Source organism: Emys orbicularis, chromosome 1 (genome assembly GCF_028017835.1).
Source record: "Emys orbicularis isolate rEmyOrb1 chromosome 1, rEmyOrb1.hap1, whole genome shotgun sequence".
Lineage (NCBI taxonomy): Eukaryota > Metazoa > Chordata > Testudines > Emydidae > Emys > Emys orbicularis.
In genome coordinates, this window is record NC_088683.1 from 166615528 (window position 1) to 166748111 (window position 132584).

General features: G+C 41.3%; 1 protein-coding gene across 1 annotated transcript; it reads left to right on the forward strand.

The window, feature by feature from the left end:
- The first annotated feature begins 59111 nt into the window (after nt 1-59111).
- DCBLD2 (discoidin, CUB and LCCL domain containing 2) lies at nt 59112-120058 on the forward strand. Its single transcript, XM_065419040.1, has 14 exons — nt 59112-59208; nt 80182-80409; nt 88896-88947; nt 90226-90298; nt 91353-91486; nt 93531-93571; nt 95719-95934; nt 100573-100697; nt 113192-113339; nt 113779-113910; nt 115851-115944; nt 116584-116633; nt 117822-117959; nt 119631-120058. Exons 1-14 carry the CDS (start codon nt 59112-59114, stop codon nt 120056-120058), a joined length of 1956 nt encoding a protein of 651 aa, XP_065275112.1.
- Nucleotides 120059-132584: the final 12526 nt, after the last annotated feature.

Sequence of the window (132584 nt, forward strand, 5' to 3'; positions counted from 1 at the left end):
CTGAACCTACGTATCCCAGTATTCAGGGTGTTTGAATATCTGCATCTGAATTTTGCTGTATGATCCTGTGATGTATGTAGCCATGATACCTCTGTCAATGACTTGCACCTTGAAATCTCTAAGAACTCTGCCTGTGGTCAGAGTCAGCAGCTATTTTGTTAATGAAGGTTGCTATTGAAGAGATGCAAACACTCATGGAGACTGCTTTTGTTGTTGTTTTTCCACTTAATCTAACCTTAAAGACATTCAGATTTAAAGTATCTGGTTGCTCTTTGTGGTGGGGGGAAGAAAGCTGAGAGAGCCAGTCTCTATCAGATGAGGAATGGAAAACCAGAGGAAATAACCCCAAATGTCCTACTTTTGGCAGAAATTTCCACTTTGTTTTGCCAGGATAAAAAGCATTAAAGTGCCTTTTCAGCTCTTCAAACCCTTCCTTTCCTTTTGCTGGCATGTTCAAAGGTAAGGGAGGGCTCGATCCTCTGAAATTAAATCAAAATGTAAACCAAAAAACACCTCCATGGAAGAGGTGACCCAAAGTGGAATATCCTCTTTCAACAGCCACATTAGCCCTTCTCTTGCGTGGGTTAAGTGGGTCTCAACATTTTTCTGCCATCTAATCACCTGCTGTTATATCTGTGTGTACAGTACATCTCAGATGCTCATGGGACTTCATTCAATACAACTTTATTTCAATCAAGCTTTTGAGCCTGGAGCATGGCCAGGCCCCATAAAACCAGCAGCAGGCAAGTGACCTATATAGACCATAAATAAAGATTTCTGTCTGAAGGTGTTATTTCCTATATGGGGAGAGTTAATTTCAACAGAATGTAAATCTTAACTGAAATTCTTATTGGGGAAGTAGGAGCTGTAAATTATGTGCACGCAATCCTGGTTGGAATAAGCAGGTACGTTGGGAAGTATTTGCACAGACCCCCAGGAAGTGTTCAGACAAGTATTGATTGGGAAATTAAACTATAGATATGAGATGTTTCAGGTTTCTGTCTGTGCTCAGGCTACTCAGGTGGTTAGGAGCTGGAATTTACACAACCTTTAATTTGGGGGGGGGGGGAAGGTCCAAGGTTTGTTTTGAATGAACTGAGTGTGTGATTTTAATACTTGTTGAAGGTGCCAGAATGACGGCTCTGGAGGCTAAAATCCTGCATTCTTCTGCAGAACTGGGACAGTGAGGGTGGAAGAAGTGCAGACTTCCCCATGGTGCCCTGCTAATGTGCCTCAAACTTGTTCCGTAGTGACTGCTTCTATGGCTGTTTGGGTAGGTCAGTTTCCCTAACCATTCAGTCCTCGGCTTCATTTGGTCAGCGCAGCTTATGATGATGGCGGTTTTTGTGTAGTGGAGATTTTACCACCAGCTCGTTTTGCATAGGCTGTCAATCAGACAAGTTCTTCAGCTGTATTCAGACTGGAGATATAGCAATGAAAGGTTCTGTATTCCCTGAGCATCGAGTCCTCCCAAACTGGGATAAGCTTCCACGCTTGTCTGAACCTCATTGGCCTGGAAGTCCCAAAAGATTCTCAGTACTTCACAGCTGGACTGAAGTATGGTGAAAGTAACCCCTTATGGCGTTTTCTGCTTTGCAGTCATGGATGGAAAACAAAACACACACACTTTTAAAAACAAAATATTTTCTGAACCTCCACGTTTTAAATGTTGTTGTGTTCTACTTTTAACTGAAGGCTTGTGTCAGTTTTTCAAACCAGCCTGTGTTCTAGCAGACACCATTATCTTGCATTTTGCTAATGCAGGAAAAAAATTGATGGGCAGACTACAACAGACTCATCAATGACATGGAATGCAATATAAGGCCAAATACAAAATCTCCTGCAAATAAACAAATGCTTTTCCAGAGCCTGTGCAGTATTGAGCTAAATTGGACAGAGTTTTTATTTAATCTGTCCCTAGATCTGTATTTCCTGGAAGATGCTTTTAATTTATCCACCAAAGTTTAAAATAAATAAATAAAGCGACACATTTTTTTTATTTGATTTTGCCCATAATGCTCTGCTTAGATCACTAAGGATTTGATTCCAACGCTGACTGAAGTCAATGGAGAGATTCCCAATAACTTCAGTGGACATTGGATCATGTTCCAAATATGCACGCTATAAAAGTAACAGTATGGCAGAAGATTGCTTCAGAATTAACATGAACACTTCTACATAAATAATTCTTTGGGTTATTCCGTTGGAAAAATTAATTGGCGAAAACTCAATCGTTTTTGTAATCCTATTTCCTTTTTTGCAATGTAAGAAGTTAGTCCCCAAGGGCCAAGTTTTGTTCCCATTCTAGTCAATAATAAAATGTCTCTGCTTTCATGGGACCAAGATTACCCTAAAAATAAAACTGTCCCTCTGATAACCTCTTGAAACTTTTTTTTAACCATAAACACAAGATCTGTAGGCGTGCACAACAAAGATTAAATTGACACCAATTCCACTGATACCCTCAGGGTCCAATTCTCTGCTGTGCAGGCAGAGCCAAGCAGAAAGAGGGACAAAGGTGGCCAGGGTCTAAAATGTCCCCCAGCTGCTCTAGTTCATGGCTGTCTAAGGGCTGCAACTCAGCCTGGAATCCCCATAGCACCATGTGCTGCCTTTACACCAGGCCTATGCTGGAGAAACCCTTTCCTGGCCACTTGCAATTCCTTTATGGCCCCTTTATGCTGCCAGGGTTACCACATAGGATATGTCTACACTGCAGTGTATACCTGTGCTCAAGCCCGGGGTCATGCCTAATCCCCTTGTGTTTACACTGCAATTGCACTAACCGAGGGCTCGGACCCAGGGTCCCAGGACCCTGCAGGTCTGGAGGGTCTGAGCTCGAGGGAAGCCGGGACCCAGCAACCAAGCCCTATTGCTTTGCAGTGTAGATGCAGCCCCACTTGACTCAGGTCCCAGGAGTCAGCTGGAAGTATCCCACAATTTCATAGGACAAATTCCTTAGTCCTCTCTGTCCCAACAATCTGCAATCCACTCTACTGAAAATGAAAGCCCCCCCCACCCCCACCCCTTTGCAGATGGCAGCAGCTCAGGTTAGCGTTAACCCATTCTCTTCTGATCACTGATCTGCCAGTACACTATCAGAGAGCCTCCTGGGTTTGCAATGGAGAGCAAATTAATCAAGACTTTTGCAAAGCAAGTGACTTCCTAGTAACATGCAGGGGAGCAGTAAAATTTTCCCACTGTGCACCATGGTCCTAAACTACAGCAGCCACATTTGGGGGGGGGGGGGGATACTAGGGACTCTGGGATGTGGTTACTTTGACTTGGGTGTGCACACTGCAGTGTGGATGCCAGAGCCCTAGATTCTAGCATAGGCTAGAAAAGTCTTAACATGGGGTAAAATACAATGTAGATGCTCAAGCCCAGGGTTTAACATGGGTCAGCTGACTCAAGTCAGGTTTACATTGCAGTATAGACTATATATTCTACCCTTGATTGTTGTGCAAACCTCTCAGATGACATAAGTGGCAGATCCACCATACATTGAGGGTAGTGTGGAGTCCTACATTTATATTCCACCCACAAGCCAAAATTAAAAATGGAATTAGGCCCTCTCTCTAGACTGAGTTTGAGATCCCAGGCTAAAGAATGCTACCCTGCTTCAGACTTCTAACATTCAATCTTTGCACTCCATGCACTTTCCCTTGACAGTTTGCATGACCCTAATCTTCCAGGAAAGAGGAGAATTTCAAAACCTTTCAAATTTCATTGTATGCAAAAACAATGAGCAGCCTGTGTGTGATGAATGGTCCCTGTGTGCCATGGAGTTCTGTTTTGTCAGCAGTTTACTCTTGCAGTCAAACAAGGAGCAACGGGACATTTCCAAAAGCCTTTTGGAGACTCATTTGTCGCTCTGCATGAGTACATCTGAACTCCTATGACCAGAGCTACTAACCAGTGTTACCATGCTATGCTAGACAAAAGCTGTTTGAACTTGTGATCTACTATTTATTTAGTTCCTTAATCAGCGTGGGAGAAGGGACCACACAAATACAATACTTACCTATCCAAGAGCAACCATCGGCATTTTTCAGGAGATCTTCTCAAGTAAGCATCACCTCTCAAAACAAATGGTGCCCAGCTGGCTAGCTGTTGTAGCAGTAGCCACTTTGCATTGCCCCATATGGAAAGCACGTGTCCAGGAGCAGCGCAAAGAGAGAGAGAGAGAGAGACTCTCTCTCCCCACCCCAGTTCGTCCACCCTAGCCATGTTGATGGAGGAAAATAGGAACTGGATACCACAATGCCAGCAATTTGAGACAGCTGTTGAATCTCTGTGTGGTAAGTCTGTGAAAACCAATCTCCTTTTGTAGCCCTAATTATGTGAGCAACACAAATCTGAAGATACAAAACCTGGTTTATCTTTCAGAACAATGGAACACCCTTTATTTCTTTTAAGGTAATTGTGATGTTGTTAAAAGGTGCCAGCTTAATTCTGCTGGAAATTGAAGTCTTCTCTTCACTGAACAAGTGCAGCATGGGCTCTAGCAGTGCAAGCTATCTCATGTCACAGGAGCAATGTGGTTCAACCCTAGGCCTAGAGGAGTCAGAGGGGAGTTCTGCCCTCTAGTTATCCGTTCTATGCTTTAGTTCTTGGGTAAGACTATAAACAAGAGATGAATGTCATCAGGCAACTGATAGCACTGTTTCCCAAGTAATTTCTCCCCTACTGGCCCTATACACACACTGAACAGAATAAAGGTGACTGAATAGAAAACCACGTGGCAGAGCCCTTGGGGCTTATGTTCAATTGCCCAACACAATGCTGGGTCCTCTTAGGGTTAGATCAAGGTTAAGTTGGGGTGTGTTAACTAACCTCAATCAAGGTTCAAAAGCGTTGCACTGAGTTCATTCTAGGGAAAAGGTCATGTTTAGGTCAAGGTTAATTAACACACCCTAATCTAACCTCAATTCATTTATCTAGTGTAGACAAACCCTCAGAGACCTCCTTATACATATTTAATTCAGCCCATGCACAAGCAAAGCTGCCGTTGACTTCAACAGGAGTCTGCTGGAGTTAGGACTAAGGAAAAAGAAAGTGAGGACTTCAGGATTTGGCCCACTTATAAATAATAATGTATATAGTGACGTGTTCTAGGCACTTTACAAACAAATATGAAAATGAGGTCCTTGCCCCAAGGAGACTGCAGTCTAAGAGGCAGGAATGAGGAAGGGATTCAACAACACAACAAAGTGATAGAATGCCAAAGTTTAGCACTCATCCTGGTCCATGATTTTTTTGTATTTTATGCTTGTTTGGGGGTTTTAAACTTTACTACAGAGACATCTATACGGAACACATCATGGGACACTGTCAATACCAGGTTGAGTAATCGAGACCACCGACCAGGGAAATAACCCTCTTCCTTCCCTGACAAACCAAGGGATGCACCCCAACCATGTACTTATTCGCTACACTGATACTGACTTGGACTCTTAACACATTCCATGGATGGCGTACCCGAGCCCACTTATCCACTGAGTGCAGGGAAGCCAGTGCAGGGGCCTGACAATGCACTGGATATGGTCAGAGTGGGGAGGGAGGCAGATGTTTGCAGCAGCCTTTCGGATGCAGAAATATGGGGGAAATAAAGCAGGTGGGAAGTGGAGGGTAGAGATTGAGAGGTTGGAGTATTTAAGGCAAAAGGTGATCAGGGTGTCAGCAATGGATTTGGCATGAGCACTGACAGGAACAGGAGGATTGTGTTTATTTTTTTATTTTATTTCTTAGGATTGTTACAAATGACAATAAAAGAGCCGCCCCTGAGCACCCATGAAAATCTCTCAAAAATATATTTTCCCCAGCTCAAATTAAATAACCTATCAATACATAAATACAATGGAAATTAATCATCTTGGCACATAACCCGCAGAGGTCCACATCACCACTACCCAGCGCCACCCCACACCCCATCTCCTGATAGCCAAGGAGAAAAAGGGGGCCTGGCAGTGCACCTCGAAGATTGGCAAATTCAGGCTTTTGGAGAACAGGGGAAGTTATAGAGGAAAAAGCCAAAGGTTTAGTAATAGCCCTGATTTGAGGGGAGAGAAGTTAGAACAGATAGGGTGTAAGCCTGAGGACAGGAAAGATGGTAAAATTGCCATTGGTGAATGACTGAGAAGGGAAAGGTTTGGAAGGAAAAATGAGTTTTTTTCAGTCTGCAGGCACTGTCCTGGCAGAGGGCCAGATTCTGCCACCTTTACTCATATTGAGTAGTTCCTGCCTCTGTTAGTAATCTCAGTGTGCTACTCAATAGGGATTCCAGGAGTTTCTCAGCCCCAGAGAATTTAAAACACTTAAACTAATGGTTAGTATAATGGTAGCAAAATCTCACACCAAATTGGGGATTGCATGACTGGCTAGGGATCAGGTGTTATTGGTGCGTCTGTGTATCAGTGGTGAAGGAAATGACCTCTAAATAGGTAGATACCTGCCACACACACACACACACACACACACACACACACACACACACACCTCTCATGTATTTCCTTCCCTCTACCTCCATCATGGGCCCCATGGGGTTTGGATCCAAGCTGGATTCAAACCCACAGGGAGTGGTCTGTTCTGATCCACTATATCTGAACATCCCTTGAAGTTGAGTGTGGGGGATTTGGGTTCTGTGTTCTGATTCAGAACCGTGCCTAATCAGATTGTTCTCCTTTAAAAAAAATCTTGGCTAGAGATGGAAGAGACCGAGTCCTTTTCCCTTTGTGTGGTTTGAGAGTTGCTCAGTGCATCTCATGATAGTGCAAACTTTATTTTGCTACCATCCTACTCTTACCACTTTTTAAAGCACCCAAGCGTGTGATGCATTTTCAAATGTAAGCAATGAGCTCTCCCCGGATAGCTAGCAATGAGCTTGGGGTTTGCAGGGGGTGGGGGAAGTGTTTCAGGACCAGATTGTATTTAAATGAACACACCTACTCTGCCTAGGTATCCAGCAGACAGAGCTGTGCTGACAAAGTGATCAATTTTGGCTGGTGTTGGGTTACAAATCACTTTAGTAGTATTGAATGCAGGAGTAATGAAAAGTTGTTATCCTTATTGCATGAGTAAAGGACAGCAGAATTGTGCTTAGCCTGTCCTGATTGAGGGGGTCACCCTCAACTGAACTGAACTCGCTGAGCAGGGGGTTCGGATGCCAGATCTCAGTGGAGATGCCAGATCCCATAGAGATGTTTATACCTGGTGGTGTGGGCTCTGCCTAAGAGTCATAGGCACTATTTGACCTGCCCCTGTCTAAAGATAGAGTTCCATTGAGAGTCTTTTTTTTGTTTTTTTGTTAAGTGATCACTAGAGCTGAAATAACTGATATGGGACAGTGTCACTGGTGAAAGAGATGACCCAGCCTGCACTAGCAGTGAGGCTCCCCCACTAACAGCTGAAATCACTGAGAGCTGGGAACTCAAGACATCCCAGAGAGTGCGGCGGATGAGTGGCTGACAGAGCAGCAAGTGGGACAGCTGGAGTAGTGAGCAGGGTGCCTTCTTCCCTTTCCCTCCCCCTCCCCCTGCAGGTGGGAGGTGAACTCACACAAAGACACCTCTGAACTCTGGGTCATCATTGACCAAGAACTGTGAGTGAGGTGCGGGGGAGCGAGAAGGGAGGGGCACATTAAAGGAACTTTTGGTTGTTAGACTTAAGAACCTGAGGCAAAAGACACTGCCTAACGTACTTTGGGGTGGTGTTTTGATCATGGTGTTATGTTTATTAATCTTACTTGCCGCGTTTCAGGCCTGCAAGTTAATGCCGGGTTATTTCCCTTCATTTTATTAAAAGTTTCTTTTCTACACTGAGACTCAGTGCTTGTGAGTAGGGAAGTATCGCCGCTGAGAGGCACCCTGGGGTGGTGTTTAACCTGTCAGAAGGGTTAGACAGACATTTTACAAATGTCAGTATTTATGGGGCAGGAGATTAGGAATAGTGATTAACCACTTCGCTGTAGCTTCCATGATGCAAAATAGTGAGGCAGAGTTCTTCTGAAGTATCAGTGCTCCACTGGATCACTAGCATGTCCAAGCAGAAATATTTCGCACATTGAATAGCCTGTCTGGTTCACTTTTTGCCCAGCATCCTGGGTATGTGAGCCAGAAGTGAAGGGGTTAATTTATCCAAGATGAAATCCTGAGGTTCATATTGAAGCAAACTTCATTGAGTTTCCTCTTGATCTCAGTGGTGAGTCAGAGCTGTAGCTTTAAGCCCTTTAAACTGTAAACTCTTTAGGACAAGCGTTTAAGTGGTGATGCCCTTATCCCCTAATGAGACATAATGTGGTGGCCGAGTAGTTAAGGCACTCTGATACAATCCTTAACAGCTTGGGTTTGAGTCTCGTGCTGAAAGGCTACCTCCACTTCACCTAGCTGCCGAATGGGTACCCGCTTCGTCAGGTTGGGATGGTCAAAGGCAGGTGGGTGTCATGCTGGCCACATCATTCTATTGAGTGTGAAACGGACATGCCTTAACTGCATCAGCCCAATGAGCCATTGGGTGGGGGAATATTGACTTTTGACATTATGCTGTAACTAATGTAACGCAGAATGCTAATAACAAACTCACATGTAGGAGTTTTCCAGTCCCACAAATGAACCTTTTGGAACAAAGTTTCGAGTAGGCTTCAACTTGGCCTCTAAAAATTGCAGTTACGATTTAGAAAATGCAAATTACTTTGTGGGTAAAAATTAATATAATTTGGTTTCAAACTTTTTTAAAAAAAGAAACAGAATGATTGACAGTGTAAATTATTTGCTTGTATATATAGTAAAAGCAGAATGTATTCGTCTAACTACCTGATTTGCTTGAAGCAATTGTTCTATCCCATTCCATATAGGTTTTTATATAGCACTCATCACTGTGGTATCTGAATGCCTTCCACTAGTGCATTAAGCAACGAGACTACACATCATATCTTGTTTGTTCTCTCATCCGCTCCCCAAAAGGAGAACTGTGTGTCATGAAGTGTCTTTTTTTGGTATTTTTTAATGTAAATATAAATGTTACGTTTTTATGTAAGATAAAGCAGGGTCATAGAAATGTTCCCTTGCACTTGGAGCGGAAGGTAGAGGTTTGTGATGGTTCTTAGCTCCTGGGGAAGTTCATTCCACAGTTTCAGACCAGAGAGAGTTCTGTCTCCCCCACAGACAAGTTTTTCTCTTATTGGTGTGAGTTTTATTGTGCCTGAGGAACATAGTTGATTACCACAATCTTCAGTTGAAGTCTCAAGAGGGAATAAGGGCTTTCAGGGAAAAAATTAGAGAGAGAGAGAGAGATATAAGAACTTTAATCTTTTATTCTTATTTTGATTTTGGTGTGTGTATATATAACTAAATTTATATACACACCTAAATCAAAATAAGAATAGAAGATTAAAGTTCTTGTAACTATTAGAACTTTTGTTCATTTATCATGGCTCACAGAGGATTTCCAGGCATTAATATACTGTTGGAGCATTGTGGGTTTTCCACCAGTTGAGGGCAGCATTGCCTTAGGATATCCTCTCAACAAAAATGTTACATTTTTTTTTTTCTTACATTTGCTAACTGGTTATAACCAAGTGAAAATCCCTTTCTACCTTTTACATTTATCTGCTCTCCGTCTTTTCTCTACTAAATATTTTATGGTGCAGTTTAAATTCAAGTACTTGTTTTTCACTAGCAAAAGTCTTGAATTATTATTGTTACTTATAAAGCTATTAATGTCCACAGTCTTAGAAAACACATGAGGACTGGTTTCTTGCACCAGGAAAACAGCTAAACTCAAAAAAATATGATACATGATATAGCAGCTGCAGTAAAGAGACAGAAACAATACTGTTGAGCCCGTAAACACAGAAAGGCTCTAAGTTTTCTATGTGACATTTTATTGCCTAGTCTGAGTGACTGTTCACTAAGGGTATGTCTACACTACGAAATTAGGTCAATTTTATAGAAGTCGATTTTTAGAAATCGATTTTATACAGTCAATTGCATATGTCCACACTAAGCGCATTAAGTCGGCGGAGTGCGTCCTCACTACCATGGCTAGCATCGACTTAAGGAGCGGTGCACTGTGGGTAGCTATCCCACAGTTCATGCAGTCTCCGCCGCCCATTGGAATTCTCAGTTAAGCTCCCAATGCCTGATGGGACAAAAACATTGTCACGGGTGGTTTTGGGTACATGTCATCATTTGCCCCTCCCTCCGTGAAAGCAACGTCAGACAATCGTTTCACACCTTTTTTCCATGCAGACGCCATACCACAGCAAATGTGCAGCCCGCTCAGCTCAGCTCACCGACATCGCCGCTGTTGTGTCCTGGGTGCTGCTGTCAGCAGACAGTGCAGTAGGACTGCTAACCATCATCATACACCGCTTCCACTGCAACTCTGCTCTGCTGCTCTTGTCTCAATAGCGAATTTCTCCATGTTGTCTGTCATGTGCTCCCGGGTACGTGTATTCTTCCTCGGGAAATGTGCGCGGTGCTAACCGTCGTCCTCCACTGCTTCCGCTGCAACTCTGCTCTCCTGCTCTCCTGGTGCCATGAATCCACCTTGTAGGTCCTCTCATCGTTCTGTATAAATATCTATTCTTGTGGCATCCGTCGTCATCCACTGCTTCCGCTGCAAGTCTGCTCTCCTTCTCTCCTTCAGTCACCATACCATGGCAAGCATGGAACCTGCTCAGGTCACCGTCACCGCTGCTGTTGTGAGCATTGTAAACACCTCGTGCATTATCCTGCAGTATGTGCAGAACCTGCAAAAGCAGGCAAGGAGGCAACGACAGCGCGATCACGATAGTGATGTGGACATGGACACAGACTTCTCTCAAAGCACGGGCCCTAGCAATTTGGACATCATGGTGGTAATGGGGCAGGTTCATGCCGTGGAACGCCGATTCTGGGCCCTGGAAACAAGCACAGACTGGTGGGACCACATAGTGTTGCAGGTCTGGGATGATTCCCAGTGGCTGCAAAACTTTTTGCATGCGTAAGGGCACTTTCATGGAACTTTGTGACTTGCTTTCCCTGCCCCTGAAGCACAAGAATACCAAGATCAGAGCAGCCCTCACAGTTGAGAAGCAAGTGGCGATAGCCCTCTGGAAGTTTGTGACGCCAGACAGCTACCGGTCAGTCGGGAATCAATTTGGAGTGGGCAAATCTACTGTGGGGGCTGCTGTGATCCAAGTAGCCAAAGCAATCAAAGACCTGCTGATATCAAGGGTAGTGACTCTGGGAAATGTGCAGGTCATAGTGGATGGCTTTGCTGCAATGGGATTCCCTAACTGTGGTGGGGCAATAGACGGAACCCATATCCCTATCTTGGGACCAGACCACCTTGGCAGCCAGTACGTAAACCGCAAGGGGTACTTTTCAGTGGTGCTGCAAGCACTGGTGGATCACAAGGGACGTTTCACCGACATCAACGTGGGATGGCCGGGAAAGGAGTATGACGCTCGCATCTTCAGGAACTCTGGTCTTTTTGAACAGTTGCAGGAAGGAACTTACTTCCCAGACCAGAAAATAACCATTGAGGATGTTGAAATGCCTATAGTTATCCTTGGGGACCCAGCCTACCCCTTAATGCCATGGCTCATGAAGCCATACACAGGCAGCCTGGACAGTAGTAAGGAGTAGTTCAACTATAGGCTGAGCAAGTGCAGAATGGTGGTCGAATGTGCATTTGGATTTTTAAAAGCTTGCTGGCGCACGTTACTGACTAGGTTAGACCTCAGCAAAACCAATATTCCCATTGTTATTGCTGCTTGCTGTGTGCTCCACAATATTTGTGAGAGTAAGGGGGAGACGTTTATGGCGGGGTGGGAGGTTGAGGCAATTCGCCTGGCAGCCGATTACACGCAGCCAGACACCAGGGCGATTGGAAGAGCACAGCTGGGCGCCCTGCGCATCAAAGAAGCTTTGAAAACCAGTTTAATGACTGGCCAGGCTACGATGTGACAGTTCTCTTTGTTTCTTCTTGATGAAAACCCGCCCCCTTGGTTGACTCTACTTCCCTGTAAGCCAACCGACCTCCCCCCTTCGATCACTGCTTTCAGAGGCAATAAAGTCGTTATTGTTTCAAAATCATGCATTCTTTATTAATTCATCACACAAACGGGGGAAAACTCGCAAGGTAGCCCGGGAGGGGTGGGTGAGGAGGGAAGCACCAGGTTCTTGGGCATCTGGGAGAGGAGGATATGGAGGATGGGGAGGAGGGCAGGTGGTTATACAGGGGCTGCAGTGGCGGTCTGTGCTCCTGCTGCCTTTCCTGCAGCTCAACCAGACGCCTGAGCATGTCAGTTTGCTCCCTCATTAGCCTCAGCATTGCATCCTGCCTCCTCTCATCGTGCTCCTCCCTCCTCTCATCATGTTCATTTAATGCTTTCCTGGACTCTGCCGTTGTTTGCTTCCATGCATTCTGCTGAGCTCTTTCAGTGCAGGAGGACTGTATGAGCTCTGAGAATGTCATCACGAGTGCATTTTTTTCACCTTCTAATCTGCGCTAGCCATTGGGACGGAGATGACAGGGGGAGCGTAGAAACATTTGCAGCTGCGGGAGGGAAAAAAGGAAGAGTAGTATTTTAAAAGATATATTTGAGAGAACAAAGGGAAGACTATTTCACACTGAATCAAGCGATACACATTACACAGCACATGTGCTTTTGGTACAAGGCCGCATTTTGCCTCTTATATTGAGTGCCTGCCGGTTTGGTGTGAGACATCACACACACTCGGCTAGGCAACAGAATTCGGCTTGCAGGCAGCCATGGTAAGGCAAAGGGTTTCGGCTTCTTCAACCTTCATAACATGTGGGAACGGTTTCAAACAGCAGTGCCCTCCTTTCGCATACCAAGCAAAGCCCATTGGGTTGGCCATTTAAAAGGAGGGGCTGCGGTTTTAGGGTGAATGTGCAGCACAACCCAACCCCCGCACCACCACCCAATTCTCTGGGATGATTGCTTCATCCCCCTCCCCCTCCCACCGCGTGGCTAGTATCAGGGAAGATTCCTGTCAGCCAAACGGGAACAGCTCAGCATGAACGGGCCTCCCCCCACCGCATGGCTAACAGCGGGGATGATTTCTTTTCAGCCAAAGGCAAACAGCCCAGCAGGAACAGGCACCTCTGAATGTCCCCTTAAACAAATTTCCCGTATTTCAGCCAGGTGACCATGAATGATATCACTCTCCTGAGGCTAACACAGAGAGATAAAGAACGGATGTTGCTTGAATGCCACCAAAGCTCGGGCCCATTCGCTGCAATGCTTTGTTCTGCAATGATTCCAGACTACTTGCTACTGGCTTGGCATTGTAAAGTGTCCTACCATGGAGGATGGAATAAGGCAGCCCTCCCCAGAAACCTTCTGCAAAGGCTGTCAGAGTAGCTCCAGGAGTACTTCATGGAGATGTCCCTGGAGGATTTCCGCTCCATCCCCAGACATGTTAACAGACTTTTCCAGTAGCTATACTGGCCACGAATGCATCCAAGTCTTCAGGGCAAATTAATCCTTAAACATGCTTGCTTTTAAACCCTGTATTATATTTACAAAGGTACACTCACCAAAGGTGCCTTCTCTGGCTTCATGGTCCAGGAGCCCGCCTTGGGAGGGTATTGGCTCTAGGGTGATGAACAGTTCCTGGCTGCCGGGGAGAAGGGATTCTCCGCTTGCCTGCTGTGGCGCTATCCTCAACCTCCTCCTCATCATCATCTTCCTCCTCCACAAAATCCTCATCCCTGTTGCATGAGACTCCCCTCTTGCAGGTGTCCAGGACAGTGGTGGGGTAGTGGTAGGGCCCCCCCTTAGAATTACATGCAGCTCATCATAGAAGCGGCATGTATGGGGCTCTGACCTGGAGCAACCGTTTGCCTCCTTTGTTTTTTGATAGGCTTGCCTGTGCTCCTTAATTTTCACACGGCACGGCTGTGTGTCCCTGTTGTAGCCTCTGTCCATCATGCCCTTGGAGATTTTGGCAAATATATTGGCATTTCATCTTTTGTAACGGAGTTCGGATAGCACGGATTCGTCTCCCCATACAGCGATCAGATGCAGTACCTCCCGTTCGGTCCATGCTGGAGCTCTTTTGCAATTCTGGGACTGCATGATCACCTGTGCTGATGAGCTCTGCATGGTCACCTGTGCTGATCAGCTCACCATGCTGGCCAAACAGGAAATGAAATTCAAAAGTTCCCGGGGCATTTCCTGTCTACCTGGCCAGTGCATCTGATTTGAGAGTGCTGTCCAGAGCGGTCACAATGGAGCACTCTGGGATAGATCCCGGAGGCCAATACTGTTGAATTGCGTCCACACTATCCCAAATTCGACCCAGCAAGGTTGATTTCAGCGCTAATCCCCTCATCGGGGAGGAGTACAGAAATCGATTTTAAGAGCCCTGTAAATCGACAAAATAGGCCTGGTCGTGTGGACGGGTGCAGGGTTAAATTGACCTAACGCTGCTAAATTCGACCTAAACTCGTAGTGTAGACCAGGGCTAAGGCTGACTGTGGAAACCAACCATTCTCACCCATGTGCTTTTTCTCGGCCTACAATTTCACCAGAGTAACTTGATTAAAGCCTTATCTATGAGAAAATATTTTAAAGCCCTTTTTATTTCAGATTTACAAAAAACATAATAAAAGGAACCTAAATGCTGTTTGCCAAGTCAGGCTCTTTTTAGTAAAACTCTTATTAATAATTATTTATTTATTTATTATTGTTGTTATTTTATTATTACCCCCTAAGGGGAGTGGGTCACCCATGTCTATGCTATATCCTGGAGGGGTCTACTCCCACCCAAGAAATTCAGAATCGTCGCCAACATCCTTTTACCCAAGGAAGAGATCAGGGGGGATCAAGGACCCTCCTTGCACAGCATGCTAGTACCACTGCATTATCAGACAGACAAGGCATTGCTGAAAAAGACAAGGTATCCCTTACTGGCCAAGAGAGCAAGAGATTAGAATGAGGAATAGAACTGAGGTCTTCCTCAGAACTTCCACAGAACTGAACACTATAGACAGTATTGTCTTTACCTATCTTGCTGTGCAACTGTGGTCATTCCAGTAGAGTCTTTCTGGCACTGGGTTTTATATCAATGAGCCTGGGCACCTATCCTTCCCAGAGACAGATGGAATTACCCAGACCTCCTGTCCCCAGACCTTGTATGCTTCAAAAAATCCAGCTTAGCCCCTTCTCAGCCTGGAAAGTGAACGAGTGCAGATGGTCTCTGAAGGATTCACCTTGGAAATATCATGTGTTACCAGTTGTGTACGTTATTATAACTTTAAGACTGGCATGTTATTTCCAGTAGGCCGCCCTCCTCAACAAGAAAAAAAAAACATGTAAGGGAACCAGAAGAGTCTGATAGACCCAACTATTAAAAGTATAACAGCTCAGGGAATTAGTCCCGCTATTTAGTGATACATAAGTTTGATCCTAATTTAGGCAAACACTCAGATAATAACAACAATGAAAGAAGACAAAACTCAAACAAGCCATTTTCTATCAGAATTATGTATAGCAAGTTATTGGTACACAAAGCAGTCCAAGGCATATAGGTACTGTAAGACAAATCAGCATATAGCAAGGCAACTGAAGGCTAATTATCAGTATACAGAAGCAATCAGAGCCATACAGTAACTCTAAAGCAAATTATCATTACATAAAAGCAATTAAAAGTATTAATAGAAATACAGTTTACTTACTATAGTTTTAAACAAAGCAATGCCTTGTCTATGTATAAAAGGAAAGCCTCTATTTCTGCTGGAATATATTTCCTATGGGGAAGAATTGTGGCAGCAATCATTTTATATTGGATGCACACACTTTGGACCTTGTGCTGTTGCTGGTGTATGCTGCACCACTAACACAAAGTGAGACTGAGGCCAACATAGCCAGCCATGGCAGGATCACCCCAATATAAGAGGATCCTCTGATGGCCACTTCTTGACTACTTATGTAAGAAGTGTGGCCTCGCCTTCCCCAGGCACTGACGCTCCCTGGCTGCCATATTGGGTCCAGCAGTGAGCACAAGTTAGCACAGCCCTCCAGTCAGTCTGTCATACCCCATGAGACTGCCCCTGTATACGTGATCAGGGGAGTGCAAAGGTGCCTTAAAGGCCACTTTACACACACATCTATCCCCTTCTCCTGATGTTGAGTTGTACATGTCTCAGCCGCAGCTGAGGACTGAGGCCTTTTTATCTTAAAAAGTAGGCCCAATTTGCTCTTTCTGTCACACGTATGGTGCAATCCAGACATAAGTTAGTCTGATCCTGAAGCCCACTTCCTCCAGCTCTGTCTCCCCAGTGGAACACAACAGAACCATATTGCGGTTCTCAGCTGTCTTTATGGAAGTTATTCAAAATGTCAGTTGCTAATGCACATCTTAGGTCTACTGGATATTTTTGTGTGAAGTCAAGCTGCTACCTGAGCAATCATTTCCAATTGAACTAATTATTCTGAAACACTAGCAGTTCCTCTCCGGCTGTTAAAGTAGACAGATGTATTTTCGTTGAAGCTCACTTGACTATGTGTAACAAGAAAGTTATTTAGCATAAACACTTGCCACAGAGGATCTCTGGAGTTGACTGGGGTATCTTCAAAAGGCTTCTTGCTTGGATCTCGTCTCTGAAGTAATCCTGCACATTCAGAGAGACAGCATAATTTCCTTGAAGGTTGCTAAAGCAAAGGAGACTTCTTTTGTAGGAGAGGGCTGGAAGTCTTGTTTTCAGTGGCACTGATTCCATTCTGGTTGTGACAGCTTGTTTGTTTAGGCATCAATCACTGCCTCTTCCTTAGCAAACTTGAGGCCTGAGGTATCTGCCTTTTTATGCACCTCTCTGCTCAGTTGTGAAGTCCAGCTGAGTGAGATCAGATTGTGTAACATCCCCCACTGTACACTCTCTCAAGCAAACGCTGAGGCCTGGTCAGGTATATTAATGATTATCTGATATTCCTTGAGGTAGCTGAATTCATTATTTTGTGAATAACAGCTTTTTTTACCTCCTGGATCATGGTAGACAGTCATATAATGTAATGGTGCTTTTCTTCTTGGATGGGGAAGACTGTAACAAACTAAATTCTGGGCAAATCGTTGTCCCTTTTTTAAAATGTGATGTTCTGTATACTTTTAACCCCCAGCTCCTTTTATTCTCATTATAGAAACTTATTTTCTGTTCTTGCCTGCGGCCACCACAGCAGTCAGTGATATTCCTCAGAAACTGCATTTCTGCCTGGGAGGATAAAATTCTTGCTTTGCAGATGTCCTGCCTAAACATTAAGGGCTTGATCTACTGCCCATTAAAGTAAATGTAGTTTTTCCATTGACTTCTGTGGCCATTGGATCAGAACATTTGCAGCTCAGAGACACAGATGCTAATAGTAACTTCCCCACCCCCCACCCCCCTGAATTTAAAGGCACATACTCTCCTAAATAGTAAAAATCAACCTTCATCATCACATTGGTCAGACAAGTTCATCTCAAGTGGCAAATTACTATCTGTGATATTAAGGTGATTGCCATTTTAAAATCTAATATTAGAACAGTGTTTATTTCCTTAAACTCTTTAAACTCTGGCCAATCTTCCAGTCCTTCCGCTAAAGGAAATTAAAGGTTACAAGGAGACCAGGAGAAATATTTGCATTTTAATACTAGCTACATGTCTCCCAGTATCCCACCAGAGATGACATCATTGCTCCTAACTGGCAAGGGCTGGTCACATGGGAGGTGATGTTTTTATTATGATCAGCTGCAGAGAACTGGTGAGGATGATCTCATCTGCAGCTGAGTATGTTTGAACTTTGTACTTTTCAGTGTGCGGAGTCAAAACCCTCTTAGACTGGGGTATGTAAGACAGTCAAATTTCCTGTAAAATTTGAGATGTTAGTGAACGTCTACAAGAAAAGAACTCTTCAAGAGGGGAAAAAAGTAAATAACACTCAAGTGAACATTCACTGTATTGATTGTGGTAGTTTGGCCCCTAAGGATATATTCAAGTCTTAATTAGGTCCCATCTGGATTAATTACGAAAGGGCCATTCTTATGGTATAAATATCAGTCTTGCTGCTAATCCTAAATCTTCAGAATAACTAAAAGGATTTTTTAATGTATTTTCTTGTATTAAATGAAGTGAATTCTACCTAGGGCCAAGGTGCTGGGAATCTTCTGGGAGATGCTGAGAACCCTCAACTCCCAGCTGAAGTTTCAAGAACAGGTCTCTAGTTAAGCCCTTGATAAATGTGTGCCATTTCTGCTTCACTGGGATGGTTTCCAGGGAATGTGCACTTCCCTGACTTTCAAAGGGGAAGGAATGAATGGCAACCTAGTGACACATCTGGTGTTGTCTGCAAATCAATTTACAGTAGTGACACAGATTTGAATTGGTGCTCACTCTCATAAGTGTTCAGTTATGCAGCCCTTTGTTCCTTTCATCCCACTTCCCTAGCTGCTAAAGGATTATGTTTACCTTAATACAGATTTTGTTTCAAAAAATGTTTTGATACTTTGCACTGTGGCTAAATTCTGAGGCAGTTCCTGAAATAAAAGCAAATAACTCCCAGCACAGCATGAAACTCTGATAACAGAAACAATCACTTAATCAGCACATTTCTGTTTCCATTGGAGTCAGGGCTAATTAACAGGATCAGCTTGTATACAGAGGGGAGGAGAGCAGCGGATATAAAAATATTTCTCTGCACAACTGATCTAGTCAAGTTTATTTACATGTTTTAAAGAGACAATGCTTTCAAAACAGCTTCCTTTCCAAGGTAGCCTGAGAAGCAGAGCTAAGGGAGCCATGTGTTTTTGCCTAATATTGAGATTTCATAACCATTTAAAACGTATGCATATGACTCATATGGTCTGTCTTATCCAATATCATCTATTCAGGTGACACTGAGTTATCCTGAGAGACATCTTGAAGAAGTGAAGGAGTGAAGAGAGAAGCAGAACTAGGTCTGGAAAATGTCTCCATTAAACAGTCTCTCTCTCTCTCTCTTTTATGACTTAAGTGAAGGCAAAAAAACAACTTAAGGATATTCTGTTATCACAAAGCTGACTTTGAGTTAGAAACATACTTTCTGATCTTTCTGTATTTTCTTTGCTAACTTGGGTTATGAAGGCTGAGAGGCAGTAATTTGGTCTTGTGGATTTTTATGAGTTAAAAAGAATGGATTTGGGGATAAGACGCCAGGCTGGGACTCAGCAGATCTGATTCAATTCCTGGCTTTGCCACAAACTTCCTATGTGACATAGTATCGCTGTGCCTCACTTCCCTATCTGTAAAATGAGGACCATGATATTTCCCAATCTTACAGAGATGTTGTGTCATAAGAGCCTAAGAACAGCCATGAATGGGTCAGAGCAATAGTCCATCTAGCCCAGGAGTCTGTCTACTGACAGTGGCCAGTGCCAGATGCTTCAGAGAGAATTAACAGAACAGGGCAATTATCCATCCCCTATCATCCAGTCCCAATCTCTGGCAGTCAGAGATTTAGGGACACTCAGAGCATGGGGTTGCATCCCTGACTATCTTGGGTAATAGCCACTGATGGTCCTATCCTCCAGGAATTTGTCTCATTCTTTTTTGAACCCAGTTATACTTTTGGCCTTCACAACATCCCCTGGCAATGAGTTCCACAGGTTGACTGTGTGTTGTGTGAGGAAGTACTTCCTTATATTTGTTTTAAACCAGTTGCCTATTAATTTCATTGGTAACCCATAGTTCTTCTGTTACATGAAGGGGTAAATAACACTTCCTTATTCCCTTTCTCCACACCAGTCATGATTTTATAGACATCTATCATATCCTCCACTCTTAGTCATCTCTTTTCTAAAATGAACAGTCCCCATCTAATCTCTCCTCGTATGGAAGCTGTTCCATACCCCTAATCATTTTTGTTGCCCTTCTTTGTACCTTTTCCATTTCCAATATATATATTTTTAGATGGGGTGACCAAAACTGCACACAGTATTCAAAGTGTGGGCATACCATGGCTTTTATATAGTGGCATTATGATATTTTTTGTCTTATTATCTATCCCTTTCCTAATGGTTTCTAACAGTCTGTTAGCTTTTTTGACTGCTGCTGCATATTGAGTGGATGTTTTCAGAGAACGATCCACAATGACTCCAAGATCTTTCTTGAGTGGTAACAGCTAATTTAGACCCCAGCATTTTGCATGTGTAGTAGGGATTATGTTTTCCAATGTGCATTACTTTGCACTTATCAACACTGAATTTCATCTGCCATTTTGTGACCCAGTCACTCAGTTTTGTGAGATCCCTTTGTAACTCTTCATAGTCCATAAATATTTGGGTGACATTCTTATACTATGCTGATGGGGGGCTATGCAAGTACCTAGACAGGCAAAAAAGAATGTGACTGTATCTCAGTAAACTAATCTGTGAGAAAAAGGAAGAACACAGAGCTTTGAGTCAATCTACACATTTCCAGTGAAAATGGGAGAGAACTGTGGTCTGAAACACAAGTCTGAGCACCAGGTACTCCTGACTTCTAATCCCAACTTGGCCACTGATTTGGGCATGCCATTTAAACTGTGATTCAGTATCATCATCTGTCAAATGGGGATAATGTTACTGTCTTTCCTTCACTGGATATTGTGAGAAATAATTAATGTTTGTAAAGTGCTTAGAAAAAGAAACCTGCTCTATTAAAGAAAATTGTTTTGATTATGAAAATCCCATGCACTGAAAAAAGAGAGAACTGTGGTCTGAAACACAAGTCTGAGCACCAGGTACTCCTGACTTCTAATCCCAACTTGGCCACTGATTTGGGCATGCCATTTAAACTGTGATTCAGTATCATCATCTGTCAAATGGGGATAATGTTACTGTCTTTCCTTCACTGGATATTGTGAGAAATAATTAATGTTTGTAAAGTGCTTAGAAAAAGAAACCTGCTCTATTAAAGAAAATTGTTTTGATTATGAAAATCCCATGCACTGAAAAAATTTTCTACATAACTAGCACTTTTACTGTCAGAAAGCATGCAGTAAACAATAAGTTATTCCCCCATTATTTTTAGTGTGAAATATTTCATTCAGAACTACACACTTTGTTATCTTCCGTCTATTAGCTATATAGATCTATATAAATCCAGTTCGATCTTTGTGAGATCCAAAATTTAATAAATGATTGTTCTGGTCTCATCTTAGTCAGAAATTTAGTTTAGAGCCTATTATCAGTATCTAACAAGAGGTGTTGATCTGTAAGCTCTTTTCCAACTTGAGTCTAACTGGAACAGTGGAACCCTGCCAAGATCTTAGTGAGATGCTGGATTGTGTAATATGTGAAATAGTTGAGACAACCACTGAAACTTGGTTTGGTGGTCAGAGTGAACTCATTCTAATTACCATCCACTCCAGGTTACGTCTTTGTTTCCAAAGATTTTATCACATCTGTGACTTCCGGACCATCTCTCGGCAAGATTAGAATCTCGGCCTATGTATCTGCCAATCCAGAGAGACTAATCATATCTAAAAGCTATCTTACATAAACTGACAATTTCCTAAGAGGTCTGCTTTTCTGTTAACGAGCTGATGGCTTGGACCAAATGATGCAGTCATCTCATCTGCACTGATTATGGATTTTGTGAATAATGGAGAACATTGTTTGCAATTGTCATATAGGACTGTTGTTTTCCTAACTGTAAATCTGGAAATCTTCTAGCCCTTTTCCTATGGCCATGTGTAGTGTTGTAGTATCATTCACTAAAGATAAAGTTACTATATTTTCAAAAGTACAAACTGGGATACTCTGTGGTGACAATACTTATACAAAAGTACACTTGGCTTAAAACTGCATGCAGGTGTTGTTGCTGCCATCTTCTGACTCGGCAGTGGCCCATGCATACTTCTTGGAATGAAGGCTTTTTTTCAGTAGCTTCTGTTCTGAGTATGTAGTGTGGCATTGAACAAAACAGCTTTGATGGCGTCATTTGACTTTTCTCTTCACTCCAAACACTCAAGTGGCCACCCAGAGCACTCTCTCATTCAAGAGACACATATTACAAAGGGATTGATCAAAGGGAAATTACAAATTCAATGCACGAAGAGAAAAGAGGAGGGTATTACAACACTGCATAAAAAATGCAGACAAATCGGTAAATAAACTAACAAGACTGGAGATTAATCAAAAACAAGGGAACAGCTTAAATAATGACCAATAAAATCTCAAAAGATGTTAAAATGGGGAACCTAATGACCCACTTTTAAGTCAAATATTGTACAGAACTAGTACTGATATATTTGAAATTTGGTACAGTAAACCATATTCCCAAATCCTTGAAATAGGCCAAGTCACCAGATGCTTCCTGACAGCTTGTGAGACACTTGGTGCTTGCGTGCAGTTCCTAACGCAGATTAGTCATGTGAAACAAAATGATCTAAGCTAAACTCCCAAGGCACTTGACCCAGTGTGTGATTTCCTAGGATCAAAATTATGTACAAAATACTGAACTAAAATATTATCAAGGCTCCATATATACTATGATTCCATGGCAACAGAATTTGCTGTAGAACTGTGTTCCAGAAGCTATTATTATTAGTTAATGTACAAAGAGGATGCCCAGAGTCCCTGATCAGGATCAGGGCCCCATTGTGCTGGCTACTCTGCAAACATGCAGTCCCTGCCCTGAAGAACTTGGGCTAAATAAGGGCAAGGTGCACAAGAGGGTGTAAGACATAATGGTAGCAGACATAGTGCTGAACCTCTAACCTTTGTTTTATGAAAGATCTGTTTCTAGCCCTCTTGGTTGTAAAGACAGCATTGAAAATGCTAGCCAAGTATAATTAATACAATGAAGTATTCATGAGTTTTTAGACAGCTTGAAACAATACATCTGAGATATTAGCTGCCCTATTCTTCTGGATGGATTGTGAACTCTGGGTCTTAAATATGATCATGTAAATAGCAACACTGATAAGTGTTTAACTGCTGATGAACGGATGAGCTAACGGGCTCATTGCACAATTCCAAATTGCCTTTCACACCTCCGCAGCTGCCGCATGTCCCAACTGCCCCTGCCTGGCTACCAAAACCTTCCGCTTCCACCAACAACTTCTACAATATGGTTATGTGTTGTCAACGCAAAAAATCTGTGGCGCATTGAACATGAAAAATGTAGGGACAACATAAAATAAATTAAAATGGATATCAAAATAAGAAGCCCTGAGCTGCTTGTGCTGATTGATTTAATATGCAGTTAATTAAAACCCTACATTTTGAAATTTAAATGAAGCTGCCATAAGATTTCCAGCTTGGTGCATGACAGTGCCACAGAATCCAAGCATCTAGCTCCAGAATTTAGGTCCAGCTTTTCATTGAACACACAGAACCTTGAATATAATATGCAAGAAATAAATACAGCCCCTGAAAATGTCTGAGTTTGATTATTTTTTAGCTGAGAAATTATGTTCTGTAGCTATTTTAGTCCAGAGGAACAGAAGAAACCAAATATACTATTGAGAAGACCTTAAAGGAGCTGATTTACATAATTTGTATTCAAGACCATGTATAACAGGGGTGAGCAAACTTTTTGGCCCTAGGGCCACATCTGGGTATGGAAATTGTATGGTGGGCCATGAATGATCACAAAATTGGGGATTGGGGTGCGGGAGGGGGTGAGGGCTCCAGCTGGGTGCGGGCTCTGGGGTGGGGTTGGGGATGAGGGGTTGGGGGTGCAGGAGGGTGCTCCAGGCTGGGACCGAGGGGTTCAGAGGGCAGGAGGGGGATCAGGGCTAGGGCAGGGGGTTGGGGCTCAGGAGGAGGTCAGGGGTGCAGGCTCCGGGCGGCACTTGCCTCAAGCAGCTCCCAGAAGCAGTGGCATGTCCCCCCTCTGGCTCCTACGCAGAGGCATGGCCAGGCAGCTCTGCGCATTGCCCCATCCTCAGGCACCACCCTTGCAGCTCCCATTGGCCACGGTTCCTGGCCAATGGGAGCTGCGGGGACGGCGCTTTGGGGGCCAGTGTGCGGAGCCCCCTGGCTGCCCCTATGCGTAGGAGCCAGAGGAGGGGACATGCCGCTTCCAGGAGCCGTGCAGAGCGGGGCAAGCCCCCGACCCTGCTCCCCGGCAGAGCTCGAGGGCCAGATTAAAACTTTTGGAGGACCTGATGCGGCCCGCCCTGGGCCACAGTTTGCCCACCCCGATGTATAACGTATAATTTATGAAGACATAATTTCACAGCCCTAAAAATACCCTTCTGTTGTATAGCCTAGAGGATTTATTTGCATGATAATGGAAGCCAAGCACTAAACGATTCATACCCATCCATATAGGTAACTAATAGAGAGTCATATCCCTAAGATCCTTAACAATTCTGTCTTGACAAAATTCATTGTTGGGGTAAAAAATTGTTTAGGTTTAAATTATGGTTAACGGGCTTAAGGTTTATACCCCTTCTGGTGTATTGTTAACTGTGTCTGGTTAGCACTGAGTGGACTTTACGTACAACTTAAATGCATCTTCTTTAGACAACTCTAATATGGAGTCCGAAGTGGAACTGCTGGTGAGCTGGCCACACACTCTACTGGCAATACTCCATGGAGTTAATATTAGGGCAGAGGCCATTTCATATCAATCTTAATCCAATTTTGATATGTGCAGGTTGGTTAGCTTGTTTTTTGTCCAACTCTAGTTTGGAAATTTATCCCATCTTTATTTTATACGAGAAACTACAGGATTCATAGCAACAGCATCCCAGCAGCACAGGAGTTGCAACTATATAGGCAGCCCCCAGAGCCATACTAAGCAGACAAGCCAAGCAGAGACACTCATGCATGAGTCAACCCCAGGAGACTATCTGAAGCCAACCAAGGGGTCAGCCAAGTTCAGGGAGCATCCCGATCTTGTCAAGGTTGGGCTGAGGCGAAGCCAGGGGCATCTGACGCCCACCAAAGGTAAGATGAGCTAAGCCAAGGTGAGACAGGGGAATGAAGGCATCTGAAGGCAAGCCAAGCCCAGGGAGCGTTCTGAGTTTCACAGAGGATGAGCAAAGCTGACCAAAGTGCAGCAGGGCTGCATTAAAGTTCCTCTTTATTCAATGGAACTGAAACCCACTACACTTACTCACTAACAGTTTACACTAAATTCTGAAGCTATCTATCCCCATCATCCTTCCCCAAGGCAAAGAAAACAGCGCAACAGAAAGATGTTATTTTATTGTGATGCCAAGATGTCTCCTACTCGCCCTGTTAAGATAACACATCACATACAATCATTCAGTTCACATGATGGTGAAAGACTGATTCACTCAGTCGACAGCACTAATAGTTTTTTCTTCCCAATGAAAAAAGGTCTCTCTTTCTCTGATTCAAGCCATAGCATACTTGTCTCAGTGATGACTAAGGGCCAGATTCTGCCACCTTTATTCATTCTGGATATTGTCTTACTCCGTGAGAATTTCCATTGATTTCAATGGGGCTAATTCACAATGTAAGATGCTATTTTCTGAGTTAGGGTGATATAATCAGGCCATAAAAGGGGGCATGCTAACAGTCTACAACCATTTAAAGGGTGTAAACACCCAGGAGGGAGATTAATTATTTATTGTGGTACAAGGGGTGTGACTAGGCATTAGGGAAAGAAATCAAGATAAACCAAAAAATTAGATTGAATCTCAGGAAAAACTTCCTGACAGTGAAATGTATTATGCTATAGAAATGTCTCCCAACAGACGTGGTGGAAACCCCAAAGCTCTGGACTTGCTTTAAGCCTGATAAAGCACTAGAACATATACTGTAGTGAACAATCCTGAATGTTTAAACTGGCTGACACAGGTCTTTTCCATCTCTAACTTCCATGATTCTATGTCTTCTACCTCCTTCTTGCTCCCTGATAGGTGTTCTCCCCGTCATTGAAATACCTACCTAACAAACCCCCTTCCAGATTGTTCTTCAGTTTTCCCACAACATTTTAGCCCAAAATTTGGAATAACCTTATACAGCTTTCCATCTACTTCATTGGCCCTTAGTCTATCCTCCTCCCCCTTCTTCTTCTACTTCTTCTTCTTCTTTTCTTTTTAAGTTCTGTTTCCATCTGTGGCTCAGGAGAAAAAAAGAAGGGTAGGTGCTACTTAGTGCTATTGCTAATGAGCAAAACGTACTTTCAGGGCACTGCTTGCAACCTGCATTTGACTGTCTGAGCCAAAACACAAGTGTTCTCATTCTTTCTGCTTAGTATCATGTTCTGAGGTTTGCAGTACCAGTGGGTGGGGGTTGATTTTTATAGAACTGGTTCACATACCTCTAATTTCTCCACAGTCCTTCTGTGTACATTGTTAAATTTACATACATTCCACTGCTAACATTGTGTTGGAGTCATTCTTCATTTTCCAGTTAGCTAATCCATCACTATGTACCCATCTAGATCTGTAAGAAGTGTTTGCTTTTAAAGCCAAGCTTTCTTACATCAGCTTGACATTTTAGTCACTTGGACAAGCTGATTAATGGTGTTAGCATTGTGCGTTTGCTTTGCAATGAATACTAAGCAGCTGTTGTACTGGCTTGTTTCCTCACATGATAGCCACTAAGGGCCTGATCCGGCAAAATCTTATTCATGTGAGCAGGCCCATTGAAACTGATGGGTCAGGGTGATCAAGACCTAAAGTTTGTTTTCAGCTTGAAGTGGCAGAGAATTATACCTTAGGCTATGTCTACACAACGCACCTTTTAGCGACATGGCTGTGCGGCTACAGCCATGCCGCTAAAAGGCGCGCAGTGTAGCTGCTGTTTGTCAGCGGGAGACAGCTCTCCCGCCGACAAAAAACATCCACCCCCAATGAGTGGCAGTAGCTTTGTCGGCAGGAGTGCTCTCCTGCCAACAAAGCACTGTTCACACCAGCGCTTTTCATCGGCAAAACTTTTGTTGTTCAGGGGTGTGTGTTTTTTTCACACCCTGTCCTGAACGACAAAAGTTTTTCATTCAGTTTCCAGTGTAGACAAAGTCTTAGTCTCCTGCATGGATCCTGCTTTTATATATACACGATAATGATTAATGGTAGATAGTTTTGTTCACCAGGTCTTCTGAGAATGTCTTCATTTTAGAGATGTAGGGCTAAAACCTGCAGCCCCAGTGCAGGCAAAACTGCCATTGACTTCAGTGGGAATTTTCCTAGAACTGCAGGATTTGATCTAGGGGGCATAGCTACTGTTACATAGTATCTCTCTCTGTGTATGTGTGCACGTTTGTGTGTGTACACATTGATAGGGTCTGATTACAATGTTACACAGGGGATAAACATCAGGAGTAAATTCACTGAAGTGGAGTTACACCAGCATGAAAGCTGTGGAAGTGAGAGCAGAATCAGGCCCCTCAATATATTAGAGATGAGCCTGAACTACAAAGTTTGGATCCAAAGTTTATCAAACTTCAGGAAGTCTTCAGACCCAGGGTTTTGATATGGGCCCATGATATATAATTTATAAAGTGTGTGTTGTTGACTATAGCCTGTGAATGACTGGAAAAAGCTTTGAATATATGTGTATCCCAGACAGAGATATAACCGGACTGGTGGAGTCTGCTTTAACCTGGTTACTGAAAATATCATAGAGTTATCAATGCATGTTTATTTTCTAAAATGATTTTCCTTCATTCTACACAGAGTAGGAGAAACAAAATAGAATGACTACATATGATTAAGGCTATGATTTTGGCATGGAAATTTTTAGTAAATGTCACAGCAAAAGTGCAGGGAAAATATGACAAATCACAGAAAGGTCATCAAATAATGTAGTTTCTGCTACATTAATATACACAAGAGTATAGTAGGGGTGCTAAAAAGAGAGGGTTTGGTTAAGAGCAAGCCTACTCTGCATTCAGCCCTCAGCAGCAGTCCCTGTGCTGTGGGGCTGGGCCCAGCTCCCTGCTCCAGATGTTGCAACCCAGCACATGAGATCACAGCATCACTAAGGTTTGGCACATCTGCCCTCCATAGATGGAGATGGATGGGCAGATGGGTGTCACATTCTGGTTGGGCTTCAAATCCAGACCAGTGGGATTGTGTTACCACCTGTCCTGTAACTCTGGGTGCCTCACAATGCTTTAGAATTATAGAATATTAGGGTTGGAAGAGACCTCAGGAGGTCATCTAGTCCAACCCCCTGCTCAAGGCAGGACCAACACCAACTAAATCATCCCAGTCAGGGCTTTGTCAAGCTGGGCCTTAAAAACCTCTAAGGATGGAGATTCTTAGGTAACCCATTCCAGTGCTTCACCACCCTCCTACTGAAATAGTGTTTCCTAATATCCAACCTAGACCTCCCACACACAACCAGCCTACCAGCATGAGGTCACACCCTGAGTGTCTATGTGCTAGGCAGCCCTGGGTCAGGAGCTCTGACCCCAGCAGCATGTCTGCAGCCCCACTCTGGCTTCCATCAGCCTTGGTTACAACCAGCAGGGTGACCCCAACAGACTCCTAGTCCCGAATTTCTCTGGAACTCAGTGCCCTGAAGTGTCCAGCCCTCTCCTGGGCAGCTGAGAGAAATAATAAAGTTCATTTGTTCTTCTAAAGACATAAAACATAACACAGCTTATTAACTGAACTAGGGGGTAACTACACCCTTCCTTTTAAACACTGCACTGAATTGGTTTATGATAAAAATGAAATAAAATTCTTAACAAAATATACATAGGATTAAGTGAGTTCAAGTATAAGGAATTAAGATAAAAAGAGTTATCAGTAAAACAAAAAAATACATTTCTAAGAGTCTAAAACTTAATCTAGCAAAATAGAGGCTTTGTTCAAGATGGTTCCTCTCACCAGTCATTCTTCTTCCCAGCCAGGGCTAACTTTCCCTCAATCAGGACCTTCCACAAAAGTACAAGGTGCTGGCTTCCCTTGTCGTCTTGGGGGAATGATCTTTGCCTCAGCAGGTTTCTCACCTATATTCAGTTCTAGAGACTTCAACCCCCCCTTGGTTGAAGGCCCCGTCTTTCTCAGCTTGCAAGAGCTTGGGGCCGGGCCTCTTATGTCTGTCTAGTGATGGATGCCAAAGATGGCTCCTGTCCTTGCCCGTATCTCCCAAAGCTCAATGACTTTGTTTCATGAGGCAGGATGATGATGTCATACTGTTCTTCCCTTCCTGTGCGCTGACCATCTCCCTGTATGATTTCTATGTAAATGGGGCTTCCATTGTTTCTGATTCCACCAGGCTTTATTTACATAGGGGACAGGTACATAGGAGATAGCTGTGACATACCCTCCTGTCTGGACAGACTGTTCAGCCTCATATCAATGAGTAGTCATAATTCTTTCTATAGAGTTAATACATGCATTTTGCAATGATATTAATCACCAATGTGTCATTAGCTGGCAGAAAAGACCTCACTCGATACACTTTTATAATACAGTAATATTGTACACAATCAGGTGATTCAGGTGCTAATCACTTGAGATTCAGCCCCTGCCTTTGGAGAACAGTACATTTTTAAATGGATTCTTCTGAAAAGTAAAACCCAGCCCAAGCTTCTCTCTCCTGATGGATGTAGATGCCATGTTGTGTTCTCCCCCTCTTGTTAGTATGACGTTTGCCTTCACCCTTTCTTATCTTTATGGGTCTGTTTGCTGCTTGTGTGTGAAATGAGCTATTCCTTTGTTTAGGCTAGACCTATTTAACCACTCCCCTGACATACCTGGTTTGCACACATACCCCATGTGACTGGGATCCCAGTGGGGGCCAGCTGAGGTCACTCAATTAGTGTGAACTGCAAAGAGTGGGACAGACAATCCCCAAAGCTGGTGAATTTTTCAAGACTTAGATTTACCAAGCCAGCACAAAACAGCTTCTTTATTACCTCACTGGTTGCCCAGAAACCAACAACACTGTTCCCTTAAAGTAACCCAGCCTCAGGCCTCCATCCAGGTACCCAAGTCAAATATGATGAAGATTTCTGAAAATCTTATTTCATCATAGAAAAGGTTCTACCAATCCCAAAGGATCAGACATGTTACCTCCCAGGTTATTGAATATTCCAGATCTTACCCAAATAAATGCTTACAGCCAATTCTTATTAACTAAACTAAAATTTATTAAAAAAGAAAAGAGAGAGGGAGTATGGTTAAAAGATCAATATGCATACAGACATGAGTTTAATTCTTGAGTTTCAGATTTATAACAGAGATGGTGAGCTTTGTAGTTGCAAAGAATTCTTTTAGAATTTAGTCCATAGGTTATAGTCCAATGTCCAATATAATATCCAGTGTGTACCAGCTTAATGGGATCTCATCTTGTGACTCAAACTTCCCCTGGTGAAGCTTAAGCAGATCTGAGATACAAAGAATTGGGACCCAAACATCTTTTATACAATCTCAAGCCTTCTTTGACAGGTTGGAGTCCCTCTGGGAACAATAGGTCCTCATTTCCTAAGCATCGTCGTTAATTGTTCACACAGATTAACATAAGGCAATTGACATTCACAGGTGATTTGCTATACATTTCAAAGAGAGATGAATACAGCAATATCCCGTTTTTATAATTAATTTAAATGCTAGGATGTTCTTTTGATCTCTGAATTATCAGAATACAGCATAGACAGGGACTGTTGATTACATTTTTGACCACTACCCATATATATGTAAATACAGAAAAACACAAACATTATCTCCCAATATGTCTTTAAGGGTGGAATTTGAGTCATTTATTTTGCAGGATGTTTAACCCTTTCTGGCCATGCGTCACACACCAGTTATGATTCTAGCATATATTCATAACTCTTACTACCCACTGAATACATACACCATGCAAGCATATTAATGATCCATGAGTTATTAGTTTTCAAATGATACTTAACAAGGCATATTTTGTACAAAGATTATTACACTAGGGTGCAGGGTGCTTAGCATCACAACGGGCCAAACCTGAGTGGTGCTGTGACCCCGCGCGCCAGATTGCAAAGCCACTCGGTTTGGAGGGGCCCTAGTCAAATGTGTACATATGGCCATTTCCAAGATTTCACTGATTTCTTTCAAAATCACATTTTCCATGACTTCCATGACAAAATTGTAGCCCTCCACATGAAACTCGCTCACCTAAGACTAGGGTGACCAGATGATAACTTCAAAATATCGGGACCACCGCAGGGGGGGCGCCTTTTCAATTGTTACACTCACCGCGTCCGGGTCTTCGGGGGTACTCCGGCGGCAGGTCCTTCAGTCACTGACGGTCTTCGGCGCCATTTTGGCGGCGAGTAATAAATCTTGCCACCAATGAAAGAAGTACCCGCCGCCAAAATGCCGCCGAAGACACGGACAATTGAAAAGGTGCTCCCCCTGCCTCTCACCGCCGCCTAAGCAAAAAAAATAAAATAAAATAAAAATAAAAACGGACCACCGCGCCCAAAACAAAATATCGGGACAAATGGCGTACCAACCGTACTTTGGTTGGGACGTGGGACACACTGCTCAATATCGGGACGGTCCCGATTTTATCGGGATGTCTGGTAACCCTACCTAAGACCTCCCCGTTTCAATGGATGCCAGTGAAAAGAGTACACACAATACCTCCCCAAAAAAAAGTTCAAATGGGCCCTATCCTTAGGTGCTTAGGACCTGATTCTCAGAAGAGCTGAGAGCCGGGACTGTAACTGAACTCAGAGTGAGTGCTTAGCACCTCTGAAAACTAGGCCCATAATGCTGGCCTTCACTCCCAAATAAGTCTTTTTACAAACTCCCAGTTTTCACACTGACCTTGAATGGGCATTTATAAAATGCCTTCAGTAACTTATTACACTTTAATTATATTGGAATAAAGTCACTTTTATTCCAGACTAGAATACCCATATGTGGAATTACACCAGTAGCTATAGTGGTATAATGAGAATGCTATAGTTCTGCTGGTCAGTTTCCCTGGGTGGACAAGTCCTGATTTTTTTACAGACCTCAACTTGTGAGTCTGGCATTTTAGCCCTAGCTGTAGAGAATTATGCTTTCAGCTCTGGAGGGCCTTGGTATTGGACAAGATGATGGCTGTCACACTATGTTATTTAAAAGGGACTGATACACATTAAAAAAAATAACTAAGCACCTTCAGTGTTATAATAATACATGGATCTCAGTGACTAAACATTAGTTCCACCACTGTGAGAAAAGGGGAACATAGGGATCCCTTCACCCTCGACTGAAATGCAACATAACAAGGAGGCTTAAGATAAAGTAGGACACCCCCTAGGTTCTTTTTACACTTTCCTGCCATTTGCTTTTTTTGCTAAACATAGACCCCTATTCTTTTGCATTTCATTTAACTGAGGCTTTGCGAACCCAAAAACTTGCACTAATTTAACTAAAAGTGTGTTTTTAAACCTAGTTAGTTAAACCAGTGCAAGTTTGTGTGCAGTCAAGGCCTGAAGGCAATCAGGAGAATTTCCCAGTCCACCATCGCAATTTACCATGTAATTTAGGGCCTATTCCCCTGGGAGTCTGCCACATAAAGCAGCTTCTCACCAGCTCCATCCCCTTCAACCTGATTTTATCTTCCCAATTGCATATAATTTTGCAAGGGGGGCCATTACTAATGGCTACAGGGATAGGAGATGGGAGGGGGCAGTGTGCAAAGAGCACCACCCATTCCCTCTTCCTGTTTCAAATGCTCCCTTTCCTTGCAATTTCCATACATTCACTTCATTTCACACTGCATAACAGAGGAGACCATCTGGCCCTTTATTAGGACAGATATTATACTAATGAATATAAATCAGTTACCAAAACAAAAAATACCTTGAGGAACACTACGCTGGTTGGTTTTTCATACCAGTGTGGGTCCTGGTGTCTCAGAAGGACAGAGTAAAAATTCCTTTTCTTGCCTATTGACTTTCATTGTTACAATTTGAGAATTTTATGTGATCGGGTGCAGGGGTGCTACCTGGTGAGCAAAGAGCTATCTCTAGTTCAGCTTTCCCCTCCCATTGCTATAGAGTTACAGAAATGGCTGCCGTAAGAGAGAGGGGGAAATAATGACTTTGGGAAGGCTGGACTTTCAAAATTAGTCAATGAAAAGCTGGGGCAAATTTTCTGCAAATAAGTCCCTATCTTTGACTAGATCTAACTGGACTCCACACCTCGGCATCATAGGACTGGATTAGACTGCAAACTGGGGAGTTTTCTTGTTTACCTTCAGATTATGTTAGCATATTTTGCTGTCTTGTTATAAACACTGAGCCTTGTGGGAAAGCCCATGCTGATTGCACTGTTTCTTTCTCTGCTGAGCCATTCCACAAGCATACATCTTGCATATATTCACATTTTATCTCTTCTAGGTCTATGCCTTGCATTCCTAACTCCCACCAAACTTCTTTTGAAATGAATGCGTTTTGCTCAGATAAGGGCTTCAAGATTTGGCTCCTAAACTTTAGAAACAAACAAAAAAGCATCACTTATTATTTCCTATATTATATTATAATATAATAAATTGTGCTAGCGACTGTACAAACATATAGTGCTAGAGACTATGCAAACATTTAGTGATAGATAGTCTCAGCTCCAAAGAGTCTAAATAGTCAAAACAAAGAAAGGAAAGATCACATGGGGACTCACTTATTTTTACACATGGGGAACTCACTTCTTGAACCCCAATTTTCTTCAATACCTGACACATCTAAAGGAAATACACTGAGCATTTAACCAAGTGATTTTTTTTCAGTTTACTTTTCTTTATTATTATTTCTGGCTGTAAATTATGCGAACACAGGTGGCGATCTCTTTTTAAATGCAAATGTGTTAGGAAAGGAAAATTCTCCTCATTGAATGCTGGTTTTGTGATTAAAAGTCGATGCAGGGAAGTACACAGATAAGTTGTTGGCAGTGGTACAATAGAGTAATTCGCTTGGGGCCAAATCCTGACCATTTGGTATGTGGGAAGGAGGGGGCACATAAGTAAATCTGTGAGCTCTGCCCTGGTTTGACTAATCCTGAGGATAAGCAGGCTGGCATGGAAAGGGTGTGGAACCACATGGTCAGGCCCGGTGGGGATGAAAGGCTCAGGGAAGGCTCAGGGAAGGACAGCAGTCAACGGAAGCAGAGGGAAACATTCCCATAGTTGGGACCCTCCTTCCAGATGATGTTGGGGTATCCTCTCGCACTGAGGTTACCTCTCCGGGGGAGGGAACTCCAGTCATTAGGAAGAGATTCGATCATTAGAAACATAGATAGCTGGGTTTGTGATGACCGGGAGAACCGTATGGTGACTTGACTGCCTGGTGCAAAGGTTGCGGATCTCTCGAGGCATCTAGATAGACTTATGTGTAGTGCTGGGGTGGAGCTGGTGGTCATGGTACATGTAGGTACCAATGACATAGGGAAGGGTAGGAGAGACGTCCTGGAGGCCAAATTCAGGCTGCTAGGAAAGAGACTGAAATCCAGGACCTCTATGGTAACATTCTCAGAAATGCTTCCAGTTCCACGCGCAGGGCCAGGTAGGCAGGCAGAGCTTCAGAGTCTCAATGCATGGATGAGATGATGGTGTAGAGAGGAGGGGGTTTAGATTTATTAGGAACTGGGGAAATTTTGGGGATAGGGGAACCTATACAGGAAGGGTGGGCTCCACCTAAACCAAAGTGGAACCAGACTGCTGGCACTAAACATTAAAAAGGCTGCAGAGCAGTTTTTAAACTAAAAGATGGGGGAAAGCCAATTGCTGCAGAGGAGCATGTGGATCGGACAAGACTTCTCTTAGAGGAGAGTCTATTGATAGAGATTCTCTAGGGGTATGTCTACACTACGAGAGTAGTTCGCTTTTACTTAAATCGAATATGTGGAATCGATATTGCAAAGTCGAACGTGTGTGTCCACACTAAGGACAGTAATTCGACTTTGTGAGTCCACACTAACGGGGCAAGCGTCGACATTGGAAACGGTGCACTGTGGGCAGCTATCCCACAGTTCCCGCAGTCCCCGCTGCCCATTGGAATTCTGGGTTGAGCCGCCAATGCCTTCTGGGGAAAAAAATGTGTCGAGGGTGGTTTTGGGTAACTGTCATCATCCAACCGTCACTCCCGCCCTCCCTCCCTGAAAGCGCCGGCGGGAAATCAGTTCGCACACTTTTCTGGTCAGTGACAGCGCGGACGCCACAGCACTGCGAGCATGGAGCCCGCTGCAACCATCGCTGCAGTTATGGCCGTTGTCAACACCTCGCAGCTTATCATCCACCTTTCCCAGAGGCAGTTGCTGAGAAATCGGGCGAGGAGGCTACGGCAGCGCGGTGAGGACCTGAAGTCTGAGAGTGGCACAGACCTGTCACAAAGCACGGGACCCCGCGCCGAGGACATCATGGTGGCAATGGGTCATGTTGATGTTGTGGAACGGCGATTCTGGGCCCGGGAAACAAGCAAGGACTGGTGGGACCGCATAGTGCTGCAGGTCTGGGATGAATCACAGTGGCTGCGAAACTTTCGCATGCGGAAGGGGACTTTCCTGGAACTTTGTGAGTTGCCGTCCCCTGCCCTGAAGCGCAAGGACACCCGGATGCGAGCAGCCCTGACTGTCCAGAAGCGAGTGGCCATAGCCCTCTGGAAGCTTGCAACGCCAGACAGCTACCGGTCAGTCGCGAACCACTTTGGCGTGGGCAAATCTACCGTGGGGGTTGTTGTGATGCAAGTAGCCAACGCAATCGTTGAGCTACTGCTCTCAAAGGTAGTGACCCTGGGAAACATGGAGGTCATCATAGATGGCTTCGCCGCGATGGGATTCCCAAACTGCAGTGGGGCTATAGATGGAACTCACATCCCTATCCTGGGACCGGACCACCAGGCCAGCCAGTACATTAACCGAAAGGGCTACTTTTCAATGGTGCTGCAAGCACTGGTGGACCATAGGGGATGTTTTACAAACATCAACGTCGGATGGCCGGGCAAGGTTCATGACGCTCGTGTTTTCAGGAACTCTGGTCTGTTTAGACGGCTGCAGGAAGGTATTTACTTCCCGGACCACAAAATAACTCTTGGGGATGTGGAGATGCCTATAGTGATCCTCGGGGACCCAGCCTACCCGCTAATGCCCTGGCTCATGAAGCCCTATACAGGCGCCCTGGACAGTGAAAAAGAACTCTTCAACTACCGGCTGAGCAAGTGCAGAATGGTGGTGGAGTGTGCTTTTGGACGTCTCAAGGGGAGATGGAGAAGCTTACTGACTCGCTCTGATCTCAGCGAAACCAATATCCCCATTGTTATTGCAGCTTGCTGTGTGCTCCACAATCTGTGTGAGAGCAAGGGGGAGACATTTATGGCGGGGTGGGAGGTTGAGGCAAATAGCCTGGCTGCTGATTACGCCCAGCCAGACAGCCGTGCGATTAGAAGAGCCCAGCGGGACACGCTGTGCATCCGGGAGGCTTTGAAAGCTAGGTTCCTGAGTGAGCAGGGTAACCTGTGACTATTAAGTTTGTTTACAGAGAAGCTGAACCTGGCCCCGTTTCTTTACCCAGTGAATGTTCACTATCCTCTCCAGTTACATACCCCGTTCACCCCGTTCCCCCCTTCCAACACACGTTTAAAAATAAAATCACTTGAAATTTGTTAATGAACACCGTTTTCTTTATTACTGTTTTCGCGGTACAGTGTTGAACCTGGGACACAGACTGTGGTGGGGAGCGGGTGTAGTGTAGTGATGCAAAGGACGCTTCTAAACTCGAGGAATGACAGGCTCCGCACTGGTGGACTGGTGGTTTCAACGGAGCCTGCCACCCCTCCTGTTCGGGACTCTGTGTGTGGGGGCTATGTGACTTTGTGGCAGGGGGAGGATGGTTACAGATCCCCTGCTGCGTGGCTCTGTGATCCAGGATAAGGACCGCTGCATATGATCTCTAACCGCCCTCCCCCGCCACAAAGTCACATAGCCCCCCCACACACAGAACATGAAAACCACCTCCCAGACTGACCAGGGTAACTAGTGACTGCAATGTGTGTGTGCCCTGCTGCTGAACCTGCCCCCGCGTCTGTACCCTGGTAAAGGTGACTGTCCTGTCCAATTACCAACCCCCTTCCCCCCCTTCAAACAGACTCTCCTCTAAAAGAACATGATGGAAACAGTAATTAACAGAAACGTATTTTTTATTAGCAAGTACACATGAAACTGGGGGATGAAACTGGGACGGGGGCTTGGGTGAGGCAGGAAGGAAAGGACTTATCAAATTTTGGGGAATGAGAGCCTTCTGGTACTTGAGCAGTCTGCAGGGGTGGAGTGAGAGTTTTCACGGACTCTGCCGCCCCTCCTTCTTGGGACTTTGGGTGAGGGGGGTATGGGACTTTGTGGCGGGGGAGGGCGGTTAGAGAGAGACTGCAGCGGGGCTCTGTCCTCCTGCCTCCGATCCTGCAGAACATCCACAAGGCGCCGGAGCGTGTCCGTTTGCTCCCTCAGTAGTCCAAGCAGCGTTTGAGTCGCCTGCTGGTCTTCCTGCCGCCACCTCTCCTCCCGTTCCATGTGTGATCGGTGGATTTGGGACAAGTTCTCCCTCCACTGGGTCTGCTGGGCTGCCTGGGCTCGGGAGCAGCCCATAAGTTCCGAGAACATGTCCTCCCGTGTCCTCTTCTTCCTACGCCTAATCTGCGTTAGCCTCTGGGAGTGTGATGCCAGGGTAGGTCGGGAGACAGTCGCAGCTGTGGGATGGGAAAAAGGGAGTGAATTCCTCAGAAAGATAAATTTTTTGGTGAACAAAGAACATAGTCTTTCTCTGTGAACAAGACCATGCACAGCACCTATCACATGCGCACTCAGGACAAGGTCGAATTTTCGGCCTTCGCATTCAGTGCCTGGGGTCTTGCAGTGCAGATCAGACAAGCGGGGCAGGACAGCGGAATTTGGGTAACAGGCTGACATGGTAAGCCGTAGACTTGTGGCTGCTTAAAACTTTAATAATAGCACTGGCCTCCTTTCACGTTGAAAGCAATGCCAGTCCCTGCTGCCAGCAATCCGGCAAGCATGAACTCTGCCCCTGTCCCACCCCCTCGCGGCTGTCCCAGGGAAAGATCCCTGTATGCTGCTCCTCTCCCGCCTCCACCGCGTGGCTGTAAACCGCCGGTTACAGTTCTGTAAAGGAACAGGCAAGCAGTCCCAATACTAACATTCCCCTACCTAATTCAAAGCAGGTCACCATGAGCGACATCACTCTGATGAGGATTTCAGAGACCGAGAAAGAAAGGATGCTTCGGGAAAGCCTGCAAAGACCAGGGCCGTATGCCACCATGCTCTGCAAGGCAATGATCCCCGAGTACTTGATTGTCTCCTGGCGTGGAAACGTTTCCTACCACGGAGGACCCAATAAGGCCGCTCTCCCCAGGAACCTGATGCAAAGGCTTTCCAATTACCTCCAGGAGAGCTTCGTGGAGATGTCCTAGGAGGATTTCTGCTCTATCCCCGGACATATAGACCGGATTTTACTGTAGCTGCACTGGCAGGGACTAAACAGTAGAGCGCCTAGGGCAAACCAATCATGCTAAACCGGACATTGTTAGATTTTTTTTCTGTAGTTGCACTGCCAAGGACTGAAACATTAAGCGCCTAGGGCAAACTAATCATGAAAAACCCATTGTTAATATTGTTAATATTCCTGTTCTGTTAAAAATAAATGTTTACATGTTTAAAACACTTACTGACTGATCCTTCCCCTGATTCTGTGTCCGGGTTAACGCCTGGGGATGGTTGGTAGGGGATCTCTGTAAGGGTGATGAAGAGATCCTGGCTGTCGGGGAAATCAGCGTTGTAAGCGCTGTCGACTGCCTCGTCCTCCTCATCTCCTTCCTCATCTTCCCCGTCCGCTAACATCTCCGAGGAACCGGCCGTCGACAATATCCCATCCTCAGAGTCCATGGTCAGTGGTGGGGTAGTGGTGGCGGCCGCACCTAGGATGGAATGCAGTGCCTCGTAGAAACGGGATGTCTGGGGCTGGGATCCGGAGCGTCCGTTTGCCTCTTTGGTCTTCTGGTAGCCTTGTCTCAGCTCCTTGATTTTCACGCGGCACTGCGTTGCATCCCGGCTGTATCCTCTCTCTGCCATGGCTTTTGAGATCTTCTTGTAGATCTTTGCATTCCGTCTTTTCGATCGCAGCTCGGAAAGCACGGACTCATTGCCCCACACAGCGATCAGATCCAAGACTTCCCGATCAGTCCATGCTGGGGCCCTCTTTCTATTCTGAGATTGCATGGCCATCTCTGCTGGAGAGCTCTGCATCGTTGCCAGTGCTGCTGAGCTCGCCACGATGTCCAAACAGGAAATGAGATTCAAACTGCCCAGACAGGAAAAGGAATTCAAATTTTCACGGGGCTTTTCCTGTGTGGCTGGTCAGAGCATCTGAGCTCGGACTGCTGTCCAGAGCGTCAACAGAGTGGTGCACTGTGGGATAGCTCCCGGAGCTATTAGCGTCGATTTCCATCCACACCTAGCCTAATTCGACATGGCCATGTCGAATTTAGCGCTACTCCCCTCGTTGGGGAGGAGTACAGAAGTCGAATTTAAGAGACCTCTATGTCGAACTAAATAGCTTCGTGGTGTGGACGGGTGCAGAGTTAATTCGATGTAACGGTGCTAAATTCGACATAAACTCCTAGTGTAGACCAGGCCTAGGTTTTAGTCAGGAGGAGAGGATGGAAGAGGATAATGTATGGGCCAGATCAGATGAGAAACATTCCCATAAAAAAGAATCTGACACATCAAAAAAGGACAAATAAACAGTGACAAGTTTTTTAAGTGCTTGTACACAAATGCTAGAAGTCTAAATAATAAGATGGGTGAACTAGAGTGCCTCAGGTTAAAGGAGGATATTGATATAATAGGCATCACAGAAACCTGGTGGAGTGGGGACAATCAATGGGACACAATTATTCTGGGGTACAAAATATATCGGAAGGACAGAACAGGTCGTGCAGGAGTGTGTGTGGGGGGGTGGCACTATATGTGAAAGAAAATGTAGAATCAAATGAAGTAAAAATCTTAAATGAATCCACATGTTCCATAGAATCTCTATGGATAGTAATTTCATGCTCTAATAAGAATATAACAGTAGGGATCTATTAACAACCACCTGACCACGACAGTGATAGTGACAATGAAATTCTAAGGGAGATTAGAGAGGCTATCAAAATAAATAACTCAATAATAGTGGGGGATTTCAATTATCCCCATATTGACTGGGTACATGTCACCTCAGGACGAAATGCAGAGACAAAATTTCTCGATACTTTAAATGATTGCTTCTTGGAGCAGCTGGTACAGGAACCCACAAGGGGAGAGGCAATTCTTGATTTAGTCCTGAGTGGAGCGCAGGATCTGGTCCAAGAGGTAACTATTACAGGACCTCTTGGAAATAGTGACCATAATATAATAACATTTAACATTCCTGTGGTGGGAAGAACACCTCAACAGCCCAACACTGTGGCATTTAATTTCAGAAAGGGGAACTATGCAAAAATGAAGCGGTTAGTTAAACAGAAATTAAAAGGTACAGTGACTAGAGTGAAATCCCTGCAAGCTGCATGGACACTTTTCAAAGACACCGTAATAGAGGCCCAACTTAAATGTATACCCCAAATTAAAAAACACAGTAAAAGAACTAAAAAAGAGCCAATGTGGCTTAACAACCATGTAAAAGAAGCAGTGAGAGATAAAAAGTCATTGCGGAGAAACTAAATGAATTCTTTGCTTCAGTCTTCACGGCTGAGGATGTTAGGGAGATTCCCAAACCGGAGCTGTCCTTTGTAGGTGACAAATCTGAGGAATTGTCACAGATTGAAGTGTCACTAGAGGAGGTTTTGGAATTAATTGATAAACTTAACAGTAACAAGTCACCGGGACCAGATGGCATTCACCCATGAGTTCTGAAAGAACTCAAATGTGAAATTGCGGAACTATTAACTATGGTTTGTAACCTGTCCTTTAAATCAGCTTCTGTACCCAATGACTGGAAGATAGCTAATGTAACGCCAATATTTAAAAAGGGCTCTAGAGGTGATCCCGGCAATTACAGTCTAAGTCTAACATTAGTACCGGGCAAATTAGTTGAAACAACAGTAAAGAATAAAATTGTCAGACACATAGAAGAACATAAATTGTTGGGCAAAAGTCAACATAGTTTCTGTAAAGGGAAATCATGTCTTACTAATCTATTAGAGTTCTTTGAAGGGGTCAACAAACATGTGGACAAGTGGGATCCAGTGGACATAGTGTACTTAGATTTCCAGAAAGCCTTTGACAAGGTCTCTCACCAAAGGCTCTTACGTAAATTAAGTTGTCATGGGATAAGAGAGAAGATCTTTTCATGGATTGAGAACTGGTTAAAAGACAGGGAACAAAGGGTAGGAATAAATGGTAAATTTTAAGAATGGAGAGGGGTAACTAGTGGTGTTCCCCAAGGGTCAGTCCTAGGACCAATCCTATTCAACTTATTCATAAATGATCTGGAGAAAGGGGTAAACAGTGAGGTGGCAAAGTTTGCAGATGATACTAAACTGCTCAAGATAGTTAAGACCAAAGCAGACTGTGAAGAACTTCAAAAAGATCTCACAAAACTAAGTGATTGGGCAACAAAATGGCAAATGAAATTGAATGTGGATAAATGTAAAGTAATGCACATTGGGAAAAATAACCCCAACTATACATACAATATGATGGGGGCTAATTTAGCTACAACTAATCAGGAAAAAGATCTTGGAGTCATCATGGATAGTTCTCTGAAGATGTCCACGCAGTGTGCAGCGGCAGTCAAAAAAGCAAACAGGATGTTAGGAATCATTAAAAAGGGGATAGAGAATAAGATGGAGAATATCTTATTGCCCTTATATAAATCCATGATACGCCCACATCTTGAATACTGCATACAGATGTGGTCTCCTCATCTCAAAAAAGATATACTGGCATTAGAAAAGGTTCAGAGAAGGGCAACTAAAATGATTAGGGTTTGGAACGGGTCCCATATGAGGAGAGAGGCTAGGACTTTTCAGCTTGGAAAAGAGGAGACTAAGGGGGGATATGATAGAGGTATATAAAATCATGAGTGGTGTGAAGAAAGTGAATAAGGAAAAGTTATTTACTTGTTCCCATAATGTAAGAACTAGGGCCACCAAATGAAATTAATGGGCAGCAGGTTTAAAACAAATCAAAGGAAGTTCTTCACACAGCGTACAGTCAACCTGTGGAACTCCTTGCCTAAGGAGGTTGTGAAGGCTAGGACTATAACAGGGTTTAAAAGAGAACTAGATAAATTCATGGAGGTTAAGTCCATTAATGGCTATTAGCCAGGATGGATAAGGAATGGTGTCCCTAGCCTCTGTTTGTCAGAGGGTGGCGATAGATGGCAGGAGAGAGATCACTTGATCATTACCTGTTAGGTTCACTCTCTCTGGCACACCTGGCATTGGTCACTGATGGTAGACAGGATACTGGGCTGAATGGACCGTTGGTCTGACGCAGTACAGCCATTCTTATGTTCTTATGATGGAAGAGGGCACAAGAAGCCTCTTCACCTTTACTGCACACCCATGCAGGCCCCCAACATAACTCTTGCCTTAGCCTCCCAGAGCACTGGTGGGGGTTGACTTTGGGTATGCGTACAGTGTAATCAGAGGCGTGGCTGCAGCATGTGTAAATGTACAAGCCCAGGTGGGACCCAATGCTGCAGCTTGTGCTGCCATGGCTTCACTGCTATTTTTTAGGGCTGTCAATTAATCGCAGTTAACTCACACGATTAACTCAAACATATTAATCGCAATTTAAAAATTAATCGCAATTAATCGCAGTTTTAATCTCACTGTTAAACAATAAAATACCAATTGAAATTTATTAAATATTTTGTATGTTTTTCTACATTTTCATAGATATTGTATTGTATTGTAATTGAAGCAAAGTGTATATTGTTTTGATTACAAATATTTGCACTTTAAAAATGATAAACAAAAGAAATAGTATTTTTCAATTCACCTCATACAAGTCCTGTAGTGCAACCTCTTTGTCGTGAAAGTGCAACTTACAAATCACAACATAAGAACGGCCATACTGGGTCAGACCCAAGGTCCATCCAGCCCAGTATCCTGTCTTCCGACAGTGGCCAATGCCAGGTGCCCCAGAGGGAATGAATGGAACAGGTAATCATCAAGTGATTGTTTCCCTGTTGCCCATTCCCAGCTTCTGGCAAACAGAGGCTAGGGACACCATCCCTGTCCATCCTGGCTAATAGCCATTGATGGACCTATCCTCCATGCTAGATTGTAGATTTTTGTTTTGTTACATAACTGCACTCAAAAACAAAACAATGTAAAACTTCAGAGCCTACGAGTCCACTCAGTCCTACTTCTTGTTCAGCCAATTGCTAAGACAAACAAGTTTGTTTACATTTACAGGAGATAATGCTGCCCTCTTCTTATTTACAATATCACCAGAAAGTGAAAACAGGCATTTGCATGGCACTTTTGTAGCCGGCCTTGCACAGTATTTACATGCCAGACATGCTAAACATTCGTATGCCCATTCATGCTTTGGCCACCATTCCAGAGGACATGCTTTCATGCTGATGATACTCGTTAAAAAATAATGTGTTAATTAAATTTGTGACTGAACTCCTTGGGGGAGAATTGTATGTCCCCTGCTCTGTTTTATCTGCATTCTGCCATATATTTCATGTTATAGCATTCTCGGATGATGACCCAGCACATGTTGTTCATTTTAAAAACACCTTCAATGCAGATTTCACAGAATGCAAAGGTAACAATGTGAGATTTCTAAAGATAGCTACAGCACTTGACCCAGGGTTTAAGAATCTGAAGTGCCTTCCAAAATCTGAGAGGGATGAGGTGTGGAGCATGCTTTCAGAAGTCTTAAAAGAGCAACACTCCCATGCGGAAACTACAGAACCCAAACCACCAAAAAAGAAAATCAACCTTCTGCTGGTGACATCTGATTCAGATAATGAAAATGAACATACATCGATCTGCACTGCTTTGGCTTGTTATCGAGCAGAACCCGTCATCAGTGTGGATGCATCTCCCCTGGAATGGGTGGTTGAAGCATGAAGGGACATATGAATCTTTAGCGCATCTGAAACATAAACATCTTGTGACGCTGGCTACAATAGTGCCATGAGAATGCCTGTTCTCACTTTCAGGTGACACTGTAAATAAGAAGTGGGCAGCATTATCTCCTGGAAATGTAAACAAACTTGTTTGTCTGAGCGATTGGCTGAACAAGAAGTAGGACTGAGTGGAATTGCAGGCTCTAAAATGTTACAATGTTTTATTTTTTAATGCAGTTTTTTTGTACATAATTCTAAATTTGTAAGTTCAACTTTCATGATAAAGAGATTGCACTACAGTACTTGTATTAGGTGAATTGAAAGATACTATTTCTTTTGTTTTTTTACAGTGCAAATACTTGTAATCAAAAATAAATATAAAGCGAGCACTGTACACTTTGTATTTTGTATTATAATTGAAATCAATATATTTGAAAATGTAGAAAACATCCAAAATATTTAAATAAATGGTACTCTATTATTGTTTAACAGTGAGATTAATCGCGATTAATTTTTTTAATCGCTTGACATTCCCTACTATTTTTATTCAAGCTAGCTAGCTCAAAACTAGATCAGGTATGTCTACACGTGCTGCAGTCACACATCTGAATGCAGTGTAGACATACCCATACGTATTCAGCAGCACTCTTCAGCCTCAAAAAGCTGTGGACAGCCAGCTCAGGGGCATGGCCTGGGTCCTGTTCTCTCCTAGTGTGCCTGTATAATGGGATTCAGTGTGCCTAACAATGTTAGCCCTGACAGCAGGTGATGAGGGAGTGCCCCAGCAAGTGTCAGAAGAGCTGCTGTATGGTGAATTGCCCCACTGCTCCCTAATTGTTTTGTTGGTGCCTGCCCTGCAGAGGCTCTGGATTAGGGTTGCCAATTTGGTAATATTTAAAAACTGGACATTCCAGCAGGAGTGCCGTAACCTCCGCAGCCCCACCTCTTCCCCCTGAGGTTCCACCCCTGCTCCGCCTATTCCCCAAAAGCCCTGCCCCTTCTCTGCCCCTTCCCCACCTCTTCCCCAGGCCCCGCCCCATCCACTCGTCCCCCCGAGGCCCCGCCTCCCATCCACTCCTCTTCCCCTCTCCCCCCTGACAATCATTGCTTTTCCCCTCCCAGCCCCCCGCCTGGGTCAGGAGGGACTCGCCTGTGGAGCCTGGGCTGGGAGCTGCGGCAACCTGATGCAGGTAGAGGGTAGCCCCAGCTGAGTTGGGGCTGGAGCCGGTGATGACTCGGCGCCTCCCCTGCCCGCAGAAACCGGGCTTTGGGTGTCCGGGCAGTAGACTGACTGGACATTGTCAGGTCCCCTTTTCGACTGAACTTTCCAGTTGGAAACCAGGCACCTGACCACCCTGTTATGGATCCCTCAAATCTTCTCTGCTCAAATTATCCAGCTCTGTATAACCTATCCCCAAGACATAGAGCACTCCCAGTACTGCCAATAACAAGCTTAAAAATCATGAGTTGGGCTCTTAGTAATCATGAGACTGGCTTAAAAATTATGTGATTTTAAAAAAATAATGAATATTGGATCTTTTTGTTTACCTTTGGGGTTTTCAGACCTTCAGGTGCACTGAGGTCATACTTTCAAGCTTCTTTCCACAACTATGAGGGCTAGAAACTTAGGTTTGGTTTTTGGTTTTTGTTTGTTTTTAATGAAAGGTGAGATTCTCACTCAATCACTTGTCTCCAGCAGCTGGGGACATATATCATGAGATTCATAATAAAATCATGAGCATTGGCAACACTGCACTCCAGAGAGGGACCCTGGAGTATGCAGCTAGGAGTTTATGAAGAAGAGTCCAGTTAGTTCTCTAATTGTCAGTAAAATTTACCATATTCTTTCATTTTTATATACAGAATTATTTACATAGCACAAAATTTCTTCTAAAATATGTGATTTTTGTTAGTCTATTTTCCTTCTTTAATTCCAATTCCTTGTTGTTGCAATTAAAGACTACATTAAATTATAAGGAACCATCCAATTTTCACCTACAATTCCTGCTATTTCAATTCCAAATAGCCATCAAGCTGTGAGTGCCATTCAGCAACTGTGCATTATTTAGACCTGTGCAAAAGATGCATACAGTTTCTATCAGTGATCTGGTGTTGCTTGATTTTATTTTCACATATTGATTTTCTCTCTTCACTGAAATTTTTTTGCCTTCCATTTAAGTGATGTGCTTGCAGCTTAGCTCTGATCATTGCTATGATAGGATTGCATTCAACCATAAAAAACATTTAGGCTCCTGCCCAAGTTCTTTATCTGGAACAGACACTGTTGATACCAGTATTTTTCATGGTCTGATTCACAATTTAAGGGCAGACAAAACATAATCTTTTGTAGAGTGGAACTTCTTTGCTACTGAGATTCCTAACCTCATGTGCAAAAACTGATATCTTTAGAGAATATATTTATCAAATACAAAATTCTATTTGGAGTTGTGTCTGTTGGATCTTAGATTCTAGGTACTGTATTTTATGCAGCAAATTGCCAGTTTTTTGGATTCTCAAACCCTATCTCACCTCAAGTTTGCACCTTCATCTCTGGCTCCTTGTTAAATCTATAGACAAGCATTGCACTCAAATCACACAGCTTGGCATAACTGGTCATATGTCCTTGATGTATTTACAGGACTTTTTTTCAAATTTTGGAAACAACGGCTGATAATATTAAGCACTTAAGTTAAAAAAAAATCAAGCACATAGAACCAGCTCTGTTGATTATTTCTATAACATCGGCAAATGTGATCAGCACTTTACAAGCATGTTAAAAAAAATTAAAGTGGTCCCTGTCCTGGAGACATTATTAGCTAAAGTCTGAATACTACAAATATTCCTATGTGTAGTTCTATTGGAGTCAATGGGACTTCACAAGGGAATAAGTGTTTGTCAGATCAGAGGCAAATTCAGACTAATACAATGGGTGAGATAACAATTCAAGGGCAAGAACAGGGTGAAGATACAGGGTGATCCAGGGTGGGGAGAGGAAAGGAATCAACCTTGCAAAGGTATATGTAACAAATGGGTTTTGAAGGTGCAAGGGACTCTTGGTGCACAAGAAGTGGGAGACTGTTCCAAGCAGAGGAATAGCGTGAAAGAAGGTGAAAATCTAAGGGAGGGGGGAAAGGAAATGAGGGTACAGTCAAGAATGGAAAAGAATGTAGGGAATGAGAATGACAAAGAGAGAGAGTAGCAAGAAAGGAGATAAGAGATGTAAGTGAGGATAGAATCAAGGCAGTAGACTCAGAGGCCCCGATTCAACAAAGTACTTAAGCATGTGCTGAAATATAAGCATGTTCTTTGGTCCCATTGATTTCAATGGGACTAAAGAATGTGTTAAAAATTAAGCATGTGTTTAAGTGCCTTGTTGAATTGGGGCTACAGTAATGCCACGTTGTTCCTGCAACTCCCATTGAAATAGAGGATTCACTTCACCCATGGGAGTGTAGGGTGCTCACCTCCAAACATGTGTTTTGCTCTTTGCAGCATCAGGCCCACAGTAACAACATATACTTCCACTTGAACTTTGCTGTAACTTACTGACATAGAAGCATCTCTCTAGTGCTGGGCATTGATCCAACAAACATGAGCTGGTTCAAGGGTGGAAGGACAGTCTGAAATCCTTCTGAGTGTTTTCCTTCTCCAAGTTAGGTTACACTGCTTACATAAACACAAACCATATTTTTACATGTCATTTTCCAGCATTTTCTTTACATTTCACATTTGCAATGCACTAGAAAATATTTTCTGAATATAAAAAGAAATTGCTCTTGGGATTTATGCCACAAGTTTTTCTCTGATCATAATTCTAAGGTAAAGTAAACTTAACAGATGTTGCCAAACTAAACCAGAACTAAATTTAAAATCACTCATTCTGTATTCAGCAAATTCAAAATATTATGAACCAAGTATCTCCAGATACTAAAATAAATATGCATGTTATATAATTGTGAAACTCCTATCTAAAATTAATTAAAAATTCATCTTTGAAAAAGTTCTCCTAGAGATCTGGTAAATGAGTTTCTGATGATGAGATTAATTGTACCTATTGATGTGAGTAATGTACAATCAATACCCATTTTCCATTTCAAAAGGCTTGTAATCAGAGCCAGCTTTGCACTTGGGATTTCTTTTCTTTTAAAAAATATCAACACAATATGCAGAAAATACAGAACAAAGAAAAAAATTAGGAGGAAACCCGTACTGAAAATCATAACAAAAAGTGGAAAGAACAAATAAGACTCAGGTGACTGGTTACGGGATATGAGAGTCTTTCAGCTCTAAGCCATGGTCCGGCAAACACTTACTACCAGACATCAATCTTGAACCGTAAACACTTAGTACTTCAGCTGGAACAGCTATAACTACTAATCCTGGAAGTAAGTGTTTGCAAAATCAGGCACTAATTATTCAGGTCTAGCCCAGACTTGTAGAGTCTAGAGCTAGCTGATTTATTTTTTAAGATGTTTCCATTTCACAGGGTTCATAGTAGATCCATATTTCATTTTTTCAAAGTTCTTCATGAAATATGTAATTAAAATTTTATTGAAAGTGTTCTTGAAACCTGTAGCAAAATATTTTGTTTACTAAAACTAGGGATTTTGGTAAATACAAAATATTGATAACCATTTCTATAGAGGATTCTTTAATAATTGTAATAAAATGAACCATAGTTTTTAAAGGTCAATTTATTTTTACAAAAAATGTTTTAAAATCAAATGGCCATTTTTGATTAAAAATACTTTTCATTCCAAAAATTGTGGCCTGTTCTAATAGTAACATGGCTTTTCAATGGCTTGTATCAAATAAATTTGGTGGTCTGAATTCAGTCCTTAGTGGACACGTGTTAACTTGACAAAAACCACCAGTATATTTATCACTCAGTAATTCTCAGCAGAAAGACTATTAATTGAACAGGACATGGATATTAAACAACTCTTTCATCTTTAAATGGTCCTTCAAGAGTGGGATTAAGGCACATCATTAGAGTGGTAGGGGAGCATGCAATGCCACAATATGTGTGTCTTCTCTGTGGATAACAGTTCCCAGAGCTGTTTATCCACTCCATCAGTCTCTCCATCCCCTTGCAAGAATAACATGAGGCTTGTTCAGATTGTCTGCACTGAAATGAATTTCACTCTTAATGAGTAACTCCTTAAAATTCATTTTGATTAAACTAAATCCAACATTTAAAATTAGCTCTAAAAGTAGCTACTTTGAATTATAATATTAAATGCTTAGAGTATGCTATGGTTTGTTGCAGTTAAACACATGAGCAATTCCATTGAAGTCAATGGTTTACTCACATGCTTAAAATTAAGCACATACAGTACTTAAGTCTTTGCTGGCTCATATAGAGAGTTCTCAATACCTTGCAGGATCAAATTCTTATAGAAGATGTCTCTGAAAGGCCCTACTGTAAAGTTAATATGCAACAGTGAGACAAGGTCGGTGAGGTAATATCTTTTATTGGACCAGCTAGACTGCTGGTGAGACTGAAAAGCTTTTGAGCTTACACAGAGCTCTTCTAAAGGTCTGGGAAAGGTACTCAGAGTGTCACAGCCAAATACAAGGTGGAACAGATTGTTTAGCATAAGTAGTTAACACACATTTCAAGGGACCAGTCAAGATGAAGTGATCCATTAGCACCCTCCAGTTATAGGGAGGAAATGAATTGGGGTGAAGGCAGCTGAGGGAGGTTGTTAGTGGGTTATAGCTTGTCTCTCTCACCAACAGAAGTTGGTCCAATATAAGATATTACCTCACCCACCTTGTCTCTCTAATAACCTGGGACCGACACGGCTACAACAACACTGCATGTGCAACAGTGAGCCATTTGTTTTGGTGTCAAGAGCGCTAAATCCATCAGCCCAAATTGATTGCACTGAAGCAGCAGATGTAATCTAAACATTAGGACACCATGTGATATGCTTATTATGTAGATAACATAACTCTCTTGGCTGAAAGCCCAACTAAGCATGGGAGTGCATCTTGGAAAAAGAGGAACAAAGTGAATGGACTAATTATTAAATGCATATAAGAGATACTATGTGAACCTGAGTATAGAGCAAAACATTTTAGGGGTGTAACAGAGTGTTTGCATTTGGAAACAATTCTTGTAATAACCTACCAAGCATGCTGTTAATACCCAAAGGGAGAAATTGTGCCCTCAAGTGGGCATGCAGCGCTCCCATTAGCTTTGAAGGGGAGTCACGTCCACACTGCCACAGACCACATCTGGTCCAAAATGCGAAATGTCAGTCTTGGGAAAGAGAAGGTGAGGGTGTTTGTAAGGATATGAAGCTTAAATGTTGTTGAAAAAATCAATACTTTAATTATTATTATTTGTCCATTTGAAAATTATCAGAGGGGTAGCCGTGTTAATCTGGATCTGTAAAAAGCGACAAAGAGTCCTGTGGCACCTTATAGACTAACAGACGTATTGGAGCATAAGCTTTCGTGGGTGAATACCCACTTCGTCAGACGCAACCAACCATTTGAAAATTGTTACTTCTTTCCTTTCACAGAAGCTGAAGGAATTCCCATTAAATAAATTCTCATTCAGCTAGAAAAGCAGAAGCAAGTAAAAGAGCCAAGTAAATCATAGAAGTTAGAGATAGAAAAATCTTATTAACTCATCTAGAGCATCCTGCCAATAAAGGTCTGTTCCCTATAGTATATTATCTACTGATTTAGCCATTGAAAAGTGCATCTGAAATACAGTAAAAGAACCATGAAAACTAAAGGGTCAGTGATGGGGAAGAAGCATTATGCATCAGAATCCTCTCCAGGGAAAAGAGAGACACAGACAAAATGAACCATACACAGAGGTAATCATTCCATTTACCTCTGGAAATTACTAGTGATGGAAAAGAACCATCAGAGAAAAGCTCATTGATTCTTTTTCTTTAATGGGCTAGCATCCTTATACTACGTATGGTAAAAATTGGTTTTTCTCTGAACCTCTGAAAAGGTTACATTCTTTGTGTTTGTTTCTTAATATTTATTGGGAACTAGCCTCATAATACTGATAGTTTATATATGTTTTGCATAATATTTTAATCCAGTATCTGTCTGTTGGTCTTTGTTTTTTCTAAAGCATCTGTCACCATGGTATCTAACTGTGGGGCTAATTAGCTATAGGATGTGTAGATATAGACTAAGCTGGGGTTCATGTGAGCACCACTGTTCCTATTGAGAACACCACTCAAAGGTTACAATTTATGGTATTCTGCAGTTATTCTAATTAAATCTGGTTTGTGTTTAAATCTACTTAAAGAAGGAGGCTTCTAGAAGCCAGCAGGAGACTGTTTGGATTGATCTCTAATTCCTTGGAATGATGTTGCTCTGTTTAAATAAAAGGTAAGCATTTATTAAGGTAATCACCCGAGATAGTTATGCTCCTGTGGGACAGTGCAGAACGCAAAACCCAGAGCAAGCACATGAGAGCTGTGAACAAAACATTCTCCGTCAAGGGGATCTGGCTATGGAACAAACTTCCAGGGTAGATTAAGAGAAACCAGAATTTAACTGTCTTTGGGAAACCCTGCAAAACCCTTCCTTTTAGAAAGTGACACACCAGTCTACCAAAAGAACACACTAAAATTAAAATAAAGTAATTAAAAACCTGTAATGTAAAAAATAACCCTAACCTAATGACCCTGAAAAATACCCCAAGCAGAGATTTGAACTCTAAAAAGGGAGAAGTGTTAGAGACGACATAAAGTCCATTAGGGACTTTGCTATTGATTGTATATTGATTGTGGAAGATGCTCAGATACTATGGTGATGGGTGGCAGTATCAAATCATAGCTATATCCAGTTGGTGCTTTGTGATTTTTCAGTATTCAATAGTTACCACTAATGATGGGGAATACACACACTCTGTACTTCAGAAAGGATATTATTACAATTATGTAACGGCTTTATGTGCCCTAGGGTGAGCAGAATTTCTATGTCCGGTGAATGAAGCTCAAAGGAATGCGTACACAGATGACTTCTGATTCATGTTTCATCATATGTTGCAGAACTTCTTGGTAATCACTGCATCCCACAAATTTATACAAAACAGCCTTAGGGAGGACATCTTTCCTTTGTCCCTGCTTTTACGTGCATTATTTCATCTGCTGTTCTGTTTCCTTTGCAATAAGGAATATAATTAGGGCTGTGAAGCGATTTAAAAAATTAATCGCGATTAATCGCACTGTTAAACAATAATAGAATACCATTTATTTAAATATTTTTGATGTTTTCTACATTTTCAAATATATTAATTTCAATTACAACATAGAATACAAAGTGTACAGTGCTCACTTTATATTTATTTTTATTACAAATATTTGCACTGTAAAAAACAAAAGAAATAGTATATTTCAATTCACCTAATACAATTACTGTAGTGCAATCTCTTTATAATGAAAGTTGAACTTACAAATGTAGAATTATGTACAAAAAACAACTGCATTCAAAAATAAAACAATGTAGAACCTACAAGTCCACTCAGTCCTACTTCAGTCAATCACTCAGACAAACAAGTTTGGTTACAATTTACAGGAGATAATGCTGCCCACGTCTTGTTTACAATGTCACCTGAAAGTGAGAACAGGCATTCTCATGGCACTGTTATAGCCGGCATCACAAGATATTTATGTGCCAGATGTGCTAAAGATTCATATGTCCCTTCATGCTTCAACCACCATTTCAGAAGACATGCGTCCATACTGATGACGAGTTCTGCTCAATATTGATCCAAACCAGAGCGGACCGACACATTTTCATTTTCATCATCTGAGTTAGATGCCACCAGCAGAAGGTTGATTTTCTTTTTTGGTGGTTCGGGTACTGTAGTTTCTGCATCAGAGTGTTGCTCTTTTAAGACATCTGAAAGCATTCTCCACACCTCATCCCTCTCAGATTTTGGAAGGCACTTCAGATTCTTAAACCTTGGGTCGAGTACTGTATCTATCCTTAGAAATCTCACATTGGTATCTTCTTTGCATTTTGTCAAATCTGCTGTGAAAGTGTTCTTAAAATGAACGTGTGCTGGGTCATCATCTGAGACTGCTATAACATGAAATATATGGCAGAATGTGGTAAAACAGAACAGGAGACATACAATTCTCCCCTGGGGAGTTCAGTCACAAATTTAATTAACACGTTTTATTTTTTTAATGAGCATCATCAACATGGAAGCATGTCCTCTGGGATTGGGGCCGAAGCATGAAGGGACATATGAATGTTTAGCATATCTGGCACGTAAATACCTTGCAACGCCGGCTACAAAAGTGCCTTGCAAACGCCTGTTCTGACTTTCAGGTGACATTGTAAATAAGAAGCAGTCAGCAGTATCTCCTGTAAATGGAAACAAATTTGTTTGTCTTAGCAATTGGCTGAACAAGAAATAGGACTGAGTGGACTTGTAGGCTCTAAAGTTTTACATTGTTTTGTTTTGGAGTGCAGTTATGTAACAAAAAATAATCTACATTTGTAAATTACACTTTCACAATAAAGAGATTGCACTACAGTACTTGTATGAGGTGAACTGAAAAATACTATTTATTTTGTTTATCATTTTTACAGTGCAAATATTTGTAATAAAAATAATATAAAGTGAGCACTGTACACTTTGTATTCTGTTTTGTAACAGAAATCAATATATTTGAAAATGTAGAAAAATATCCAAAAATATTTAATAAATTTCAATTGGTATTCTATTGTTTAACAGTGCAATTAATCGTGATTAATTTTTTTAATTGCAGTTAATTTTTTTTTAATCGCGTGAGTTAACTGTGATTAATTGACAGCCCTAAATATAATCAAAATACTACGACAACAAATACTTAATCTCAAATTTAGTTTTCTGCACACAGAAAAAGACCCTTTACCACCATTCTCCGGTTATTTGTGAAGCCAAATAGCTCCAGAGTGTGCACCACCAGTTTTTTGTACTTAGCTTGAGTCCATGTTGAATTCTTGCAAGATTTGGTGCATATGTGGTGTCACAGACATGGCCATGGTGTCCTAGAGGGTGGGGAGAGAGCCAAACTAATCTCTGCAGGTTTGTTTATGAAAGAGCCTCACAAAACCTCCAGATAGACCTGGATACAGTTACATAGAATCATAGAAGTGTTGGATTGGAAGGGACCTCGAGAGGTCATCTAGTCCAGTTCCCTGCACTAAAGGCAGGACTACATAATAACTAGACCAAACGTATGCAGGTAACACAGCCTTACTAATTGGACTTATGTAGTATATAAAATCTCTCATACATTAATGGAAGAAGAGACCCTGTAGTTTCTTCTTCCACTGGTGTGTAATAGACTTTATGCAGCCATGTTTCCAGAGAGAATCTCATGTTGGCTTTGCATTGGGGCAGTTTATGGCTCAGATAAAACTTGTTTTTGTAAACCAAATCTGAAGCTGTTTTGGTCTCTTGCCATATACCTCCAAAAAACAAGCCAAGACTTCAGATTTATAATACTGTCCAAATAATAAAAGCGAGAGTTAAGGAAAACCACAGGTTGCATGGACAAATGTAATGCAATGATATGAACTCCTGCAACTCACCTGAAGGGAACTGTGTCCCAGTGAATGTGATGCAGTCTGCCTTAGCAAACACTTAACAAACATTAGCTAGCTAATTCTCAAAACAACTCTGTGAGGTAGGTAAGATAAAGCATTAGGGTGACCAGATGTCTCGATTTTATAGGGACAATCCCGATGTTTGGGTCTTTTTCTTATACAGGCTCCTATTGCCCCCCACCCCCGTCCCGATTTTTCACATTTGCTGTCTGCTCACCCTATAAAGCATCTATGGAATCGCTTCATCTACCACTGTAACATAGCCAGTAGCCACCCTTTGCCTGGAATGCAGTAACTATAACAGTTTGACAGGAAATGCATAAGAATACTTTTCAAATTAAAACTTAGGGAGTAAGAATGGAACCATATGAGTTGGAATTTGGCCAGGACACTAGGGCCAGTACCTGCAATGACCCTTTAACAGAAGAAGAGAGGAAACATTGGAATCAGAAGGTTCCATGGCAGTAGAACGGCCACTCTTTAGAATCTTGGGCTCCAGAAGCCCCATTCCCGGTTTAAGGAGGTTGCTGGATGGGAGGAGAGAGTGGCAGAAATCTTGGCTAACGGGGCTCTGAGGAGGGAAAGGTTCTGAGCTGAGGAATTTGAGGATGATTCTTGTTTCCTCTCTCTCCCCAGGCCCTGATAGGAAGGGAAGAGAATGAAACAGAAAGCACAAGTACAGAAGTCAGTCTAGGACAGTGCTCCTGAACAGCTTTCCTGCAGCATCCTCATGCCTGCCTCCAGAAGCTCTGGCACTCTACACCCAATCCTGGATGTTACCCCCCACAGATAGATCATAGCCAGCTCTGGAATAACTATTATGTGCCAAGTTGCTTCTATATAGCCTTTACAGCCAGGGTTAGCATAAGATTGATGACTCAGCAAGCTGCTCTGGGGGGAGACAAATGCAGTTTTCCAAGCCATGCACAACATGTGAACTTGGAACTGAAACTTGGAGGCAACATAGGACACATCTACACTAGATATTTCTAATTAATACAAGGCACTTAACATGTTTGTAAAGGCTAGTCTACTCTGGACACTCTCCACACCTTTGCTTCAGGGCCACAAAAGTTTGTAGTTTACCTTAGGCTGATACCCAGGTGATTGGCACCTGGATCTGCTGTGTCATGTGTTTTGTCTCCGTTTCATTTGTCAGAGTTTAAAGTATACCCACAGTACCAGATTGAGTCCAAAGCTTGCTTTCCTCCATCCTCTGTCTGCAAACTGTTTAGGGCAGGAATTGTCTCTTATTTATTTGTGTCACAGGTCCCTAATCTCAGTTGTGTCCACTAGGTGCTACAGTATTAAAAGTATTAAATCGTAAATTATATGAAGCAGTCGAATCTTTTTCTTCTTCTTTTTCCTCACTAATCAAGAAAAAGTGAAGTGGTATGAAGATGTGACCATTATTTCATTTGTTGGGGAGGAATCTGATTAGGTTTCCATCTGTTATATTATTCATCTGTGATGTTGTTGTTGGTTAGATGTTATTGTATTAATGATGATGAGACAGGTTTACTGATGTAGCTGCTAACACAGATGCCTCTGTAATAGTTTGGATTGAGGGTCTTTCCCATTTTATGTACTGCGAGATCCAAATTGGGGGACTGAGTGAAATTTTATAGAGGTGATGTGTGTGTTTTTTCTGATAACATTTGTTTAGTTATAGGACACGTTATTTATGGTTTGCGATATAAGACTGAGGCCTGACTATTTAAGACCTTTATTTCACTGATGTCCAAGTCTGTAAATGCATAATCAATCTTGCTCTTACCCATTGCTGGTCTGAAAGTAACCCAAACGATTTTCCAGAATCATAGAAATGTAGGACTGAAAGGGACCTCAATAGGTCATCTTGTCTAGTCCCCTGCACTGAGTCAGGATCAAGTATTATCTAGACCAACCCTAACAGGTAATTGTCTAACCTGTTTTTAAAAACCTCCAGTGATGGGGATTCCACAACCTCCCTGGGAAATTTGTTCCCGTGCTTAACTACCCTGGCAGGACATTTTTCATAATATCTAACTTAAATCTCCCTTGATGCAATTTAAGCCCATTACTTCTTGTCCTGTCCTCAGTGGTTAAGGAGAACAATTTATCACCCTCCTCTTTATACTGTAACGGGCATTTTACATGCTTGAAGACTGTTCTCATGTCTCCCCCACCCCATCTTCTCTTCTCCAGACTAAACAAACCCAATTTTTTCAATCTTTCCTCATAGGTTGTGTTTTCTAAACCTTTAATCATTTTTGTTGCTCTCTTCTGGACTTTCTCCAATTTGTACACATCTTTCCCAAAGTGTGCTGCCCAGAACTGGACACAGTACTCCAGCTGAGGCCTTAGTGCTGAATAGAGTGGAAGAATTACTTCTTGTGTTTTGCTTACAACACTCCTGCTAATACATCCCAGAATGATCATATTACATTGTTGACTCATATTTAGTTTGTGATCATCAATAACCCCCGGATCCTTTTCTGCAATACTTCTTCCTAGGCAGTCATTTCCCATTTTGTATTTGTGCAACGATTATTCCTTCCTAAGCATAGTACTTTGCATTTTTCCTTATTGAATTTCATCCTATTTATTTCAGATTATTTCTCTAGTTTGTCAAGATCATTTTGAATTCTAATCCTGTCCTCCAAAGTGCTTGCAACCCCTCCCAGCTTCCTATCATCTGCAAACTTTATCAGTGTACACTCTGTGCCATTATCCAAATCATTTATGACGATATTGAACAGAATCGACCCAGGACTGATCCTGCGGGACCCTACTTGATAGCTTATGATCCATTGATAACTACTTTTTGAGTATGCTTTTCCAACCAGTTGTGCACCCACCTTATGGTAGGTTTGTCTAGGCTATATTAATCAGACCTAGTAAGACTATGTGTAATGGAACATGTAAGCAGTTATATCTTGGAAAAAATGCTGCACTGATAGGTGTGATACACTCCTTTTTGAAAGCTGAGCATTACCAGTAGAGGTTGGTTCACTCCCTGACACTCTCTAACTGGATGAATTTCTTGGATGCAGAGGTGCTGCCTATAGGCAAAACAAAAACAGTGGTGTCAAAAACATCAAATTTATTTTTTCTTCCATTGAGGGAGATGCAAATCAAAGTGCACATGTTGAGCAGTTTCTTATCAATCATGATATTTTTTTAATCCCATGGAGTACTTTGCAGGATGCATTTTCTCCAAATATGTTTTTTCTCCATTTTTGGGAATGAAGTCCAGTGTGTTGTCAACTATTACATTTCTCATGATCTTTTGTGTTTTTCCTAAAGCCCCAGCCCCTGGAGTCACATGATTAGGTGAAACTCTCAGCTTCCATTTTTTTTAAAAGTAAGTTTGTAGCCCTTCTAGTTGCAGAACAAAGCTTATAAACATGAACCCTAAAGGCTCAAAAAACAGAAGGCAAATAAAAAGAATGGACAATTTAATACATCATGATTTCTAAGCCAATCACGATTTTTGAATCGTGACTTACAATTTTTGAACACTTGGGATTGGCAATGCTGAGTCCAGTTCTCTTCTCATGCAGATGTTTATGTGGCTGCACATTCATATTTTTCTGGGGAAAAAGTTGGAAATATTCTTTGTCAAAATATAGGAAGTTTAAAGGGAATGTGTAAGGGGAATATATATGAGTGTGGATGGAGGGGACTTTGGGATATTTTATTCCATAGGAGTGTTTGGCCTCAGAGGCCTTTGAATCAGGTTAGGCTACCCTGAGTCATGCACATTTTTTAATTTAGGGCATGTATTATGAGCTCTTGGAGCAGTACTGTGTGCACCTTTGCCTGTCTAGGTCTGGTGGAGATCTGATCAGATGGTGATTTGAGGTTTTGTGACCCAAAGTAGATGTTTGGGACTTCTCAAGGACAACCTAGGGAGAGCAGGAGCAGCAACTATAGGAGTGCAACTACTTTAATTGGGTTCACAGTGACAAATTGCCTGAAGCCAAGTCTCTTTTGCTGGCATATTGTCTGGTTTTCCTTTCCTACATTGCCTTCCAGCTGTGATGTATTCCTGCATTGGGGTGTGTTGGCGGGGGGACACACGTTAGTATCTTTCTGGTCTCTGTTAATGTTTGCGGGGTGGAAGATTGTGGGTCTATCTGGGGGGATTCCTGGTGAATGTGGTGTGTGTGTGTTTTGCGGTTTAGGTTAGATTTTTTTTTTTTAATGAACACCAAGTTTGGGGGGGGAGGGGTGTTTACTTTTCTGTGGCGCCTCCCCGCCCCCGCTGTGTGTGTGTGTGTGTGTAGAGGGGGGGATTTGGGAGGCCGCAGCCCCAGACTCAGAGACGAGGAGGAGGGGGCGGCCGGGGTCGGAGCCGCAGACCCGGAAGCGGTTGCGCCCCTGGCAGGGGGCGGTGCGCGGGCTCGGCGGCGGCGGCAGGAGGGGCTGAGCCCGGGGGCGGCACCGCTGGCTGGTCCCGTTGCCGGCCGCGGGGCAGGGGAGCGCAGCGGCCGGCGCGGCCCGCGGGATGCACGGGGGCAGCGGGCGGCCGCGCTGGAGACGCCGCGGGGCATGCTGAGCCCGGAGCGCCCGCTCCCCGCGGGGACCCGGCCGGCGGCCGCCGCGCTGCTCCTGCTGCTGCTGCTGCGGGGCGCCGGGGCGCAGAAAGGTGCGTGTGAGCGCGGGAGTGACAGACCCCCACGCCCGCTGGGGGATGGGTCTGCCGGGGGGGTGAGAGGCAGGGACCCCCCCGCTGCTCCTCCAGGAGTCCTCAGCGCCCGGAGGCGGGTATTTACCCTCCGCCCCTGGTTCACCCGTTACCTCGGGGGCGGGTGTCTTGTGGGCAGCCCACAAATCTCCGGGGCGTCTGGCTTGTACCCCCCGCCCCCCGTGTTTGACCTGCCCGCCCTGTCCCAAACCCCAGGGCTGCCCCCATCCCCGCTTCTGCAAATAAAGGGGGAAAGAGGTGTCCAGTGCCTGTAACCCCTGCTCTGGGGTCTTCATCGCTACTCGAGGGGGGTCTGGTGTCCTCAGCCTCAAGTCCTAGAGATTTGTCACCCCACACAGCCCTGTGTAGTGGGGATGGAGAAGAGGGGATGCCTGGTACTCCCTCTTCCTAATCTCAGGTTCCATGAGAGTAGTGATCATCGCTATCCGAGGAGATGTACCCCCCACTCCCCATTTCCCATCAGTCACTGAGTTGTTCCCCTAAGATTAGCGAGGGAGGTGGGGAAATACCTCCACACCTGTCCTAATGTGGGAGGAATTTGGCTTTGGTTGTATCATTTTAATGTTGCTTCAGCCCAAATTAAAAGTTGAGTGGGAGGCTTTCACACAAGCGGGATGCGTGTAGGAGGATAATAAACGAAGAGTATAGGGAGATTCCTTCCAGGGTTTGGGGAGCAGGAATCTGTTCGCTCCTGTGTTTGCATCATATTATTGTGTGTGATTTCCTGGTACGTTCTTTTTCTGAATTGCATGTTGTTGTATTTCTGAGGTGATTTCAAGAAACATTGGAAAATGCAAGTTCAGGAGCTGGTGGGTAAAAGGGCAATACTAATGTTGGGGTGGTGTGTATATTTGAAATATGGTTTCTGTGGGATCTTCAGTATGTTGACAACGACTTGCAGGTTTTTTTCTTTCCACAATGCGTGCAAACTGGGATCAGCTAGAAGGCAGGAGTTAAGAGTGGTTAATTTATAAAACCAGAGTTAGACACTAGAGATATGTAACATAATGTGTACAGGGGTAAAAGGGACATCTTTGGCAGATTAGCCATAAAATGCACAATTCTTTTAGGAAAGTTAATGAGATGTCTCCTTTTTTCGTGAAATAACTCACTGCACACTTATGTGTGCTGAAAACAAGGCAACATTTGGTCTTTTGACAATGGTGAAAGAACCGGAGTGTAAGATTAACTATCACTTTGATTTAATGCTAGAAAAAAATGGCTGAAGGGAATCCTCACCATCTTAAAAATCTCCATTCTGTACCTAAGATTGTAAATAAGAGATGTGAGGAAAAAATATTTTATATTTTTCAGTTTACTTTGCTTCTGACTGTACATTAGAAATAGTGATGCTGACTTTACACAGTTTTCTCTGTTTTTGCGTGTCTTTCAGATGGCAATACAGGAGAAGAAAACATTTTTTTAAATTGTAAACTACAGGGGGATTCAAAGACAGTAGTAGTGTTAATCTACATTTAACTCATTTTTTGACCTGTATCAGAGGTTGCACAAACAGTAGTCCACAGAGCATAGTAACCACACAGTTCGGCCTTTCCACCTTGTTTCCAGCTAACTGCATGAAAAGAAATTAAAAATACGCTACTTCCCATGTAAAAGTAACACTAGTAGAAAGCAATTGCCATAGTAGCCACAGGAATGCCACATTGTGAATGGGAAAGCTGTTGATCCACAAGACAAACTCTTTAAGATGCCCATCCGTGAAAACGTTTGGGAACCCCTACACTAGCTTTCAAGTTGACGGTGTCCTTTGAAATCACACATTTCTCCTGAATTCAGACATTTCTGTGAGGTGAGAACTAGATTAAATGGCAAATTTTGTTTAAAAGGGCAGTAAAAGGGGAGGTTGTTCTAAAGTTTTGTGGCCCCAGTGTTGCTGAATTCAGTGCTGGTCAATATGAGTGATTGTCAGGACGTTGTAGAAAAGTTAGATATGTGTTGTATTGTTTCTTTGCGAAAAATATTCTTCAGGTTTTTTGGCAAAGAATAACATCAATCTGCTTCCAGGGGTGGAGGGTGGAGAGCACTATTAAAAGCTATAATAGTCCTATTTGGTTAAAGAGTTCCAGAGTAAGTTAAAACACTTCCTCCCTATGTAATCCATGAAAAATTCTATGAAAAACACACGAGAAACTACTATATGCAAAACGCACAAAATGTTTAAAAGAACATTATTGAGATTGCAAAGACTAGCACAAAAAAAGTCAGGAAATGCCTATGTAATCTTAATTCAGCCCCCGTTTACATATGCATTATGATGCAGTCTTTAATTACATGCTCATACTATTTTTTTCAAAGGACTCGTTCCTCATTCAGTGTTCAGAATGGACAGTGCTCACTTTATGAGAAGCTGTTCACTATTTTTTTGCCTCGTTGTTCAGTATGTGGCCCTAGGTTTTCTAATCTGCACAAACCCTGCTCTGAAGATAACATGATTAATTTCCTCTAGGGCTTTTCTATGGTGGTCATAACTATAATATCAAAGTGCTCGAAAAATATTAATTATCTTCACAATATCCCTGTAAAGTGAGTGGGTGCTATGACGGCCCAGAAGAGTAAGATTAAAAGTTTCCCCAATTTGAGACACTAGGATCTGATTTTTCAGAGTACTTAGTGTTATATAGCATTTTATACATTCAGAGCACAGCTTCCATTGACTTCATTTGCAGATGTGTATGCTTCTGCTAATCAGGCCCCAAGGTCTCAAGTCAGGCATGCATAAAATGAAGAATACCCAAACAGTGACCCACTGCCTTAACCATGAGACCATCCTTTCTGTCCCTGCAATCCTCTGCCTCATTCACTACACCCCTTCCGATTCATGCAACAAAGAGGCAGGGGTCCTACAGACAACAGCCTTCATTACACAGTCCTGATTCATCCCCAGAGCAGGTACATCCTGTGCACTCAATGAGGCAGGGGTCCTGTAGAAAAAATAGTACGTGATCATGTCGTTAAAGACTATCATTATGCATATGCACAAGGGGACTGATTTAAGGTTGCACAGGTTACTCACTTAACTTTTGAGTGCTTGACTTTACAAGCTTAGTAATGTTCTTTTAACATTTTTTGTACCTGTAATTTTCTAGGTTAAAAATAAAACTAACCCTGAAAAAACAAATTCCATCATGTGCCATCATATTGACACTCACATGACTGGAATCTTTAGATCCACTCATGGCCCTCTGCCACTTGAGCAGATAGCAATAGTAACTTGTCATCTTCTATGTGTAGACCAGCACTAGACCAGAATGAGACACCATTGAGTTTCATGGATATTTGCTGACAGCAGAAGAATGGTGAGAATCAGGAATTTTTAGTTCCATTACAGCTGTGGAGAGAAGTTTGCTGTATTGGGTACAGACTCTTCTGCCATTCCCCCCAAACTTGACTTTTTCTGTGCCTCCCCCCCTTCCATTCCTGTTTCCTCTCCCCCCTCCCCCCGTTCCATTCTCCTCACCTAGTCAGTCTCACTCCTCAGGCTTTGCCTCCCCATTGCAGTCTCTTTGCCTAGCCAATCCTAGCCCCTTAGTCTGGACTCGCCATCACAGCCCCAGTCTCCCCTTCCCTCCCTGAGCCCAGTCTCCACTACCCCCTGGCATTTTGTGGCTCCTCTGCCTATCTGTGCCTCTCCTTCTCCTCTGGTGCCCCCAACCCCACTGGCTCCCAGTCTCCCTTATCTAATCTTAGTGTCTTGTTTCCCCCCCCCCCATGAGTTCCTTCTCCCAGTTCTTCCCATACACCTGGCCTCTCACTATGTCTATCTCCCCTTTCCCATACCTCGTTCCCTCTCCCACCCTAGCTCTCTTTGCCTAGCTGTTCCCAGTTTCCTTCTTTTCCCCGGGCCAGCCTCTAGTCCCTGTCTCCCCATTCCTCCCGTCCTCCCCCTCCAGCTCCTAGGCCCAGTTTACTCCCCAAGGTCTGGCTCTGGTCCTTTCTACAGTTGAATCAGGCAGCTTCCTCTTCCCTGCTGCCTGGGCCCAATGAGGGAGTCATTGAGAGCACAGGAGACACAGGCTCCCTGCTCTTGAGTTCTGATGCCTGGCTTTGACTTGGCCCCTGGCAGTTCAAAGCTGGAGTTGCAGGGAAAGTCCTGCTTAGGCCCAAGCTGGGGCATACCCAGGGCAGATGTAATCTTCAAGGAATTTAGCTACGAAGCTCTGGCAAGTCTTGACCGACCATGTGAAAATTGGGATTTTTCAAAGATAATAACTTATACACCTTTGGGTGGCTTTTCATGGGGATTGCAAAAGGTACATTCCGGACAGAGAGGTCACCCCTTGGCAAATTTCAAGTTGCTGCTCCAAAGTATGGAGCTGGTAGAACTTCTCAAAGGAAGTGTCTCAAGAATTGTTTAACATGAGCAAAACAACATATCATAGAATATCAGGGTTGGAAGGACCCCGGGAGGTCATCTAGTCCAGCCCCCAGTCTCATTCTCAGAAATGGCAAAAAAGTTTTGGCTGAAGTTTTCCAAAAAAATTCAGCCTGAGGCAAATACCCACAACAAAATATTTCAGCTTAAAGGGTTACCGTTTGGTAAAGTTATAAGCAACTGAAAACAGAGTTTTATAGTGGGAAGTGCTGGGCAACCTTAATAATGGGTTGTGCTGCCAGCCCCGCCTATAATAATTTGAACAAGGTTTGATAGTTTCCCAGTGTGTTTTGCAATATAATCGTATACGAAGAAACAAAAGGTAAAATATGCATGCCATCTTGTAATGTTTTTCATTCAACATGGAAGAATGTACATTATAGATTACCCACGTTTTAATCAGTATGACAGCAGTTGTAAAATACTCAAGAGCATAATAATCTCATTCCACACATAAGAAATGTTATCAATTGCTAGAAAGCTCTTGTGTGTTCTTGGCTGTGTTTGAGCTCTGCTCTCACTTAACAGTTTCTTCCACATTCTCAGTAACAATCAAAAAGTAACATACCAGTTTTTGTGTCTTGTGGACATTCTAATCTGCTATCCTATATTTGTAAAACAGTCTGCTGTTTGACATGTTATAATAGTGATAGATGATAATGAGGAATTAGTGAGAAATTCAACACACAGTTTCTCAAACTACTTTGTAGTGAGGACCATATTTTAATACAGATTCTCTTGGATCACCACCTATTCTATTCACAGTTGTGCAGACCAACTCCCGTTGCTCTCGTGATTATATAACATCCTTGGGGCAATGATAGCAGTTGCTTACATGGAAAAGTAATATTGTGAAAGTATCTAATGTATTTTTTAGTTGCTTTTAATGCCGTTTAGCAGCTGGAAATGAGAGAGAGAGCCAGCATCACGTAATCAGCCAGCTCTCCGTGGACCTCATCTTGGGAACTTCTGCACTTAACAGATGTTCAGCTATTGTCTTGTACTCAGTGTGGCCTATTCATCAGTTAAACCTAAGTTATTTTGGCTGTCCAGTAACAAAACAACCAAGTGAGAAAAGGACGATGCTTACTTTTTTTCAACATAGAAATTCAGAAGTGTTTCAGTAGCTTGGAATTTATTTAGATCGTTAGGGTAAGGGCCTTCTCTGCTTTTTATTAATAAAGCAACTCATACATTTGGCTGATATGTAATGGAGGTATCTGTAGTGACTCCATACTTAAGGTTGTGTTGTAATTTACACTTAAAGCAGGAGTAAACTCCCATTGGTTTTTTTTCTTTGAATTTAGGCTCCAAATTTGACACAAAAATCGTTGAGAATAATTTAATTTTCTTTCTAATTTTTTTCAATAAAATCTTTAACTCTTGGAGATGAAACATCTTAAAATGTACCTCTTTGAAATATAGCTCCTCCCCCTCCCCCCTGTTATGTTTTCTTCTAAATTACCATAACCACCAAAAATGCCAAACTTCAAAAATACATATTTGAATATAAGCTATTTTGAAATTTCAAAATCAAACACATGAAGAATTATTTCCCTTTACTTCTTATAACCAGGGTGTGAAAAATCCACGTCCTCAAATATCCATGATGAGTATGAATCTTCTCAGGATGCGTGTCATTGACTTCAGAATGGTCTAATCTTGAATTTAAAAGAAAAAATAAGTTTCTAGCCCCTATGGTTGAAAAGATGACCATCCAAATTTAAGTACTTAAGATAAAAGCAATGCAGCAGTGTCATCCCAAGGCTGCAGAGAGACAGCTCAACTGACACCACTGGTGTTGTGTTACAGAGGAGCTCCTGTGGCTGCTGCTGCTGTTAATCAGCCAGTGTGAGTGGGCTGGCTGCCACTGGGGGATACCCTCAAACTTCCTGGAGCAGGGGGCAGTAGAGGAGTACTTCCCCTTGGAGTAGAGTAATGTATGTGTCCAGTGTAGATTGATTTAAATAATGTAGCAGGAAACCTTGAATTAAATAGTCAGATTTTTAATCTTGTTTTGCATTTGTACTGCTTTGTTTTTATAAAGAAAGATTGATTCTTGTTGTTTGGTAAACATTAAAAAATGTTGATTTGCAACTAAATATAGCCTTTCTACTAAATTTGGTAATACTTTTTGCTGACAAGGAGGATACATTATACCTATACACACACATTTAAACACTTACTTAGCTTAGCATATGTTTATTCAAATTCTTAATTTTTCATTGTTGTTAAAAAGTAGGGAATGATGCATTTCTTATTTACTAGACCATAAATGTTTTAGTTGTAATTTGTGTGAAGTGGAATTTGGATTAAAAAATTAATTTAATTAAAAATGTGCAAAAACAGCATTTTAAAATTTATTATTAGCGAAAGAAAACTACCTTACATGTGCTAGATAAATAAGGAAAAAAAGTTGATCAAAACATGTTTTGTATTTAAAACTAACTGATTTATTAAACAAAGTAAGTATTATCTGTAGTCAGTGAATTGAAACTGGTTGTTTCTGCTCACCACGTCCTTCAGGATTTCAGAATTAATAGATCTAATCCTCTCACACCCAGTTTTTATTCATATCATGAAAGAGGGAAACAAACTTTCCTGCTTTTTCAATTTCCAATTTGTTTCTCAACTTTGAATGAACTAGGCATTGGACTGAACTAGTTGAATAAACTCAAATAAAGAAAATATCCTGTCTGCATCTGCAGAAGAGGCTACTGTTGTCAAAAGCTGGTTTAGCATTTTAGTAAACTCTGGCTCCAGGTGCCTAACCAGCGACTTCCACTCATTCAGTGGTTTGACTTCTTTAAAACTGGTCAGCAAATGTACTGCTTAATATTAATTATTTAATGTAAATGATTTTAATAGATGATAGTAAGTTTAAGCCTTAACATAAATTGTGGGCATTTCAAATTTAATTATATCATTTTTTAAAATAAACCTGTATTCAATTTAAATAGGGTCTGTTTTTTTTTTTTTTTAACAAAATTTAAATAATTGATTTGTATCCACTCTGTAGGGTTCCCAACAAGCCAGGTAGCAGACTGTGTGTGGCTACTTCCTGCGGCTACCCAGTAGAGATCTTCTAGGGTTACAGAAAGGACTTCTGTAGAGCCTTTTGCTTGGGTGAGTGGCAGTGGCAAGGGGCCACACCCATGCAAGAGCCCTCTGCTAAGGTGGAAAGCAGGGCCCTTTCTGTTACTAGTCATCAGGTTGGTTGGGGCTTCCCTGCTCCTAACACCATTGCGTTCTCCCTGGTTGGACTAGGATCTGATCCAGGAGGAAAACCTTCATCTTCTGCTATACAACAAAGGACTCTGTGTTTGAACAGAATAAAATTTATTGAGGGGAGCAGGGGCTTGTCCAGTATTAATCTGTTTGTCTGTATGTGTGGTGTTGGGGAGCATACGTTCTTTTTGTGGGTGGGAGGACAACACTAATTTATTTGATATTTGTATGGAGCCTCTGGCAATAATTAGCAGGGCCGGCTCCAGGGTTTGGGCCGCCCCAAGCAGCCCAAAAAAAAAAAAAAGCCGCGATCGCGATCTGCGGCGGCAATTCAGCGGGAGGTCCTTCGCTCCGAGCGGGAGTGAGGGACCGTCCACCGAATTGCCACCGAATAGCTGGATGTGCCGCCCCTCTCCGGAGTGGCCGCCCCAAGCACCTGCTTGCCAGGCTGGTGCCTGGAGCCGGCCCTGATAATTAGGAGTACAAACTTCAGCTGTCAGGAGAGACTGCTCTTTGGGCCCAAGATTTTGGGGATACCTAATTAGGATGGAGTACAGCTCGGAGTACAGGTGTATTCGGCTTGGCAAGTAGCCTTATCCTTGTTCTTGGAGGTATTGAGTGAATTTTTCAAATCCTGGTCGTAACCTAATGCAGTTCTGCCAAGTTTAACTGACAGAGCTGCTGATATCCGTCAGCTAATTCTGTTTTGACTCTGCCTGTCTTACTCACCACCTGTGTCTTGGACATACTCTGGTGAGACATGCTGGATAGCAGGGATATGGGATGAGGGGGAGGGTTGGAGCTTTGAGGAAATGGAGTAATAGTGTAGTTAGCAAGGATGTGCAAGAGTCCTGGGGAGGAACAAGTTTGTATTTGGAGGCTATGGTAGAAGGGACTATGGAAGGGGAGCCCAGTTCTCCTTTTGTGGGTTAATGTCACTTGAAGGGCTCCCTTGGTAATTCTGGTCTGTCTCTGGCATGCTGAAGCAGCAGCTCTATGGGAGCGCTTTACCCACTGATGCTGGAAATTTCAGAAGAGGTGCCTTTTAAGAGCAGGAATTATAATTGGCTAGCTTTCCTTTTCCTTTTCCAATTAGTGGTAGTCCTATTGGAGGTTTCTGAGGTGGTGGATAGAAAATGTGTGTGTTCTATAGGCCCCTTTGGTCTAGGAGATCCCTCCTCCAAGTAGTGATCCAGCCCAGCCCTACTCATCTTTTGAGGCCAGATGAGATCAGGCCTCACTAGCTTAGCACAGTCCTCTTTAAAATATTCATCAACTACTACTTCATTTACAACTTCTTGAGATTCTCCTTATTAATCCCAGGATGCATTTTACACTCAATATAAAGGATATAGCGAATGTATACTTTACATCCACAACTCAAAATGTTAAATCAAACTGTTGAGTTGTGCTCAAATGAAGTAAGTGAAAACATTCTTAAATTTTTTTGGTCACTGTTGCCGTATATCACCTAAGTCATTTGACCTTCTTTGAAAACATAATTTCCCTCCAGTCTGTTAGTGGCATTGCCTGGGCTGACTTTTGCAGCCTTCTCTATACTAATAACATGAATCAGCATTTCCCAGATTTTGAAAGCTGAGTCCTGCCCTTCGGGAAAATGGAAATAATCACCCATCCTTTGCAACCCCACCATGTGCCCTACACTTGGGATAATGCTTGTGTCGATCTTCGTAATATGATTACTACTCATTTGTTGCGCGTTTTAAGCATGAAATAACTAACAGTGATGACATCTGTGATAGCATCCACCAATATCAATGTGGGCTGGTCAGGGAAGGTGCATAATGCTTGCGTCTTTAAGAACACAGGACTGCTCAGAAAACTACCAACAGGGACTTTATTTCTCATTGGTGATGTAGAAATGCCAATCGGGATCCTGGGGGACCCAGCCTACCCCTGGCTCCCCTGGCTCATGAAGCTGTAGACTGGCCAACTTGACAGCACCAAGGAGCGAGTCAACTACTGATTCGGCTGGTGCAGAATGACAGTTGAATGCACTTTTGTTGGATTGAAGGGACACTGGAATTGTTTACAGACAAGATTGGATCTCAGTGAGAAAAATGTCCCAATAGTTATAGCTGCCTGCTGTGTTCTGCATAATATCTGTGAAGCAAAGGGGGAGAAGTTTCTGCCAGGGCGGAGGTGGAACGTCTGTCTGCTGAGTTTGAACAGCTAGATACCAGGGCTATTAAATGAATTCAATGCGGAGGTATGGGTACTTTGAAAGAGCACTTTAACATTGAGCCACAGTAACATGTTGTGGTGTACTGTGCTGTACCTGGCCTCGCTGTTTTGCTGCCTGTTAGGAATTGGTGGTGCTTGGTGAACATCTATGAATATAACACTGTCAGTGCACCTATTAATTTTGTCTGTCACTGATCCTACGAGTTGTCATATTGTACAGTAACAAGCAATTGGTTGCTTTCAGAAATGGTTGGCATTCTGTAGCATATGTCGTGAACTAATACAGATGAATTATGCTGTAAGTATTATAATTTTATTCTGTAACAAAATCAGTGAAAAGAAAATTTTAAAGCAAATACATCAAAAACTTCATAAATCCCATTCTTTTAATTTATTAAGGGGAAAGAATGTTCATGTCCATTTTAGCTACACATACACCAGCCATGGCTTTCACAGGTCAGTGCATGTGAAGCTGCGGTTGTCCTTAATGCCCCCTGGGGTGAAGTGGTAGGGGTAGTGCAGTGGTCCCTGATACCACATGGAATCTTGTGTGAAGAGGTGTAGGGAGTGCTGCAATGGAGTTCTCCATGGACTGCAAAGAGAGGCGAGCCTGGGATTGTTGAACCTGTAGGTCCACAAGAGTCTGCAGCATTTGTTTGCTGCTGGAGAGGCCCCATTATGTCCTGGTGCATCTCCCTCTCCTTTTCCTACTGGGACTTCTTGGCTTTTCTCCTTTCCACTCTTTTCTTCTCCAGGTTGTCTGCAGTGTTCACCCTCCAGACCCTGTGCTCATGGTTTGATGCAGCACTGGCTTGCAGGATTTCATTGAACATGTCATCCCAAGTCCTCTTCTTTCTCTTCCTTTTCTGACTCAGACATTCAGTGGATGTGGCACAGGAACCCCTTAAGGCAGCAACGGCAGATAAAACACACACAGGTACCATTGTCAGTATATACACAATGGAAAGCGAAAGTTAAGATTCATCACTCCCTTCCCTTGCTCCCCTAAAATTTTAAATGACCTGCTCATTGACACGTCTGCTTAGGAGTCCTTGTGCATAGCGCCACTAAGCACCAGCCAGGGTGAGTGCGGCCCACCAGGTATGAGGGTAATGCGGAGGGAATTGCGTGGTTGCATGAAACTATGAGTATAGGGCAATGGTGCTGAATATTGGCACTATTTCCCACAGGAGGTGGTGATTTTAGCTCATATCTCACTCCTGAGGGTAACAAAGGCAGAGAGAGCATAGTGGCTGCTGGCATCCCGAAGCCACCTTGGCCCACATGCTGCTAGCCTGTTTACTGCAATGGTACCTGCCAAAGTTATCGCTGAGTGGCATGGGACTTCAGGGGAAGATATAAGTCTGACATCCCTAGAAACCTTCAGGAGAGGATTGTGGTGTACCTCCATGAAAGTTTCATCAAGATCTCTCGGGAGGATTCAGGTGCCATCCCTGTGTACATAAACTGCTCCGTATGACCCCTTTGCCTAACTCTTCAGGGCAATGAAAAGCAGATAACAACTCTACCTCTCTTTGTTCTACTGCTACCTCTTCAAGTATGAGTAAACTAATGAAAAGTCAATAGCTGTGTCCTGTTAAGTCGGAGGTGCCAGCACAGTAATAGGAAATAAATTTACACACTGATCTGAGGTTCCTTCCCTTGCATCAGGCTTGCCCATACTTTGCTGCTGGGACTGACTGGACTGTGGTAGAGTCTCAAATATGTTCTGGCTGACTTCATAGCTGGACCCCCAGTCACGTGTCCCTTCTCCTTCTCCTCCTCCTCCTCCATCTTCATTTTGTCCTCACTTTTCAAGCCAGAGGTCTGTGGTTTGGTCTCCTCTGAGGTATTGATGGTGGTGTGTGGGATGGTGGTGCCACCAAGTATGGCATGCAGCTCTTCGTAAAAGCGGCAGGTCTGTGGTTTGGCACCAGATCAACTGTTGGCCTCCCTGGCCTTCTGGTATGGCTGTCATAGTTCGTTGGCTTTCACACGGCACTGCTGCTAGTCCCTGTCGTTCCCTTTCTCCTGCATCCTCCGTGCAATCTCCTCATAGATGTTCATGTTTCTGCAGCTGATCCATAACTGTGCTTGCACAGCCTCTTCTCTCCACAGGCCCAAGAGATCCAATATCTTCAGTCTACTCCAAGCTGGAGCATGCCTGGATCATGTAGTCAGCGTGGTCAGCTGGCCAGCTGCACACAACAATGGAGAGTTGTTAGGTGTGCTTGCCAAGCTAGACAGTCAGGAAAAGCCATTTCAAAAATGCACAGGGCTTTAAAGGGAAGGGGGTCTTCTGGTCTCTGTGACCCCTAGGCAAGGGAGTTCACATTTGTGACTAGAGCGGTTAGGGTCAGGCGTGGGATAGCTGCTGGAATACTGGTAGGGTTGACATAGGCAACACAATGTCTACACTTGTGCTGCGTTGACCTCAGTACATAGACCATGGCTCAAAGCTGTTCGGGGAGGTGATGTTGCTGCATTGCCGTAACGGGGCTCTTGCATTGGTGGGAGACAAATTTAAGTGTAGATTGTAGACACGTGCACAGTGGGGTCGACACAAGGCGGCTTAGGTCGACCTAACTTTGTAGTGTAGACCAGGCCACAGTTTACTTCATAGACCTCATTGCAGCAGGCAGCTTTTTGCTGCATCTTGCCAAAATCTGAAAGCCACAACCTAAAGTCCTGGGATGTGTGTCTGTACTCAAGATAGCTACGCATTGGCTATGACGTCCACTCACTAATGATAAAACTATGTCATTTCAGGCTTTGATAATCAGTGTTCTTTTGTGATCCATTCATACAAAGTTTACTACATGTTTAAGTAAGTATCCATTACCAATGTGTCCTTTCATATAGATCCTTTCCCCTTCAGTAAGTGTTTGATTCTCTCTTCAAGTATTGTAAACATTTTGTACAATTACAAAAAATATTGTACAATTACCATCAGTGGCTTTGGAGGAGACCCCACATCCAGTTGTTGACATTTAAGTTCTACTGCAGGGCGTAAGGTCTTGTCACCTACGTTAGAATGGTTTTGGCAGCTAGCACAATCCCTCTGATCCAATCTGTCACTGTTCCAACCAATTTTAAAAAAGGATGATAAGTTATACCAGATACTGCATGAGGGATTCTCTTATTTTCATGTTCACCCTCAGCCTAACACTCTCATTATAGCAGTAACATTTCAAAGATCTAGGCCAGGTTTTCAACTTTCTTACTCCTTATGATAAAGAAGGGAAGAAGTTGGACTTTCTAGAGGAAAAAAATGTTTTCTTCATCTTCCCTAAACTTGTGTGGCAGATCATGAAGCCATTGTGGCTAAGTATTAGTTTCAACTCCTGGAGAAGATATCAATCTTAACTTTTATTGATTCTGGGAGTTTTCAGTGAACATCAGCTCTCATCAAAGAGGGCCAGAACATGGCCAAACATGTCTTCAGGGGATCATTTGATGTCTCTGATACTGCCTCAAGATGTGTGGTATCAGCAATAGCTCTCCATAGGCATATATGGGTATGACCATCTTCTCTTCCTATGGAAACAAGATCTAAAACAGAGGATCCCCATTGAATGGGGATGGACTGTTTAGTGCAAAAACTGATGAGGTATTGTAAAAGATGAAAGAGACTCCCTCCACAGCAAGATCTCTGGGGCTACTGCCTCCCTACCACAGGAAACTACCTACTCCTGTGTTCAGGTATCACAGGTAACACTTTCCACCTTCTTCTTTGACTTACTATTCTCAAAAAAGACAGTCATACTGTCGACAGCAACAAACATCCTCTCAGTCCCAGGAGAGGAAGAAATCCTACAAGCCCAGGGTGAGGACAAAGAATACCTCACCCACATCCTCCCTGACTAATGTCGGGCTGCAGGTTTGACGTGAGGATCGAGAGCTGTGAACCAGAGATGACCCATGCCTGCCGATGGGGAGGGGTGCAGAGTGAGGGTAGCCAGCTTCAGCAGTGTTACTGAGCATGTTCAGTCTGTGTGAGCATGCTCAGTACAAGACAAGCAGCAAATCTGGGGAGGCAAGTGACCCCGCATTCTCCCCACGCGTTGCCTCTGCTGTGAACCGCCTCTGGAAAAACTACCCCACATATTTGGAGACTCTGTGCCAACTCTACAATCCACGGACAACTATCACCTTGGACAGATGGGTTTTAGACACAGTAAAGGAAGGTTATACTATCCAATTCGAATCCCTTCCTCCCCAGCTCCCTTTTCAGGGCCCCTTTCCACAAAAGACTATTAAGGAGGGGGGAGGGGGAAGTACAAGCTCTATTACTCACCGGGGTGATAGAAGAAGTACTGTTAATTTCCAGAAGCAAAGGGTTCTACCTTCTACTCCTGTTCCGTTCTTTTTCAGGATTAGAAAGTAAGTCTCAGGCCAGTTCTAGATCTCAGAGCTCTAAACAGATACATCAGGAAATTTCAGTTCAGAAGGTTGTCTATGGCGCTGATCATTCACTCCCTGTCTACTCAGGATTGGGTTGCTGCTCTCGATATCAAAGATACATATTTTTGTTTCCCCCATAAGACCGTCACACTGAAAGTATCTATGTTTTGCCCTTGTTGCAGAGCATTTCCAATACAGAGTCTCACCCTTTGGCCTCTCCACCGCACCCAGAGATTTTACCAAATGCCTGGCTCTGATAACAGTGTATCTAAGGAGACAAGGGATTTTTATCTTCACTTACTTAGACAATTGGCTGCTGAAGCCCCTGTCCAAAGAAGAATTAGAAAGCTGTGTTCTCCATTCGGAACCTTAGGTCCCCTCATACACAAGACCTTGTCTCTGTTGGCCTCTTTTGTCAGCTGTTGGGTACTTCATACTTGTACCCTTGAAGCTACTGTCTATCCTCAGTCCCCTCATTAGGACACAGGTTTGTGTAGCTGTTTTTTCTCTCCTACTCCCTTACCCATTCTTCTGAGACAGACAGTTTAGTTTGTGTATGGTAGCAGAGAAGACAAATGCTTGAACTGTTATAATATTATAATTTGAGAGAGTTCTGTTTTAAAATGTTGTTACTGTATCCTGTATGTTGAATTTAAATTGAGTCTAAATGCCAAAGTGTTTGCTGCAAATAAATTTGGTGTTGGAAAGCTAAGGTGGTGCTTCAGTTTCTCCATCTATAATAAAATGGAGGTGATGTTTACTCCCCTTTATAAGGTCTTTGGCATGTATGGATAAAATTCATTAATTGCTAAGTTATATTAGTCCAGAATATGGGTAGTACTAAGTAAGTGAAAAGGATCAAATTGTTATGATGAAATATTTAAAATTAATTCTTTTAATGTAAGAACAAAAGGTTGCAAAACCCCTCAAACAGGCTGTTAAAATCATGAAAGGCAAACTGCATGTTTAACACTTTTGGCCTTTCTTCTCTTCCCCCTCCCCTTGATCCATAATCTGTTGTTCACTCAGATCCTTTCTCCAGTTGCCTTCCTGCCTTCAGACCTATGTTTCTCTCCACAGAATAACAGCAATATATTTTAATTCATATTTTGTTTCAAAATAGAATTGAGTGCCAGAAATTGTAAACAAATTGCATAAACACAAATGATAATGACTGTGGAGAAAGGGGAAACCTGCTGAGCCTGAAGGGAAGGAGAACTCTCGAGAGGGAGAGGCTGATCTTCCACACAATGAAGAGTCGCTCCCACTGAAGTCAGTAGGAGTTCTATGAGCAGGATTGGGGCTGAAGGAGGGAAATGTCTCAAAGTATTTTAAAATAGTTTTTTTAAAAAAAACATTTGTAGTTTGGGAACCCCATTTTCGTTACTTTTTGGTATTTCTTTTTCATGATACATTTTTTGAGTTTTCCTGCCTCAGTTGAAAGGAATGAGAAGCGGACACAGCATCTTTGCTTCATGTAAACAGCAGAAAAATTCTGTGCAGAGCATCTTATCAGAGCAAAAGGGATTATAGTAGCCCATCAAAGTAGAGGGTTGCATATTCAGAGTTAAAATGAGCAGCTTGAAATTCCTTTCTTTGCTTAGATTCATCTAAGAACTCTGGTGCTGCCATCATTCCATTCAGTTGAGAGAGTTAATTTTTCTTGATATTCTCCCTTGAATTCCCATTATTTGCTTTCAGAATATAGCACTTTATGCAGACAAAATCTCGTCAAGAAGCCTAACAGTTAAATTCTCTCTCCAAACATACACTGCATGTATTAAAATTCACATTCATATTTTGATATGCATTTTATACATTTGCATCCTGTGCACTTTGCAGATAGTAATCAAAGTGTCTATAGACCTGGTTTCATGCTGTTCCCTTCTCCATGTTAGGAATGGGAAGAGGATTTTCTTGTATTAAGTTTCAGATTTTTAAAAGGATTTTGATAGCAGTTCACTTTGTTCTCCAAAAAAGGTCTCAGAAGAAAATTAGAGTAGGTTAACTGTGTAATGGAGATCTCTAAATTACAAATTGCTTCCATGGGTGGTCTTTAGTTAAACACCCTGTTCCACATGAGTACACTCCTCTAATTTGCTACAAGGGACTTAGCAGGCTTTTCATATTTTGTGTTGGGCCCCATGCACCATGTGGTGGTTATGGTTTTACAATTACTTTGTATTGATTTCACAAATTTCTTTGAGAAGTTGAAAAGTTAATTGTATTGCAGATTACTCGTTCAATCACTTGGCCTGTGCAAATTTTCTGGATGATCTTTTCAAATGTCAGAGATGCCACTTATTAAAGACAATAGAACTTGGCAGCTCATTCAAGAAAAATGTGTTATGTAGGACTGGACGTTAAGATTCTCTGTCTGAACTCTAGTAATCCAATTTAATGTCTGTGTGTCCAGCTCACTAGAAGCTCGATCCTATGATAATTGCGTTTGATAATGACCTTCAGATCAATAAATCAGATGTTGTGGTAGATATGTGCCTGGAATGCAAAGAACATTTGCAATGAGTGTTTCCTCTTTCTTGAAGAAGTGGCTGATGGCTGTAGAACTTTTCCCCTTGATCAAAGATGTCTGTCTGTCTGCAGATAATCAACAATGTTATATAACTTAGAAACAATGACACTTTTTATGCAGGTGAGGTTCAAGTACTCTCAGAACCAATAAAGCAAAACGATTCCCTTGTTTAGCAAATCTCAGTGGACGCAAATACAAATAATCCAAATAGTTCCTGAATGATGATTGCTGTCCTTGGCAAACTGTACATTGGGTACTAGACATGCAGCAGTAATCTGTAAATTCTTCAGGCATAAAAATCTGACATTCCCATGATTGCTATCCCAAACGAGACACCTAACAAAAAGACAGACATAAAATATGTGACCAGTGTGAGCCACCAGTGAAATTTGACTTTGACACAATGATCCTAGTTTGGGCTGCACATGCCAGGTGGCATAATTTAGACCTTCCAAGAGTACCTTGAAGATCTCCCTACTATTTCCACTCCTGTCTAGAGTCTGTAAAGCAACTAAGGTCTGGTCTACACTGGTTAGATTGGTACAGCTTAAAAAAATAAAAAATTCCCACCCCCTAACCAACATAATTATACTGGTACAAGCCCTTAGGTGGATTCAGTTATACTGGTATGAAGGTGCCTTATACTGATATAGTTATTCCCTTCCCATGTGGGAATATTTGTACTGGTATAAAGCACCTTCATATCAGTGTAACTGCATCCACACTAGCGGCATTGTACTGCTTTATACCAGCATAGATAAAGCGGTACAACTTAGTAGAGTATGCAAGGCCTGAGAATGGTTTTGGTTCACTTAATTTTCAGAGAATCTGAAGCAAAATGTAGACTTAAGATCATAATCCTATATTCCCAACAGGTCCTCTACCAGTAAATAGGAAGAGGTTACTTCAGGCCAGTGTGAAACAAGACTGAACATTCCATGCTTTGACAGGGTAAAACTGCTGAAACATTTTAACATGCATTTCTTAAAAAGGTTGTGTTTAAAAAATACATGTTAACATGTTTTAACTGATAGATTTTAAAGCTCAACCTAATAATTTTGGCCTCCCTGTTCAAAGTCGGTGCTGGGTGTTTGGGTAATTATGGTGACATCGTATCTATGTACTATTTTGAATATATAAATAACTAAGCAATCACCAGTCCACATCACAGAACAGGAAAAATGCAGGTAGGAGGTATAGAGGATCAGCTGAATTGTTCATTACCTTAATTAGGATACAACCTGAAATCAGCTGCCATTTATGTTGAAAATTAATTTTTTTTTATGCCCAGGGTTTTGAAATGTTGGCTATAGGTATTTATTATTATAGTTATTTTAACCCACTGAGTTTCATGCTTTTGAAGGATATAAATTTTATCCTCACTTCTCAGCAGAAAACCAGGAAATCTTATGACTTTGCTCATTACTAGCAAAGGAATTGGAATATTTTTTTCCTGAGTTTCAAAAATATTCTGAACATCAAGGATTTTGACAATTAAGGGCTGTCTTTAGTCTATTTGCTATAAAGTTTCTTAATAGTAAATCTTGCATTCACAGTCTTACTTTTATTGAGATCCTGAAAAATCCTTTTAAAAACAAACAAAGTATATATACTGACCACTTAAACCATCTCCGTGGTAAAATGAGGCAACTGTTTACTAGTATACAGCAATGCCTATTAGGGTAGTAAATGAAAAAGACTTTGTCAAGGGGGAATTTAGTTAGAGACAATATAGTTACTGACCCATTACCAAAATGGAAACAACAGTGTTTATCGTATATAATGTCAACTAATGATGCAACAATTTTCAAACAAAATGCTAAAAATAAGATAAAGCAAAGCATTGTCAAATGAGTGCTTTTATAACAGAACCTGTGACTACACTGAAATCAATTTTGAACATGTTAACTTTTTTCCAAAAGAAAATATATGCTACTGCAGGGGTCGGCAACCTTTCAGAAGTGGTGTGCCGAGTCTTCATTTATTCACTCTAATTTAAGGTTTCGCGTGCCGGTGATACATTTTAACGTTTTTAGAAGTTCTCTTTCTATAAGTCTATACTATATGACTAAACTATTGTTGTATGTAAAGTAAATAAGGTTTTTAAAATGTTTAAGAAGCTTCATTTAAAATTAAAAAATGCAGAGCCCCCCGGACTGGTGGCCAGGACCTGGGCAGTGTGAGTGCCACTGAAAATCAGCTCGCGTGCCACCTTCGGCACACGTGCCATAGGTTGCCTACCCCTGTGCTATTGTTTTAAGACTACTAGCTGAGGCAATTTATGACTCCTTTCTGTTTGGAATGCTAATCTGTATACTAGCACCACCAGCAGCTGGGATTTTAAAACATACACTTATCTTGCCTTTTTGAGGTCCTTGGGAGTGCAAAGAAAACAGTTTTTTAAAATGAAGGGTCTCTGCAGGTTTAAGTCACCAAATATAAATATTAGTTTTTTGCGGTCTTTTCAGTGCAGTCGACTTGCTGCTACAATCATTCTAGCAAAAGGCACTGTCCGGTTTAGGAGGAATCTTTTTTTTCATTTGTGTAGTCATTACCTAGTCCTTAGACTTTTTAGCATGGATTGTTTTTTAACCTTAGGACACAGAGTAGAAGGTTAGTATATAAAACCGTGGCATACTGTGAAAGCTGATAGCTGTTGTATCAAAAAGCTGTCTCCAAGAGTAATATTGATTGTTATGGAGTGCTAGAATGTGGTATCTGAACATACTTTCTAATAATGATGATGTCTTCTGTTAAGAAAAAAGTGAGGGGTTAAATGAATCTCTGGATGGGGAATATAGTGGGGGAAAGAGTACTTTTAAACAGAATGTTGAATTGGATTTGTGCCTGCACCCCTACTGTTCTCATTTGAATGTGTAAAATAAGGGCTGATACCTGTACTTCGAGTGTGATCTTGTGAGCTGCTGAACACTTCCAAAGGGCCCCTCTGGAAGTGCTCTACATCTCACAGGGTCATGCTCTACAAGAGTAGTGCAAACCCTAATACAGTAATTTAATACAACTAACTTCAGTGGGTTGGCTCCTTTGCTTCAAGTTCTAACACAAATGTTCCTGTTTGCAGGTGGTTGTTTTATTCCAAATGTTACAATTTAGCTGGATTGTAGTCTTACAGTCAAAACTACTACCTTCCATCTTGGGAACAATGTTCATTGAGTCCTTATTGCTACTTATGTAGCACTCTCATGTTCAAAGCAGTTTACAAATGCTAATTGCATCTTATTGGTTGCAGTTCATATTCTGCTATTGAGTAAATACTCTTAGGCTTATTAGTTAGTTTGCCCTTGTTATGGATGTTTTGCTAATACATTTGATTTACGCTTGTAAATTTACAATCACATTTGATTTTTCTACTCACAAATTCATAGATCTTCCTTATCATTGTATTTATTTATTTATTTATGTAGTAAGTGATAGTATTTTTTTACATTTATACAGTGGTGGTGCTTCAGAGGCCCCTAGGCACTACACAAACATAGAAATTGCAGTCTCTGCCCTAAAGAGCCAGTGAGATTAATACAAATATATTTTACTGGCAACCAAATACAGTCACCACCTTAAAATTAAACAGTTTATGATCACACTTCTCTTCAGCTATTTCCAGGGATTTGTTTTGCTCTCCACTCCCCAAAAGATCATGTTGCGCTTCTGCTCCTGTTGCCAAAATACTAAGAATTCAGAATCAGCAGTTAAACTGATGTCTTCCTATCTAAGATCACAATTACAATAGGACTGGATTTCCTCTCCCCTTTTTGTTAAAATCATTTTTGTGTGTGTGTGTCCATAAACCTGAAGAAACACCTATCCCACTGTTTGTGCTATATACTTTTAAAAATAAATAAATAAAGCCATCACAGAGTAATCGTACGTATTGGAGAAAGTTGTTGCAGCTCCCCGGTCAGATGTGTTCAGGAACTTAGACATTAGGTAAAGTTGGTTAAATCCTATTTTGTCACAAGTATAGTTTCACCATTGCCTATTTTGCTTTTGAGCCTTATCACAATGTAGTTAGTAAAACTTTTCTTTCAAAAATCTTCTGCCATTCCTAAAGACCAGGTTGACTACTGATAACCCTTTAAAGGAACGCGCTATATGAATAATTTTTTTGTGATAAAACTTTTCTTTTTTTAAGGTGATGGTTGTGGACACACTGTTCTTGGCCCGGAAAGTGGAACTCTTACTTCAATAAACTACCCACAGACGTATCCCAACAGCACGGTGTGCGAGTGGGAGATTCGTGTAAAATCCGGACAGAGAGTGCAGCTCAAATTTGGTGATTTTGATATTGAAGATTCAGATGCTTGCCATTTTAATTACTTGCGAGTTTACAATGGAATTGGACCCACCAGGACAGAGATAGGTAGGAGCTTTTATGTCCCTTTGTTTTTTAATGTTTGAATGCTGTTGAGTGGGGTAGAACTTGAAAAATATGCATTCCTTACTATTTGTTTGCTTTCAGAAATACTTCTTAGTAAACTGTATTGACCATGAACTAATGTGTATTTAATAGTATACACACAGTAAACTCTTCCCAAAATGCCAGAGGATTGTTATAATTACATTGAGTTCTAAGCAGGCTGGGACCTTTGTCTATCTGTGTGTATGTGTGCAGTGCCTAGTACAGTGAAGGCCATCATGTAATAAATGATAAAAAGGAATGAGATATGTAGTGTATACAAGGGTCTCAAATAGGGGGAAGGAGTGATTTAGTGTAATAGAGCTATGGTATATTTTCTCCTATTCCCAGAGCAAGAAAATCATGCAAAATTTTTCTTACTGTGATGGCATCTGCTCTTCACAATATCAGAAGAAAATTGACTAGAATGCAGTCAATTTGCTAATGATAGCACTGTCCTAAAAGCACTGTTATGGAAGAGTTAACTTGTCGCTGTGCTAGATGGTTTTCTGTTAGAAGGAAAGGGAGGGTAGAAGTAAAAATATAACCGTATAAAATTTAAGAGTAATAACGCAAAGAAAAGGAGTCTCCAGATTTTCTATGCAGATGCATTTTGGCTGTTTTACACTTTCTTCTACAGATATTTCTTTCGGCAATGGTGTGTTTTTGTATAATCCGCATATTGAAGTGGCTGAACCAAAACTTGCTGTAAAGGCACTTGTGGAATGCTGGCTTTTTTCAAGCTGACTTGTCTTACTGTTGTTACCTAGATGACTGTGTGAAAATAAGTATGTGCTCTGAGCCCTTGAGCCAGACTCACTCTAAAATAACAAAGCACTGAGGTCCTTAAATGGCAAGAAACGTCCAGTCCTGATCAGTCTGTTACTCACTTTTACAAGTGAGTTAACTGACTTACGTAAATGTTCTGCTTCATTTGTTTCTTTTCTTTCGTCTTTCAGCTGTATCCAGCTGGTGTGAGTATAATACGTTGAGCAGTATGTGCTAGCAGATTAATTCATGGAACTAATAAGGATACTAAAAATTGCAGCCATGGCTAACACAATTTCTTGAATTTACATATTTGAAACAACAGATAGTGGAGATATTAGACAACTGACTCCCATTTTGACCCTGTCTCTTGATGTTGTCTCTAGGCAATTATCTCAGGCAAAAAAAAATAATCTAGAGTTAAGGTGGAAGGAATCTCAGTTCTGCCAAAAAACTCATAGGAGAATGTTCAAGATTTTTCCTCTTCCCCATTAGCCCCTAAAAAACAGCCAGGAAATTCCAAGTTAAATTTCAGCTTTACAAGCTTTGGATTTTGGGTTTTATTTATTTATTGCACAATTAAGATCAGTGTCATCTGAGAACAACCCTAAACTCTGAGGCAATCTTGTGCATCCATGTGTGTATGTTGAATACCCTTACCTCTTAATAACTTTTTTGGGGACATGAAAGAGATGAAGATGGATAAAGTTGTCGTAAGAACTATGGAATCAGAGTTATGGTTGTTTGTGACCCTGAATGTATTTTGTATACTTTCAGATTTTTTTTGTTTTGGTTTGGGATTTTGGAGGGGTTTGGTAAATTGAATCATTCATTTAGAATTTCCAGGCTTTCAATGTTTGTGGGTTTTTGGAAAACTACAAAATTCTCAAGTGTTTGTCTGAAGTGTTAGTTTTTCAAACTTAACTTTCAGTTAACAAATATTTGCCAGGGAATTTTCTTATATTAAAAAAAAAAATAGCATTATTGAGTGAAAGGAGTCCCCCCTGCACAATTTGGAAGCTCAAGAGGGACTTGGTGAACCTTACAAGCCTTTCATTCTTCCTAGACAACCTCTCATCTTCATGTGGCTTGATATCTCCTAGTGCCATTTAGCCTCCTATGCCTTTCCTTTTTTCACCCCTTCAAGTCTGGGTTGCTCCCAGCAATCTACATCTGGGCCATTCACACTTTGCATGTATTATGCATATTTAAAAAGAGGCACACATTTTTGAAATATGGACATGTATATAATATATGGTTTTAAGTGTGTTTTATGTCTAATGCAATCGTTTTTGCATTCTCATAACACTCTTAATATCTATGTAAGTGTATGTATACAAATGCCAGAAGTCTAAATACTAAGATGGGTGAACTCGAGTGCCTGGTGTTAAATCGGGATATTGATAAAATAGGCATAACAGAAACTTGGTGGAACGATGATAATCAATTGGACACGATAATACCAGGGTACAAAATATATAAGAATGACAGAGTAAGTTGCGCTGGTAGCATTGTGCACAGTATATGAAAGAAAGCATAAAGTCAAATATAGTAAAAATTTTAAATGAATCAAACTGTACCATAGAATCTCTATGGACAGAAACTCCATGTGTGGATAATAAGACTGTAGCAGTAAGAATATACTCCTGACCAGAATGGTGCCTGTGATCGTAAAATGCTCAGGGATATTAGAGGGGCTACAAAAACAGAAAACCCAGTAATAATGGGGGATTTCAACTATCCCCATATTGACTGGATACATATCACCTCAGGATGGGATGTAGAAATAAAATTTCTAGACACTATTAATGACTGCTTCTTGGAGCAGCTAATCCTGGAGCCCACAAGGGGAGAGGCAATTCTTAAGTTTCTATATGGTCAGAAACTTGACAAGCCAAAATGTAACAGGAAAGCCTTAGAAAAGTGAATCAGAGGGAAACTTTAGAAACTGTGTATCTCAGAAAACTCTTCCTTTATCTTGCTCCAAAATATTCTACCCTATAATGAGATATGGAATGTGAAATGTCAGGTGTGTTGATTTATTTTTGGTGGATGTAGGGGTGGGTGGGAAAGTTTGAAAATCATGCTTATCATGGGAAGTTAGCTTTGTTAGCACTACTTCATAATAGTGTTCAATCCAGTATATGAGTGCTGTATACCACTAAATGAAAATAAATGTTCTACAAATACATCTACCTGCAAATTAGGCCCATGTAAGTTCCATGTGCATTCTTATTTTGTAATTATTAAAAGGTACACAATACTGTTTATTGTGATCAACTGTTAGTTAATGGAACGATCCACAGTATAAGTTTACTGTCATTGTGCAGAGATTAACAAGGTAAAATTACAGCTGGTCAGCGAATACTGGGGGCTTGCATTACCTGAAAGAAAGGTATTTTTACAAAAGTCTTTTAAAAAGTCTACAAACTCAAACCACAGTGGAAATTCCAGTCAGAAATTCCATTTCTCTACTAGAATTTGTGGGTCTATGATTATTTTGCAGAACATCTCCTCCTTGCATCCAAAGAGCTCCACAAAAGTTGTGGCATACCTTAAATATCCGATGGAGAGAATCCTCCCTGAGAGGGTAATCCCCCAGATAAAAAATATGACTTATTACAGAAATAATGACGGTAGACTTGGATTTTAGAAATACATTTTGCTGCTAAAAGAAATGTTCTTTTTTGTTATTATTTTAAAGCAGATTTTAACTGCTGTTGCTTATAACAAAACAAAAAAAAAAACCCTCAAATATATCTTTTGACTAATATTGGCTAACTGCATCCCAGATTTCTACTTCTGGGGAAATTCTGTGCCACTGCGCATGCACAGAATTCATGTCTACCAGCAGAATTTTTTGCTTCCCTGCAGAAAATGACCGGGAAGCAAAGGGAAGCCGCAAGAGGGGTCACATGCCGGTGTAGTTTCTGGCACCTGGGGCAGCCATTGGAGAGGTAAAACTCGGGGGGGGGGGGCAGGACTGGGGATGCCCATGGGTGTAGTTGGGGGGGCATAGCCCATCCAAATGTGGTGCATGGGTAGGGCACGCAGGGTCATGTGCCACTGCCTCTCCCCCATTTATGTGAGCATAGAGGTGTCTGGGAAAAGGAGGGTTTCGCGACAGCTATCTGACTCTGCAGCTGGACACCACTTCCTTGGTCCTAGTGCCGGTTGTACTCCCCTTCTGTGTGCTGGAAGCCATCCTGTTTTCTGTATAATGGTGAGTGCCTGTAGTTGGGCAGGGCAGGGAGAGCGGGTGGGTAGAGGAAATAGGGGAATGGGAGTGGGGTGGTAGAGTGGGGGGAAGGAAGAGGGATGGTATAGTGTAGGGGGATGTGGGAGTGAGGGGAGAGATGAGGCAGAGGGGGATGGGATGGGGAAGAGAGGGGGATAGAGGTGGGAGCCTAGCATGCGGCATCCTCTTGGCAGCAGCTGGGGCTCCCCCATTAAGCAAGCCCATCGAACTCCCACCCAATGAACCCCACCACCCCGATGAGTCTCTCACCCCACTGAGCCCCAGCTAGCTGCATCCGGACCTCACCCCACCAAGCCCCACTCCCCAGCATCCAGACCCCCCTGCTAAGCCCCCCACACCCAGACCACCCCTGACGAGCCCCAGCCACTTTCACCTGGACCCCCCCGAAGAGTCCCATTGTCCCTGCACCCGAAACCCTCAACGAGTCCCTGTGCATCCAGATCCCTCACTGAGCTGCCTGTACCCAGATTGTCCCACACAGAAATCTTTCACCCCACACCTGGATCCCTGCCCCCCACTAAGCCCCTCCACACTTGGCTCCTGTTGGGCTGAGCCTGTATAACCATATCTTGTGCACCTGGTGCAGAGGGGCAGGGCCCTGGGGTGTTTCTGGGACAGGCCCAGCCCTTGAGCTGTGTCAGGATCAGGTGCAGCCTCACCACCGAGTCCCTCTCCGGGAGTGTGAGGAAGGCTGCAGGGTAATCTCCCACTTCCGTGCAGCCAGTGGCCTGTGCTCCCCACAGCCATGCTGGAGCTTCCGCATTTATTTATTGATAAATAACATTTGAAGAGTTTTGCAGCATTTTAAAATATTATGTGCAGATTTTTTTCCCCTCAGAACTTTTAGGCACACAATTCCCTTAGGAGTAGATTTTGGAGATGTAATGTAAAGTGTATATTAAGCCAAAATACAGAGGGGTATTTATCTAGGGATTAATGGTCCATTAGGAAGTGCTGATAGCCTGAGATGCTCACTGTGGGACATCAGCTCATTCCAACTATTAAATGGTACCCAGATATGGATTAGGTGACTGTTGCTATTAAATATAAAAACTTGCTTAAAAGAAACTTTCTTCTGGACGACTTCTAACTTCAGGGCTCTATGCATTTAACACAACTGGCATGATGGAATGTGAGTGGCATGTTGTATCCTTGGTGTCTGCTTTATGTCCTTTAAATAAAAAATGTTGGAAGATAATATCTGAATGCTTTGGATACCGTTCGAGATGATTTTAGTGAACGTTAAATGGATTAAAAACTGGATAACTTGTCATCTCAAAATATAATATTTCATGGATTCATCCTCAAGGAGTGGGGGAAGAGTTTCTAGTGGAGCCCTAAAGAGATTAGTTCTCAGTCCAGTTCTGTTTAATATTAGTATAAATCACTTGGAAAAACATATATAAAATCATTTCTGATAAAGTTTGCAGATGGAATCATGCAAAGCACATGTATTTTTCACCCTATCTAGTAGGCTTAGCCCTTGAGCTAGTAGGTACTGGGGAAATTTTTCAAGCCCTTTTTCTAGCTTCATGGCTGGTCTTGCAGTATACGTAGGCTTGGCAGAATTCAGTTTTTATTTTATTTTATTTTTTATAATTTTGCTAGATAATATCTATTTTAAAGCATTTTTTATTTTTATCTATTTAAATTTTCACTTATGGGAAATTGTAGAGGAAGGAGGGTGTCAGACAATAATTATTTAATGACCATAGATGTTTAGATTCAAAAAGTTAAAAGCTGTATAACTGTTGAAACACAAATTGTCAACATCACATGTCAAAATATACAAAGTAAATATCCTTAAATCAAATTCTAATAAGTGCTTATGCAGCATTTGTCTTGCTTTGCCTATCTGTACATTTTGATTATTGATGGAAATATTTTTTTCATCGCTTTGTGTATGTTTGGTAATTTGACTTTTACTGACATTTTACTAATAAAAATCTAATCCTTCTAAGCCTAGGGTATACAGTGTTCACCAGGAGTCTGTGTCTATGGTAAACGTCGGACTTCGCTGCCAATAAATGCTTTCCCAGGGCTAAAACCAGACAATATTTAAACCTGTTGTGTGCTCTCCAGGTCTTAATAGTATAGGAACCTGTTGTTTTAGTCTTGCTGATACTGAGACTTAGTTCTCATGCAATCTGTCATGTTGTTGTTGTTGTTGTTGTTTCCTATTTAACAGTGGTAAAAGGTTTAGAAAACGTGACCTGAGGAAAGGTTAAAAAACCTGGATATGTTTAGTCTTGAGAAGAGAAGACTGAGGGGGATATGATAGTTCTTCAAATGACTGAAGGGCTGTTATAAAGAAGATGGTGATCGGTTGTTCTCCATGTCCACTGAAGGTAGACAAGAAGTAATGGGCTTAATCTGTAGCAAGGGAGATGTAGGTTAGATATGTCTAACTTTTTTTTTAACTATGTTAAAAACTTTCTAGCTACAAGGATAGTTAAGTCCTGGAATACATTACCAAGGGAAGTTGTGGAATACTCGTCATTGAAGGTTTTTAAGAACAGGTGGGACAAACACCTGTCGGAGATGGGCTAGGTTTACTTGGTCCTGCCTCAGTGCAGGGGGCTGGATGATCTCTTGAGGTCCCTTCACCCCTACATTTCTAGGGTTCTCTAATAGTCCTATTTAACTGTTATGCTGTTTAAGCTCATGTTCATAGACATCCCTGATTGAATCAACAAATGAAATGCATATGATGTCTGTACTCTCCGTCCATCTCAACTACTGAGCATGTTCTTCACTTACAATCAGTTCACTTTAGCCTCAATGTATTTAGAAAACTTAATGTGAGCTTACACTGAACATAAACAGATTTTTTTAATGAGTTTTTTTTTTCTTCCTAGGTAAATACTGTGGTCTGGGCTTTCAGATGGACAGTTTAATTGAGTCAAAAAGTAATGAAGTCACAGTACAGTTCATGAGCGGGACACACCTTTCTGGGCGTGGATTTCTTGCCTCATATTCAACCACTGACAAATCAGGTATTTGTCAGATTCAATTAGTTATTCTGTGTAGTGATTAAAATTAAAGCTGTATAATGAGTACAAACTTATTTTTCTGTGTTCTCAACGTGAGCAGTGGATATCTAAAAATGCACACTCTTTTAGATGTCGTCTTAACACTTCTCAACTGTCCTACCCCCTGGATATACTAAGTTACTGTTCAGAGTGGGTTAAGCAATGAAACAGATGAAACAGTTGCTTTAGATAAAAGATTAAATACATTCGTTTGGAGTATAACAACCAAGATGCTGGATGAAGGGTCCTGAAAATTTTTTAGTGTAGGTCACCTCTTTATAGAGTGGCAGTACCATGGAATTCTGATCCCATTCCCAGTCTCCTATAATCCCTATGGTAACTGTTGCATTTTTCTACCTTTCTGTTTTCACACACATCTATCAGTTCCAATCTTTCTGTCTGATCTGCTCTTTGTTACCTTGCCCCTGCGTCGTATCCTGTTTCCTTGCTCCCTCCAAGGAATCTTATGACTAGGGCCCAGCTGGTGGCTTCTTGTCAGTTTTTGTGCAAACAGCATCTTTGTTCCTCTTTCATGCTCTTATGGTGCCGTGGCCTACAATGGAGGCGGCTATACGTGTTCTTCCTCTTTCTTTACATTTGCTTCTACTGGTGTTCAGCCTAGACACCAATAGAAGTGGATGTAGAGCTACACATGATCCTCCAGTTCTCTGTGAACCACTAGCAAGTGTTCTGCAGGCCACAGTTTGAGAACCTTGTTGTTAGAGTTAATACTACAAAAAAGTGGATGAGGTCTTCTTTTCTTTCTGAAATTTTATTATGTGTTTTCTAATTTGACTTGCATAAATTTATGTGTATTTAAACTTGACAGTTCAGATTGACATAGTGGATAAACATGTCAAATTTTAGTTGTCACTCTGATAATGTGGGAAAGGCCCTCCTGTGTTCTGTACTTTATCCTGCTCCACTTGTGCAAGACTGTCATACGTTAAAACCCAGAACCCAGTACTAATTTCATCCTCTCTATTCAGTTTCCTCTTGTAAGCAGAGTATAAGAATTTCTGACTTTTTAAAACATACTACAGTGCACTTACAAGCATTCTGTGAAGCATTACCAGGAATAATTAAAATTAAACTATGCAAAATAAATGAACAAGATCAATTTTGTAATGTTTACATGCCAAATTCTCAGTGGATTTCCAAGTCATTAGTACAAATTATCAAGGTTCTACTGTACCATAAAAGATTCACAAATTAGTATGTTATTTAACAAATACATTGTTTTTCATTCAAAGACTTTTTTGATTGAACCACACACAACTGGTGAGTCTGAGAGATTCAATCTGATGGGCTTCGTGTACTTTAAAAAAAAAAAATGGCTAAAATTGGTTGTCTCTATCTTCTTCTTGACTTAATCTTTTTTTTCTTTCCAGACCTAATAACCTGTTTAGACAATGCAAGTCACTTTTCTGAACCAGAATTCAAGTAAGACTGCTCTGCTTGTTTTTCCCCCCCGGCACTACGGTTATTTTACTGTGGTTTTATTCATGCTGTTACACACATCGTCTTCCACTTTGCCACTTTGTTTCAAACAGAGTCCTTTGGATGGTGAAATTTAAATGATTAAATGACAAAATTCTTAGTTCTGACCTTATAGTTTCCCAAAATGAAGATAATCATTTTAGTATGCAGTAGAACCTCTCTAATTTGCACTAAATGAACACACAGAAAAACCAGCAGTGTCCTCACTTTCCAGCTAATGAGGGCTCATGTTACTAAGAATTCATTGCTTTTACAAAATAAATTACAAAATGTGCACTAGATAAAGAGAAGTATTACCTTTAATACTCATGTCACTGTTTACAGTCCCAATGACCACTATAATCACTTCCCCCCACACACTGTTTTTTTAGTCCCTGGAGGAACTGTGGTAACTCTCCCCCCGGAGTAGAATACAGTCCCTAAAGATACTGTGTGTGGTTGCTATATCTGTCACAACTTAAATCTAACATACATTTTTCAGATGATAAAAGCATATTTTGTGATGCATTAGCCCTTGCTTTTCTATTATTTATTCACTTACTAATTTATAAAATTAATTTGCCATTGGTCTCACAATTAGTGTGAATTAATGAGGTTCTACTGGGACGTAATAGGCAGTTGTGTTCTTTCAGGTAAATGGTAGACAAGGCTGGACATAAGGAGACTTGTTTTTCCCAAATAAGTGCATCATTTAAAGCTACAAAGTATTGTAAAGCCAATAAATAAATTTGGGTTACATTTTGGAGGGCCTATAAACTCATGGCACCACCACTCTTTCAAGATTTGACCTTTGCAATCCAAATCAACAGTTTGCCCCTATTCAGCAAAGCGCTTAAACACTTGCTCAAGTCCCATTGACTTTACTGGGACTTGATCACATGCTTAAGTACTTTGCTGAATAGTGTATTCCAACTTTCTTCCTCAAGTATTTGCTTTTTCTTATTGTGTAAGCTCAAATCCTTGTCTCTCTCTCACCAACAGAAGTTGGTCCAATAAACAATATTACCTCATTCCCCTTGTGTCTCTATTTCTGACTTGACGGCTGTCTCTAATTATGACATATTGATAGGTGGTAGTTTTAGACCACATTACAGTCCTACCAAATGGTAAATTGTTCATGGTTTGAGATGCAAAATTTTAAATTACAATGTGCTGCTTGCTCTTTTTAAAGTGAAGTGCAATGGCATGCATATATTGACTTCATATCTCCTTTTCTTCCAGTAAGTATTGTCCAGCTGGATGTGTGATTCCTTTTGCTGATATTTCTGGCACTATTCCTCATGGATACAGCGATGTAAGTAAATTTAGACAGTACAGTATATTCACTTTGTTTGATTAAATTCTGCACTTTCTGATAAAAATCTGCTACATATGTTTGTTTTCTGTCAGCTCTATTTCCTTGGCTCTGGGAGTAGATACTTCCTAATGTGACATGCTACTGATTTTGCTAAGCTGCTTAATGGCTGGAGCTCCGGATGTTGCTGTCTCCAAGAAGTGGTTAAGCACTTCATGCTCTTACATTTTGATATCTGCTGAGAAATGTGGATCACTAGAATAATCTTCATTACTTCCCATTTTATTTCTGTTGGCTGGCTGTCTCAAGCCTGTAATATTCAGGTTCCTAGAGAGGAATCTGACTTCTTAATGGCGTCCTCTGATTTCATGACACTGTAATGGATCTCAATAAACAGCAGTCATATTTTAGCTCTTCCTCACAGAATGGAGATTGATCATGTGCACTACATTGTACTCTGGCAACAAAAATAGCTGATTATCTAGTGTTTCCTCTTGTAATGTATATAAAAGCATCTAAGTTGTGTGTGTTTAAGTGCTAAAAAGTGTATTCTGTGCTGTCTGTTGTCAGAGATGAGATAATGTGATGAGTGGTGCTCTGTCAACAAATAAGTATGTAGCCCTCAGAATTGTATAGTGAGCAACTATACCCTTCCTGCACTTTCTGTTAAGAGAAACAGGTTACAGTAACCAGTTTTTTCATCCCTGGCTTTTAGAATATGTAAATATGTATATTCTCCTTACCTAGTCTAACCTAAAAGATTCTCAGGAAAATAATCTTAAACTGAAAATCACTTGCATCGCCTCAGTATGTAAGTTTCAGCTGAAGATCTTATTCAAGAATAATGTTGTATTACATACACTTCCATTACACTTCTCTTTTAGAAAACAGAAAAATGCAAAGCTGTACATTTCATGTCTTATACATTCAAAAATGAATGGTGCCTGTGGGTAGTAGGGAGACAATTAAATAATAGCAGTTTCTTTATGGCATAAAAATTCTGAAACAGTTTGGAAAAAAAGAATGTGAACATTATTTTCTATTTTCTTCAAAGTCCTCGTCACTTTGCATGGCTGGTGTGCATGCAGGAGTGGTGTCCAATATTCTGGGTGGCCAAATCAATGTTGTAATCAGCAAAGGCATTCCATATTATGAAAGCTCTTTGGCTAACAATGTCACCTCAAAAGAGTAAGTATATTTGCTCTGTTGTTTTCATATATTTAATGCTTACCTCTTGGTAATAGGAGATGTAAATCAATCTGTGATTATCAGTTGTATCAAGGGAAAACTTTAAACTAGTGGAGTTACCCATCCATAGGAATGGTGGATTCTGTTCTAAGTAGGTTCTTATGCTGTACTCATTTTCGTGGTATATGATTTCCTGTCCAAATTATTGTAACATCTAGGCCATAAGTGAAAATTAAGACTTCATTGCAAAACTAGGGACTCTACCTTCAAAAATATATGGAACGACCATAGACTCCTAATAGTTTTTCTTTCAAATAATAATTTGATTGAATATATGCTAGTCTTGACTGCTACTTTGTAGTTTGTTGTCATTCATGTATATAATAAAACAATATTTTGTAATTCTTAGTTCAGTTTTCTTACAGTGGGGTAATTTTTTTTCCCTCTTCCATTTTAAAAAAATAAATAGCCAGGGAAGGTTTTTTAATTTTTTTATACCTATTTTAGTGTAAAACTTCAGTTTGAATCTCAACAGCTGATACTATAGCATGTCCTATGGCTGATTGATACACTGAGGAAAGAGCAGGTGGCTGCTCTTTGTTTACTTGAAACCTGTTTTTCAAGGCTGACTGCTCAGACCAACCTGAAATCCATTGTGGTGTGTGTTTGGACTAGTAGATCATTGTCTGTTTTGAGACCCCCATCCACATTTGGGAAATTTTCTGAAAATTTTCTGCCATTGCTAACCTGCTGTTCAGCCCCGTTGATGACAGCAGTGTTGGGAGCCCTAATGTAGAAAGACTGCTGGCTGCTTCTGGCATTTTGAATACTGTATCATATAAACGTCTTCAGAGCAAGTTTAATTGGTATGGTGTAAATGCCAGTGTCTGTTCTACTCTAGGGGTACATCCACACTACCCGCCGGATCGGCGGGTAGTGATCTATCTATCGGGGATCGATTTATTGTGTCTTGTCTAGACACAATAAATCGATCCCCGAACGCGCTCCCCGTCGACTCCAGAACTCCTCCAGGGCGAGAGGCGGAAGCGGAGTCTACGGGGAGCCGCGGCCGTCGATCCCGCACCTTGAGGACGGGAGGTAAGTCGATCTAAGATATGTCAACTTCAGCTACGCTATTCTCGTAGCTAAAGTTGCGTAACTTAGATCGATTTCGCCCCTTCCCCCCCCCCCCCCCCCAGTGTAGACCAGCCCTAGGGCTCCCAATGTCGCAAATACCAGTGGAGCTGAACCAGTGTTGGTTACAGTGGGAAACTTTTAGAAAAAGTTAGTTTAGACAGGACCTGAATGAGCAGTGAAATAGATTTTTTTTTTTTTTTTTAATGGATTCATAGTCATGTTTTCTTCTGAAGCACCAACATACTGTGTTACGGAGTCTGCAAGACTTTGAGTATTAAAGGATTATCTATTGTCAGAAGATCAAAAACTGAACTGGGCTGCTGGTATTTGTCTAAATTTGAAGCATCAGTGCTCTTTGAAATATCAGAACTCGTAGAACAGAGCTTAGTTCAGTTTGATCTGTTGATGTTTCAAGTGTAGTCGTGCCTGGACATTTGGTACTTAGAAGGATATTGCACAATGCAAATTGACAGTAACGTGGTGGTCCTCTTGATTTAGAGCCTTCTGGTCTTTCAAAACCCCAGTAAATGAGAGAGGGTTTGGGTGGAGGGAGCTGACCATTGTTTTCTTGTTCAGTGTCATCATTTAGATAGTCAAATATTTTTAATTTGCTCTTCTAGATATATCAGCTGCACTTTTATACTTTTATTTTACATTTGAAATCTTTTAAACTAGGTGGTACCTTCTAGGCCAGGTTTCAGCCTGAAGCAAAGATGTTCATACTGGCAGTGCTGATACCATTATCCATAGTGGTGGTAACAGGTGCTACTTCAATAAGAAAAAATATTTGGACATGAATAGGTTCCTAGTGGGATGCAGTAGTAGGGGAAAAATAAAATTGAGAACAATTTGCCTTAAATGTTCCAGTGACAGCCACAAAAATAGATTTCTTTTTGTTTTTTTGCAGAGGACTATTATCTGTAAGTCTCTTCACGTTTAAGACTAGTGGTAAGCATATCACTCTATGAACTGCATATTGATTTTTTATATAAACTTAGAGTGGGACACGTTTTTAAAAAAAATAGGCCTGTTGTGCTTGCAACTGACATTTATTTTTATTGTGTTAATAAAATAGTACCTTTTAGATCATTATGTGTTTTCACTGGATTATTGTGAGGATTGGTCAGAGTTTGAGGACTTGGAGTATACAAATAAATGCTGAGTATGGTTGGTATCGATACTTTGTCTAATTTAATGAGACCCTTTAATTTAATTCAGTTGCTCTGAGTCATATTTCTACTTACTCATTCCTAAATCAAACCTCTCCACTACTAGGTTTGAGACATGTAAAATGTGTTCCCTCTAGCCTCCGAAGTTATTGTTTAGCCAAGTTATAATTATTTGGCTTTTTAAATCTTTCCCCATATGCCAATATTCAAGAAGGTTTTTTTGTCCTGCTACAGAAAGAGACAATCTTTTACCTTTTTGTTGCTTTCTTACTATAGTTTAAAATATAACAATAAAATTATTGTAAGTGTATTCTGAAAAGTGGAAAGGTCAGTATTTGCTCAGTTATTCTATATTTGTAGCAGTTTTTTACATTCTATTTCTCTGTTCTGTTTTGCTTCATCCTTAAAGCTAATTTGTTGCCTCTTGCTGAGTGTTAACTGAGTTTTAAAAAATATAATTCTCAAGCCCCTTAATTTGTATTCTTCTATGTTCTTATCTTTCTGGTATTTTGATGCCCAGAACTGAATGTAACATGCCAATCCAGATTCTTTCTTGCCAGAGCCTTAACAAGAAACCGTCACATCGTTGCTATGCCAATATGAATGCCTCTGCACATAAAGCCACAAATTTCATTGATCCTTTTTGTTGGTGCATTGCATTGAAAACTCTCATTCTGTTGCTGTCCAATATAATCAGTCTTGTACCTTTCAGAGCATTACTGCTTTCCATGTTTTACCCTTCCTTCCAATATCTCTTCCAGATTATTTTCTCCAAGATACATTAGCTGATGTTTTCCAAACTGAATATAACTTTTCTGTAGGTCACTTTTTTATTATTTCTTTGTCCTTATTGATATTTGTAACACCTCCAACTTTAGTTTCCTCTGTAAATTTCATTGATGTACTATTTACCCCCTGATCTAACTCCATTAATTAAGTGATTAATGTCAGACTAATGTTGCTCAGCAGCCAAGTAGACAAGTGGTTCTCAAACTTTTTTTTTTTCCGTGGACCACTTGAAAATTGCTGAGGGTCTTGGCGGACAATGTAATGATCTTTCCAAATGTTGTTTGTACTGTAACATGCTTTGGATAAAAGCGTTATATTAAAAAAAAAAAAAATTTTTTTGTTCTACAAATAAAAGCACAAAACTCATATTTTAATATCAGTAGTCTTATCTTTCTAATGTGATGGATGTGCCCTCTCTCCCCTGCCATGGCAGCCCCCAAGCTGGGTCCGGGAAGGAGGGGGGGCTCTCCCTCTCTCCCCCACCGCGGCAGCCCCTGAGCTGGGGCTGGGAAGGAAGTGGGTCTCTCCCCAGCCACAGAGCTGGGGCTGGGAAGGAGGGCCGTCTCTCCAGCAGCCACAGCCCTGGAGCTGGGGAAAGTCGCCTCTTTCTCTGGCCGCCGCAGCCCTGCACATCCCAAATTCCCCCCATCCCCTCTTCTCACCCCACTTTCCCTTCCCATCTACCTCCTGTTCCGCCCAAGGCCACCACCTCACCTTATATGTGCATCTTCTCCAGGATCCAGGCACCTAATTAGTGGAGCCACCCCTGCACGGCTCCACTAATTAGGTGGGTGGCCCTTCATTCTCTCGTGTGCGGGTGCCCAGGCGCGCACCTTAGAGGGAACTATCCGCGGACCACAGTTTGAGAACCTCTGCACTGGACAACTCATCTGTAACTGAATATGTTGCTTTTTATCATTACCCTTTGTTTATAGTTTTCCAATTTGAATTAACTTTGTGAATTTTTAGACACTGAGGTAGATAGTTTGCCATGGTATAAAATTAAATATCAAATTTGCAAAAAACATTATATTACACAATATAACTTTAATTTAATAAGGGAGAATTCAGAGCAAGAAAATTTGATTGTGTAACTTTTGATTTTGCATCTGAGTCCTCGTCTCTTATGTTGTTCAGGTTGCTATGGGACACTGGGAATGGAATCTGGAGTAATCCCCGATTCTCAGATTACTGCATCATCAAGTCTAGAGTGGCCTGACCAAACAGGCCAGGCAAACATCTGGACTCCTGAAAGAGCCAGATTGAAGAGGCCTGGACCTCCTTGGGCTGCTTTTACCACTGATGGATATCAGTGGTTACAAATAGACCTGAATAAAGAAAAGAGAATAACAGGTAAGCAGATCAGAGATGGCTTTTAAAATTGTATTTGGAAAGATAGGAATAGGGTAGGTTAATAACTGATGCAGTTTTAATCTGGGGTTATAGATGAAGTTCAATTGGCTTCTGACTGTAATCAGAGCAATGATATTTCCATGGTCCCTACACTTAGCATACCCAAGAAATTCTAGAATTACAGGTGGACAAGTTAGGCTCTACTCTAGGGGGTGGTTTTGCATAGGATCTTTCCAACAAGTTTTGTGTAACTGATTCCCACCTTATATTGGTTTTTCAGCCTTGTCCTGTTTCTGCTGATTGTCCTTTTGGATTCACAAGGCTTTTCTGGCTTTCTTATATCCATGTCAATTCTCAGTTAATTCTCTTTAATGTGGCAATTTGCATTCTTTGAAGAGGATCACCCAAAGGAGGAATTCCAATTTTACAAAATACTTACAAACTAATTTTTGACCGCTGACTTCAGACTTTTAGCGGTATCCATATCTTAATCTTCCTTTTTTTGTTTGTGTAACAGGATCTAAAGTGGTATCTGTTAGTCTGCATTCTTTTCCTAGTCCCCTTTTCTGATTATGTAGTTAGATTTTATATCAAGTGACCTTCCTGTGATAAGGTTTTTCCTCGACACTGTAACTACAAAAACTGAAGGGTCATGCTTCTGCTTATAATCATTCTTAATTTGAAAAACGATGGATTCAAAGACTCATGCCTCATGTTGTTCTGATGCTTTCTTGTGTGCGCGTTGAAAGCCCTTTACTGGCCTTGTGCATTCCCATCTGTCATCTCATCATCTCTTCCGTTTTCCTGTACATAAAGTGATATCCTTCTAGTTCAAAACTGACGAGTGTCACCTTGCCATCTCCCATTAACCTGAACTCTAGCTGCTGTCACTCATGCCTCATTATATTAAAACTATGTAAACAGAACCAAAAAAACCCAGGAAAATCACCACACTGAATCATTGTCCTTTCTAGCTGTTCTCCCAACAACTGTTTCCCTTTCCCTTTTCTCTTTTCCTTCATACCGTATGGCCCGTTGTCACTTTTCCCTAATTGTTGTATTAAGATTAGAAAGATGTTTGAGATGAGGACCTTGCCAAATTCCTGCCTATTATGGCACTATAGAAATAGAAAACGTTTGAAGAACATAACTATCCCATTTGTATTATGATGCCTTTTTATTGTCACATTCTTATTGTTTCATACCTTGGAACCCATATCAGTGTTGCAGACCAGAGTTACCTCATTTGATTACTCAAGATGATAAATTCACTTTTTTTTTTCTTTTCTTTTTTTAGAGCTACCAAAACCAGCCAAGTTGGAGTTTAGTATGTTCATATGCTCTCCTTAAGGGAATTCCTTTGTCTGTGTTGCAGTTTTCTATCTTTAAAGACCTTTTATCACAAAGTTTAGTTTGTTTGGGTGGCAAGATACCTGGTAAATTAATCTGGAAATTCAAAATTGATTCATTGATTTAAAAAAAAAAAAGAACTAAAAGGCAATGCATAGTTAAACAGCATTAACTCTGATCCCATTCCTCACCACTCTTGTGCCCACTTCATCTTGCATACAAAATAGAAGAGACAGAATCATAGAACCGTAGAGTTAGAAGGGACCACAAGGGTCATCAACTCTAACCCCTTGCCAAAATGCAGGATTTGCTGTGTCTAAACCATCTAAGACAGCTGGTTATCCAGCCTCTTTTTGAAAACCTCCAGTGAAGGAGATTCCATGACTTCCCTAGGCAGTTTGTTCCATTGTCCTGCTGTTCTTACAGTTAGGAAATTTTTTCCTGAGATTTAATCTAAATCTGCTATACGGTAGTTTGAACCCTCCATGGCAAGAGAGGACAATTTTTCTCCATCTTTTTTATGGTAGCCTTGACATCTTGAAGGAGCTTTTAGAAGACTGAAATATCAGTAAATCTTCTAAATCCACTTTGTGTATTTTGCCTGTGCAGTTGGGGATCTTTGTACATGTTATTTTATACTCATTATTTATATGATCCATCACTACCTCATGTATGGAGAAACAGGACTTAAAAGGTTTCTCATCTCCAATTAAGTAGCTAGGACTTAATATTATGTCTGTACTGCATCTCACATTATGACACAAATTTGCATTTCAAACTCCATATGCTTTCAGGGAATTTTTCCCTAAGTGGTCATTTCTTGCGAAGAGATGTGAAAGCCTGTCTTGTTCCAGTGCCTATGTGTGATCTTAAAGAAAGCAGATGTATTTTGTAATAATTATTGATACAAGAAAGGTATACTTCAGTATAAATGCTACATTTATGTACAATCAGCCTAATCATTAAGTGTAATCCAATCTGGTAGATCTCCTCTCAGTTTTCCTTGTCACTGATAGAGAACAGACTGTGATAGATATCCCAACTCTGATGCTGGTTGAATATATGCATCTGTAGGCTTAGATAATCTTCTCAGTCCACAGGCAGCCATGTGCTGAGTAGAGCTGTTGTAAGGTCCATGAATCGCAAAAGTATAACGTCCTCATGTTGTACACCCATTTATGACTGCATGGTTTTGAGTGCATAATATTTCACGTTCCTTTTTTTACTGTCTCATTCCCCACACTCTTAAAGTTGTTGTACTGCATCTGTGTACATTGTTTAGAAGGCAAGCTGCCCTTTCTTTGGACAGACCTTGCAGTGAACATACACTTTTCATTTTAATAGAGTGGGGCATGTGACCACAGAAGGAGAAAGTAACCATCTTTTATTCTTGCATGTTCTGTGCATGTTACTAATGTCTGTGCATGTGCTCTTTCAACATTCACATGAATCATCAAATTCATCTCTGTGTGCTTCAAAAATATTTAATTTTTTAAATATAGATGACAGGAATGGCAACGCTAATTTATTTTTAATCTGTTTACAAAGCAGGAAAAAACCACCAGAAATTTCCTCCATATTTTCACTAAGATATTTGGGCTGTGATCCAGCACAGCAGATATATGCAAACTTAACTTTTATGAATAGTCTGGCGGATTACTCATGTCATAAAGTTAAGCAAGTGCATAGTGCTTTCCTGGATCGAAGCTTTGATGAGTGGGATGTGTGTCACAACTGGTGCTCGATAACTATTAATTCAGTAATACAATAAGTTTTTGCAGTTTCACCGCATATTGAACAGCAATGGAGTTTGGAGCAGTCAGGTGGGAACCGTTGCATGAAGGGACTGATAACTATCAAACAATCTTACATTGGGATAACAATTAGTGTGTGCTGGGAAATGGAACCCCTGACACTCATCGTGCCTTAATTCAGAGGTTTCTCATGACTTTGCAGTTGTGATCACTGGGTATCCCCTTGTGTATATAATATAGCTGGCTTTTTTTCTGTTGCTGCTGTTCCATCTGTTCTTAGTGTTTCCTGGGAGAAAAAGGATTAATTCATGTTGATTAAATCAGCCACCCATCTCTGAGAAGAGCTCTTCCCTAATTTTGTTCAGAAAGGCTGCTTGTGCCTTAGTACCTGTAGTAAATATTAATCTAGAGAGAGAGAGTTGTATCTGCTATTTTCTCAATTCCCCCATGGACACACTGCTTTCTATTTGTGGAAGTGGGTGTGTTCCTCAGAAAGTAGAGGACAGGGTACCTCGGAGGTACACTGCATTTGCTCTGTCCAGAACACACAAACTAAGATCTTTAGGTCAAATCATGGCCATGTGTTGTGTGTGAAGTAGCAGAGAGTTGGAATACTGGCTTGTGGTGTCTGTCTTTGTCAGAGTCTGGGGATGTCCCTCTCATGTCAACCCAACTGTAGGGCAACCATTACATGACAGGTTGCATTCACCTCTATTTCCTCTTCTGCATTAATTCTTCAAAGTTGATTCGCCTTTTCCTTATTGTGTGTGTTTGCAATCTGCCTCATGCCAAAAATGAATTAGTTTTAGGTGGAATGGTTATGTTCTCTAACACCTATACTTCAAGAAGACAATCCTAAACCATCCCCTTTTAAGTGGTCAATTCAGTCCCACAGCCCTCTCAGGGATGGTCTTTGTAATCCCGGCTAATAAGCTCACTGCCAGTGGCAGTACTGGTGGTTCAACTTCCATACAACAAACTTTTGTTCTCTTCTTTCCATCTTCTCTCTGGCTGTGATTCACAGTTTTGATCTTATACTTTTCCTTTAATTTCATGCCTGTATTAATGCTTTCTATAAAAAACCTTTCTTAGACTATTATAATACTGTAAGTACCTGCCTAAGAAAGCTTGTGGTCTTTCAGTGCTGCTTGTATATAGCCTGTGAATCCAGAACCAGGGTGGCTTTGGTTTTGTCTTTGTAAATCCAGAACACAAGGCCAAATGCAGCAGTCTGACGCCCCATCAAGAAATGCAAAGAAAAAAATGTTAAGGACGTTTTCAGAAAAGTAACTTAAAATAATTATAAGGAGACAGGCACCGGATGTGGAAGTTATAGATCCTGATGGTTTAAGAGGAAAACCTTTAAAATATTAACTGACACAGAGGAGAACATATGCTTGATTCCTCTACCTAAAGTTGCCATATCCTGGGTATATGCTTCGTATTATAAATCATTGCATGAAAACATTGACATAAACATTTTTCAAAGGGAGACATTTGGCATCTATGTAAATGGAAACCTTCATATTCACAGGCATTATAACTACTGGATCCACCATAGTAGAGTACTACTATTACATCTCTGCCTACCGAATTCTATACAGTGATGATGCACAGAAATGGACAGTATACAGAGAACCTGGTGTTGATCAGGATAAGGTAAAATTAGTACAGACTTTCTAGATATAGTCATAGATGAGTGTTTAGATATTGTACATATGACCAGGCATAATGAGGAAAATTACCTAGTGATTTTTCTTCACAGCATGATAAATTACAGTTTTGATCCTTGGCCCAAGAATAGCATATAAGCAAAATTAAATCTGAATTCATACAAATATCAACATTCATGAGATGTGGAAAATATACAAATATCCAGTAAAGATCTGAATTACAGAAGTGATATAGGGAGAAAAGATCTCTCTTAGAAAATTCCCATTATCAGCTTTAGATTGCCTTCCTATAATTGTATTCCCTTCAGAATATCTAGACTTTTCCCAAAATAGATTTTTCTTCATATTTAGTAACATAGACCAGAGATTTTCTTTCCCCGTGAACATAGCGTAGTATTTGGATTTCTCCTTTCTCTACGCTGTTTCTGTTCATCTCCCACTATTTTCACAAAAATATTAGCACATAATCTTTTTTTCCTCATGGCATTTAACCAATTAAATTCCATAGTAAACATTTCATTTTTAAAAGTTCTCATTGAGAATGAGTTATTGTGATATGTAATTTCAAAATAAATCCATATTAAAAATGTAAGATTATTAAACACATGGCATATACTGCACTTAAAAAACGTTAAAGGTATCACTTGAACGGGTATAGGTAACAAAAATTAGTTAAGACTAATACTCTCTCCTTAATTCTTCCCAGTGGTCTAAATTCGGATTCTGTTAAAATAATGGCAAAGTTCCTGCTGTCCTCACTGGAACGAGTATTTGGTTTATTTTGCTGCAGATTTGTAGGCACAATATATGTTACCTGATGGGTTTCATGCAGTGTCTAGAATCCAATAAAGTACCTTTTCTAGACCATAGGATAGACCCTAATGTGAATACAGTTTTTTAAAAAATTTTAAATTATGTTAATTTGCCATGCTCGTTTCCATACACAGACAAAATTATAAAGAATCCAACTATATGTGGTAAGTCTGATCATTTGGCTGAACATGCCAATACTTTTCTTGGAAAAAAGATGTTATCTCATGCAGTTGAACAACCAACAGACTGTCACATTGCTACTCTGTTAAGAATACTCTTTAAAATTACACTAATTTTAATAGAAGTATTTCATAATGAGATTGTCCTACTTTGTCTCTTTGTATTACTGGTATTATACTTTGAGTGGGATTGCTCTTTTTTTTTTTTTTTTGTCTTTCCCAAAATGTTCATGTAATTAAATAAGATTCCAAGAAATGTTAGAGGAGACGATGGCCAAACTTTTTAAAACCAAAAGTTAGAAATATTCAATTGTTTTTTCTCATATCCAGGCTTGCCATTCCAACACTTGCTTCTTCTGGGCTCTGCAGCTTCAGGAGGTAGGACCAGACTTGTCAATCAGCCGAAAGGAGCTTGGGTCACCCTTCTAGAAAATTTCCTGGTTCCCTCTGCCTCCTAACGTGAGAACATAGCAAGCACTTAGAGGAATAACTCAGAAGCCACGCTAGAATTCCTTTGTTTCTCCTAGTTGGGAACATCTCTGTTCCAGTGTTCAGTATCTTGTGGTCTCCCCAACCCCCCTGGCTTCAAGCAGAGCCAGAGATAAAGAGGCCTTAGATGGGCAGATCCCCTGCAGACATTCTCGGCAGAGAGATCCTGTTCTTTCCGTATCCAGGAGGGGCCCTTCCCAGTGAGTGCAATCTTGTAGCCTTCCTTCCGGTACCACCAGAAGTGACATTCCAGTTGCTCAACTGAAATGAGGAACCTGGCAGCCTGAGTTCCCAGCAGTAGCCAAACAGGAAGGCCTAATCAAGAGGGTTCAACAGTTGTGAGAGCAGTACCACCATTGTTATAAATAATGGTGTCCTAGTTACCAGGTTTAGTTGTACATCTGCAGACATGCCAGTAACCAACTCCAGTGCTGCTCCAGATGCCTCTTCCTGCACCTAAGGCTTCTTCAGACAGTCTCCTGGATGCCACTGGCAGATTAGGGACTGCTTAGCTGAACTCTGCTCCAGAGCAGAAAACCCTGTTCATCACTGAACAGTCACCAGTGCTTTCAGCCAGCCCTGGGGTAAGTAGCTCACCATTGGTGATTTTAAACTCCCTAGTTACCCTAGAGATACCCTTCTGCAGAATTTATCCAATGATTGCTGCCAGTCTCAGACAACCAAACCGTTTTGTCATCATCCTCCATCTCAATCATCAGTATGGCTAGTGTACTCAGGCTGGTCCTGAGAGCCTCCTCTTCCCCGCTCGACACCAAATGGACTTTTTTTCAGGAGAAGGCCAGCAAAGGTCAAGTATATCACTCAGAGGGAATTTCAAATAAGGTGACATTGACCCCTTCTGCTTCGGACTCCTTTCTCTTGGAGGATGTGAAAGTGTTCCTGCAACCTATGAGAGGAAGCAAAGGCAGTCTTCGTCCTACCCTGCCTAGAATCATAGAATATCAGGGTTGGAAGGGACGTCAGGAGGTCATCTAGTCCAACCCCCAGCTCAAAGCAGGAGCTATTCCCAAATCCCTAAATGGCCCCCTCAAGAATTGAACTCACAACCCTGGGTTTAGCAGGCCAGTGCTCAAACCACTGAGCTATCCCTCCCCCCCAGCCTAGCCTTCACCAGAATATGGCTGAGAGAAATTAGACGTGGAGCTAAACAATCTCACTGATCCTTCTGTATAAAGGATTAAATCTATAGCTCTGGTGGTGAGAAGCCAAAGACCAGAAAGAGGCATGTACTGAGGTCACCTAAGGACTCACTCATCTGAGAATTTCCTCTTCCAGACAACTTGCCTGCCTCAGGTTTGGATTCAAAGGAAGAATCCCAGGAATGGCTTCTCTTCTCTCTTCACTTTCTCTCCTGCCAAATCTCCACTCTGTATTGATACTCACATGGTTTCAGGGTTAAACACAGGACAGGCAACAAAGATGTACTTTCTTTAAGTTTCCAAAGTAGAGCTCTTGATCCAGTCCTGGAAAATATTTAAAAGCAGAGTGAGGACTATCAAACAGGTTTAATCAGCTCTCTGAAATGGTTCAAATTTAACAAAGCCTCAGAGTTGAAGTCAGACTGCTACTCTCACAAAGTGTTTACTCAGCCATCGCTAACTCCTGAGAATCAGTCATCCTTTCAGAAGGCAATGTTCTACCCAAAGAGCTCAGTGATCACAGGCAACAGTCCTCCTGGTGCTGTGGCCACATCTGCAGGACTTAAGCGTCTTCTCTTCTACCGCTGCTACATGCTTTGCTTGTGCTATTTTGGCCTGTATGGGTTTCCCCTCAGAAGATACCTGGCTGGGCCTAAGGACCTGAAATCAACTACTACATAAAATCGCTCTCTCGGAGCAGCTTTAGTATCAGATTTGTGCCTTGTTCCATTTGTTTGTGGCTACCCAGGAGCACAATAATAAGGCATTTGGGGACTGTACAATGGAAGGCAGACAGCCGAAGGCTTGATGGCTTCTTTACTGAGCAATTTATTTTTGAGTGCTTTGAATGCTTAGACAAAGCAGTCCTAGAAGTCAAAGATTAGGATTAGAAAATCCTGCCATTGGCAAGATACCAGAAGAAAGATTTGCAAACCTCTAGTTAGGAACAAACAGTCCTTTTGAGGTTTTTCCTCATCTAACTTCTGCTGATGAGACAGTAACTTGATGTAACCTTTCGGGTGTTGGAACAGATCCTGCACTAAAAGTCCCAGAAGTATTTTCTCCAAATATCCACCCTGAACAACAAAAATACTTCGCTTCCCTTCTCTCCTGTACCCATCCGAGGGGGGAACCCTGTGGAGTCATGCTTCTCCAATGTCAGCCAGTAGCCTGCCACCTTCTTGGATCAATGGGTGACAGAAGTAGTTGGTAAAGGTTCTGTAATAGAATTCAAGTCCCTTGCAGCTGATTCCTGCCTCCTCCCTCCAACTCCCTTTTCTTCTTTTCAATGTCTGATAAAGTATATCCAGATGATATGGGAGGTTGCTATCCCACTTGCCGGTCATTGAACCAGTACAAGACTGGAGAGATACTCAGGGACCAATTCCACATTCTTCTTCATCCTATGCAGTCACAAGGGATCAGAGTTATCCTGGATTTGAAGAGCGTGAATGTGCACCCACTTCAAAGATTTTTATTCCTTCTCTTCCATGTTCACCTTCATGCTATCTCAAATTGTTCCCAAGAAGCGCTCTTATCATTAGCCTGGAGGTAAACCAGGAATGGATTCAAATTGGGACACCTGGTTGAGAAACTGGACAAGATTGCAATTACTAATGTGATGGCCTTTCTTGTTACCTTTCATCTTGCAATTCTAACCCAAATTGTGATGGGAAGTCTTCTGTCGACAGTTGAAACATAGGAAAAGGTGTCGTCTTTACTTTTATTTTGTGTGTCAGAATTCTTAGGATACCTCTGAGCCTTGGAAACAGTCACACTGGGAAGTCTTCTGGAGAGGGGAGTAAGACACTCCCTGGTGACTGACAGGACTGGTCCTGCCTGCTGAAGCTACACAGGAAAACTGACTGGGAACTGTGAGTTAGCCTTGGGCAGTCTGAGAAGAAACATAATCAGCCATTGATTTTAATTCTAGCTTTGACTGCCCTCTTCTGGCCTTTAAGGTAAAATCTTTGCTCTTTAGCCTGATAATTAGACTTTATGATTATTGTCAAAGATGTTTAATTGGATCATTCTTCTGCCTGAAAATAGAAAGGTTTTCTATTTTTGTACTGAGATATAAGCCCTTTCTACAGTGTATTTGAACTATGTGTTTTTGTCTCTAGTATAGTGACCACCTGCAAATTCCTGAAGTGGAATGCAATGTGTAGCTTGAAATTCCATTGTAGTTAATAAAATGAAGTCTTAAATAAAAGAAGAAATATTTAAAAATACATTTGTAGAAATGTACTTCACCAAAACCTGCCAGTTGTGATGAAAAAGTATATTTAAATAATTGGAGCAAAAAGGAATCTATAGTTATACTGTAGTATACTCCCCTCTGCTCCTAGATCACCACCTATTCAGCTGTGCTTTTCAGTGGCCCCTTATATGCGGATGTTCTCCCTTTGATTCTTAAATCTATGCATAGTGCATGCATCTGGAGTTTTCATTCCTATTTACATTTTTAAAAATAAGTTTAAAAAGTCAAGAGTTGAGCACTGTTGAAACTCTTGCTAGTAGTTTCGTAACTCTTGCAAGTTATAAGGGAAATTTTGAAAAGAAAATGGTGATGCAACCAGGGCTTTTTAGGATTGTGTTTCTGCTACTGCTTCTAACCTTTTATTCTGAAAAAATCAGAAGGAAGCATTTGAAGTGGTGATTAATGAGAAGTGAAAGATAAAAGCTAACCTGTTGTGGCTCATTTGCTTTTCTGAAGGGCAGAGGAAAACAGCAGGGGCAGATAGGAATATAAAGAGAAGGTGGAAGTTTATTTTTAATCTTAAAAAAAACCCTTTGCTTCCCTTACATGTGTTTTCATGTTAAAAACATAACTGAGTTTCAGACCAATCTGATTGAGAGACTACTTCAGTGCTTGGTACCATAAATTTGACCTAAATAGAAAGAAGCAGTGAATGAGCAGCAATACTGTTCAGTGTTGATCTTCGTGAAGACGCTGACTAACATTATCAAAAGCAACTAATGATTTTAGTTGGTTCCATTCTTGGGTGCCCAGTTTGAGAGAGCTTAAAGGAGATTAATTTTCAGAAAATGCTGAGCACATGCCTGAAAATCTGTGCCTAATAAGGTGTTAAACTGGGTTCACAGAACCCCTCTACACATTAGGAAATCTTGGCCACTGTTTGGCATGTTTAAAAAAACAACAATTTTGCAATTGGGTCTCTTAATCCAAGAGCAAAGAGCTGTTTAGCCAGTCGCAGACCAATCTTGCTCCATTCAGTAGTGTTTATTGATTAGCATTACAATATTAAACAGTCTAGAAAATTGAAGAAAGCATTCTTTTCTATTGCTGCTATCACATTATCCTAGCAATAGAAACAGGCATATAGCACAAACAAGAATACAAGTCAGCAGTTAGGAGAACAGATCTTTGTGTATTAGGCATCAGCCCACTCATGTGTCTCTCTCCTGAAAGTGCTCTCCTTCTGTGGGGCCCATAAATGCTACCCTATGTCAGTAAGAACTGTCAGCACACTATTAAAAAAGAAAATAGTCCTAAATTAAAGCCATCTTCTGTGTCTCTGTCTGTTCTTGTGATTTGTCTGTTTAGATTATAAGCATTTTGGGATGGGGACCATGACTTCCTGTGAATTGTACAGCACAGAGTACACTGTCAAAGTTAAATACCCTACTGTTCAATTATTTTAAAATAAACAGAATAGACTCCCTTTGCCAATGTACTCTCTGAGCAAATGAGGCCCATAATATATTTGCAGGCTTCAGTGTCTCATTTATGCACTTATCATTCTGAAGACTGTTTTGATAAAACTCTGGAGCCTGGTGTGTGGTATACTGAGAACGTCTTTAATTTTGTCTTCACACACACACACACTCACACCCGCCACACACACAACTCTGTTACAGCATGCTATCCATGTACTAATGTTATGTATTTTAGTGAATGAAACTACTTTCTGTCCCTTCAGAAAGTAAAATTACAAATCAGAAAGAAAGTTGGTCAGTATTTTCAAATTTGAGAAAATATACTTTAATCCCTATGTAGTGCTAAACTAAAAACATAACACACACATAATAATTGCACTGATGTAGTTCTAAAACAAGAGTGGAGGCAGTCATAGTGTATTTTTCGTTTTTTGTACAGCACCTAGCACAATGGGGTCCTTGTCCGTGACTGGGCTAGATGCTATGATAACACAAATAATAAATAACCGTAATTGTAGGGAGCATGAAGCCTACAAGTCCACGCAATTCTACTTCTTGTTCAGCCAATCGCTAAGACAAACAAGTGTATTTACATTTACAGGAGATAATGCTGCCCGCTTCTTATTTACAATGTCACCTGAAAGTCAGAACAGGCGTTCGTATGGCACTGTAGTAGTCGGTGTCGCAAGTTATTTACGTGCCAGATGTGGTAAAGATTCATATGTCCCTTCATGCTTCGACCACCATTCCAGAGGACGTGCGTCCATGCTGATGACAGGTTCTGCTCAGTAACGATCCAGAGGAGAACGGACTGATGCATGTTAATTTTCATCATCTGAGTCAGATGCCACCAGCAGAAGATCGATTTTCTTTTTTGGTGGTTCAGGTTCTGTAGTTTCTGCATCGGAATGTTGCTCTTTTAAGACTTCTGAAAGCATGCTCCACACCTCGTCCCTCTCAGATTTTGGAAGGCACTTCAGATTCTTAAACCTTGGGTGAAGTGCTGTAGCCATCTTTAGAAATTTTACATTGGTACCACCTTTGTGTTTTGTCAAATCTGCTGTGAAAGTGTTCCAAGACTGCTATAACATGAAGTATATTGCATAATACGGGTAAAACAGAGCAGGAGACATACTATTCTCCCCCAAGGAGTACAGTCACAAATTTAATTAACACATTTTTTTAATGAGCATCATCAGCATGAAAGTAGGTCTTCTGGAATGGTGGCCAAAGCATGAAGGGGCATGCAAATGTTTAGCATATCTGGCATGTAAATACCTTGCAATGCCGGCTACAAAAGTGCCATGCAAATGCCTGTTCTCACTTTCAGATGACATTGTAAATAAGTTGGCAGCATTATCTCCCATAAATATAAACAAACTTGTTTGTCTGAGCGATTGGCTGAACAAGAAGTAGGACTGAGTGGACTTGTAGGTTCTAAAGTTTTTTACATTATTTTGTTTTTGAGTGCAGTTACATAAAAAAAAATCTACATTTGTAAGTTGCACTTTCACAATAAAGAGATTGCATTACGGTATGATATGAGGTGAACTGAAAAATACTATTTATATTGTTTATCATTTTTACAGTGCATATATTTGTAATAAAAATAATATAAAGTGAGCACTGTACACTTTGTATTCTGTGTTGTAATTGAAATCAGTATATTGAAAATGTAGAAAAACATCCAAAAATATTTAATACATTTCAATTGGTATTCTATTGTTTAACAGTGCGATCAAAACTCCGATTAATCATGATTAATTTTCTTGAGTTAATCACATGAGTTAACTGCGATTAATGGACAGCCCTAGTTTTAACATAGATATCACATACCTCCATAACTAACACTATAATCTTATATATGAAGTAAATTGTGAAATTAGAATTTCAGCTCAGATTCTTGCTTGTTTGGACCCAAAACTAGAAGTGTTCTACACAGTGTTTGTAGCTGCACTTTGTAACACTTCCTTTATGGTGCTACAACAATCACTGATATTGGTCTGAATCTATGAAGTAGGAGGAATTCCTTTGTATGTTTTTTTTAACACATTACTTTTCTGCCGTGGAAGCATCTTAGACATTTCTAATATCGCCTATCACTATAATATCATCTAGGTACTATCATAGTATACAGTCATAACTCCACCATCACGTACATCACAGTGTACATATTTTAAAAATAAATTTGCGCTGGTCTCTCACTGATGTTCACTACATCATTGTTTATGTACTATCTGTATTCCTGTAGTGCCTAGGACAGTGTGGCCAAATGTGGCCACCACAACATATAGGGTCTTGGAGCCCTTTTCCCAAACTCCCTGCTGCGGCCACCTACTCTGCTCCCTGCAGCAGCCGCCAAAACCCATGGTGGGCCCAGCAGCATTTCATTGTAGTGTAGTAGGGCTGCTGCCTCTGTGAATTCCATAGAGATGAACAACTGAAGCGCCCTCTCTGTGATCCCTAGGTGACACAGCCGAGAAGTTTTGGTGTGCAAAGCATTCAGATCACTTCAGAGAACCTGTGCATGTGGCTGTAGTGATGCTAACCATGTTTCCAACAACTGTTATACATGAGTGTGCATTCAGGGCACTTCACTTTGTGAAGAGCAAATACAGAAACAAGCGTACTGACAAAAACCCGGAGGCTGTACTCTGACTTGTACTGGAAGAGAGGAGTCATGATCAGTTCCCTTTCAAGAACCTTTTGAAATTAAAAAAGTTCATATTTACAACTATTTGGCTACAAAAAAGTGAGAGATTTTGTTACAAACTTTTAAAAAAATTGTTTTATTTCTTCTTCGAGTGCTTGCTCATATCGATTCCAATTAGGGTGTGCGCGCGCCGCGTGCACGATCGTCGGAGAAATTTTCTACCCTAGCAACACCCGGTGGGTCGGCTGTGGAGCCCCCTGGAGTGGCGCCTTCATGGCGCCGGATATATACCCCAGCCGACCCAGCGCCCCCTCAGTTCCTTCTTACCGCCCCTGACGGTCGTTGGAACTGTGGAACGTGGCATAGCTGTTCTCCACTCTCCCTAGCTTATCCTGTCAATTCTTGTAGATAGTTGTAGTTATAGTTGTTGTATAGTCTTTAGATAGTTATACCTGTTCATTGTTAAATAGTTGTAAATAGTTAGCGGGGGTTAAGGGGGCTTCTTCTCCCCCCTTCCCCCTGGCGCATAGCCGGGCTCATGCCCAAGGCTCCTGGCTTTAAACCGTGCGCGTCCTGTGCCAAGCCTATGCCAACAGGAGATCCGCACAACTCGTGTCTGAAGTGTCTAGGAGAGTCCCACCAGTAACCTTATGTTACTTTTATTTACATGACACTTTCAAATAACCACATGACTAGATTATCACTAGTATAATATTTTAACGTTCAAAACTGTGGCTACTGGGAATATGCTGTGGCCACACATTTGGCCACAGTAAAAACTCATTTGAGAACCACTGGCCTAGGAGTTCCCTTCACAGACTAGGACCTCATCCTATTAGGTACACAACAAAAAGACTGTCCCTGTCTCAAAGAGCTTGCATTGATCCATACAATGCTATGCTTTATAGGGGATTTGGCTTTATCTAGACTCTATTCCGTCCTATGTAAAGAAGTGCAAAACTTGCAGTTGACCAGAATATGTGTACAAGACTCTATTGTGCATTATAAGATGACTGTACCAGTACCATAATTTTTTCTCTGGAATTAGATTTTTGTATAAAAGCAAAGATTGTATCGGCATATGCCTATCTGAGCAATGCGCAAATGAGGAAGTTTGGGGTAAGTGCTCTTGCAGTGGGAGGCTGGCAATGACTTCTATTCAAGCATTTTTTAATCCACTGCAAACTGCACTCCATTCTTTTACATAAATATTCAGTGACATATACGTTCCTGAACTAGAGATCTTATGTTAATCATATCCAATTTACAGTAGATAAACTTGTGATACTGTATAACTAATCTTAATTAAAGTAAGAATGGAGGAACCAGTAGGAATTTTTGTTTTCTTTCTTGATGTATTGTTGGTAAAAGGGCAGGTGTTTTGACTTTCAATAGGAAATTAGCTGTCTTTGCTGCCTTTTTCCTGTAGATGGAGCTAAAAGTCCATGTGATGATCTAGCATTATCTTTTCCTTCCCACCCTTTGGATTGATAGAGGATTATGAAAAATACCAGTCATGAGCTTGGGGCTGCATCTAGAAGGTTGTGACAGACAAATGCTGCAGTAACCAAGGCCCTTGTGCATTGAGTTCTCAACTTGGCCTTATCTAACACCTGTCTCTAATGCTGGCAGAAAGAAAATGCAAACAATACATAGATACATTTCCCTTGATTCAAATGCAAACCATGTCATCCTCTAGCTATCTCAGAACCTTGATGAGATTGGCTTCTGGGAAAGACAGAGGTTATGCTTGTGGATAGAATACACTTTGAAGAGCTATAGGGGGCACTTGCACTAGCTCCATCAAAATAACGCTCCACCTAGTTGTCCTGGACTGATCCTAGAAAGAGCATCTAGAAAAACTTTCTTCCACTGTCAGATGATCAGAATACATCCTATCCTGCCAGACAGACTTGGCCACTCTGATCAAATGCTCATAAACTTAGAGCAGATTGTTGTAATTCACTCTTCATTTGGGCACTAAAGAAAGCACAGCTAGTGCAGAGTGCACCTTCTGGCTAACCCGGGTTGATAAGAACACAGTATGTTTGTGTCCAGATAACTCTGCTGGCTGCCTATCGAATAGCAGATCAAGTTTGAAACCCTACCCTTGATCTAAATGATCGTAACAAGCTGGGTCAGCAGATCCTCTAAAAAGAATAGGACAAAGTGGGTCTGTAGGGACCCTAGCGGGCTTATGGAAAGTATTGTTTCCATGTCTTTGTTTCAGATATTTCTGGACAATATGAGGAAGTTGCCTCCATTCCCAGGATTACTCAATAGCTGTGTTGTCAACCCTAATCATCAAGCTTGCTCTCTCAGGGTTGCTTATGATAGACTGCTTCAGCTGAAATTGCCATATATGAGGGAAGTTATCCCATTAATATACCAACAGGGAAGTGCACGCTCAAATAGACCTTGGCTCCCAGGTATTTGATTATTCCCCCCCCACCAAGGAGGGTCTAGTTACTAGTATTTTTCAAGGCCTCCTGCTTACACTGCAAAGGGAAGGAGGGAAATAACTTTCTATTGGGATCTCATCCCCCCTTGTAGTTTGGACCGACCAACCAACCCATGCCCCTGAGTTTCCGGTCAGAGTTGTCTGATCATGTTCAGTAACTTCAGAGACACTGGATTTGGTTTCTCTTTTTCCATCACACATTCAAAGTAGTCTTTCTAAGTCATTAGTGTGTGTCAGGTTTAGTGATGGTGGTCAGATAGTAACTATGTAATAGCTGGCATTTGTTTGATTTGCTATGTGAAAATAATTCGTGGCCTGTAAAGTTCCATAAAAAAAAAATCCAAAAATTTTACCTTGAACAAATATAAGGAATTGTTGCTAAAGGTCTTTTTGTGGGTTTTTCAAAATTCCAGAGTCCCTTTTGTTTTCATATCAAGATTTACAACCTCTGTAGACTGCAACCATACAAGCACTAGCGTGTAATGTTGATTACATACTTGAACAGGTCTTGAATTCCATTTAGTAGAGGTTTTATCCATACACATGCCAACCTAAAATATAAAGGCATCAACAGTTTTTTGGCATTCTCTTGTTGCAACTGCCTGCCATATTTGAGGTATAAGTACAAGACTGATGGATATAAGATGCATAATTACCTATCAGTAAGATTAGACTCTTGCCATGGGCATTATACATAAGATGACAATGGAGTAATGTCATGATAGCTGGCAGATTGTATTCTGAGACAAAGGTACTGGAAAGGAGGTAGATGACAGGCACTAAAGTTATTTCTACTTGTCTAATCTGGAGGTAAGATGTTGAGGTTTTGGTTCATACTTCACTACGATTAGTCGCCCTTTCTCTTTGAGAAGCTTGGTTAGCAGCACTGTTCTGGGAAACAAGTAAGAGGTCCTAATTACACAAGGCCTTGCACTGCTTATTTGGTTAATTGAAGTTATAGGGCATAGTTGGCAGTGAATTGGTATAGCATACATTGTAGGAGCTAATAATTCAGTTTGAATGGTTTTTTTTTTCTTTTTCTAGATATTTCAAGGAAACACTGAGTATTACCGGGAAGTTCGCAATAACTTCATTCCACCTATTATTGCACGTTTTGTTAGGGTTAACCCGTTAAAATGGCATCAGAAAATTGCAATGAAAGTGGAACTGCTAGGATGTCAGTTTAATATAGGTAAGACCATTAAAAATGCCTCAGTCACTGTAAAACACTGGAATATGTTTGTAGCTATCACTTAATTTAACTTTTGGCCTTGTTTGCCATAAGGAATCATGACCAAACTTTTCTCTAAAATAATATTTTTGGGATGAGAAAATCTCATCTTCCTGTAACGTCCACTGGACTAATATTTTCTAGTTTGACACTCAAAATATTCTGAGACTTATGTAACTTGGAAAATACCTGCTTGAGGTGCTCCATGGGTAAGCTTCTTGTATCAATGATACTAGCAATTGGCTTTTTCTTTTCATGAGCTCTTGTACTTTTCTGACTGAACAAAATGAATGAGTCCTTTGGTAAACTGGCCACATTTCCCTTTCCTACGTAGGGAGCTTGTTAAACTTAAACCAGCACCAGGATTGGGTAAACGTTTTTCGTAAATATGTTTCTACAGGTCGGGCTCCAAAACTTACCATGCCGCCACCACCACCACCACAAAGTAACAACGACTTCTCCATGCAGACTGATAAAACAACCTCCACTCCTGAGATCAAAAACACCACTGTGACTCCAACTGTAACCAAAGGTATCAACACTTAAGTGGTGATAGTGTTTGAGAACTGTAGTAATAGGTCTTATGTTAACATAACACTGCAAACAACAGTGAAAGATGTTGGTCCCAGGATATTAGAGACAAGGTGTATGAAGTGTTACCTTTTTTTTTGGGACCAACTTCTTTTGGTGAGAGACAAGCTTTCAAGCATCACAGAGCTCTTCCTCTGTGTAGCTCAAAAGCTTGTCTCAACAGAAGTTGGTCCAATAAAAGATATTACCTCTCCTACCTTGTCTCTCTTACGCCAACATAGTTTATCTAAATGTAAATTATTTTGAATTTACTTTCTGCCCTTTATGGTGCTCTGAACTTATACCTGCTGTAACAAATCCTATCACACTAACTTTTTCCTTTTAAATATTTATATTACTATAGTAGAGACCCATATGATGGGTAACAATTTATAGCTACATTCTGGCCTCAGATATGCAAATCCTTGGAACAGCTTCTATGTGAAAGATTAAAAAGGCTGGATCTGAAGAAGTTGTTTTTTTTTACCCATGAAAGCTTATGTCCAAATAAATCTGTTAGTCTTTAAGTTGCCACCGGACTCCTTGTTGTTTTTGTGGATACAGACTAACACGGCTACGCCCTGATACTTAAAAAGACTGGGACACTTCAGCTTAGAAAAGAGATGACCCAGGAGGATATGATAGAGGTCTATAAAATCATGAATGGTGTGGAGAAAATGAATAGTGAAGTATTATTTAATCCTTCACATAACACAAGAACTAGAGGTCACCCAATGAAATTAATAGGCATCGGGTTTAAAACAAAAGCAAGTACTTCTTCACACAACACACAGGCAACCCATGGAACTCGTTGCCAGGGAATGGTGTGAAGGCCAAAACTATAATTGGGTTAAAAAAAGAATTAGATAAGTTCATGGAGGATGGGTCTATTGATGGCTATTTGCCAAGATGGTCAGGGGGACAACTCCATGCTCTGGGTGTTCATAAATCTCTGAGTGCCGGAAGCTGGGACTGGACGATAGTGGATGGGTCCCTCAATAATTGCTCTGTTCTGTTCATAGCATCTGGCACTGGCCACAGTCGGAAGACAGGATACTAAGCTAGATGGACCATTGGTCTGACCCAGTATGGGCATTCTTAAACATTGAGGTGCCCTTTTGAGCTAGAATTTTGAAATTGGGTACACCTCTTCATTCAAGGCCACTGATCACAAGAAAGAAAAATTCCAAATTGGAACTTTCCGTCTGAGTGAGTTCATCAAAAAGTCATCAGTGTCTGTCTTATTGAATTTCATCCATTTGTTACCGATTGTCAAAAAGTGATGAGTCCTAATATTTTACATTACTGCCATTAATTTCTTCCATGAAGCATCCATGCTCGCATGAAACCTCATCACTTTGATTGATTTTTAGCAAAGAAAATTGTGCAGGCAGTGATGAAGGGCGGTTGTAGTCCAAAGAGTAGGCTGCTGCCAAATGATATATGCACACTGTTTAAATGTCATTAACACCTTCAAGTCAATTTTAAGTATTGTAAGTTCAGAAGTGTGTGTTCCTGTGCTGTTCTAATTTTCTTTAGGTTGATATTCAGGCAAATTGTAATTTGAACTTTTTAATTTATATATATATATATATATATATATATATAATATATATATATATATATATATATATATAAAAGAAATGTTCTGACTCTGATACAGTAGCTTGGAAAAACTACTGATTGTACAGATATGTGGAAAAATTGGGTGTTCAATTTATTATTATTTAACATTTACATTTAAGGTAGCACCTAGAGGCCAGCCTGGTCAGGACCCCATTGTGCTAGGCACTGTACAAACATATAGAAAATTATGGTGTCTTCCCTAAAGAACTTGTGAACTAAAAATGGATGTGCAAAAAGTTATTCTGTCCTACACCACTTTTGTTTAATGGATTTCAGATGTGGCACTGGCAGCAGTCCTAGTTCCAGTATTGGTGATGGTCTTCACTACTCTCATTCTGATCTTAGTGTGTGCATGGCACTGGAGAAACCGGTAAATGAATGGATGATTAGCACTCATGTAAAGTATTTTAATTTAATGTGTAGATATGAACTACACTGCATATGTAAGTATGGAAACTGTAGTTAAACCATTTCCAGAATGGATTTATTAGTTCAGAATAGTTTATTCATGTATGAAGAGGAAATGTTCTGCATTCTGAAGATTCCATATTTTATTGGCTAGCATTATGAAGGTTTGCTCTATTCTATTGAGTTCTTTTCCTGAAATTTTGGGAGACACTAGTTGGTTGGGAATTATATTTTGAAACTTGAGCACCAGCTACAGCCAAGGGCATAGTCAAGGCGTTCACTCCCCAGTCAACTCAGAGGGATCCACCCTAGTACATGACCCAGCGGTCTCCTTTCATGTTGTCCAGGTTAGGAGGAGCTTGCAGGAGGCTGAAATTGGAAAGCTGCAGCTTCATATCCTCCAACTACCACCAGCTATCAGGATTTATAATAGAAATCATTACTAGTCTGTAAACATTTCAGTGCTATAACTTGTCAGGATTTTTCTTCTGAAGGAAAATGTTTGCTAAATCAGTATTTATGTGTTTTGCATTTGAATATGGTAGCTAAATCTGTCCAACTTAGCTTGGGTTGATATTTTTGGGTTTTTATTTTTTTCCAGAAAGAAAAAAGCTGAAGGAACATATGACTTACCTTACTGGGATCGCGCAGGTAACAAAATGGTGGCAAAATCTCTGGACTCAGTGCCAGCCTTAATGAGCATCAGTGTTTAAAACACGTTTTAAACAATATCTATAACTTCATCTCTACCAGCTTGTTGTAACACAGTGGTACTGAATTCCTCTTCCATTCAGACTTGTAACTTTTCTTTCTGTATGTTGGCTTCAAAAATAGGAAGACTCATTTTTTCCAAAGTATACTATTAGATCTCCACTCAGAATCTTGTAATACTCACTTGAAATTCTAAACAGGAAAGGTTGGAATCTTTCCATTTAAACAAACAAGAAATCTCATTTTGAGCAATAATTTTGTATATATAGTAATCAGATATCCTGTGAGTTCTGAATATTGATGAACTTCTGTAGGATTTTTTTAGTATTGAAAGCACTTTAGTGTGCTTGTCAACTTTATTTTCTATTTCCCCGTTGCTCTTTTAAGTGCGTGAGATTTTCTCAACCTTCCACGCCTATAATACTGTATCTGATTAGCTTCTTGTGATTTTTTCACCTTGTGAAAATCCCCAGTTTATCATACACTTGTGACACACAAACATCCACCTTGTTTTGAGGGGAGCGGGAAAGGTGGAGGGTGGAGTTAAAATCTATAGCCTAAGAGTGCTAATACATGGGGCTCCTTATTCACTAAGAATGCTCACTGTTGTTCAACACAAGAAGTTTTTGTTTAAAACTATCCAGATGGCCTCTGTAATATTTTCCATGCTGTATTTTGAGCCTAAAAATAATTTGACTGAAATGCTTACATCTGTATAGTAGGACCAGCAATGGTGGTAACACAGAAATTCAGGACTAGATTCTTCATTCTGTCCCTGTTGCTTTGGAAATGGTATCAGTCAAAAATTGAGTGGAAGCCTTATTACTGAGCCTCCTACCTTTTGTCAGACAGATTTATTGGACATCGATAACTTATTAAATGTAATTTTATGGTTGTCTGGTAAAGTAGCCTATAAGCTCCAGGTGTTCTGTGAATAGTGATAACTAATTTCGTGACCTGTCATTTCCGGGGGGGAGGGAGGGAGGAAAGGCAAGCCGTTTTCACAGAGGCTAAGAAAGGTATGTGATACTTTTAGCATCTTTAGTAACTTATATGAATGAATTACCACCGACTTTTTATTATGCATTGTTGTAAGTTCTTACATCTTTTATTTCTAAAACCTTGAAGGGTGGTGGAAAGGCATGAAGCAGTTTCTTCCTGCCAAGTCAGCAGAGCATGAAGAAACCCCTGTTCGCTATAGCAACAGTGAAGTTAGTCACCTGAGACCAAGAGAAGTCCCAACTATCTTACAGACTGAGTCTGCAGGTACCTGGTTTTTGTTGTGGACCGTGTATTTTGGCTTAATGTGTGAAATGATTTATATTGCATGCATTTGCTATAGCTGAAATCTGGTTTTACCCCTCATCTCCTGTTGCTTGTGCTGGAGAGAGAGAGCACAAGACTTTACTTTGATATATTCCTGCTTTCCTCCCTACCTGTTGTGTCTTCTCATAGTTATGAGAAGCAACCTTAATTCTGGCATATCCTAATTTTTGAGTATTTTTGCAACCTTAATGTTCTCTCTCAACTTAGTTTTGTGTGTAACTTCCTACGGCCAGGTCTACACTATAAACTTATATACCTCTACCTCGATATAACACTGTTCTAGGGAGCCAAAAAATCTTACCACGTTATAGGGGAAACTGCGTTGTATCGAACTTGGCTTTGATCCACCGGAGTGCGCAGCCCCGCCCCCCCAGGGCACTGCTTTACCGCGTTCTATCCGAATTCGTGTTATATCGGGTTGCGTTATATCAGGGTAGAGGTGTATCAGTATAACTGTGTCACTTAGGGCTGTGAAAAATACACACCCCTATGCGATGCAGTTATACCAACCTAATTGCTGGCATAGACAGTGCTGTTGATGGGAGGGCTTCTCCCCTAAACATAGCTACCGCCTCTTGCGGAAGTGGATTAACTACACTGATGGGAGAAGCCCTCCTGTCAGAGTAGTAGCATCTTAAAAGCAGCGCCATGGTACTGCAGCGTTTTAAGTGTAGACCTGCTCTAAATTTTTAAATAGGCAAACTGAAAAAACAAATTCCATCTTATGGAATCATATTAACCCCTTTAACACAGGGTTGGAACCCCTACCTCCACATCACAGACCTCTGCTATTTGAGCTAACAGAGTGACTGAAAGGAGTAGTAGGTTCCCTCCTCTTTGTGGAGCAGCCCTAGAGGGGAATGAGTGAGACAGTTTTCCAGTGGCTTTCACAGCTATTTGCTGACATCAGAGCAATGTAGAGATTTGGGAATCCTGGGTTTAATTCCAGGTTCTGTAGAGAGTGCTGTAGTGGGCACAGATCCTTCTGCCTGTGTCCCCTCCAGTTTGTCTCTGTCCTGTCTTCCCATCTCCTGATCTTAGTCTCTTCCCCACCTGTTGGCTTCTCCCCTAGCCAGTTCCAGGGCTTCTCATGCCAGTCTCTCACCTCAAGGCTCCTTGTCTGCACCTCAAGTGACCTGTCAAACTAACACAACTCTACTGAGCATGTATAAACTCTGATTTTTCATGGGAGAGCAAAAACCACATCCTTGACATCTGGGTATTGGAAACAGCTAAACAGTTTTCACTGAAACTTAGACCTGCTGGGTAGACACCCAGCATGGGAAATTTTCAGCCCAAGCAATTGAAGTTTGGCAGTTATAAAGCAAGTAAAATCGGGGTCTTATAATATGAAGTGTCTGTCAAGCTTAACTATAGGTGGTGGTATTGGCTGAGGCTATAATAATTGTCTACTGCTGGGTTTCTTGCACCTTCCTCTGAAATATCTGGCACTGGTAGAGACGAGATATTGGCCTAGATGGACCATTGGCCTGATGCAGTGTGATAATTCCAGTGTTCCCAATGAGGGCTTCTCCTTTTAATACAATGCCACCATATTAGAGTTAAAAATTTTCCTGTCTGTAAAATTTTCTTTTTTGGGACATTGCACAGAGTATGCTCAACCACTGGTAGGGGGAATCGTTGGCACACTTCATCAGAGATCAACCTTTAAACCAGAAGAGGGAAAAGAAGCAAGCTATGCTGATGTGGATCCTTACAACTCACCTGTACAAGAAGTTTATCATGCTTACGCTGAACCATTGCCTGTCACTGGACCAGAATATGCAACCCCAATAATCATGGACATGTCAGGTCATCCCACTGCACCTCTTGGTGTTTCTTCTATTTCTACTTTCAAGGCTACAGGGAACCAAGCCCCGCCCATAGTGGGAACTTGCAATAAACTCTTAGCTAGGACAGATAGCTCATCGTCTGCACATGCCCTGTATGATACACCAAAGGGGATGCCTGGACCGGATTCCTCAGTTGAATTGGTGTACCAGGTACCACAGAGCATGCCACATTTCACAGGAAGTTGAGAACTGAGGTAAGTCATGAATGAGCTAGGGGGTGGCAAATGTGAATTCTTAAAACAAAAGTCTTTGAAGGTGACTATATTAAAATGTCAGTTTTGAATCACATTGAATTTTTTTTGTATTGTAAGTTGTAGTAACATGGAGTTGAACAAAAATGTGATGTGATATCGGAGGTCCAGGAAACTAACAATCCTGCCATTTCTTTGAGGGTATATACATAAGATTTATTTGTTGCTGTTCAGAAATCATGGACACCCAGTTTACTACTGTACATGAGAGAGAGAGAGAGGAGTTCCCTAAGATGAACTTCAGCAATTGATAGTCACGCTGCATGGAGAGGAGAGATACATTGCTATAGCCTGAGAGCCAATAATTTAGACCTTGCTGAAGGTACGGTTCCTGAAATACCAAAAAGCTTTAACATTTCTGAAATCCAGATGCAACTGAGGGATTGTACCCAACATCTAGTTTCCCCAAAGAGAACTTCAAAAACTCTTGATATTTCTGGAACTGCTCCTGCTGTAACTGAACTCTAGGACAAAACTCCCACTGACTTCATCGGAAGCAGGATCGAGCTTGAATGAGTACAAGTGTTCCACCTTTTCTTTGTGGGATCGGCAATCCGGAGTTGCTGGAAATCTCTAAAGTGAGCTACTTTGGAGGAAACAATTTTTCTACTGTTCTTAGCTTCCTTTTTAAAAAAACTAAACCCCAACATCTGTTAGCTTTGTAATGTAAGTTGTTACCTTTGCCACATCTTCTCAAGTCTCGTTGACTTTAAGGTCAGAAGGGACCATCAAGATCACATAGTCTGACCACCTGCACATTGCAGGCCACAGAACCTCACCCCTGTCTTTTCTAGGGATAACTTCTCTGTACTATTTCATTGTGTGGTCAGACTCTTTTCTAAACAGAGACTACAGTGTGATCAGTGTCCTTAACAATTGTTACTTGGGAATTTATCCCTAGTAAGTGAGACTACTGAATTATCCTAATTTGAATCCTCCGAGGTTCCCAATTGCCTCTGCAATGAGGCTGAAAACTTGGTCATTCTTTGAGGAAATTGCAGGTCTAGAAGAGTGACTCTTTTTTTTTTTTTTTTTTTTTTTAAAGAACTTGTACTGGTTTAAATCAGTAGGCAAGTACTGCTGAGAGCTTTTAAGATTAAGGGACAGGTTTTCAAGCTCATGCACAAAAATGCCCAGCGTTTCTAGACATGAATAAAATGACGACTGCATGAAAGTTGGAGTTTGTGCATAGACATAACAGTTTATTTACACAAACACTACACTTCAGGGGAGTTGCGGGTACATTTTGGCACAGGTGCATTTGAAAATTTGGTCCTCTGGACTTGTAAACATAACTGCTCATGTCTAGAATGAAGGGTGAAAATAACCAAGTCTTAACAAACAAATTGAGATTTGTTTTAAAGTGTGCAACAGTTTAGAAGCTACTATGTAACCCATTGGATTCATCATATACTTGATTGTTTCAACTGTCCCTGCAGTGTTTTTATTTTAGAATTAAAGCTGTGCTGAATTTCATATTAAGAGAAATGGAGATAGAAAGCTCCCTAGCTTGGTTTAATCTTGCCAAATGAAAATTTCTCTGGATGCTGTTTAAAAAAATACACCACCACCAAATTGTTTTAATCACTTAGGCCTGGTCTACACTAACCCCCAAATTCGAACTAAGGTACACAACTTCAGCTACGTGAATAACGTAGCTGAAGTCGACATACCTTAGTTCGAACTTACCACGGTTCAGACGCGGTCCACACGTGGCAGGCAGGCTCCCCGGTACTCCGCTCGCCGAGCTGGAGTACCGCAGTCGACGGCGAGCGCTTCCGGGATCGATTTATCGCGTCCAGACCAGACGCGATAAATCGAACCCGGAACTTCGATTGCCAGCCGTCGAACTACTGCGGTAGTGTAGACCTGGCCTAAGACATTTATCTTGTAGAAACAAAGCATAGCTTGTTTTGATTAAACAAATAATGGTGAGTAGTGAAAAACTTCTTTAAATAGCTTTATTTTTTTTTAATAGTATAATGGCACTGTTGGGAGGATACTGAAAAAATTTATAATTGTGACATCCTTGCATACACAGTAGCCCAGTTTTATGGACTTTTCTATTGATACATGATTCAAATGAGCCTTGTTTTTTGTCCAGGGCCTATATAATTGGATGTACAACTAAATATAGATATAAACTAATGCTGGTAAAGGTGACTGTGCCAATCCCAAATGTTAGAAAAATTTATTTAGTAGTATCTTACTTCATTCTTGCTGCAGATTGGAAAGATTTACTCTGCCTTTTCCCTTGATACTGAGTTTTTACAAAAATGTGATGCATAACTTATTTTTCTTCTGTTACTGAGGTACTAAAACTAATCACATTTGTGATAGTAACCATTTGGAATTATGTGCACTGTGTTTTAAGGCCTGATCCTGCAAACTCTTACTAGTTCTACTGATGAAAATAAAGTTTTGTAGGATTGGCCTCTAAATGTGAATATTTTAAGTCTCAGTGGCCTACAAGCCTAGTCCATTGTTTAATGAAAGGATTACATAAATATTTGTTAAAATTCCCACAGCTGGTGATTGTTCTATCTGTGGTATTTTCCTAAATGTATTTATTTGTTTAAAGAAAACTAGAAGTTTGGAGACACGAGCTCTTAAATGTGTCTGACAAACTTATTCTGGATAAAAAAAAAATGTAGTGCTACCTACGGGCAATCTGTGCACATCAGCGCTTTGAAATAAATTTAACTAGTGAATTGTCAAAATTGAGATCAAAGCTTTAGCCAAAAGAAATGGCTTAGCAGAGCTTATTTCACAATAACTTGAGAGTGATGCAGGGAAAATGGTAAAGATTTGCTTTAACCAGCTGCCGTATGAAAGCGGGGTCTAACGTCTATCTGTACCCCAGCCATAGCACATGAGAGCCTTTGAATAAATTCACTTGTTTTTAAGGCAGATCAGAATTTCAGTAGAAAAACATCTAGAAGCCAAATCCCTCCAATGCAGTAAGAGTTTGTTTATAGAACAATACAGTTGATGAGGCTGTTACTGTTTGTCTTAAAAATCCGGACTTCTTTAAAAAAAAAAAGCCAAAATATTTTATAATTCTCTTTCCAAGTTTACAAAAGCTCACTTTAAGTTGATTTTGCCACTTTTAAAAAATTTTTTTACTCTGTGCCTCTTGCATGAAATGTCGCTAATGTACATCTGCTCAAATTAAACATGTTTATTTTAGTCATTTTTACCATGCCAGGATTACGTGCCTAACATATAGTTCAGCATCAAACTTGAGCTAATGGCCTGCATTGTAGATTTTAACTGAATGTAAGATGCATAACTACATGTGGCATTGTCCCATGTACAGTAAAACCAGAGGTACACTGAGGGGTTCTTTATTCTATAGCAATAATGGATACAAAATATCATAATATGAAAATGGCTGTTCTGTTCTCCCAGAATGTACTTTCTTACCTCAGCCTGTACTGTAGTTACTCTGTATTTGTATATATTGCTAGACTTTAGATTGTATAGATAGTGAGATTTTTATGTATTTTGAATAAATTGTACATATGTATCATGCTCAGGAATGATTGTGTAGAACTCATAAGAAAATTCTAGACTGATATGAGTAGTGTGTCTCCTTGTCTTTCTTGACACTAGTACTAAATCTAATAATACTAGAATGGCTTGCATACTGCTTTTGTATGGTAGATTCATTTTTAGCTCCCTTAAACCAAATCTGGGAGTCTGTTACACTATTTCTGGCCTACACCTCTAAGTTGCTCTTTCCTCCATTCTTTGTAGGAGTCAAGGATGCTACTGTAGCATCTACCCCAGGGGTAGGCAACCTATGGCACACATGCCAAAGGCAGCATGCGAGCTGATTTTCAGTGGCACTCTCACTGGCCCAATCCTGGCCACCAGGCCGGGGGCCTCTGCATTTTTATTTAATTTTAAATGAAGCTTCTTAAACATTTTAAAAACCTTATTTACTTTACATATAACAATAGTTTATATTATAGATTTATAGAAAGAGACCTTCTAAAAACATTAAAATATTTTACTGGCCCATGAAACCTTAAATTAGAGTGAATAAATGAAGACTTGGCACACCACTTCTGAAAGGTTGCCGACCCCTGACCTGTCCTATTGTGACTACATGTATTTACTTTTTGGTGCATCTAGTTCTTCCATGATCCAAGAGGAGGCTGATGCCAGTTTAGATAATTCTGTGTCAGGTGACATGTTTGTACATTTAAGACAAACTCACTCTTACTAATAGAAACTGTATTTTAATATGCTGAATGTAATTAACTTCATTTAGAAATCCTGCTCTCGGGCATTAGCACATGCTTTAAAACAAGTAATCAAAAATAGTTTAGGGGAAGGCTTTTTTCCCCCTGTACCATTATACACGATGGGTGATTAATAATCCTGGTGTCACTTTGTGTCTAAAATTAATTCCTAGGTACTAATCCAAAATATATTTTATTGAATAATTTAACTTAAACACTCAACTCAAGTGCCTCCTTCCAGTGTGCAAAATTCCTAATGGTTTTAATGCCTCCTCCTAGATCACTATGATTAACTGTTTCAGACCCAGTGATTTGAGCACCTTAGAGTTTCCTTACCTGAAAATAGTACCAACGAACAAACCTGTATTTACATTGTCATTTAAAAATCAACTTTCACGTACATGACTAAATAGCCATTAACCCCAAATTTTATCTTCATGATTCTGGCTACATCTTAACTGTTAATAGTGCAGATTTGTTCACACTTTCAACAGACAGGTTATAGAATTTGGAAAACTAAGATGCCTAACAGGGAGACATACAGTGGCAACCCTAAAAGCCTCTTTGACCTAGTGATCAGATTTTTGCAAAGGGGGGGGGGGGGGGCTCATTGCAAAAGACTAAGTCTTTCAATTATTTTTTCCCTTTCTAAAAAGATATCTGTTCTTCGCAAGATTCTGTTAAGTCTTCTCTTAAGAAGATCATTGACAGAATCTTGGGCATTCTCCAGTAGCTGAGAAACAGTTGTCTTCTCTTTCAACGTGTGCCACTTCTCTATTTCAACTCTTGTATTACACAGGTGTTCCTAAAAAGGAGAATACATACATATTATCTAAAATTATAGATACAGCTGGACTAGCAGCTACAGAGTCTATATTGTTCATATTTGCCTTCTTTGGGGCAGCAGACATGACTCATATTTAAGCACTAGTAACTAAGGTAATTTGACAGTTGATTGGAGGGTTTTCTTTGAAGTGAGACTTCTCTATCATAACTACACAGATACTATGCAAACTGGTCCAGGATGCTAATGTTAGTAATTGTATGTGCACTTCAGGGCTTTCAACCTAGCCTCAATCCTTTACTTAATGAGCCAGATGGAAGGATGGTGAGCCTGCTGCCGCTCCAAAGCAATCACACTTGAAGTTGACAATTACTTTGTAATTAGACTTTACATCACTATCATATACATTCTCTTATACTAAATATTGGGGATATTAACTAGTACTACAACTGCTAAAGGTAACTTTACCTTTTCTACCTTGCTATGCTATATAGTCAAGCTAAGTTTTATCAATATACATCCAGTTTAGGATCACTGAAAAAGTCCCAAGGGAATAGCCTGCCAAGTGACATGGGGGGAAGAGTGTGCACAGCAGAATAATAGAAAAGCTCAGACTATAGTTATTACTGCACCCACCACACTGGTATCTGAGCACCTAGATTTAGGGTAAGTTCACTCTAAAAAAAATGTATGTGCATAGCATTCACCTTGCAGTGTAGGCCACTGCCCCATTAGAACAGACTTCGACTTCCAATGGTTAAAGCACGCGATGACTGTTCTTTACTACTCCACAACCCCACCTCCACCAAACCATTGCACCCTTATGCCTGACTGACCTGAACGTCTGCTAGTTTTGACTGTGCTGCTTCAACTTTGCATTTCAGATTCTCCACATCTTCCTGGTAGAAAATAAAAAAATGCAACAGTTTTCAAGTACACTCTAGGTGGATAATCCCATTGACAGAGTACAGCAGCTCGTCGGAATGGTGTGGGGCAGAAACGTACCAGCATTTCTACAGATTAAATACCAAAAGGAGTTTTGAAAGGGAGCACCCAGCCATTATTGGAATTTCAAATAGCCACACCCCACTGCCTGTGAAGGGATGGAAAAGCCATGTTGTAGACACAGTTTTCTTGGTACCTTCTGCAGTCACTGAAAAGTAAATAGTATGACACCACGAAGTGCTTACAGTGTAGTCACAGGCCACGAATGATCTGCACCACTCGATTACTCCTCTGCAGAGATGAGTGAAAAGGGTTTTCAGGCAGAAGAAAAATTTCAACCAAATTTGCTACCACTCCAGAACAATCCATAACTTAGTTTTCCTTGTCACCACTGTCAGCCTCAAAGCTTTCCTCTACAATTCTAGGTTGAGGCTCCCCCACAAACTAGCAACTATAGGTGCTGCAGCTTGGTCTGAGCTACCCAAATATGATCATATTTATTTTTTAACCAGAACATTCTTGAAAACTGTGTAAAAGACTTGCACTTACCTGGAGTAAGCAGTTACCCTCATCCCTTACAAAAAGCAGTAGTCTTAACCTGCACGTTTTGAAATAGTGAATGGAGAAACGGGTCTTCAATCCTTACACCTTTTATCATGCCACTGGTAAGTAGAGTCACCCACTTTCTATGGACCAAGCCTCATCTTTTCTTCATAAACCCACTTGTTTCTGCACTCCCACTGCCCCATTATCTTACACCCAAAACCGTTCCATACACTGGCCTTGTATCCCAGATTCTATTTCTTTAAAGTTCTGCACACAGTGTTCTAGAAAGACAAGGGACTTACTAGGAGGAGGGGTTGTACAAGATGGGCTATAGGCAGTAAGATAACAGAACTTACTTGTGCTTGCTGTAGGCTGTGTTTCGCTTCCTGTATCCGTTGTTTACAAGACTCTCTTTCCAGCCTGGAAGACAAACACATTAACATTTCCCTACTATGCTCCCTATTTCTGATTATCAGAACCCCTTTATGGAATTACAGCCTTCTAAATTAATTGGTGTTGACATGCAGGAGGACAAGGATGAAAAGGGAATGATTTAGTTCATTTAAGAATTTGTATTGTACCTGAGCTTACGGCTAAACCCTTTAAAGAAGTGAATGAGTTTTTTTGGGTTGATCCAAATATATCAGTGGTTTTAAGCCACAACGAAATCAATGCAGCTTAACCAGCAGCTATAAGACCAGGCAAACTGCTTCTTAGATAAGGTTCAAAGGCCATTTAGTGCAGTCAGTATGCTCAACCAGACCCTGCATGCTTGCCACCACTGTCAACGGGAGTTATGCATAAAGATCATGTTCACTTTTAGAGAGCAGATGTAATTCCAGTTAGCACTGGACATGGAACTCAGATCAGTCCAAACAATGGCTATTTGAGTTACTGGCAAAAGTTTAAGTAAATGCAATGCCATTCAACTCTTGAGCAGAGCCTTGGGAGGACTGCTTGAATATGCACATTAACTGAGCATGCAGTTATGTGAAATTAGGTATTCCAACGGCTCAACAACTGGGCAACGTCTTCTGAGACAGGCACAGTGAAATCAATGGGAGTTTATGCAGCAACTTGCTTGCACCTACAATTTGGCCCTAACGTTTTGTATTTGTGACAGAAAAAGAAACACTTAAAAAAAACCCAAACAAATATAGCCTTGTGACATTTCCTATCTTCCAGTATAAAGCATACACTAACAGCTGCTAAACTCCCCCCACCACTGAATGGACAAGATGTTAGGACTGTTCAGACATCAATTCAATATGGACATAGACAAATTATGCAAAAGGAACTATTTCTGCACATAATGCACAGTCAATCTGTGGAACTCTCTGACGGGGGATTTTGTGAAGGCCATGACTAACAGGGTTCAAAAAAGAACTAGATAAGTTCATGGAGGATGGGCAGGAATGGTGTCCCTAGCCTCTGTTTGCCAGAAGCTGGGAATGAGCAACAGGGGATAGATCACTTGATGATTGCCTGTTCTGTTCGTTCCCTCTGGGGCATTGGCCACTGTCAGAAGACAGGATACTGGGCTAGATGGACCTTTGGTCTGACCTACTATGGCCCCTCTTATGTTAAGCTTCCCAGTCCTCAAATTGGGGGGGGGGAGGTCCCCCCCACAGGAAAGGGAAGCTGTAGCTTTAAGTTTCAGCCTACCATTATGCCACAGTTCTACGCAAGTCACGGTGTGTTTATACAGCACAAAGTTGCACTTAAGTGTATAAATTAGAAAAAGATTCCACCCCCCTCCAGAAAATTCTCTAAACCTGTTGGTTTCCTCTACCTTATTCCCGGTTTCTGAGGCAGTTGGGCAATGGAATGTTTTAACTTCTTTAGCTCTTTTGTAAGTGCCTGAAGTTCAGCCTTCTCTTGCTGTTGAACATGCTGCACTTTCACAGGATTCAGCTGCCCAAGCACAGCTTTTGGTGGCAATGCTTCAACAGCGGCAGGATCCATTTTCTTACCCAGGAAGGCTCTTCCAAGTTGGACTGTTCTAGCATAAGATGTTTTCTGAAGTGAAGTGAAGGCAGAAAGTCAGTGTTTCATTAACAGCAAAAAAATCAAATGAAAAAGTTATTGCACAAGTCAACAGGTTTCATGTTAGAATACAGATATATATTCTTGGTTAAAAGATACTGGTAGAGTAAAACACTCCATGAAAACTCATACTAATAGGTCTAATCCAAGCCATTATGTAGGCTTGTTTCATAACCGCTTAGGGTAAACTCAAACAGATGTTTTGTATTACTGTACACAATCTTACCTGATTTACAAAAATGCATTAAGAACAAGGAATTAGCAGGACTTTTTACACAAAATGCTTTATAGATGTTAATTGGCTAAAGCCTCATACCACTTTTATGAAGTAGGCGAAGGCTGTATATCTCCTCGCCCACCTCTGGAGTGAAATATAGCACCCGTTTAACTGCAGCACTCCTTAACTGTTTAGGGGGAAAGTTTAATAACTTTTAGGAAAAGTTACTAAAATTAGAAGTTGGTCAGGAACTAAGCTAATACTCCTACTGGTGTAAAAAGAGTCAGGAGATTTTTAATGACCACAAACGGTCAGGTTTTGTTATAATGTCTTATCTGAAAAGCAGCATCTCCACCAGCATAAAGGTCACTAGCACCATGCTTTGTCATTGGTTCAATAGCAACCAATTCAGAAGAAGAGTGTCACTTCTGAATCAGTAACACTACTTCCTGCATCATCCAGGTATTTCTGGAAGACTTCCCATATCTAAGTTCTGATCCAGCATGATGCCGCATAACTTATGAAATACAAAGATCACAACACACCTACCCAAAAGTTTTTCATATCCTTTAAGCCACAACTCCTTTTAGGGTCCCTGAATCATAACCACTCTCTAGAGAACTGTCAGTGCTGTTGCTTGTTTTCTATAGGTTGCTATTCAGTACCACAAGAAACTCCCACCCCTGCACACATAGGAAGATACTCTGGGAATAGAGAACATTAAATCACAAGGCTTATCTACAGTAACTCCTCGCTTAACGTTGTAGTTATGTTCCTGAAAAATGCGCCTTTAAGTGAAACGATGTTAAGCTAATCCAATTTCCCCATAAGAATTAATGTAAATAGGGGAGGGGAGGGGAAGGGTTAGGTTCCAGGGAAATTTTTTTCACCAGACAAAAAATTACACACACACACACACACACACACACACACACACAGTATAAGTTTTAAACAAACAATTTAATACTGTACACAGAAATGATGATTGTGAAGCTTGGTTGAGGTGGTGAAGTCAGACGGTGGAAGAGGGTGCGATATTTCCCAGGGAATGCCTTATTGCTAAATGATGAACTAGCGCTCAGCTGAGCCCTCAAGGGTTAACACATTGTTGTTAATGTAGCTTCACACTCTACAAGGCAGCACGAATGGAGGGAGGGGAGACAGCATGGCAGAGAGAGACAGAGACACACCCTGTATGAGAGAGAGAGTTGCGCATTTCCCCTTTAAGTACGCTGACCTCACTAAGTACATTGTCTTTAAAAAAAAAATCAGGAAGTCGAGACAGCAGCTATGGCCAGCAAGCTCTCTCCATCCTGAGCCCTGTCCTGTCCCCACCCTGCTCTATATGGAGAAGGGGTAAGCAGGGAGGAGGGGGACACCCTGACATTAGCCCCCTTCTTTCCCCCTCCCCTGCACAACAAGCAGGAGGCTCCTGGGAGCAGCTCCAAGGCAGGGGGCAGGAGCAGCACATGGTAGTGGGGGCAGGGACAGCTGAACTACTGGCAATTGGTAGCCTGCTGGGCGGCTGCTGCACAGGGAACTATGGGGAGCAGGGAGCTGCTGGTCCACCCTGGTTCCAAGCCCCCACCAGCTAGCTCCAACGGGCTGCTCTGCCTGCAAGCAGTGGACAAAAGCAGGCAGCTGCCAAACAACGTTCTAAGGGAGCATTGCGCAACTTTAAACGAGCCTGTTCCCTAATTGATCAGCAACATAACAACGAAACAACGTTAACCGGGACGACTAAGTGAGGAGTTACTGTAGTTGATATAAAAAAAACTATTACTTGAACTGAAGAAAGGAAACAAAAAAATTGGCGGCATTAATCTTGCATTGTAGTTTATACGTTGTGGGCCAGTTACCATTTGTACAATCTCGTCTTGCACTTTCTCTCTCTGTGCTAGTAGCAGCTCCTTTGTCTGAACCATGCTGGTTAGTTCCTTTTGTAGATGTAAATATTTTGCCTGTAAAAGAAGTTTTCATCTTAGTATCACACACACAATTTCTTTTAGTACTATATAAAAATACAAAGCATTTCCAGCTCATGAAAAATTAATTTTAAAAAAATCTGGAGCATGCAAAAATAGAGCAGCCTCGTTTTCTAGGAACATTTGTGACTCATTAAAAACAAAACAAAACCCAAACCACCATGTGAAATTAAAATCAGAAACTACTGGAGCTGGTTCCTCATCAGTCAGTATTGCACATGACTTTGCTTATACTGTTATTCTTCATCAGCCTCTCTCACCCTAGGATGGCATTTTTATTAAGTCATGTAAATTACAAGCTTTATTTTTGTGTTACTGTACAAACACTATGCTATTTGGTTACAGACAAAATGACCCTTTGAATTCTAGTCCAGCCCTGCAGCTTTTCAGGCCATTAGGTTCACAAGTGCTTTCAATAGAAAATTAGTTGGCAAGGTATTCCATATTATTTTAATTATTTAAAGCCAAATGTTACAGTGAATAGTCTGTGTGATTGTGTGCAAAAAGCCCACTATTAGCAGAGTTATGACTAGGGCCAGGGTTTTCCAGCAATTAAAATATGATGTCTATTTTGGAAATTTTGGATATGCATTATATTCATACAAAAAATATTGTTTTGTGTTGTAACACTGAGGGCTACAGCCAGCTGTGCAGGGGGAGTTGGGGACAGATTCTGAGTACTGAGCGCTAGAGCCAGGCCAGCTGTATGCAGGGGAGGTGGGAGACAGACACTGAGGGCTGGAGCCAGACCAGCTGTGTGCTGGGGGAAGGGAGCAGGAGTCAGCTGTGCAGGAGAGGTGGTGGACAGATGTTGGGCACTGAAAACCTAGAGCCAGCTGTATGCTGGGAGGAGGGGGAAAAGTTGGCAGCAAGGCTCAACAGCAGCCAGCCCCCAGCCTCTGCCCTGGGGATGTGTTAGGTGTCTCTAGGCAGAAATCGGGGGGTGAGGGGAGCACATGACCCTGTATGCCCCACCCACGTGTCAGATCTACCGCAGGCTCTGCCCTGCGTCTTGGGGATGAACCAGGTGTCTCCAGGCAGAAGTCTGGAAGGGGGTGGAGCGGTGACCCTGCATGCCCCACCTCCCTCTGATCACCGATTCTAGAAATGAAGAGTCATTTTGGAAAAAACGCAGCAATAGTAGCAATTTCCAGAAAACACGGTCCCTGCTTATGCCCAGACTAAGTCAATAGGTTCATACTCTTACTATAACCTCAATCCTGCAGACATTGATCAAGCAGTTTATAACCAGTTAGTTGTTTATGCTCTTTCCCAAACTTATTCTCTCACCAGACCGACAGCCCTGGAGACCTCCATTACAGATGGAGCACCAGCAGTGCAAGCTTCCCCAATTGCCCTGCTAATTTGCTTCAGTTCTGACACACGGGGATCAGCATGGGGGTGCGCATTTAATCTTTGGCCTCTTTTCTGAGATATTAACAAGGGTGCAAATCATACTCCTAGGAGAATTCTGTGCCAAAAACTTAAAAATTCTGTGCACAATATTTTAAAATTCTGCAAATTTTATTCGTCAAAGTAACACAATATAATCACACCAGTTTCAATTATTTCAGTAATTTATTTCAAATGCCTGTCAGCAAGTATGTCAACAATGCAGACAACAAAAATGATTCCCTCAGGAGTAGAGGCTTAATGAAATCCCTATGACAACCCTGTGACATTGCACC

Excerpts from the sequence above, each read along its gene's own strand:
- DCBLD2 (XM_065419040.1), top strand. The coding sequence starts at position 59,112 with ATGCTGAGCCCGGAGCGCCCGCTCCCCGCGGGGACCCGGCCGGCGGCC. Across the intron at positions 95,935-100,572 it reads TAAAGAAAAGAGAATAACAG|GCATTATAACTACTGGATCC; the intron begins GTAAGCAGATCA and ends TCATATTCACAG. Across the intron at positions 100,698-113,191 it reads CTGGTGTTGATCAGGATAAG|ATATTTCAAGGAAACACTGA; the intron begins GTAAAATTAGTA and ends TTCTTTTTCTAG.